Genomic DNA, 144,179 nt, shown 5'->3' on the forward strand with positions numbered 1-144,179 from the left:
TGTACAGGCAGATAAGTGAAGTGCAGCTACTAGATATGGCAAAGTTATTCCCCATGTTAGGGGAATCTAGGACAAGAGGGCACGACTTCAGGATCGAAGGTCGTCCTTTTAGAACAGAGATGCGGAGAAATTATTTTAGTCAAAGGGACTAAATTCTGTGGAATGTTGCCACGAGCGGCTGTGGAGGCCAAATCATTGGGCGTATTTAAGGCGGAGGTAGATGGGGTATTGATTAGCCAGGGTATGGGTGAAAGTAGGGAAGTGGGATGACTGGAAGAATTAGATCAGCCTATGATTGAATTGTGTATGGTTTGCCTGAGTTTGCAGACTCGATGGGCCGAACAGCTCCTATACTTTATGGTCGTCTACGAACGAGGTTCATTGGGACATCAAGAGTTCATCTCGTAATTATTTTCTCATCTGCTTCAATGCTATTTGTTAGGGTACTCAGAACGTGCAAATGAACGTAACTTCAGCGCTTTTCAAATGAATAAATTCTATTGGACTCAGGACTATATTTAACATCGCTGGATTACGGTGGATGGGAGTGGCAACCTAAATCACAGTTTAGAAGAAAGGGTAATTACCTATAACTAGGTGTTATCTCGCTTCAGGTCTTGCGAAAGAGCTAGCGAACTGAGAGATTTGAGTTCAAGGCTGAGCAGGGACTGCCTGTATTTCCCAGAGCGCCAGAACACGGCACGCATGCGCACCACTTGCCTGGTGTCGCCTGCGAGTTAAAATGTAAAGTTGGGGTGGAAAGTTGGGCTTTAACTTCGTCCGAGTTTGAACGGCGGAGCCCCTGAGTTAAGAGCGAAGCCCGAACGTAGAGAAGAGGGGTGACACATGTTACTGACCTGTTGGCAAACTTTCAACTACAGAATAATTTTATTTTAAAGGGAAAAACTTCTGCGGGCGTGGATTTAAGTGATTACCACCCGGCCGGTTTGGAGTAGACCTTCCTGTTGTCCGGCAACACTTTATGGAGACCGAGCCTGTTGTCCGGCAAGACTTCATGGAGACCAAACCGCTCCTCGGTGGCGGCAGCAGCTCGTCGTACGGCGTGGACGAGGAGAGTCGCCGGTCAGATTCCTTGGGTTCCCGGAGCTGTAGCATCAGTAACAACGGGCAGCTCGGTACGGTAGCGGGATCGGTCGGTGGGTGGGGAGAACCCAGGGAGTGTACGCTCCATGTGTGGAGGACCCCCGAATTAGAAATTTATCTCCCCTCTCTCCACTAAACATCCGACCCCAATATGTTTCTGCATCTTAAACTCCGTTTGCATGTCTAGGCATAAATAAGTAACTGAGCGGCGGCTCCGTTGACGTTTACTGTCGTAAACGCAGGGATTGTGCTTGCGAGCTGGAGGGAGCCATCGAAGCGTTAGTACAGGATTTCAGAGTCGAGTTTATTGTCACGGGCTCTAGTGTGGCGAGGTGCAGATGCAATGAGAATCTCTCAGCAGCGTCACAGGCACTGGGGTATAAGGAAACATACGGGATATAAATTGTATACGTCAGTGAGGGAAGAGAGGAAAAAGCTGGCAAAAACAAGAGCTTCTGTGCAAAGCCAAAGACAAGTCCATGATGGTGTTCTGGAGTGTGCCATTACTGAGGTGGCGTTCGGATCACGCACACAGAGGTGGGGGGGGGGGGAGGTGTTGGACTCCAGTAAGGCAGCATCTGTGGGGGAGGAATAACTGGTGGAGTTTGGGCGGAGACCCTTCATCAGGACTGGAACGAGTGCGGAATTACGGGTGGGGGAGAGGAAGGCGTACACTCTGGTGATAGGTGGAACCAGGCCGGTGGGGGTGAGGGGGGGGGGAGGAAGAGGGATGAAATGCGAAAGAACCTGCTGGTATGAATATTGATTCCCTCACTTCGGACACTTTCCATTCCCCAATCCCTGGCTCCCCTCTTATCCCTTCTCCTCACCTGCCCATCACCTCCTCTAGTACCACTCCTTCCCTTTCTCCCGTGGTCCACTGTCCTCTACCTTAATCAGATTCCTCATTCAGTCCTTTATCTCTTCAACCTATTCCCTCCAACACGTCTACTTTACCCCCCTCCCCCCTTCCCGCTCACCTGCTCTGAAGGGTTTCAGCCTGAAATGTCAACTGTTTTCTCTGTTCCAGAGATGCTACCTGGCCTTGGCCTATGGTTGTGCACGTTGATCGATAAACTGGTGTTTGTTGGAAAATAGCTGTTCCTGAACCTAGTGGTGTGGGTCTTCTGGATTCTGCATCTCCTGTCTAAAGATGGCAGGGCAGGACAGGGCACCATACTGGTGGGGATGATGGCTGCTGCCATCTCCAGCTAACACCTCCTGTTGATACTATCAGAAGTGAGGAGAGCTGTCCCCGTGATGGGCTGGTTTGTGTCCGTGACTCTCTGCAGCCTCTTGTGCTACTGTGTGTTGTATGTACTGTGATAAACCTTAATGTTACCAGTCAGCAACACACACACACACACACACACACAATGCTGGAGGAATTCAGCAGGCCAGGCAGCATCTATGGGAGGGAAAAATACAGTTAAAAGCTATTATTAATGCTTTTTGAGAGAGTGATTTAGATGCATATCATATTTTTACTGAGTTAAGTATTGTATGTAATTAGTTTTGCTACAATAAGTGTATGGGACATTGGAAAAAATGTTGAATTTCCCCATGGGGATGAATAAAGTATCTATCTATCTATCTATCTATCTATCTATCTATCTATCTATCTATCTATCTATCTATCTATCTATCTATCTATCTATCTATCTATCTATCTATCTATCTATCTATCTATCTATCTATCTATCTATCTATCTATCTATCTATCTATCTGTTAAGGCTTAGGGCTGAGACCTGAAATGCCGCCTGTACCCTTTTCCATAGATGCTGCCTGGCCTGCTGAGTACCTCCAGCATCTTGGGTGTGTTGTTTTGATTTCCAGCATCTGCAGATTTTCTTTTGTATGTTACCAGTCAGAACACTTAGAGCGGTGCACCTATCGAAGTCTTGGAGCACTTCTGGTCTTGAATGATGTACCTACTTGAATAAGACTCCCATCAGCAACTTCAGAACATGCTCCAACATTTGAGATAGGAAACACCTCACATTGACATGCAGGATAGGAACATGAGTAGACATATAACAGACTGAAGTAATAATTTATTTCCTTAATTTAATAATATCAGGATCTGATCTATAATATTGCTCTATTAGGTGAGAACCTATGAGCCCCATGAAATAGTTATTTCTGCAGTTTTAGTTGTGATGTAACTTGAGCAGTGTTTCATAATATTCTTTGCTTACATTTGAAGTTTATCCATAAGAGCAAATTAAGCCACTCAGCCCATTGAGTCTTCCCTGCCTTTCAGCCACGGCTGATTAATTTTCCCCCTCAACCCTGTTCTCCTCCCTTCTCCACGTAACCTTTTGGCACCCTCACTAATCAAAAATCTATCAACCTCTGCTTTAAATGTTCCCAATGACTTAGCTTCCACAGCCATCTGTGGCAACGAATTCTACAGATTCACCACCCTGTGGCTTAAGAAATTCCTCATTTCTCTTTTTAATGGACATCCTTGTACTCTGATGCTGTGTACTCTGGTCTAAGATTCTCCCAATATTAGAGACATCCTCTCCATATCCACTATAGGCCTTGTGAGAGGTCGCTGAAGAGTCTCTTTGTCCAAGGTGTTTGTCAAACTTATAACAATGTCAAATGGCCTTTTTCAATCTTGTGCACAAAATCATTGAGAGTTCAACATCTGTTGATAAGCCTAGCCAAAATCATCTTCCAGGTACCTATAAAGATCGGACATCTCTAAGGCTTGGGTAGAGTAAGGGTTTGGTAGTGTCTCCTGGTTGAGGGGTTACTAGGTAAGGCTCTGTGGTTGCAGAATTATCCACTGGTTGCCTCAACACTCATGAAATTGTAGAATTCTCCAACATTGAAGGAGGTGTTCAGAGTAAACTTTTTATTGATGGGATCATCCCATTTAGTTCCACATTCAACATTTTCTTCAAAATGCTGTAGTATAATCCTGTTGAAACTTATTTTAAAAAATATTATTTACTGATTTTGGGCAATCTATTGCAGGAAATGGCTTTTCTACAATATGCGACAACTTTAGCATTGAAGTTTTCTAATGGACCTGTTGGCTGGAGTTGGTATTAATGTGCACTGTACAGCAGATTGAATTTTTTTTTCTTTGCTTGGTCTTTTGTTTTTGGAACTATGTAAACTAAAATTAGTTCCTTCTCTGATGATTGAGTTGATCTGTTTTTCATGGCTGCATGACCTCAACTTTAATTTTTAAAATTAAATTGGCAGATGATCTCTACATTCAACAAGCTGTTGTATTTATTGAGGATGCAATACAGGTATGTTTCAAGTAATCTGTTCAGTGTTAAATGTTTTGAAGGCAGGGATTACTTTAAGGATTTATTTTCAGATGCAAGAAATAATGGCTAAGGTTTCACAGAACTTCTGCAGCACATTTCCCCAAGTCAGCACTGGTCTCTAGAGGAGGAGTTGTGTAAGTTCCACTCCCTGATCTTTCTTGTTTTCGAGTTGGCGGTTATGTCAAATAAGTTGCCATCATGTTAATGGGGGGAGCAGGCTCTTAGGGTTGATTTGACTATTCCTCATTTACATGTCCTATGAGAATAAAAATATGTTCTCCCAACCAATCTTGTACGCTGCAGAACTAAATTGAAACATCCTATCATTTAATTTGAATGAAAAATAAAATATGCCAGCAATTTTTTTTGGAGAGGAAGTGAATATCACTTATAGCAACAAATATTCGGCTTCTGTCAGTATTATTTTGACTTTAAATCACTGATCATAGAACAAAATTTTAGGTAAAGTAAGTGGTTAAGTTGTAGACTGGCTTTTGCGGGTTATTCAGTTTCAGTGAATTAATGTCTACCGACCCAGTGTTTGCAGGCATGTGGGGTATCTAATCAACTAGATTTTCAAAAAGAAAATGGGTATCAGTGGTATTGTAATGAAGAATTTTTCTGTGCATTCTGGAAGTATTTGATTTGTAGAACAGTTGCAAAAGTGCACATTCGGCAGCTGGGGAGCTATGCAAACAATTGATGGAGCACAAGAGAAGAGGAATGTACGTATTTGTGTTGTCAATATCCCTCTAACATCCTAAAGCCAATGAAATGTGGAGTTGTTTGTGTAGTGATGACACGAGAGCATGAATTTGTGGCAGACGCTTTGCGAATTATTCAGTGGGATTTATTGATTCTGATCCTGCGTTCTGTTGCGAATGAACTGAGTTGAACCTGGATCCCTGGCTGATGGATTGTTTCTGTAGTTTTAAAGTGAAATAACTCTCTTCTCTACATAAGTAAGACCTGATGGAGACAGGGGGACATCTTTGTTGAACGCCTTCATGCTATCCGCCATGAGCAACATTTCCCGGCGGCCAACCATTTTCATTGCACTGCCTGTTCTCCTTCTGACATGTCAGTCTACTGCCAAGATGAGGTCACTCCTGGCTGGGTGAGCCACACCTCATATTCCACCTGGGTAGCCTCCAGACAGGTGGCAGGAACATTGATTTCTCTAGCTACTGTTAATTTGTTCCCCTTCCCCCTTCTCTCTTCCATTCCTTATTCTTCTCATCTCGCCTGCCTATCACTGTTCTCTGGAGTTCTTTCCTCTTTCCCTTTCTCTCGTGGTACACTCTCCTCTCCTATAAGATTTCTCTTTCCTCCGCATATCACCTCCTAGATTCTCAATTCACCCCACCTACCTCCCCCCTTACCTGGCTTCACCTATCACTTTCTACCTTGTACTCCTTCCTCTTCTCCCACTTTCTTATTCTGGCTTCTTATTTGCAGTCCTGATGAAGGTTCTTGCCTGAAATGTCTGCTTGTTTCCTTTCTATGGATGCGGCCTGACCTGCTGAGTTCCTCCAATATTTTGTATGTGTAAATCTGCACTTTCCTCCTTGTGTTGTCATGGATTTTCCCAAGACCAACACTGCAAGCTGCTGTTCTGTCTATAAACGCCTCAGCTCTCAGTGCTTCTTGGGTGGAAAACTTCCATTTCTATTGGCTGTGCCAATCTAAGAACTGGTTAAACCCACTCCAGGATGAACCAACTTTCAAAGAAAAACTTAAAAGGACTTCAATGAATAAAAATGTTACAATTTTGGAAATGAACAAGAACAATGATTTTTTTTTTGATCGAAGGGTGAATTAGCTGCAAGTTGCCACTCCCCTTGTCTGCTGTTCCTCTTCACGAAATGAGTAAAATTGCTGAACATACACTCAGTGGCCACTTTATTAGGTACACCTGTACACCTGCTCGTTAATACAAATATCTAATCAGCCAGTCATGTAGCAGCAACTCAATGCATAAAAGCATGCAGACATGGTCAAGAGGTTCAGTTGTTGTTCAGACCAAACATCAGAATGGGGAAGAAATGCGATCTGAGTGACTTTAACTGTGGAATGATTGTTGGTACTTGAAGGGCTGGTCTGACTATCTCAGAAACTGCTGATCTCCTGGAATTGTCATGCATAACAGTTTAGAGTTGACAGAGAATGGTGTGAAAAACAAAAAAAAACATCCAATGACTGGCAACTCTTTAGGTGAAAACATCTTGTTCATGAGAGAAGTCTGAGAACGGTCAGACTGGTTCAAGCGGACAGGAAGGCAGCAGTAATTCAAATATACATGCGTTATAACAGTGGTGTGTGAATGCAGAACATGTCTAACCTTGATGTGGATGGGCTACAGCAGCAGAAGACATCACCAGGTTTTACCCCAGTACTAATAAAGTGACAGCTGAGTGTATTTCTGGCTCTCATTGATCAACCTGGCGTGCAAAGCCAGAATAACGGCAGTGACATTGAGACACAAGACTGCAGATGTATGCATTTATTTAGAGATTGAGTGCAGAATAGGCCCATCTGTCCCTTTGATCCACGCTGCCAGCAACCTACCGATTTATAATCACCAATTAACCTTCTAGCCAGTATGTCTTTGCATTGTGGAGGAAACTGGAACACTTGGAGGAAATTCATGGGGATGACGTTAAAAACTCCTTACAGATGACATAGGAATTGAACTCTGACGCCCTGAGCTGTAATAGCATCATGTGAACCGCTACACTACCTTGTTTACCCAAAACTTCGCTAATTCTGTCAGAAAATTCTTTTTACATTCCACTGCTCAGCAACCTTCAGGAAGGTGATTTTTAAAAATTAATTACTTCGTGATGCTGCAAAGGGATCCAAGATCTTTAGAAGTTACTTAGTCACAATACCAAAATAAATGGCTCCATTATAACATATGACATTGAGTGCACTATTTGGCAGTATCTTATTTTGTCCCTGAAAATGTAATTGGATTTGAGGGCTTCCCAAATACTGGAAGGAGTTGAGTCAGAAGCTGAAGCTTGCATTCTGTCAGTTGTAAGTTTGTAGAAGTTTTCAAAGCTGTCTACATTGATATTTCTTTGAAATTATACAGATTCTACTTCTTTTAAACTTGTTTTCTAAAGCCATTTTAATGCATTGAGGAATAGCTTGAACTTCCTGAAATATTTAAGTCTACCTCCAAGCAGAGAACAGTAGATTAACACTATTTCCCCAAAGCATTTTCCTCTTCTGCATTATTGAAATACATGCATAATTAATTTGATTAAATTACAGTACAATAGTTTTTGAACAACATGCATGTTGCTGAAGTTTATGCTAGCCCCTTTTGTGAACAAGAAATATTTCTTCTGGATCTATTAATTTGTACTATCCTTTGAGTGGTTTCATTTATAGTCAAATGCCCAAATGCTTTTTTTAAAAAAACAAACCAAAAGACAACTTTTTATAAACTAACCTGAAACTGGCAGCTATTTATTGAATTTGATCCTCGTCTCATTTGGTCTTTTCACCTTGTTTTCAGTATCGTACCATAAATCATCGTGTAGATTCCCGATCTCTGCAACTTTATCAATGGTACTACTCGAAGCTGTGCCAGGGGTGAGTCCTGTACTAGAAGAGTGTTTCATCAGTCTTTGCAATTTTTTTTTCAGAAGTTGGCTGTCATGCTGTTTGAGAATTTTCAAATATATTTGCATGTTTATTGATTTTGGTGGTTTTTAAGATTTTGTAGTTATTAGATTATGTTTAGAATTTAAGTGAGTGAATTGTTTTTTGACTGAAGTGAATGATGTGTTTTGAAATATTCAGAAAATGTTTGACTTGTCACATTAGATTGTTAGAAAATTCACATGCCTAGGTTTAAAGGGAAGTAGAGCAAAGGTTAGTGATTGTATTATTCTTTTGGTAGGGAAGTTCATTGAGTATTCAATGCTCAAACCACCACTCTGCAGGCAGGTTGAATAACATTTATCCAGAGATTTGCTGAAGCACAGGACTATGATTTGTATAGCTGGAACTGGCAATCTTGTTTTTGTAATAGTGTCTGCAATTCTGCAAGTCACATGCACAACTCGTCCTGTAAACGCCACTTGTTGTAATGCTGTTGGAGAGCGTTGTTCAAATTTCAATGCGTACTCGATCATGATTGACCAAATCTGTGATTATTTTTGGCAGGTTTACAATTCTGATTGGAGAGAAATATCTTCAATAGATATTTCTTCATCAGAGCCTGGCTCCCATTTGGGTTAGGTAAATATTCTGCCAGCCTGGCCCGGTACTTGGTGACTCGCTTAATATTGCAGACGTGATTGGTATGCCTCATGCTAGTTGTGGTGAGGTAATTTCTCTCGTCTGTTGGGTGTGTTTAGCCTGTGATCGGCTTGGGTTTGGAGCATATGGAAAATAGAACAGTACAGTACTGAATATGTCATTTGGCCCACGATGTTGTGCCAGTCTTGATGCCAATTTATACTAAATTTCCTCCTGTGCATCATCCATATTGCTCCAATCCCCATATAATTATATTTCAATCTAATAAGCCTCACATTCCACTAGAATGGCTGATTGCTGTATTGCTTCTGATACTACTCCTATTCCAGGCATCTACTGCTCTCTGTTTTTAAGGAAATACTTGCCCCTCACGATGCCTTTAAATTAACCCCCCTTCCCCCCCTCCCCCACCCCCAACACCCCAACCTTAAAAGTAAGTCCTCTGGTGATGGACATCTCTACCCTGGGGAAGGATGGACAGTTGGAACCTATCTATACCACTCATAATTTTTAAACAAAACTTCCTTTGGCCTTTGACGTACCATGGAAAACAACCCGAGTTTCACCAGCCTTTCACTGTAGCTTATACCCTGCATCTCGGTAAACCTCTTCTGTACACTCTCCACATCCTTCCTATAATGAGGTGGCCAGAACTGCACGCCATACTCCATGTGCGGTCTAACTTAAACCTGATATATGGCTGTAGCAAAACTTCCTTTCCGTTGTACTCAGCACCCCTGTCAAAGAAGGCAAGTGTTCCATGTGCTTCATTCCCACCTTGTGTTCCTTGCCAACTTATCTACTCGCACAGCTGCTTTTGGTGAATTATGTACTTGGATCACTGTACCTTGACGCTGTTGAGGGGTGTGCCATTAATAGTATAATTCGTCCTTTCATTTAACCTAAAGTGCAACACCTCGCATTTGTTAGAATTAAACTCCATCTGCCACTTCATTGTCCATGTCTGTAACTGATCTGCCTCCTGCTGTATTCTTTGATAGACCGTCCACAGCTCCACCAATCTTGGTGTCATCCGCAAACCTGCTGTGGCGGCAACTCGAACACCACTTGGAGACTAAGCGTGGTGGGGCGCTGGTGGGCTGATCCAGTATGGTGCGCTCTCCAATCTAATAATAAGGTTCCAAAGTCGAAGAATGCGCTCGATCTTTCATTAAGTGACTAGCAAAACAATAAAATGAATAAACCTAAAACTTGTGATAAAACAAACAGTCTTAGCGTATTAAATGTACTTAAACTAGGTGTTCTTAAATGTATGAAAGAGTATTCAAACTTACTTAATCATATTCAACTGATTTTAAGTGTGTTTAAACTTTCTTAAATGTAATTAAGTGGTCAGCAAAAAAGGTATAATTCTCGGCTGTCTCTAACTCTACCCGAACTAGACTGGCTCCCAAAGGCAAAGCATGAATACATAACTAAACTGTTTGCTTTTACCACACCCAACCCACGTAACTAGCTACCTAATAAACGCACAACACAAAATGCAAGATTCAAGATCATTTATTATCAAAGTATAAATTGCACAATCTTGAGATTTGCTTGCTCACAATACTGATAGAAATACTACATATAGATAGACTCTACACTTGCTAAACACCTTTCCACGTTTTCATCACAATCATCTCACAAATATTACAAACAACAGACTTCTCAGCCTGATCCTTGCAGAGCACCATTAGTTATGGATTTTCAGCCAGCAAAACAGTCTTCTGTGGCCAAGCTAAGCTAGCAATTCATCCTGAATCCCATTACCAGGGATGTTGCCTTGATTAGAGGGTATGAGCTACAAAGAAAGGTTGGACAACCTTGGGTTGCTGAACTTGCATCAGTGTTTTAATTTTAAAGCTGGGGCTTTGCTCCTGTTATCTCATGTGGGAACTGATTTTTGAAAGTTGCAACTGTGTAGAGACTATATTTTTCTTTTGCCTTGATCTTATATATGTGAAATAGAAGTGTTTGAACCTATATTCTTGGCATACATGTGATTGTTGTAGATGGTTACTATTGTATTTTGATTTCGTAAAGGAATATTTTGAGAGTCTTGAAGATAGCTATAGGCTGACTTTTTTTTAGCTTTACTGTTTTGTGCACAATACTAGCTGTTTTTCTTTTCCACAGGTTTCTTAATGCTACTATATTTGTGATTTTGATTTTGGCCTTCTTTGAGAAACCTTCATCTCTGAGTGTTACATCTGATCTCCGATTTCGTCGTGTACTTTGGGAGCCTCCTTGTGGACTGACTGAAGGGATTGAAGCACTTTGTCTTATTGTATTTATAGTAGATGTAATAACAAAGGTAAGGCACTGATCATTGGCCATTTTGATCTTTCAATGTCCATCCAAGTTGTTGAATTTTCAAGTATCCCAAACACATTTTGAGAGTCTCTAGGCCAAGGATAAAACCTTGCAGAATATTTATCTTTCTTGAAGCTTGTTTCATTTCAACATTCTTTAATCAATTTAACCTCATTAAACATCCTGAATATCCCATAAATTCCAGGTAGGAGAATGGGCTTGAAGAGGATAATAAATCAACCATGGTAGAATGGCGGAGTAGACTCAGTGTGTCAAATGGCTTAAATCTGCTCCTGTGTCTTTTGTCTTAAATATTGGTCATTGTAATTGGCATTTAAAATCCTACTCTAAAATAACTCAAATTAAGGCTGATAACTGAAAGATTATATTAAAAAAAAATCAACTTTATGTTTCAGTTATTTCAATTGGATTCAGCATTCTGAAAGTTTTTTACTGCTGCCATTTAGGGCAGCAATGAAAATTCTCCTGTATCTGAGTCCGTACCACAGGACGTAGATGTAGAAGGATTCTTCATTGCTGTTTCCATAACAACTTTTTTTTTTTTGGACCAGTCTGGTTTGTTAGCCTCGAGCTGAACACCCAAACCTGGAGAACTGGTGAACTGCACTTGGTCTGGCCTGGCCTCTACCTTTTGACCTGTTTGGCATGGGTGACCCTACTAAGAGCCAAAGCATAAAGCCGGCTAACAGAGATTTCTGGGTCATGGAGGCACACAAGTCACCATACTCTATGACAAGGTCGTGGTCTTCTTGGAGGACATTCCGAAAGTTGTTGGCTAAATTGTAACGTGTTTCTGGTCACCTAAGTGACACTGAGAATCTCTGCAAGCAATGCAACAACATATCCTCACCGCATCCTTTTGTGCAATGGAGGTGTAGGGGGGGATTGTACAGTAGGACCTTGATAAAGGTGAGTTGGGATCAGAAAGCTAGAAGTAGTCAAGGTGGCAAAAGGCATCAGGGGTGTCTGGATAAAGATGAGACATTTGGGACCTAAGAGCTAGAAATTGTCAAGGTGGCAAAGGGCATCAGGTGGGCCCAGCTGGAAGTGGGACAGGATTGGGCGAGAGAGCAAGGGTAATACTGAGGTAGGAATGAGTCTCTTCAGTGGGGTAAGGGCAGGATGAAAGCTGTGTGTCTGAACAGTCCTGCTTATTGACCTTGGGCAGGAGGTGCAGTATAAGTAAGAGATTATATCTATTTGTCACGTGTACATTGAAACATAGTGAAATGAAACCAAATCGGGGAGGATTGTGCTTGACAGCCCGCAAGTGTCATTGTACTTACGGCTTGAACATAGCGTGCCCATTTAAACAGCGTAGAGGCTAGAAAACCATGAGGCTGGAAGATGTGGAGGAAAGATCTCCCAAAGAAATCAAATAAGCTTCCGTTGACCGACTTTTCTGTGCCTACTTTGTGTTTAAGAATATTTGCATCTTGAGCTCTTATTTATTTGTTTTGATACAACGTGGAATAGGCCCTTTTAACCTTTTGACCCACGCTGCCTAGCAACCCCAATTTAATCCTGGCCTAATCATGGGACAATTTACAAAGACCAATTAACCTTGCAACCAGTACATCTTTGGGCTGTAGGATGAAACCAGAGCATTGGAGGAAACCCCCCATGGTCACGGGGAGAATGTACAAACTCCTTACAGACATTACGAGACTTGAACCTGGGTGGCCTGTCCTGTGAAGCATTGTGCTAACCATTATGCTACCGTGCTGCCCTGAAATAGCATTGGTGCCGTGAATTGTTCTCTGGGCGACTTGGGACTTTTCAACGTACCTTTCTTTGTTATTGTTTCTGTTAGTATGTGTCTACCTCTGGAAATTTTTTTTACCATTTAATTTTTTTTATAATGCAGAGTTATTTAATTGGATGGGAGGAATTTCAGAAATCAAAATGGCTGATTGCCTACATCCTTATACTGGCTGCTTCTGCTATAGATTGGACCGTCTCCCTGTGCTGCTTTTGTGAGGAGGTAAGATGTGTGTTTGCAAGTAGATTGGATGCGGAGAGCAGTTGTGTGGGATGATTCTGTTTAATCCCTCCTCCACAGAGAAGTGCTTCAAATCCTGCGGCATCAAATTAGCCTGATTTCTTTTTAAAAATCTCTTTTGTGTTAGTAGCTGGTGTTATGAGTGAGTTTTGTATTCAATAAAAGAAAACTGCTGGCTGAACCCTGTCAAGGAAGTGGCCACAATGTGGTGGTCACTGGCACTTAGTCAGACAAGCCATTGAAACCCAACTCTGTAGTGCTCTTCACTTCGAATTGGTTTGTTCAGACATGCTTTCCACCATCTCATAGGTTTTCCAGCTGGGGGAATAGTTTTTTTAAAAATCTCTGTTACACATCAATGGGTTTTGCTCTCTTTATTGCATTGCTGTCCATAGGAGCTTACTGTGTTCTGCCGAGGAGTCTCGGACTGAAATGTCGACAGTACTCTTCTCCACAGATGCTGCCTGGCCTGCTGGGTTCCTCCAGCATCTTGTGTGTGTTACTGTGTGTAACTCTGCTTTTGTACGGGTTCCCCCCGCTATTCAAAGGTAGAGTGTTCCTATGAAATGGTTCGTAAGCCAGAATGTCATAAAGTGAAGAAGCAATTGCCATTTATTTATACGGGAAAAATTTGTGAGCGTTCGCAGACCCCAAAAAAATAACCTACCAAATCATGCCAAATAACATACACAACCTAAAATAACAGTAACATATAGTAAAAGCAGGAATGATCTGATAAATACACAGCCTATATAAAGTAGGAACAGTTTTCTGCAATTATTGCAGCACTGTCCACTGTAGCGAAAATCTCACACAAGCACTCTTGGCAGAAACACACGGTGCATGTGCTCTTGGCAGAAGCACTCTGTCCAGTAACCTTTAAGCTATGAAGCTGCCAAATCACGCCAAATAACACATAAAAATACACAGCCTATATAAATTAGAAATAATGTATGTCCAGTGTAGTTTCACTTACCGGAATCGGGAAGACAGCGAGCACACTGATGATGGTGTGTTAGGCTGAGTCGTCGGAGGTTGGGATGGTGGGAGGTAGAGGATGTCCTCTCATCGTCGTCTGTTTCCATCAGGGCAGGCAGGTCACCTTTTATGTCTGCCTGCCTCGTTGTCGAAGGTCGAGTTCATCGTCTGATGTGGAAGGCTTGAAAAACGACAGTATGCTTGACTGCTTAGCCTCGCGCATTTTTCTGTCATACAGTTCTTTGTAAGCACTGAAACCATCCTGCAAATATGCCCTAAATCTACGTACCCTTTCAAAATTAAAGTCATACATTTCTGCAATCATTGCAGGGTTGTCAATCGCAGTGAAATTCTCACCCAATTGCTTCACGTTCATTTCCTGGGTGACTTCACTTTCAGGCCGTTCGCTACTGCGTTCGGCTTCAATTGTTATCCTTTCCTCTTCATCAGCTCTTCATCTGTCAGTTCTTGGTCATGGGATACCAAAACCGCTTCAACATCATCTTCGTCAACTTCCACAAACCCTTAAACTCACTATGTCCTTACTTCGTTCACCACGATCGAAACGCTTAATTATGTCTAGTTTTACGCTAAGTGTAACACCCTCACACGCTCTTTTAGGCTTTTCTGATACCTTAGAACTCATCTTGCTAACGGATGCACAAAATAAATTGCGATAAAGCACAGATGCTCACAGGCACGTGCTTAAGCAATGCCGGCTAGAATGCAGTTCCGGGGGAGGAGCTTGGCCGCTCGGGGCACGCTGCCTTTCTTCGTAACAGTGAAAACACCTTCTGTTAATGAAAATGGGTAACTAATGTAGGTCTTTCGTAACAGTGAGGTGTTGTAAAGCGAACGTACAAAAAACGGGGGACACCTGTACTTATAGAAGTGACTATATATAAGAATTACAAAATGGTCACACAATCTGTAACGTCCTGAGATTGTGAAAGAAGCTCTTATAAATTGTATGCTAAATGATGGTGGCTAACTCTTGACTGTCTTTTTGTATTTCAACTGGCTTTATAGGTGCTGTATTGTTTGAGTTTCATTTGTACCTTTGCATCGTTACTGATCTTTGACATTTCACTCTGCTGGCAGAAAACCATGTTCTCCAGTGTGTGCACATACTCCCATTTTCACCACATATTTGAGCTTGCCCAAGTTCATGAAGTAGCAGGTCGAGGAAACCCACACAGTGATGAGAAGAATGTACAAACTCCTTATAGAGAGTGGTGGGATTTGAGCCTGGGTTGCTGCAAAGTGTTACGTTAAGTGCCCCCAATCTGTGTTGTTCATGAATCTGTACGTTATTCTTTTCCCCATTTACAGAAGGTCAGGGTGAGGAGAATTTTGCGGCCCTTCTTCCTCCTCCAGAACTCATCGATGATGAAAAAGACTTTAAAATGCCTGAGACGAACATTGCCCCAGATCACCAGGTGAGTCCTTTAAACTACTTTAAACTTGCATTTCCTCCATTGTGCATTTAATATAAGAAACTGTAAATCCACATAACCATTTCTACTTGTATAAATTTTTATCTGGGTGTGGGCCTTTGTAGTAGCTGATAGATATTAAATAACACTGGACAAAAAGATTTTTTGAAAAGTTGCTTCATCAAATCTTTTTTGTTGATGATAGGTTGAAGCTGAACCACAGATATAATTTCAGACAACTTGTATCATGTAAGAATTTGGAGAAACAAGAAATTTACTTTAATCGCATAACAGTGCTGTTGCTTTGCAATGGTTCAACTAAGCTAAAAATGCTTTGTTGATGACTTTCATTTGTACTCGGTGTTTGAGGCTTCTCGCATTGTGTCCAACAATAATCAGCCAGCACTGATGGATTCCAGTTGCCCGATACTGTTTCTCCATGACTGCAATGCCCTGGTGAAACCTTTCACCGTGCTCGTCACTGACAGCACCAAGATTTTCAGGGAAGAAGTCTTAATAGGAATGCAGAAAATGAATCTTTAGTGACATGTTGCACTTCATGGTTATGTATGCTCGAAGCATGTTGCCAAACAGCTGTATGTAGTTTGTTGCTCTCTAGTCGCCAAGAAAATTTTCAATGTCCTTGAATGCCTTCTGTGCATGATTTTTTTTTACCCCTCTGGTCCCACTAGAAGTTCTGTCATTGACCGGTTTGATTTGTGGACCAACAAAAATACCTTCCTTAGTCTTGGTATCAGTTATTCTGAGAAACATCTGTCTCAAATATCGAAATCCTTCACAGAAAGTTATAGCCTTTCTAAAACCTGGCCTGATATGTAGCATCCACCCTGCCTAAGCATGCCTGGATAGGAGAAAATTCTCAGCTTCTATTGTGGACAACATTTTAATTGACTTGAATTATGATTTGAAGTAACAAATATAAATGATTTAAAAAATTTTTTAAAAAAAGTGTGTGATAGGGAAATTTCATGGTGATTTTCATGATCAACACCCCAAAATTCACAAGATGCATCCAAAAGTATTCAGGAAGCAAAATCTTTGTTGTCCAGTGTACTTGAGTCCAATTCGGGTGCATTTGGTTATTTGGTATTTAAAGCACTTGCTGCAAAGCTTAGCAACCATGTCCCATGCACACACGATTGCGGGTTTTAGTGGGTGATTTTGAGATTAGAAATTCAGGTTAACAAAGTGGAGGTTTCGCGAAGGATGCAGAAGAATTTTACCAGAATGTTGCCTGGATTAGAGTACATATCCTTTAAGGAAAGGTTTGACAAACTAGGGTGCTTTCTTTAGAGCAGCAGAGGTTAAGGGGCTACCTTAAAGTATTTGATAAAATTGAGGGATTGATTGACAGCTGGTACCATTTTCCTAGGGTTGAAATGTCTCATTCAAGAGGGGCATGCATTTAAAGTGAGAGGCATGAAGTTTAAAGGAGATGTTTGGCACAAGCTTGTTGTTTTTACATGGTGGTGGTTACCCAGAATGCACTGCTATTGGTGGTGGAGGAAGGAGATGTAATTGAAGCATTTAAGAAGCTTCTACATGTGCAGAAAATGGAGGGATATGGACCATGTGGATATGGACCAGGCAGAAGGGATTAGGGTTTCATTAGCCAAATTAAGTTGGCACAACATTGTGGGCAAAGGACCTGAAATGTCTGTACTTTTAAAATCTTGCAAGGCATTTTGAACCAAAATTATGTCTTTTTTTATGTTGTATTGATAGCTGAAGTTATTTTCCACGTGCAAGCTGGTTTAAAAGTCTACAGTCAAGCTTAGATATTGGGAGTGGAGTTAGGACATTTAGCCCTTGAGTCAGCTGATTTATCATCCCAACAACAACCCCATTCATCTGACTCCTCCTCCCTGTAACCTTTGACATCCTTACTAATCAAGAACCTATCAACCTCTGCTTTAAATATACCCAATGAGTTGATCTTCACAGCCATCAGAGCTTCCTGGGCATTTAATTTATTTATCTCGAACTATGGCGGTATGTAGGGAAGAGCATAAAGATTAAAACTGTAATGAAAAGTTAATTATGTTTGTGTTGTACTTCTCCAGTGTTATGCTGCTTTTGGCCTTGCACCTGCTGCTGTTCACAATGATTGCCATGTTGCTGTTTGCCCGAGGCCAGGTGAACTGAATTCCACCATTATAAGTTATTTTGATGAATTGTTCAACAATGGAAATCTTTAAATGTCAGTTGTGTCCATATAACTCGAGCGGTTTCACTTCTCATTTCTTCCATTGTGACTCAATATATTCTTACCATTTTGTGTCCGTTTTGTTGACTGAGTGGTAATGCTAATGCGTGACGAGTGTTCAGTCCCTCCTTACATTGGGATGGGAGGGGGAGGGAGGAAAGGGGGGGGGAAGGGAGTGAAAAGGGGAAGATTTTTCATAATCAAAGGAACTAAATTAGGAACTCGCATTGCTTCCTTTTTCTTTAATGTCATAGAATCATAGAGCAATACAGGGGGGAAACATGGTCTGCCTAGTCTGTGCTGTATTTTTTTTTCTTTCTGCGTAGTCCCACTGACCCGCACCTAGGCCACAGCCCTCCATACCTCTTCCATCAGTGTAATCATCCAAGCTTCCTTCAAATGTTGCAATCAAGCCTGCATCCACCAGTTCTGCTGGTACCTCGTCCCACACTGTCATCACCCTCTGAACGAAGATCTCTAAATATTTCAACTTTCACCCCTAACCTATGACCTTGGTTATTTTGTTATCATTTCTGCATTTTTAAGCTCTTCTATTTGTTTCCTTTGTCAGAGACAGGCAGCCAATTTGTTTTTAAGTTATCAATATTATCTGGAACATTTTAAGACATAGGAGCAGAATTAGGCTATTTGGCTCATCGAGTCTGCTCTGCCATTCCATCATGGCTGATTTATTATCCCTGTCAACCCCATCCTCCTGCCTTCTCCCCAGAGCTGTTGACACCCTGTCTAATCAGGAGCCTATAAATATACTCAATAACTTGGCCTCCTCAGTTGTCTGTAGCAATGAATTCCACAAATTTACCACCCTCAGGCTAAAGAAATTCCTACCCATCTCTATTCTAAATCTAGATTTCTATTCTGAGGCTGTTCACCTAGACTCACCCACTATAGGATACATCCTCTCCACATCCACTTTATCTAGGCCTTTCAATATTTGATAGATTTCAATGAGATCCACCCCCATCATTCTTCTAAACTCCAGTGAGTACAAGCCCAGAGCCATCAAATGTTCTTCATGTTAACCCTTTCATCCCCAGAATCATTCTTATGAATCTCTTCTAGACCCACTTGCCACCACATCTTCTCTAAGATGAAGAGCCCAAAACTGCTCACAATACTCCAGGTGTGGTATGAACAATGCCTTATAACACCTCAGCATGACATCCTTGCTCTTATATTCTAGTCCTTCCAAAATGAAACTGAACGTTGCATTTGCCTTCCTCACCACCAACTCAACCTGCATGTTGCTGCATTTTCTGCAACATTTTAATGTTTAAACAGAATCATGGTTAACAAACCAAATAAGAATATATGATACATTCTTGCATCCTAGCTTATTACAGTTTTAACAAATTGACTGTTATTCTTCAACAATTAAAATTTCTTCCAAGTGTATTGAATAAAAATGATTTGTTATAGGAGGCAACAAAATAAATGAAGAAATAATCACAACAGGTAAATAACATCTAAAATAATCCATGAACTATGTAATCATGATGCAGTGTCAATTGTCATTTTTTTTTGTGCCTTGATATATCCAGAGTAAGGGATAGTAATCTATACTTCTGAAGTATTTACAGTTGTTCTAATAATTGCAAAACATTATTATAGGAGACCAAAAGAGAGAGAACAATGATTATGGTTCTATTTGTGAACAAAGTCAAGATTATTGTCATTTATCTATACATATATATAACGTATATAGAATCGAGACACCATTTCTCCAAACCGGAGTGTAAAGCACAGTCGTACACTTAACACACATTACACATGATAACTTATGAAGGATAAAATCTACAGACGAATCACATAAATAACAAACTGAAGCGCATAAATTAAATAATGTAAGATACAGAACAGGTTAACCAGTGACACTTCAAGTACAATGTGACAGGGAGTTCAGGAGCCTAATGGCCTGCGGGAAGAAACGCTTTCCCATCCTGACCGTTCTCACCTTTATGTATCGGAGTCCCCTGTCTGTTAGTAGAATTCAGACTTTCCCTGAGCAGGCTTTCCATAGTACTGTCCTTGCCTCTTTGGGCTTGTTTGTCTTGTAACTGAAGCAGATTCATTGCCCTGCCCTGCTTTTTGCACTTAGAGCTTTATTTCCTGCCTTGAGGACAATCTGAGACCTGAGTTTTCAGTCACTCTTCCTTAATTCAATCCACATCCATTTCTTTCCCAAAGTGCTGAAGATTGGAATATTCCAGCAAATGGTAGACTCTCTTGCTTGTCAGAACCATTGTCCTCCCTTTCCTCCTTTAGGCCCATGATGAGATGATTTTCTGTGGTTGCTTTGTCCTGATGAGTTGATGGGGCTGGGTAGAGAATGTTGAGGCCAAATTGTTTGGACAGCAAGTAAAACAAAAAAAAATCTCATGGGTCTGGGAATAAGAGGAGAGATATAAATAGGGTGATAAGGAAAATGTTTAAAACAAAGTCAAAGACTACGTGGCAAGATTAAGATCAATGACTAGGGCATTAGTCATAGAAACTACAATAGCAGTAATAGTCCAGCTTCCCCTTCAACCTTACCATAAGATTCAAGACTGACCACTCTACATTCTGTCAATATCATATTTCTACTCTCTTCCTATATCCACCTTTGTCCTGAAGTCATTTGCCCCCCTTAGTCACAGTGAATTACCCAAGTCCACCACCTTGAGGGAAGAAGTTTTTCCTTATCTCAGCCCTAAATCTTTTGCTTTGTGACTCTTCATCCTCAGCAGCCTAGCTGGGAGAAACATTCTTCCCACAACCAGTCTGTCTGGCGCTGTCGAAGTTTTGTATGTCTTTGTCTGATGCCCTGTCATCCTTATCTTTAGTGAAATCTTTAAATCTAAGTGATTTAATTGCTCCTCCTGCAGTCCCAAAATTATTTGTTGCACACCCCTTGTTATCCTTTATTGTGTTAGAGACCAAAATTGTGCATTGTACTCTTCAGCAAGACTCTGTGTAAATGTAGTGACACTTTCTTGCTGTTGCACTTAAATTTGACTGATACAATGACCAATGAATCAACTACGGCTTTGCTGTTTTTTGCACCTGCATGATGGGTGGCACGGTAGCGTAGTGGTTAGCACAGTGCGTTACAGTACCAATGACCCAGGTTCAGTTCCCACTGCTGCCTATAAGGCGTTTGTACTCCGCGTCACCGCGTGGGTTTCCTCCAACTGCTCCCATTTCTTCCCACACTCCAAAGATGGAGTGGTTGATTGGTCGTCGTAAATTGCCCCGTAATTAGGCTAGGTTTAAATCGGGGGATTGATGGGGTGGTGTGGCTGAAAGGGGTGGAAGGGCCTATTCCACGCTGTATCTCAATAAACAAAAAAAGATAAAAATAACATTTATAAGGTTCTGGGAGATTATAAACTAATGCATGGAATATTTCCTCAGCTGTGTCCGGGGATGGAAATTATTAGGCCTTGTATATTTATCAGCTCTCAGAGCCATTTATCTCACTTTTTTTTAAAACCAATTAATTGTCCTTGTCCCTAGATGGTCCTTTGTGTGATCAAGCTGTTTTATATATGCATATTAAATATCATTGCAAGTTCAAAGGCATAATCACTGGATAAAAATATTTACAATTGCATTTTCTTTCCAAAACAACATCTAGAACGAGAAAGAGGATAAAGAATGGAGGACCTATTTTAAGAATTGGCCAGAGTCTGTGACCTCATTATTAGTGCTGCTAACAACAGCCAACAATCCTGATGGTAAGTTATGAGGTTTTATTTATTGCCAAATACAATTGCTGTATCATACTTGGAATTGCTTAATGGGAAATATTTTGCTTCATCTGGGATGGGGCAACACGGTAGTGGGGCAGTGCTAGAGGACCGGGTTCAATCCTACTTCTGCCTGTAAGGAGCTTGCTCATTTTCCTTGTGTCTGTGCGGGCGTCCAACCATATAGTTTTCCTGGGGTGCTCCCATTTCTTCCCAGCTTCCAAAGACGTGTGGGTTAGTAAGTTGTGGGCATGCTATGTCGGTTCTAGAAGTACGACGGTGTAGGAGCGATGAAAGACCACACCCATTAGGATGGGCAAACAACCAATATGCAAAAGTTAACTGTGCAGATACTAAAGAGAAAAAAACCCAATAAATATCGAGAACATGAGATGAAACATCCTTGAAAGTGAGTCCGTAGTTTGTGGAAACAGTTCAGTGATGGGGTGAGTAAAGTTATCACTTCTGGTTCAAGAGCCTGGTTAGCAAAAGCTAACGAGAGAAAGCAATATGGCTTACACCAGAAGTAAACGGCAAATTAATTAAAATGGAATTGGACACAGGCTTGGCTGTTTCGGTCAATCCACAGAACGAGTTTGAGTGGCACTTCAAAGATACTGAACTGAAGTCTGAGACCTTAAACTGTAGGAAAAATAACTCCTCTGTGAATGACATTTGTAGCAGTGAAATACAATACCCAACAAACTGCATTGGGCTTGTACGTGGTTACAAACCAGAGGGCCAGCGCTGATGGGCTGGAGATTCATCTACCGTGTGCATGCCACATCCCCTGCAACAGAGTCAACTGAAAGTGGTTTACAGATGATGCCACAGCAGTGTTCAAGGATGGCAAGCTCAAATGTATCAAGTTTCAAATAGTGTTAAATAAAAATGCCACACCCAAGTTTTACAAAGCCCCTCCAATTCCGTGTCCCATCCATGATCAGATAGCCAGTGAACTAGGCTGCATGGAGGCTGGAAGAATTCTTTCCAAGGTTGTGTGGAGCCCATGGGCAATGCCAATGGTCCCAGTAGCGAGGAAGAATGGGTCTGCGAGGATTTGTCATGATTGTAAGGTCACCATCAACCCAGGACTAAAAGTAGATCAATACCCTCTGGCCCGGATAGAGGATATCTTTGCACATCTTTCTGGAGGGAAACACTTCAGCAAAGTGGATTTCATTGAGGTCTATTTGCCGATGGAGATGGAAGTGGAGTCCATAGTGTTTCTCATCATAAACACTCTCAAAAGGTTTTATCGCTATAGTAGGTTTATTTTTGGAGTAGCGTCTGCACCTGCATTCTGGAAGAAAGCTATGGACCAGGTGCTGCAAGGCACAAGGATTACGCACGTGTGCTGAGAAAGTTCAAACAGTGGTGGATGCCCCAAGGCCACAGGGCATGTCATGGTTATGGTCCTTTTTAGGATCACCAATTACTGTGAACAGGTTTCTGCCAAACCTGGCTACTGTGCTGCACATTACTACAGAGTGGGAATAATGGCACTGGACAAAGTGGTGTGCAGCGTCTTTCCAAAAGACATAGGAAGTGGTGACATCAGGTATTGTATTTGCACGTTACAGTTCACGTTGTTCGATGAAGCTTGTCTGTGATGCTTCAATGTATGGTACAGGTTCAGTCATGTCATATGTTATGAGTGATGAAAGTGGAAGTTCCTTCCCCCCCACAGATTATGCCTAGTTTCACCCAGTATCTGTTTTGGAGAGTGTTTACTCTCATTGCTGATCATCAACCACTGGTACTCATTCCGAGTCAACAGAAGAGTGTTCAACTGACAGTAATGGCAGGAATGCAGAGATGGGCTATGTTTCTTGGAGGCCACAATTACAGGATCGAATTCAAGAGGATGACTGACCGTGGAAGTGCTAATGGATTGTCCCATTTACCCTTTGAAGAGGAAATACTGGGGGGGAAAAAAATTTTGAAAAGAGGACATTCCTCTTGGCTTATCTTCCTTGATGCAAATTGAAAGTCTCCCCAATATGACAGAGGTAATCTAAAGGGAGACCAGAAGGGACTGTCTCAGGTCTACATGGCAATGCAAAATAGCTGGAATGTGCAGCAGAAATCTCAGTTCCCCAGTGTTTACCAGTGTTTGTGTGATATGTAAGCTGAGGTGCATTCTATATTTAGTTGGAATTTATTTCCAAGCAGGGAGGGGTTTTGTGTATTTAATATTTGAGTATTTATTCCTTGTTTAAATTATTCATTATGTAGAAGAATGTAAAAGTATGTGAATGGCAAACACCATTACACTACCACGTCATAAAGGTACTGAAGTAAAAACAAAGTAGACACTCATCTCCCTCCTGCCGTGATTTTCTTTCGATTAGTTTTTGAAGTTACAAAATGCAAGTTTCCAAGCTCTAATACTCCATTCTATGATTCTATTCTAAAGCTGTAAAAGTAAATAAATAAATAAATTCATCAGGTGAGAGTTGTATGGAATGGGGCAGCATGGTAGCAAATCGACTACATGCCCACAACTTACAAATCTGTACACCTTTGGAATGTGTGGATCATTCAGTTCCTATGAAATTGTTCCATGTAGCATGAGAAAATGGTGGATCTGTGGTTTGATGTTCTTTACTGCCTTCATTTACTACATCTGGTGTACAAATCTGTGTCTGATATTCTTTTTTATAATTCAAAAAAATCACCTAACAATGGTGGCTGGACAAGTTCATAACGTTTCCGTAGTTACTGTCTGCTTCAACTCAATTCTTTCTTCCCCTCCCCCCACTTCTCCTTTTTAATAAAAAACAGTAAGCAAATTAGATTCTGGTTCGTGTGGTGGTAAAGTTCAGTGGTTATTTTTTCCAGTGGGAGGTTGGACATGGTTTGTGACATTTGTAAATGGGAGAGGTTATTCTAGCACTAGAATCTAGATGTATCCAATGGCAAACAGATCGATAGCACTAATATTGAAGTGATGCTTTCGTCCTCCCCGTCCAAGGACACTGAAGACACAGTTCCTAACCCCTTGTTCTTATTGGTTAACAGAATTAACCAAAGGTTATAGTTCACTGCTTCCTGAGGTTACCATGCTTCTGATTACAATATCTCAATATCTGTGTTTCCTATCAGTCAGCTTATCAAACAGTTGGCCAGAATAAGTGCTAGAATTTGACTTGATCTTTCCTGACTGTGAAGATTAACAATTTGCTTTTAAACAGTTTGCTAGTTACCTTGTACTGAATTATGTAATGCTTTTATTCCTCTTAGTGATGATACCCATCTATTCGAGAAACAGATGTTATGCACTTTTCTTTATCACTTTCAGCATTATTGGTAAGTTTTGTGCTTTGACCTGCAATTTTCACGCATACAAATACAACAAAGTGACTTTTGGAGTCATTAGATGACCTGAGATTGGTTGTACCTATATGGGTAGTGTGGAGGTGGCAGAAGAAACTCCTTTCAGCAGTTTCTGAACTCTCGACGTTAAGGGCATACCAAATGGATGGTTCTTTTTACTGGAGACCGGTCTGCCTTCAGGCCTTTTGATCTACCTCCTCGCACCCCTGACTCTTGTGTTATTGACTGACTTTGCTCTCGGGCACTTCTTTTTGCCACTCGCTATCTCCTTTCTTGGAAAAATCCCTGGTTGTGGAATTTTAATTTGGAAAGAAATTTGAACTGCTTTCATTTGGAAAGCTGTATAAATGAATATAAACACGAGAAAAACTGTAGATGCTGGAAATCTAAAGCAACGCTACAAAATACTGGAGGAACTCAACAGGCCAGGTAGCACCGATGGGGAAAAGAGTGAACGGTCAATAGTTCATCCTGAGACCCACAGTCCTCTTGAAAGGTCTCGGTCCAAAACTTTGACTATTTACTGTTTTCTATAGATGCTGCCTAGCCTGCTGAGCTCCTCCAGCACTATGTGTATGTTGCTTTATATGCATATAATTGGATTTTTTTTAAGGTAGTTTCGGATATGCATACCCACATTTCTATATGGGTTTACAGATTTAGCATTAGAATTTTATTTCAAGTCAGTTAACACTTCAGTCTGAATTTCTGCCCATTCCCAGATCAGACTTGACAATCAGTCATAATTAGATAACGGATCAGATTTGATGGGCTGAATGGTCGAATTCTGCTCCTAAATCTTATGGTCTTATTCGTTGTAGATTCTGGACGTTATGAAAGCATCTAGTTAAAGTAAATGTTTGTTTCATGTGTTTAAAATGTAGCCTGATGGCTTCTAGAAAATTAATCTGGTCTTTCACAAAACTGAGATGCTGCTTTTTCTGTGCTTCCTCAGGAACCTACTTGCTAATGAATTTACTGACAGCTATTATTTATAATCAATTTCGCGGATATTTACTTGTAAGTATTCCTGTGAATGCTTTTCATTAACAATTAAGACATTCAGAAGAATTCCCAAGGGCAAGAGGCTCTGTAATGAGGCAGCACTCCATAAATCTCCTGGCAGCCATTTGGTTTCGGTATTAATGAATCTAGGATTGGTACACAAAGTTAGGTATTCCTTAAAGCTTTTTCCCCTGGGATCTTTTGGTGGAATTAACAAGAGAGTTTTGATTTCCCTCTCTTTTGTTGGAAAAGATTTATCGCACTGATTATTTGATGACTTTTTTTTCCAGGGATTATGCAAATAAGTTGATTTGATGACATCAGTCTTATTTGAACAAGTATTTAAGTATGCATTCAATCTTCCTTCTGCCTTATAAACTGTGGCAGCGCAGTATGCAATTTCTTAGACATAAATTGTCCTGTTTTTAAGAAAAATTAGAATATGTCCCAAATGCTGCTGCTAAGAAGGACTTGCATACATCTCATCTCTGAAGTTTTAAGAGATGTATTGTTGGGATTTTCATGTTACTGATGAGTTATTCTGGTATCTGCCTTTATCACAGTACTTGACCTATTGGGGAAATGTTTTGATTATTAAGTGTGTACTGAAGACTATTGTTGTAGAGATGCTTTTTAAAAAACAAATGGTGTGGGATAAGTGTACGATATTGTCATAAATAGTTCTTGTAATTGCTTTCAGCTATTGATTTGCCTTGTAGCTGTACAACATTCATAATTTGAATGTCTTGTTGAACATATTAAAAATCTTATTTTAAAATGTGAAACAAGGTAAAACATGAATCATTCTAATGGACGTGCCATCTGTTGAGAATGGATCTGATAGGATTTAGCATGAAGTAGATGGGCTGAAGGGTTTGCTTCTCTGCTGTAGTACTCTGTCTGATTATTGGATTTGTGAATTTTGGATACTTGGCTCCTGGAGTTCACAAAGATGCAGGTTAAAATGAAAGTAAACAATTCAAAGGACTCTAGTAGAAGATGGCTTTCTCTTAACAGGAGAAAAATCTGTTTGGGATAATGAGCACTTTTTAAAAAAAGTAATGTCAATCATGATTACTGTACAAGTTAACCAGTTATCCTGAAAAACATCCAAGAAATTGAGACATTTAATAAACATTTGCCTCAATTTTGTAATTTCTGTTGAGATGAAGTTATCACTCTGAGATGTTTGTTGCTTAAACTGATTATTTCCAGCATTGTTATTTCATATTGATTGAACAATGCAAAGTTAAGCATGTTAGGGCTCTTCCCCAGTGTGAGCATGTCTATTCTTTCCTTTGGCATGACCCCATGCATTCTGATTAAATCTTTGCAGATTGGGGCGGCATGGTAGTGTAGCGGTAGCACGGTACTTCACAGTACCAGTGAAAGGGGTTCAGTTCCTGCCACCACTTGTAAGGAGCTTGTACGTTCTCTCTGAGACCGCATGGGTTTCCTCCCTCAGTCCAAAGACATACTGGTTAGTAGGTTAATTGGTCACTATAAATTGTCCAATGATTAGGCGAGCGTTAAATTGGGGGTTGCTGGGCAGCGTGGCTTGAAGGGCCGGAACGAGTGTGGAAAGTGTTCCACACTATATGTCAATAAATAAATTTCCCTATAAGGTTGTGTTCATCGTTTATTTTGTCTCTCTGTAGAGTTCAATTCAGACATCTATTGTCCGAAGATGTCTGGGCATTCGTGGTGCATTTGAGGTGCTTTGTTGTGGTCGCTCAGCCAAATCTGGACGAAGGAATTCTATGTAAGCTACTAAATTTGTAAGGCTTATGTGGAAATGCCATCTAAACATGGTGGAAATATTCCGTTGTCTAACGTGGATTTGCTTTCTGCATTTTATTCTCTTGTATATTAATTCATGATGTCAAAGATCACCTTTATTCGCCATATATATTTACATATATTAGGAATTTGCTGTGGTGTGTTGGTCAGGGCATGACATGTAACTGAAACAACATTCATCAGTTATAATGAACAGAATTGTATAAAAATAAAGAATTATTTATAAGTTATTAAAAATACTAAAGTTAGTTGTTAAAGTTCAGATATGGAATAAAATGTACATAAATGCATGAGACCCGGCATGTATTTACAATGTAATCAGTTTTATAAAAAGTAGTGTAAAGTATTTACAGTGCAGATACAGGAGGGGGTTAACCAGAATGGTTGATCACATTAACAGCCTGGGGAAAGAAACTTCTAACATGGCATGAGTTTTTGTTTCAATAGCTCTGTAGCACTCTTTAGGAGGAATCTCTTGGACAAGGCAGTTTGTGGGGTGGGTAGTGCCTACAATGATTTTTTTCCCTGTCTTTTTTAGCAATTAACTAGTAGATTTATAAACTTAATAATCGGCTATCTTGTTATATCAAATATCTGATGAACTAAACATTTGTAGAACTGTGTGATTGGAGGAAGTTGGTGATGAGCGAGTAAGCAGTAAGATTCGGTTTTAAAATCCTCAACCTCGAGGGCTGTTGTGGGAAGTCGGGAAGCAAATGCTAGCTGAGTGGGATTGTGTGGTTTTGGCAGATCTGGTGGGATTTAGTTTAGATAGTGGAGGATTGCATGGCACATCAGGCTATCACAGTGGCTGAGTTTGAAGAATTTCCATCAAGGCTGAGGTTGAACCCAAAGGCAAGGAAGGTCAACGTGAGAACGGATTCTCTTTGAGTGCATTATGGTGCCAGAGATTTGGGATTTTCCTGCTGCGGAAGGGTTGCAAATGAGCTTTGGCTGCAATGAGGTGATTTAAAATGTTCTCTTAACTTCCATTAGCAGAATGACGGTAAGCACCAGCACTGTGCTCCAAGTCCTGCAAAAAGTAACCATGTCTCCGATGCACAAGCAAGGAATAATTAAGGTGAATGAAGTTTCCTTGAGTATGTGAGACACTCCTTGGTAAGGAAAAGGGAGCATTACTCTGAGAATATACTCGGTGGCCACTTTATTAGGTACAGGAGTGGAACCGGGTTTGGATTTCTGCTGATGTAGCCCATCCACTTAAAGCTTCAACATGCTGTGCATTCAGAGATGCTGTTCCACCCACCACCGTTGAAACGTGTAGTTATTGAGTTACTGTCGCCTTTCTGTCGGCTTGAACAAGTCTGGCCATTTTCCTCTCTCCTCTCTCATTAGCAAGGTGTGATTGCCCACAGAACTGCAGTTCACTGGATTTAAAAAAAAAATTCTTAAAAACTGTTGTGCATGAAAATCCCAGGAGATCAGTAGTTTCTGAGATACTCAAACTACCCCGTCTGGCACCAATGGTCACCCAGTCACTTAAATCGCATTTCTGCCCCATTCTGATGCTTGGCATGAACAACAACTGAACCTCTTGACCACATCTGCATGCTTTTAAGTATTGAGTTGCTGCCAGATGATTGACTGATTAGATATTTGCATTAACGAGCAGGTGCACCTAATAAAGAGGCCACTGAATGGTATAACCGAAATGCTCTTTGAGTTCTCACCTGAATCGTAACTTTACCTCGCTTCATTACATCTGAGGAGGCAGATCAATCAAGAATAGATTTGGTTGGCAAATGTGACCGAATAGGTCCAACTAGAAGGTCTGGAACTCAACTGAAGTCACCTCACCTAGAGTGAAGTGCTTTCTCAGCTGCTCAAATTGATATCAGCTGTCGTCCAAGAATTCTGCCTGCTTAGCTTGCTGGCTGAAAACAGGCTTTGTGCGTTAGGGTATTTTATGCCAGGGTTAAGGGTTATTGGGGAAAATCTCAAGTAAATTTGGGCATGGGTTTTATTTATTTTGTTGCGATACAGCATGGAGTAGGCCCTTCCGGGCCTTCAAGCTGTGTCGCCCAGCAACCCCTGATTTAACCCTAGCAAATCACAGGACAATTCACAATGAGCAATTAACTTGCCAACAGGTACGTCATTGGACTGTGGGAGGAAAACGGAGCACTCGGAGGAAACCCATGCGGCCACGGGGAGGACGTACAAACTCCTTACACACAGTGGCGGGAATTGAACCCGGGTTGCTAGTACTGTAAAATGTTATGCTCAGTACTGTTACCGTGCCACTCCGGTTGAAAGGTGGTGGGTTCAGCTGCAATTCTGGCAGCTTGCCAATATTTGTGAACTTTTTTAATCTCTTGAAGTATGATAATGGCAGCAGTTGGAATGCGAATACAGTACATTTAATTATATTAGAGCTTATTGAATAGTAGTTCTGAGTTGAAGCCTCCTTTTCACGAGAATGTAATTGGTGACGTTGTCTGTTTGCCCATTTGTAATTGCTGCGATCATTTATACTTTTCTAGCAAGCCATGGCATTCACTCATGACTGTGTTACAGCAGAACAGTTCCGACTCCTCTTTGATGAATTGCAGAAGGAAACCATGAAAGAGGTTTGTGATCAAGTGGAATTAATTCTTTGAACACAACCACACAGCACAAAATGCTGGAGGATCTTGGCAAGTCCAGCAAATGATAGGTGAAGGGGAAGGTGGTGGTAGGGGGGGGGGGAAAGAAATGATATGAAAATCTGGGAGGTGTTAGGTGCAACAATTAGTGGACTAAAGGCACCCAACATTTTAATTCTGATTTCCATTCAGTTCCGACATGTTGGTGCATTGGCCGCCTCTTGTGCCACAATGAGACCACTCTCAGTGCGGAGGAGCAACACCTTGTATTCGGTTCGGCTAGCCTCCAAATGATGGAATGATAACAATTTTTTCTTCCAGTTTAAAAAAAAATCCCTCCCCTCTCCTCTTCTATACCCTACTCTGGCCTCTTACTACTTCTCACCTGCCTATCACCTTCCCCTGGGTCCCCTCCTTCCCTTTCTACTACGGTCCACTCTCTCCTATCAGATTCCTTCCTCTCCAACCCTTTACCTTTCCTACCTTGCCGGCTTCACTATCACATTCTAGCTATCCTCTCCCCACCATTTTATTCTGGCTTCTTCCCCCTTCCTTTCCAGTCCTGAAGAAGAACTATGGTTTGATACGTCGACTGTTTGTTTCCATAGATGCTGCCTGACCTGCTGAGTTCCTCTCACATTTTGTGTGTGTTGCTTTGGATTTCCAGCATCTGTAGAATTTCTTGTGAATCTAATTCCTTGTCTGTTTAGATTTGGGATTGACTGATCTTGGGTATGAGATTAAATGTTATTTCTATGTACTGAGTTTTTGAAAAAAGATCTCGTGTTTTCCTGGCATGTGTGATGCATAAACTCTTGGGTTTCCATTATGGTCCAGGTGTTGGTATTAACCGATGTTTTGATGACAGACTCTGCCATCTTCATCAGGGATGATGCAGACAGTCTAGTCTGGTGGTATATACTATATACTCAACTCCCATCATGGGTCCCCCGTGATTGGTTAGTCCTCAACCAATCAGGCTTCTGCTGTCCCACCTTGTTTAAAATTGTATTACAGTTGTTAGAGCGAGACCTTTGTTGTCTTTATTCTCCTACTTCAGTGGCTTCCTTCACCAGATGGTCCCAAAAGCCACTGGCAGGGCACAGTAGTTTTGTGCCATCAAAGTAAATATTTGGTCATTGCATATGCAAAATTCTGTTACTGCCAATTTCTCTGGGTAACCCAAATTGCTAAACCTCCTCTGCTCCTTCATGCGGGTTTCCATCATGCCTAGTCTGGCCAATAACCGCTGCTCTGCATACCCGGGGAATCCTATAAACTTGTTACATGGAGAAGTCGGTGGTAGCAGAATTTTGCATGCACAGTGACCACACTATAAGCTTTACCGGCCTGGTGAAGGAAGCTGTAGATTGCAATACAGAATAAAAACTGTACAATACAGCATTACTGTGTGTGTGTGTGTGTGTGTACATATATTTTGTTTTTAAATAAGTAGTGCAAAAGGAGAAAACAAAAGTAGTGAGGTAGTGTTCGTGGGTTTAATGACCATTCAGAATTCTGATGGCAGAGGGGAAGAAGCTGTTCCTGATTCACTGAGCGTGTGTCTTCAAGCTCCTGTGCCTCAGCCTTGATGGTAGCAATGAGAAGAGGGCATGTCCTGTGTGATGGAGGTCCTTAATGATGGATGCTGCCTTTTTGAGGCACCGCTCCTGGATTCTGGGGAAGCTAGTGCCTATTGAACTGTTTGAGTTTACAACTTTCTGCAGCTTATTTTGATCTTGTGCGGTGCCTCCCCCACTCCCATACCAGACAATGATGCAGCCAGTTTGGAAGCTCTCCACTGTGCATCTGTGGAAATTTGCGAGTGTCCTTGGTGACATTCCAAATCTCCTCAAACTTCATCATGAAATATAGCCACTGTTGTACCTTTGTACCAGCATTAATATGTTAGGCCCAGGACAGATCCCTCCCCTCCCAGCATATACATGTGCCCAACTAGGAGCTGCTGGAATGCTGCTTTTCTATCTGCCTCTACCGTCACCCTTGGCAGCTCATTGCAGGTTCCCTTTTAAAAAAAAAAGCCTCCTTTTCCCCTCTCACCTTAAGTGTGTGTCCTCTTGTACTATACATTTTAATCTGGGAAAGAGATATCTATGCCTCACATTATTTTATGAACTTTCCAATCTCTGCTGGTGTAGTGTCTGTCCAAACACGCTCCCTGATCTAGTCAGGATTGGAGTAAACCTCTTGTGCACCTTCTCCGTGATGGGATGGAGCAAGAGAGGAAGGAAACGAAACGTATTTTTTGACATTCTTGATTTTGTGTGTGTCTGTGTTTGTCACCGCTGGTGTTTAAAGCAGCCATGAATATCGTCCATCTCTGGTGGTGTTCAGAGATTTCATCTTCCTTGCGGCTTCACTCAGATGTAGAAGGAATCCTTTACGGCTGTTTCCGTAACAATTTTGTTTTCCCAGTCAGGGTTGTTAGCCCTGAGCTGAACTCCCAAACCTGGAGGACTGGTGGACCACTTTCAGTCTGGCCTCTACCCTTTGACCTGTTTGGCATTAGTAACCCAACCAAGAGCCAAAGCACAAGGCCCTGTCTCCAGCCAACACAGTTCCCCCGGTTACTGAGGCATACAAGCCTCCAAGCCATGACAAGGTTGTGATCTTCTTGTAGGACTCTCGATCATGACTTGAACTTAATTCCCAGCTTAGTGCTGGAAGTTTTTTTAATCCTATTTTGTGTTGGGTGGGGCATTTGTGGGGTTGATAGAGCTTGGGCAGCAGTAGCTTTGGGCTTCAGTGGGAATTAAGCTCTACAGGAATCCTTGTTTAATTTTCCTACACTGTAATGACTGCATAATCATGAGATTTAGTGGATGAAAAGATTATTCTTGCTCATAATTCAGAAATGTCTCTCAAACTGACCTGCGTCTGGTTACCGAGTAACACACAAAATGTCGTCCCGAAATGTCAACTGTACTTTTTTCCTAGATGCTGCCTGGCCTGCTAAGTTCCTGCAGCATTTTGTCTGTGTTGCTCTGGATTTCCAGCATCTGCAGATTTTTCTCTTGTTAATGTCTACTTACTTCTCACTTTGGATATTGTTTTACCTCTCGTTGTTTATCTGCCATTTAAGGATTTGGTCATCCATCCTAATACCCTCTTTTCCTCAAAGAGCACAATTTTTGGGAATGGCTGTGTAGATTTAATAATGTGGCCGTACTAACCCTGAATCTGTAATTAACTTGGAATTTTTGTGATTTCTTGTGTTCTAGACAATGAAATATTCATCAGTGTGAAATATTTTTTGAATTAGTATTTCAGTCGGGTTCAGTTGCACTGGCATACGTCGTGAAATTTGTTAATTTTACAGCAGCAGTGTAGGCTTCGATAACTTTTTCCTGATGGTAGCAATGAGACTGGACCGAATTCTGGGTGGTGGGGATCCTTAATGATGGACGTCGCTTTTCTGAGGCATCGCTCCTTAAAAATGTCCTGGATAGTATGGAGGGCAGTACCCATGATGGAGCTGCTTAATTTTACCTTCCTTTGATCCTGTGCAATTGCCCCTCTCCCAACCAGGCGGTGATGCAGCCAGTCTGAATGCTCTCCATGGCTTTTCTGTAGAAATTTGCAACTGTTTTGGGTGAAGTGCCAAATCTCCTCAAACTCCTAATGAAATATTGCTTGTTCAGAAAACTCCTCTAAAACTAATATTGTTTCTATCTTTTTACCTGCCTCGCTCGCACAAAATTATTTTCATGCAGATGCTATTGTTTCAGTTTCTATAGGTTTGCAATCACAACTCATTGATTTCTACTACATGAAAGTGTGCTCTTGGGAATACCCTCATCAATTGAGTTTTTTGTTTAATTATAAATCTTTTATCAGAAGTTGAGTAATCTCATGATCTGGATTTAACAAAACTAGTGCAAATCACTCTATGGCAATTTTTGCAATTTAATTTTGGGTGATCAAAAATCGATATTAATGCATTACTTCCTTTCAGCACCCATTAAAGCCAGTATATCGATCGCCGTTCCTGCAGAAGGTGCAAACTCTGCTAAGTCACTGCTACGCTGATTATTTCGGGAACCTAATGGTTGTGGTGCACTTGACTTGTATATTTGTAAGTAGCTCCGCTTCTATGGGATTCTAAGAAAAAGTGTTGGGCATTCCAGCAAATCAAACTTCAAAGTTTTTTCTATCGAAGAATGCTTATGTCACCGTACCTCCCCAAAGCTCTAAGCTGAAGAAAGTACATTTGATCCTTTAAGAAACCAGCCAAACTCACTGAACTGAAATGATAAAACTACTGAAACGAAAACTAGAGATCTCACGAAATAAGCAGTCAAAGCATTTTCAACTGTACTTACGCCAAGTGTTCTTAATCATATTTAAATGATAAAGGATGCAGTCAACAATACAAAATAATTCCTGGCTGCCTTCCTGCTCTAAACTGACAAAAAAAAAGACCTAAAGACAAAGCATGAATACGTAACTATACTCTTCACTTCTAGCACACTCCAACCCACTTGACAAATTACCCCTAATAAATGTGCAACACAAAATACAATATAGATAAACAAATAGATACTGTACATATGCTCCCACATTACTTTTAATCCTCTAGCTCCATATGTTTCCGTTTTGCTAACTAGTTTTTTGTGAGGAACTCAAAATAACTTTTGTCAGTCTATGTAGATGATCTATCGTATGCTGGTCATCAGCCACTATAACTGTTGCAAAAAAAGTAGTGCACTTGGGCTGCAGTTCCTTGTTCAGCTAAAGGACACGAGGAAAGTCCTTAAGTACAGGAGTGGAAATTTAGCAGTGCAAGATGAAATGCAAGCCATGAAAATTCTGGTAACTGACTTGCCGTGTTTTAATAGGTCTCGTTGGTACTTGATGCAGAGAAGCCAATTTCAAAGCGCGACGAGTTCTTTTCTGGGGTAAGTCTTAGACGCATTTACTTTGGAAAATGAGCAGTTTTTTTCATATCCTTTCAATTTTTTAAATGACTAAAAGAAAATAAAACGTGTTCTTGGGGCTTTTTCTCAGGTTGTGAATGGTTTCTTTGTCCTGTATTATCTATTGGAAATGGCATTGAAAATCTTTGCTCTTGGCATTAAGGGTTATTGTTCGTACAAGAGCAATTTATTTGATGGGTTGCTAACTCTCATTCTAATGGTAAGTGTACTTCTTTACTCTCAATGGACAGAATATATATGTCCTCTTGGCTGTTCATGAATTTAGTACATGAATGAGTACTTAAAGATTCTTAAGCTTACAAGATGGGCACCACGGTAGCGTAGCAGTCAGCGTGACACTATTCCAGCTTGGGGCTTCCTGGAGTTCAGCTCCGGTGCCATTCTGTAAGGGGTATTTGTACGTCCTCCCCCTGGAATGTGTGGGTTCTCACCGGATTCTCTGGTTTACTCTCACTGTTCAAAGACCTACCGGGTAGGGTAATTGGTCATTGTAAATTGTCCCGTGATTGGGGTGCGGTTTGTCGGGGGTTGCTGGAATGGCGTTACTCTAAGGGTCGGAGGAGCTGTTACTGCACTGTATTGCCAAATGAAATAAAAGCTATTAAATTCATGACGCGCCTCAGCACTTAATAGATTAGCTTGTAAGACTTTAATACCACGTCTGTATTATTCTGCAGAAAGAGATTTGCTCAAGTTGTTTTGCCAGTGTTACACTAGTTTTGCAAAAGCTCTTGAGAAAATTGCTACAGCAGTTTACTTGAACAGCTTGAAAGTCGGGTTCCATATACACATGGTGAGATGTGTGCTTGTTAATGATGTTATCATTAACACTGGGAGTCGTGCCAATGATTTAAGTATTTGCAGCGCTTGGTGTTGGAATAATTTTGAGACTTTTGGTGGCCGCTCCCTCGAGTCTCTTTACCTAAGCTTGCTCTGACGTATTCTATGGCTGAATGTCGACTGACAATTTAATTTGCCTGTTTGAAGTTCTGCTCGTTTGCTATCTGGGGTAAAGGTGAATGAGAAGAACAATTTCTAAATGCTGAACAGTGTGACCGTGAATGACTTTTGATCTTTTTTTCCTCTCATGTAGATTCTACAGCTGTCATCTCTTGTACAATATGGCTTCCCTCATCCTGGATGGTATGCTTTGAATTTATTGTCAATTAATAACTATTACATCATGTTTCGGGGTAGCAAGTAGTAGTTAGCATAACACTGTTAAAACCCCAGCGACCCGGGTTCAATTTGTCTACTGTATGTCAGGAATTTGTACATTCTCCCTGTGACCATGTGGGTTTCCTCCGGGTGCTCTGGTTTCTTCCCATATTCGAAAGACTTAAAGGTTAGTAGGTTAATTAGTGACATGGGTGTAACTACGTGGCGCAGGTTCATTGGATTGGAAGGGCCTGTTACTATGCTGCATCAATAAAAGATCAAAAATGTACAATACTCTGCTCCTGCTAGATTTACAAACTCGCTTTCTGCTCCACGTTGACAGTACTGTGTAAAAGTCTTGGGCATAAAGCAAGGGTACCAAAGGCTTTCACACAGTACTGTCAACGTGGAATGGAGAGCGTTTATAAATTTGGCAGGAGCGAAGAAGGGTGAGAATGGAGTGCCACCAGAGGGGTGTGGGACAGGTGGCAGAGAAAGAGCACCAGGGATGGGGGGTGTTACGGGAGCACACACACCCAGCCCTGAGACACCAGGCAAGGTAATTTGCTTCTAAATAGTAGGATTATTGACCATTACAGAATGTCTCTCTGCTGCTTCCCACTCCCTCCCCTCTCCCTTCCCCTTTGCCCAACCAAAATTTCCCTCTCCCTACCCCCTTCCAACTTTCAGTCCACAATAAAGACCTGTATCAGAATCAGGTATACGAGATCACTCACGTATATCAAGAATTTTTTTGCAGCTGTAGTACAGTGCAATACCTAAAATTACTGCAGTATTGTGCACAAGTCTTAAGTACATATACATAGACGATAGGTGCAAGAGTAGGCCATTCTGCCCTTCTAGCCAGCACCGCCATTCAACGTGATCATGGCTGATCATCCACAATCAGTACTCTGTTTTTGCCTTCTCCCCATATCCCTTGACCCTGCTATCTTTAAGAGCTCTATCTAACTCTCTCTCGAAAGCATCCAGAGAATTGGCCTCCACTGCCTTCTGAGGCAGATTATTCCACAGATAACCAGGCTGTCTGAGACTTCTGTGCACACACAATTTGTCTACACTTCAGATCATTCTCTGGGCAGTTAGTATTCTTGTAAGAGCAAATTTTTAATAAGTAATATCTTAATCATTAAAAGTAGAACTAAAGGACAGTAAATGGATGTTCTTTTTACCTCCTGATATGAGAGAGACTGAACTTAAATATCTATTTTTAAAAAAAGATGGCTTTCTCTACTGTTGGCACTCATGGCTTTAATAGTATGTATGTTTTCTCATCATTTCAAAACCCAAAAGACTATTCTACTTTGCTTTCAGCAGAATTGTGAAGTGTAAACTTGCATAAAAAGTTACATCCAATCAGATTCTTTGCATAAAGAATACTCAAAAGACATGAAGTACTGCTTAAAAAGTCAAGTGGGCGTATTGATCTGTAGGTGACAGAACAACAACGTTGGCCTTTTGAAATTACAACTTCCAACTTTTTCACATGCACATTTTCAATTGGGTATAGAACTGACAGAGGAGGTCTGGGATGAGTGTTTAAAGAGTATACATGATTGTTTGGTTAACGTCAGGCACAGACTTCTACAGTTTAAAACAATAGATAGACTCCATTATTCCAAAGAGAAGTGCACAGCTTCTATCCTGATGTTTCACCAGTGTGTAATAGATGTAAATCTGAGAACAGTAACTTGTCACATTCATTCTAGTCATGTTGTAAGCTTTATGCATACTGGAAAAGTATTTTTCACTGTTTCCCTGAGGCTTATGGGAAGCGGTGGGAACCAGTCCCGCTCATGGCCATCCTTGGAGCAACAAGCTCCCTATCTTCAGCCAATAAGTATGAAAAAATAGCTGTATTGTTTGGAATGGTGATTGCTAAGAAGTTAATCTTGCAAATGTGGAAAATGGACTCTGTGCCTACGTACGATCTGTGGCTGAGAGAACTGGCGAATGCATTTGGAGAGATTGAGACTATGTAATGAGGACAGAGGGACATCTTTGAAAGGATATCGGGCCCTGTATTGGACTCTCTTACGGGGTGAGGACTGAGGTTCTTTTGGTGCGGTGCACCTCTGCTGTGTACGTTTACTTTTGCCTTTATATTGTTCTCCCTTTTGCTGCTCAATACTTAATTTGATTTTGTTATGGTCGTGGTTTTTGTGGATGTGCTGTTTTTTTTGTTGTTGTTTGTAGAAAAAAATGTATTTTAAAAAAAAAACATTTTCTCTCCACACTGCACGGTTGCTTGCATATTAAGTTGTGGTTGAGGTCTAAAAGATTGGGGAATGCTTCGTGGCCCTTAAGATTCAGATTTATTTTTCACGTGTAGAGGTTACTTGAAAACAAACAAGAACCACTGAGAGACTAAGTCAGCTAATCGACACTGTATGACACACTTCCAAATAACAAATTTCCAAATTGAAAAAGGTACATTTGTTCTTTTATTACGAAACCAGCAAAGACGAATGATCTTGTAGTGATTATTTTTTAAAAAAAAATTAACAAAACTAAATTAGTGATATAATGGTCTAATTACCGGTCTAGTAACGATATTGGTGATAATAAGCAGTGTAATAGCATATTTAACAGTCAAATAGCATAACTGTGAAGTTAGCGCAACTAACCATTCAAATTAGTGATCTAGTTGCCTCTAACCAAACTAGACTAGGCTAAACAACTCGCTAAAACAAAGTGTGAATATGTAACTGTACTCATTTGCTTCTACCATACCCCAACCCACAAGACAAATAGCCATTACCTATGAGGACACTCAGTCCTCATTTATTGTCGTTTAGAAGTGCATGCATGCATTAAGAAATGATACAATGTTCCTCCAGAGTGATATCACAAAAACAGGACAAACCAAAGACCCACACTGACAAAACCACATAATTATAACACATAGTTACAGCAGTGCAAAGCAATACTATAATTTGAAAAAGAGCAGACCATGGGCACGGTTTGAAAAAAAAAGTCTCAAGTCCTGATCGACTCCGATAGTCCCTGTTAGCAGGCAGCAAAAAGGGAGAAACTCTCCCTGCCATAAACTTCCAGGCACCGACAACTGATGCCTTGGAAGCACCCGACCGCAGCAGACTCTGAGTCCGTCCGAAAACTTCGAGCCTCCGACCAGCCCCTCCGATACAGTCTCCCGAGCGCCATCCTCTGCCGAGCGCCTTCGATCTCGTCCCGGCCGCCGAAACAAGCAAAGCCGAGGTCTCGGAGGCCTTCTCCTCCGGAGATTCCAGACCGCACAGTAGCAGCGGCAGCGAAGCGGGCATTTCAGAAGTTTCTCCAGATGTTCCTCCACGCTCTCACGTCTGCCTCCATCAAATCAGGATTGTGCACGGTGCCCTACTTAACAAATAACAGATAGCATTCACCGGAGAGGCCCCGTGCGCTGTGTCGCGCCGCCATCTTCTCCTCCCGCACAACAAAATACAATAAAGACAGAAAATAGATACGTGGCTCCTACAACATCTACATGCAAACATACTTGTCTGTATTCTGCCTCACTTCCTACATTAATAACTAAGTTAGGACTGATTTTTAAAATGTGAGTTAAGAAAGTAGATCTTGTATGAAATGTGCTTTGAAGTATCAAATGAAACTTCAGATGCTCCATTGCAGATGGCTATAAAAGTTTTATTAGTTGGGTGTGCCTCGTATGAATGCCTTTTTGCCACAGCTGTCCATAGTTTGTAAGAAATAATTTTTAAAACATCTCATCCCTTCAGGAATCCAGATTTGCATGGATTGCTCACTCTTTGGGAGACCATTCAACTGGCAAACATGCTAATTGTTTTCCGATTCCTTCGGATAATACCCAACGTCAAGGTAATTTTTAGATTATGATATGCTGACTGCATTGTACTTTTTGAAAGGGGAGTAGGTGCTTGTAAGATTGAGATTTCAGTACATAATCAGTTCAATTGGTGTATTCCATTGAAATGTACATTTTCTCTAAATCTTGAGTGTTTTTAATTAATTAAATTTCATGAACTGCATGTCTGTTTCAATGTGAAACTGTGAAGTTATCCATGATAAGATGTATTATTACATTCTCTGTATGAAAGAGTTGGGTATTTCCCAGTTTGTCTCAAGTTTGATCAGCTGTGCAGTTTAATAGAAATGCCTGAAGTGATTGGATTTATTAGTAAAGTACATCAATATGTTTGATTATGCAGGAAATGTTTCCTGCAGCCTGAAGAGGCGTTTCCTTGAGTCTTTGCCATTGACTACCCTGGTGGGGGGAGGTTATGGATTCTTGCATCACTGATTATTTACTATGTTTCAGAAGGAATCCTGCACTTTGTTGTCCACTATTGTGGTCTTGTCATGTGGCTCGTGCAGATGTTGGGTTGAGATAACTTTTGGCAGGCCGTACTTTTCTATCCTTATTAGTTTATAATGTTAGAACTTTGTCTTCAGAATTCCAAAGTTTCCATGTCAGCAACTTGAAGTGAGTGTGTAGGTGGTAGAAAATCTCAACAGAGTAACTTAATGTCAAATATAAATTCTCAAATGGCATTTGTTTCTGAACGTGGAAAGTATGATTGCAAGTAAATTTTGACTCTTTGTACAAACCCCATTTCCAGAAAAGTTGGGATATTCTTCAAAATTCAATAAAAACAAAAATCTGTGATATGTTAATTCACGCGAACCCTTATTTAACTGACAAAAGTACAAAGAAAAGATTTTCAGTAGTTTTACTGACCAACTTAATTGTAGTTTGTAAATATACACAAATTTAGAATTTGATGGCCGCAACACACTCATCAAAAGTTGGGACAGAGGCATGTTTACCATTGTGTTACATCACCTTTCCTTTTAATAACACTTTTTAATCATTTTGAAACTGAGGATACTAATTGTAGTGGATTTGCAATTGGAAATTTTGTCCATTCTTGCTTGATAGAAGACTTCAGCAGCTCCACAGTCTGTGGTCTCTGTTGTCTGATTCTCCTCTTCATGATGTGCCATACATTTTCAATAGGAGATAGATCTGGACCGGCAGCAGGCCAGTCAAGCACACACACTCTGTGTCTACAAAGCCACGCTGTTGTAGCCCGTGCAGAATGTGGTCTGGCATTGTCCTGCTGAAATAAGCACGGACGTCCCGGGGAGAGACGTCGCCTTGATGGCAACATGTCTCTCTAAAATCCTAATATATGCCTCAGAGTCAATGGTACCTTCACATGCATGCAACTCACCCATGCCGTGGGCACTGATGCACCCCCATACCATCACAGATGCTAGATTTTGCACCTTTCGCTGATAACAATCAGGATGGTCGTTTTCATCTTTGGCACGGAGAACTTGATGCCTGTATTTTCCGAAAACTAGCTGAAATACAGACTCATCTGACCACAGCACACGGTTCCACAGTCTTTTGGTCCATCTGAGATGAGCTCGGGCCCAGAGAACTCGCCAGCGTTTCTGCATAGAGTTGATGTATGGCTTCCTCCTTGCGTAATACAGTTTCAAGTTGCATTTTTGGATGCAGCGACGGACTGTGTTAAGTGACAATGGTTTTCCGAAGTACTCCCGAGCCCAGGTGGCTATAATTGTCACAGTAGCATGACGGTTTCTTAGGCAGTGCTGCCTGAGGGCTCGAAGATCACATTCATTCAACAGTGGTTTCCGACCTTGCCCTTTACGCACTGAGATGTCTCTGAATTCTCTGAATCTTTTCACAATATTATGTACTGCAGATGTTGCAAGACCTAAATTCTCTGCAATCTTGCGTTGGGAAATGTTCCTTTTGAACTGACTAACAATTCTCTCACGAATTTTGGCACAAAGGGGTGAGCCATGACCCATCCTTGCTTGCAAAGACTGAGCCTTTGATGGACGCTACTTTTATACCCAGTCCTGATACCTCACCTGCTACCAATTAGCCTGCTTAATGTGGAGTCTTCCAAACCGGTGTTACTTGAATATTCTGTGCACTTTTCAATCTTATTTTAACTCTGTCCCAACTTTTGTCCCAAATTCTAAATCTGTGTATATTTACAAAATACAATTAAGTTGGTCAGTAAAACTATTGAAAATCTTTTCTTTGTACTTTTGTCAGTTAAATAAAGGTTCATGTGAATTAACATATCACAGATTTTTGTTTTTATTGCATTTTGGAAAATATCCCAACTTTTCTGGAAATGGGGTTTGTAGTTTAGAATGGTAGTGGGTTATTTTAGGGTGGTAAGGCGGCACAGTAGCGTAGATTGGGGTTTGAATCCTGTCGCGATTTGTAATGAGTTTATACATTTTTCCCATGCCCATGTGGATTTCCTTTGGCTGCTCTAGTTTCCTCCCACATTCCAAAGACGATGTGGGCAGCACTTGGCTGCCCTCAGCACGTTCTCGGACTATGTTAGTCACTGACACAAAAACAACACATTTTGCTGTATGTTTCAATGGAAGTACGACAACTAAAGCTATCTTTTTTTTTTGCTAGGTATTTTCATGGCCTTGTGTTTGATTAGAAAATCCGAGTGCAGGCCTACTCCCATTTTCACGAGGTGTAACATGTTTCTGTAGACTATCCCAATTGACAATAATTGAACGTGATTTGTTCCTGAAGACGTTTGAATCTAGGAATGTGTGCTTTACATTGTGGTGTCCATTCTGCATGCTGGCCTTTTCTCAGGTGTTTACTGTTTGTATTTTGTAGTTGACGGCATTAGTCGCTGGCAGTCTTCTTGATATGATGAAGAATCTGAGAGCTTTTGCTGGAATTCTTGTGGTAAGTAGTCAAACTTTAATTTAACAATGTTACCCATTGATAAGAAGACAATGCATTTTAAATCATTAAGAAATGGGATAACTTTAAAACCTCAAGCATGCTTGTGAAATAGTTTTAACGTGCACTCTCTGGTTCGAGGAGAGCGCAGCTTCATCTTCTGTCTGGGTAGCCTCTAACCTGATGGCATAAACATAGATTTCTCTAACTTCCGGTAGTTTCTCCTCTGCTCCCTTCTCTCTTTTTACATTACCCTTACTGGCTCTCCTCTTTTCATTTCTCCTCACCTCCCTCAGGTGGCCCCCCTCCTCCTTCCCGTTTTCCAATGATCCATTCTCCTCTCCTGTCAGATCCTTTCTCCTTCAACCCTTTACCATTTCCACCTATCACCCCACAGCTTCTTACTTCATCCCCCCCTCCCCCACCCATCTACCTTCTTACCTGGTCACACCGATCACCTGCCCCATACTTCTTCCCCCTTTCCATTCCAGTCCCAATGGAGGGTCTCGGCCCAAGATATCAACTGTTTATTCATTTCTATAGACGTTGACTGACCTGTTGAGTTTCTCCACCATTTTGTATGTGTTGCTGTGGATTTCCAGCATCTGCAGAATCTCTTCTGTTTAAGTTTGAATGGTGATGTGGGGTGTTGACTCTAGCTTCTGTTTTCAGGCTAATGCTAAAACATTTCTTATTCTGCTTCCCTTGCTCTAGACTAGGAAGGGGTTCCCAACTACTTTTATGTCACGGACCCTTACCGTTAACCGAGGGCTCTGTAGACCGCAGGTTGGGAAATTTCCGCTTGACGAATTCTTTATTGAAGTGCTTGTTTTATTCTGGGTAATTTTGCTTGTGTTATTTTTGACAACTTCTCTTATTTTATGAGTTTTCTCATTTCTCCTTTTTTCTGCAATAACATTTCAGCTGTGAAGAGGCACTTTTAAACATCCACCTTTCTGAGGTATTTCCCCTAGCCTTGTAGTACAATCAGTTGGTGAGATCTTTTTGAATCAATAAATTGTGTAGGCTTGCTTCAAGCTCCAGAGCAGGGGTCCATGGACCCCTTGCTTAATGGTCCAGGGCACATAAAAGGTTAGGAACCCCTGTTTTGGAGCCCAGATGCCTATTGGGCTGGAGCATGCAAATTTCCAATAATTATACTTCCCAACACATTATGAATCCTATTTGGGATTCTCTATTTTCACAACCAACTTGTGGGGAGGGTTGGGCATGGGGTTGGAGATGAAGACATTCTCAAGAGCTGGTGCAATGCATCTTTATGGAGCTGGGCATTTGTGCTTCTTCATGGGAAGTGGCTATCAGTACAGATACTTGTGGTGTGCTCCTCCCCTTTCCCTTTCTTCCATGGTCTTCTACCCTCTCCTATCAGATTCCCCATTCTCAAGCCCTTTATCTCTTTCACTAATCAACTTCCCAGCTCGTTAGCTCACCCCATCCGTCTCCTGGTTTCACCCATCACCTACCACCTTGTACTTCTTCCTCCTCTCCCCCCCACCTTCTTGCTCTGACTTCTCATCTTTTTTTCCCGGTCCTGATGAAGGGTCTCAGCCCAAAACGTCAGCCGTTTACTCTTTTTTCATAGATGCTGCCTGGCCTGTTGAGTTCCTCCAGCATTCTGTGTATGTTGTCAAATACTGCTGTCACTTCACGGAACACAGAATTTCCCTTTTTTTGTGTTTTTTAAATTTCTACAAGGCTTAATACTCATTTTATTGATCCAAGTGCTGTTGTCTTTCTGTTACAGGTTGCATATTATGTGTTTGCAATTGTTGGTGTCGTAATTTTTAAAGATAAAATACCAGTTCCCCATAACTCTACAAATTCAAGGTAAGTTTGATTCTGAATACAAATCTTTATTTTTAATGGGTCTTAAACTGTTGGTAAAAGTATATATTCAAATGCTTCAATTTAATATCAGAGAGTGTATATAAAATATAACCTGAAATTCTTACTCTTCACAGAGACATCCACAAAACTAGAAGCCTTAAAGAATGAATGATAGAAATATCAGAACTCCAAAGCCCCAAATAAATAATAAATTGCTTTTGTCATGTGTCCGCTATTTTGGAAGTGGACAATACACTTTGGGTCTGATTTGTCCTCTTCATAGCATAAACAGGTTTACTGTGAAAGACTTGGGGACAGGAATGTGAGAGAACTAGAGGACAGATAGGGTATTAAGCCTCCACTCTGCGTTCAAAGGATGGTTACGTGGACTTGGGTTGTCTGCAGATGGGTGGGATGTTCGCCCAGAAGTCGGCTGACAAGCCAGTGTGGGCGAAGGTTGGTGGCTGCCCCAGGGTCAGTGAGAAGCCTGCGGGTTCTGGAGTGGGAGTTCCATCTGGGCGGGAGGAACGAGGTTCAGTGGTTCTCCAACCCCCCCCCGGCTTCACGAACCGGTGAGATCAGAGTTTGATGCCTGGTGTCCAGGGCCCTGTCATTGACAAATCCAGAGATCAAGGCCTGGTGATCGATGGGTCCTGCGCTCAGTGTAGGGCATCAAATTGTTTGGCTGAAGCCTGGGTCTGTAAATCTCTGTCAGTCCACTGGGGTACTCAAAACCCAATGTCTGCATGTTTGAATCTGATGGAGGCTGAGGAAGACCGCCTGTCTTGGGGTTAGAGAATTCTGAGTTGGAGGGAAGTATGGAGCTTGTTTTGCTGTGTTCTGTGTTGTTCTTCTGGGCATTGTGAACATATTATGTTGGGACCAGAATGTGAGGGACACTTACAGGCTACTCCCAGCATACCCTTGGGGTGTTGGTTGTGAGCACAAGTGATGCACCTCTGTTTTGACATCTGCATGACCAATAAAGAACCCTGAGTGAGCTTGTAGTGCATTTGGGATATGAATTGTGAAAACCTGGCCAAAGGAGTTCAGCTTGGGAAAGTATGAAGTCATGTACCTTGGTAACCAAAAGGCAAATTATCTGCAAATAAATCTAGTTTAGAGGGATCTACGCGTTATAGCGCATAAAAAGTTAGCAAGTAGGTCGAAAAGCTGTTACAGAAGTGAGTGCAGTGTTGGGAAGTGCGTGGTCGTGTACTTTGATAGAAGGAATAAATGTGTAGACAGTTTTCTAAACGGTGAGAACCTTCAAAAATCCGAGGTGTAAAGGGGCTTGGGAGTCCTCGTGCAGGTTTCCCTAAAGGTTGGTTTGCAGGTTGAGTCGGTGTTGAGGAAAGGCAAATGCAATGTGAGCATTCATTTTGAGAGGACTAGAATATAAAAACAAGGATGTAATGTCGAGGCACTGGTGAGGCCTCACGTGAGTATCGTGAGCAGTTTTGAGCCCCTTGTCTAAGGAAGGATGTGCTGACATTGGAGGGGGTTCAACGAAGGTTTACGAAAATGATTCCAGCAATGAAAGACTCATTTGGGGAGCGTTTGATGGCTCTGGGACTGTACTCAGTGGAATTTCAAAGAATGGGGGAGGGCATCTCATTGAAACCTACTGAATGTTGAAAGGCCCAGATAGTGTATGAGGAGAGGATGTTTCTTGTAGTGGGGGAGTCTAGGACCAGAGGGCACAACCTCAGAATAGAGGAAGATCCAGTTAAAACAGAATTTCGCTAGAAATTCCTAGCAAATTTCTTTAGCTAGGAGCTGGTGGATCTGTTGAATTTATTGTCACGGGCAACTTTGGAGGCCAAGTCATTGGGTATATTTAAAGTGGAGGTTGATAGAATCTTGGTGTCAGAGTATGAAAGGTCATGGGGAGAAGGCAGGAGAATGAGGTTGAGGGGGAAATGGATCAGCCATGATCAAATGGCAGAGTAGACTCGTTGGGCCAAAAGGAGCAGAATTAGGGCAATGCCTTGTGGTCTTGTATATCCAGTCACAGTTTGTAATGTTGAATGGAGGATCTGGCTTGAGGATCCCAGGGGCCAACTCCTGCTGTTTTCTTGTGTTACTATGTTCAGGTAATGACCATGCACAGCTGCTTCCAGTTGAGGACAGTAACTAGTGATCAGGATGGGAACATATCCTTCAGTCATAAATCTGAGGCCTGTTACGGATACCTCGCGGTTACCTCTGTCTAATCCTCCTAGTTTGTATCGTTCAGTTACCCTTAACAGCATGATTTGGAAAGGGGAATGCAGCCAAGATTGGTACAAGTGAATGATGAGGTTACAGGGCCCTCAAATATACAAATGAAAATGATTTTATATCAGATTAAGAAAGCATTGTTCTTTTCTGCTATGTATTTTGCTTGGACTCTCATTCAATAACTTGGTATATCACAAACAGCTCTTTTAATTGGATGTGAATGTATTGCTTTTTAATGTCAGAAATTGAGGCTGGTGCTATTTGTGCTCTTTGCTTTTAGTTTTAATGAGGACACCCCAGAAAACTTAACACTTCAGTGTGGAACTTATGAACAACTGGAGTATTGGCCCAACAATTTCAATGACTTTGCTGTAAGTTGTCACATTCTGTGTCAGAGATGGCTGAAGTTGTTTCTGCAATGAAGCTTGGCTCCTGGTAATAACTGTATGTATCAGATGCTCTCAGGAATGAATGGCTGTAATTGGTTTCTGTTTACGACAGGCTGCTTTGGTTACCCTATGGGATCTAATGGTGGTGAACAACTGGCAGGTTTTCCTTGATGTCTTTTCAAGATATGCAAACCCGTGAGTACATTCCCTGACCCGCTGGGTTGCGCTAGGGTTTTGTTTGTTGCTGTTGTTTATATTAAAATATTGATTTTGGCCTGTTCTTATTGCCAACACAGAGAGTGGAATTTAACCCTTGTGTGGGGGGTATGGTACAGAAGTTGTTGCTGCATTATCATGTGTGGAACTTTGTTGTATGGTCTTAAGAAAAAAAGTGACTTGGATTTCCAAAATGTTTCCTGTTTATTCTGCATAGATGCAACCTGACCTGCTGAGTTCCTCCAGCATTGAGTGAGTGTGTGTATGGGTGTTCCTTTGTGTTGTTTTTCAAGATTCTGATGAAATTGATCACGCATGGTTACTCTATCTTTTCTTTCTCACAACATACATCAAAGCAACTTGCTACCTATTGTTAATAGGCCCATACACATGATTAGATGTTTCCTCCTTGGGGCCCTTAGGCCATTAATGACCTTCATTCAAAGTCGGTGATATGGGAGAAGTTCATCAGTGTTTCTGTAATTCCTTGTATGTACTGTACAGGGGATTGGCCTATACAGCTTCACCATAGCTCTGTAGGCTAGTCTTGCCCGTTTCCATCTCTCACGATGGGGATGTTGGGTTGGACTTTGAGAGGCAAAAGCTTCCTAATGTGTCAAAATCTAAGGATTATGAATACAGTCGGCCCTCCTCATCCATGAGTTCTGCATGCGTGAATTCAACCAACTGTGAATCGCGAAAACCCGGAAGTGCTCTTCCAGCACTTGTTGTTCGAGCATGTACAGACTTTTTTTCTTGTCATTATTCCCTAAACAATGCAGTACAACAACTATTTTACTTAGCATTTACATTATATTTGGTATTATAAGTAATCTAGTGATGATTTAAAGTATACGGGAGGATGTGTGTGGGTTATCGTGGATTGGGATTAAAAAAAAATCCAAAGTTCTCTTACTAAGTAAGTGGAACAAGTACATCCGGTATTATTTAGCATCAGTTAGTCAAACATTTGTCTTAGTAGATAGTGTATATATTTTACCTTTCTACGCATATAAAACACTTAAGAAGGTATTTTTCAGCGCCAGGCTTGGAAGTTCCCGAGTTCGATCCAATGACAGACCACTTCCGAGCACTCTCTCCATCGGTACCTGGTTGACGTAGAGGATCAAAAACACAAAACCCAATAATTAAACCACTGCATTGCTTAGTAATAATTGTAGCTTTCATCAGGGCAGGGCCTTTCTCACTTTATGCTTTAAAATTGTTCAGATCGTTGTAGCCTAATGTTTTTCCAATGACCGATGGCATTTCACCTCTTTCCAATTGCTTTATTATTTCCACTTTATTTTCAATCAGGATCGTGATTATTTTTGTGAACAGAAACTCTGCGGATTCAGAGCTCTGCCGCCCTGAGACAGGTTAAATAAGGCCTGGGGTTCTGCTGGGTCCTAAAGTCCACTGTATTGAGACAGGTTGAATAAGGGACTAGAGCATCTGCATTTTTTGGTATCCGCGAGGGGTCCCGGAACCAGTCCCTTGCGGATAAGGAGGGCCGACTGTACCTCCAATAAGCTTGAGTATCAGTCTTCAATTTTCTTTTACACAAACCAACTTCATATGATCTGTCCTAAACTTATAATGTCTCCTAGTGTCTCATAGTGTGAGATCATAAGACACTGGTGCAGAATTAGGGCATTTGGCCTGTTGAGGTAAAAATAGCATGCTTTCAACTGATGGTTGCTTCTTTTGTCTCCAGGCTTTCAAGGAAGTGTTTAACCAAACTTTGTGTATTTTATTTTCTGCATATAGGGGAAACTCACTGGACTTGATTGTCCCTTGAATTATGTATTTTTCTAGAGTTGTCAGCATTAAAACATGACTAATATCTGGGTTGTTTGGCTAACGACTTCCAATTAGTTTTTTGTCTCTGTTTGCTTGTATTCTTTGTATTATAAACGTAAACACCAATGGTGTCAAAGGCTTACACGAGGAAATCTGCAGATGCTGGAAATTCAAACAACACACACAAAATGCTGGTGGAACGCAGCAGACCAGGTAGCATCTATAAGGAGAAGCACTGTCAACGTTTCGGGCCGAGACCCTTCGTCAGGACTAACTGAAAGGAAAGATGGTAAGAGATTTGAAAGATTTGAAAGTAAAGTACTTTCAAATCTCTTACTATCTTTCCTTTCAGTTAGTCCTGACGAAGGGTCTCGGCCCGAAACGTCGACAGTGCTTCCTATAGATGCTGCCTGGCCTGCTGTGCTCCACCAGCATTTTGTGTGTGGTGTCAAAGGCTTGCTGTAGTTCTTGCTGAACTATATTTGCATGTTGCCATGAAGCGCCACCATGTGGCCAAATTAAGCAATGAAAGGAAATACAGAGGACGAATGGCTTTGAGTAGCAAACGATCACAATGACTTATGAACTTGTGTCAGTCAGGGTAGACTTTGTAGCTTTTAAATTTTATTCTTTCTTGGGATATAGATTTCCATGCTGTGACACTGCCTCTGTTTCTTTAGGATGGTGTACGTTAGATACGTGGGTTATGACTGAGTGGAATTGCTTAGCACTATAGTGGAAGGGTGTTTATTAAGTGTGTCAAAAATCAAACTTACAAAAATTTGTGAAAATAGCAAAAAGAAAACTGCCAATATTTACTAAAGAATAATACCGGAGAACATAATAATAGCTGTATACTATTTTTGTCCAGTGTGAACTCCTAGCAGCTCCAATCTCTCTGCTACTGAGAGTGATGATCCGTGTTTATTAGACACCAGGACATACCACCTTCAATTACCCGCAAAGTGAATTTAAGACTACACATGAATTAGAATGTGATGAACCCCACAATGTAGTTACAGTCATATTACAAGTATCCACCTTAAATACTGCATGCAAACAACATTTACACATCCCATCACCAAAGAAGTGGACTATTCTGCTGTGGACGGGGAAAGGCACCGTCCGTTAGGACCCATTATGAGAATATACTGGGGGAAGACATTGAAGTGAGCAGAGTCAGCTCAACGACAGCAGAATGACAAGGCTGTGTGTGTGTGTACGTGTGCAAGGACTGCATTTGCCAAGTGCTCTCTGTCACTGTGTATGACGTGGGGAATTTATAGTTGGTAGCTGAGCACTTGTGTGTTATTTCAGCCCTTCGTAGTGAGACAAGTCCTCTGCCAGGAAAGTTTGGGAGTCCAATTGAAGATATTTCTGTGCAGGTGGTTGACAGCTTAATGCTCGACTTGACTGTAAAAGTGGTTGTTATTCAGGCATAGGACCTCTAAATTTGCCTTGGTGTGAGCGACTGGGTTTGGCATATTTTGTCCTGGTTGAAAATTTACCAAGTTTCTTTTGCAGTTGCAAGAGACAAGCCACAGAGATGAATAATAGGTACTTTTAATGCCCCCTGTACTGATACCAGCTCTTTATTCCTGATTAATTTACTGACTATTGAGGTGATTTGAACTGGTCCCGTAATGTGATGTAAAATTGCCTGTGTCGTACTTGTATCTGTATACTAAATTTGTGTTTTATATACAATGGATCTTTATTCTTTCCTCTCACCCTGCAATTCTGCATACATTACTCTGACAATTATTCTTTTGCCCTTTCGCTGAACCTAGTTATATCCCTTGCAAATTGCCCTCCTCCTTGCTTTCTCACGGCTTTATACAGTCTGTCATGTGCTACATGCTCGCGACTTAAGTGCATCGAATCCAGCTAGCTCCTTACAAGCTTTCCACCCGTGCTGGGTTAAATGTTGAGCTAGTAACTTGCCATCGTTTTTTAAAAAACCAGACAAATGCTAAAGAGATGGCAAGATTGCCACCCCATGTGCCACCAGGTGTGGAGATGAACTATAATTGGAGATACTGCCTTTTGTTTTCTAAACCTTTCCCTGTCTGCTGAAAGCTAACTTGTATTTCCCTTTCTAATTCTAACTAAGTCCTGGACCTGGAAGATTAACTGATTTTCCTCCCACAGATGCTGCCCAGCCTGCTGAGAGTTTCCAGGATTATGCTTTGTTGCTTTCACTCCTGTCAGGTTTGGCCACAATTCCCTCTCTTCAGTCCTGTCACTGAATGCACATTGTAAACAGTTGACATTCCAGCTCTGATCCCTGTGGCTCCTATTAGCTTGAAGTTGGCAGCCTGCAAAATGACCCATTAATCCTGACTGTTTTAGTAATTAGACAATCTTTGCTAGTTATTTTAATTTACTTCTTTGAGATACAGCGTAGAATAGGCCCTTCTGGCCCTTTTAGCCCCCGGCGCGCAGCAAACCCCTGGTTTAACGCTAGCCTAATCTAGGGACAATTTACAATGACCAATTAACCTATCAACCGGTACACCTTTGGATATGGGTGGAAACCCATAAGGTCACGGGGAGAGCGTGCATAACCCTTACAGGCAGTGGTGGGAATTGAACCTGGGTCACCTGTACTATAAAACGTTGTGCTAGCCACTATGCTATCATGCCATCCCAGTGTCATAACCCTGAATGTCTTAAGCTCTTGATTTGTGGATTAAACATAATATTTTCCACCTTTTTATCAAGTGCCCTTAGGCATCCCATTGCTACAGTTTCCACTGTAATCCATTTAGCTGATTGCATCCACAAAAAACCCCATTTTTATTCTGGCACTTTCCTTTCCATAAAATTATGTCAATTTGTATTTTTGAATAACCTTCAGGTAAACTTAGGATAACTCATTTGCAATGCACACAAAATGCTGAGGAACTCAGCAGGCCAGGCAGCATCTATGGAAAGAGTATAGTTGACGTTTTGAGCTGTGATCCTTCATCAGGAACTGGAGAAAAAAATGAGTCAGAGTTAGAAGGTGGTGAGAGGGGAGGAAGAAACACAAGTGATAGGTGAAACTGGGGGGGGTGGGGGTGGTGGTGGTGTGGTTGGAGGGGTGAAGTAAAGAAGCTAGGAAGTTGATTAGTGAAAGAGATACAGGGCTGGAGAAGGAGTGTCTGATAGGAGAAGGAGTGTCTGATAGGAGAAGGCCTTGGAAGAAAGAAAAGGGGGAGGAGCACCAGAGGGAGGTGATGGGCAGGTAGGGAGAATGAGGTAAGAGAGGGAATGGTGAAGGGGGAGGGGGCATTACCAGAAGTTAACGAAATCGATGTTCACGCCATCAGGTTGAGGGCTACCCAGATGGAATATAAGCTGTTACTCCTCCATCCTGAGTGTGCCCTCATTGAGGCCACGGACTGACATGGGAATGGGAAGTGGAATTAAAATGGGGCGCCAGGAGGGGGTCCTGCTTTTTCTGGTGGATGTAGCATAGGTTCTCGGTGAAGCGGGCTCCCAATCTACGTTGGGTCTCACTGATTTACAAGGGGCCACACTGGCAGCACTGGATACAGTAGATGCCCAAAATGTCGACTGTTTATTCCCCTCCATAGAAGCTGCCTGACCTGCTGAGTTCCTCCAGTGTTTTGAGTGTTGCTCTGGATTTTATTTTTATTAACAACCGTGGGCTCCCCTGTCCCATTTGCCATGGAGTTATTCTGGATAATCAGTTGCAATTCTGGAAGTTTTGTAGTTAGTCTACCATCCAGTTACTGTTGTGAAGAATGAGTTTAAGTTGGCATTGTTTAGGGTGGTGCTGAGTTCATGCAGTGGGACTTCGGAGCTGTATGTTCCTTTTGCCACAAGAACTGTAGCCAAGTTCCTTGTGAAACCATGGATTCTGGTTAATTGGGACACATCTCGGTACATTGGGTACATTTTGGCCCAATGATGTAGCTGCTCCAATTAGCTGAAGTTTCATGGAAATAGCTGAAAAGGTATAAAATAGACAAACTAGCATTTAACTGAGTAACAATTATGCATTTAAATGAAATACAGGACAAATTAGAACACTACCAATACTACTACAGTACTATAAAACCGCATATTCATTCTGAATGGTTATCTATGGGGAAATACATCCAGTGTGCACTACTGTGTTCATTTACAGTTAAATGAGCAAAATCAGCACAGACACCTGGTGACTGTCTTCATACAATGATTTAGACGACTGCATCCTTCAGATCTTCACTTTCATTGTTGACATTTGAGATGATTAACTTGTAGTAGTGAAGTCATTTCATATTCACTCCTGGCTGTTTCTGGCATCTCCACGTCTGAATGCTTGAAACTGCAGTGAACAAAACAGTTCTGAATTCATTTATTTTTTTAACTGCTTATTTCTGGCCAATATCATCAACGAAAATCACTGATTTTTGAATGCGAACACAAGCAACTGATGCTATTTAAAATTGTTCACTGTGAGCACAGTGTAGCCTCTAACAGTCACACAAATGCCAGTGACTGACGCCAGATAGAAACTATTTGGTAACATTCTCCTGTCCCAATTAAGAGGCATCGTGTCCCGGATAAAGGAAGGGTATCCTGGCTAGTTTCTGAATTAGTTTTAGTTCTCTAAGAGTTATCCCAAATAATGGCTACCCCAATTTACCGATGGCCCGGTTGACAGGACTCCACTGTATTTAAAACTGAATCTGAAATGAAGTGGAGATTCTCTCTTGATTGTATTCGACGGTGTAATTTTGTGGCTTGGTGTCATTGACAAAAACCAAGCAATGTAAAGCAGCAGCAATTTGTTTAAATTTTGTGTACATTTTTCTTTGTGTTTTTGGGTTAGCGATTTATTCCTTTCAGCAAGAACACTTTAATAATGGATGGCGTCTTGTTTAATTTCTAAGGCCTTTGGCTTTTCATCCTGCAGGTGGTCCAAGCTCTATTTTGTAGCTTGGTGGCTGGTTTCCTCCGTTATTTGGGTTAACCTCTTTGTGGCTTTGATTCTTGAGGTAAGTATAATTAAAAAAAAAACACAACTACTTACTGCAATAATTTCTGTTGACAAAGTTCCACTTGAAGGGGATCGTTTTTTTTAAATTAAGGCTTTCGATTAAAAGCTGATTCCTGACCCCAAAGTAGGAATTGAAAATGCAAGCACGTCTGGGAATGAAGAACTGTCTTTGCGATTGTATACAATTAAACCTTCATAGTTAAATCTGTGTTTATTTGCCCTTTTACTCGATGCGCATCTTCTTCAGTGGCCCTGCGTGCCCCTCCAAGAACACACTCCATTACTGGACGACCATCAGAATGCAAAGCACTTGGTTAGCCTTGATGTGAACTATCTGTAAGCAGGAATTGAACACAGTTGGTGGTGACTCTGCTGCTGCCAGTTTGCACAGACAAGGAGGTCCAATTTTAACTGAACGTGGCATTAACTCTATATTAGAATGTTTGAACTACGGTACGTTCTATCTCTTTATGGAGATTTTTAACATGGTATCACATGACCTACCCTTCTGTTCAACACAGAACTTCATTCATAAATGGGATCGGAGCTATCATCCGTCTTTCTCAGATCAGGAGTCGGAGTATCAGATGAGTGTGCAGGATATGTTCAGGTGAGTACCTTCCCGTTTCCTGTGGATCTATTAGAACTTTTGTCCTCCTCCTTCAGTAAGATTGAGGCCGACCCAATCTTTGGGCTCACAACCAATTCCCTGCCGAATCCCTTTTGACTCTCCTGTAGCTAAAATGACTGTTGGTCTCGGCTCCTGCAGCTCTCTGGGACAGGGAGCTCCAGATGTTTACCATCAGAGTTATTTTGGTCCAGAATGGCTGACCCCTTTTCATGAATCTATGGCCTCCAGTAAATCCAACAAGCAAACCATTCTCCTGTACATTTCTTGATTTTATGTGGACCGAAATGAATTTGGTGAAGACTGGCTTCTGTTAAGTTTCAGATCTCAGGAGAAATCTGGAGCATTTCTGCTTGAAGGTAATTGTGAATGCTCCCACCTTGAATTTCGTGTTCACTTGAAGGACAGGGATGGCCTTGGAGATGTCTCCTCCCAGTTTCTGTTCACCATTTTCAGCAAAATGTGGTCAGACTGCACACTTTGATCTGATCTATTGCCTATGAGATGGCTTTGGTTGTTGATTGCATGCACCTAACTCAGCCTGACTGCCAGCTTCACTCACCTGGGCTTTATTTTACCAGTACTGAAGCCCAAAATCTTTTACTATTTAAATCAATGACTTGGGTGAAGGCCGGAAGTGTGTTTGCTATTTTTTTCCACAGCACATTAATAGGTAGGGAAGTAAATTATAAGGAATACATGAGTAGGCCACAGGCAGACGTAGAAAGACGAAGCAAGTTGGCAAATGCAAACATCATGTCAATTTGTCCATTTTAGGACAACTCAAAACAAATAATTTATAAGTGATTTGCAAAATAGAGGTGCAAGACAATCTGGATGTCGTAATTCTTGGATAGCATCCTCAGATTTTCTAAAGGCCTGAAATTTGGGTGTTGCGAGTAAATACAGAGGGATAACAGTATTGTTATGTCTGGCAGGCAGAATTGGAAATGAAGATGTGGAGGATACGCTTCAGAGGCAAACATTCCAATGTTCTTCCCCATCTCTTAATTGAGGACATTTGTTTAGGTTCTCCTCTGGATAATTGATTGAGATCTCGATTTTTCTTATAGCGTTGGAGGATGGTATTTGTAACAAGAAAAAGAGGTGGATCGATTTTGGAAAGCACTAGTATTCACCTTGCTTTTATTTAGAACATAATACAACACAGTACAGGTTGTATGGTCCATAATGTTGTGCTGACCTTATAGCCTGCTCTAGGATCAATCTAACCATTCCTACCTACATTGCCCTCCATTTTTCTCTCATCCATTTGCCTGAGAGTTTAACTGTGTCTATGCTTTTGTACCACAAATGTCACCAATGTTTTTGTGACTTCTGGTAATCTCGTCTAATTCCAATTTTTTTTGAAATAATAGGGACGATTTGGAGGAGCCAACTGAGGAAGAGTTGTTGGAGAGACTGCAACAGCATCCACACCTCCATTTACCCAAGGGACCCATTTAGTCTTCTCTCGACAGCACAAGAACACTTTTTGGAATGTGACTTTGTTTCTGGGGTTTGTGCAAGTGCCTCGCTCCCACCTGGTTTGGGTGTTGTACTGATTGCTGACCTTTAACAATTATCTCTAGAACTAAATGAGCAAACAAAGTTGTCTCGACTATTAGTGCGCCATATGGTTTGTAAATGCACATAATTCTTTTTATCAAATATTTGAGATTTTTAAACACTTTTTTCCCAGTCCATTTTAAATGCTGTTAATACTTTGTTCAGTGTTTTAAGAAAAGCGTGGGGGGAAATGTGTTGGGGGAACTAAATGTAGCTGATAAATCTTCAGTGCATAAATCTACCTTATCCATACCAGTCACTTGTTTCATAGGTCTTGATATTTTTCACCATATCTGAACTGAAGCACTGCAGTGGGTGAAGTTGGTTATAATGGATATACTCTGTCATTTTGGAAATGTAATGACACTTATGCACAATACTTGAAATGACTGCTAGTTGAATTTGGTCAGAGGACAAATAACCTATTTTGTATGATATGAATTAAAGGCAACTATTTTTCTTATTTGATCTTGAGTTTGTGTGTTAGTGCCAATTGCTACTTTACAATGTCACAACCCCCCCCCCCCCCCCGAAAACCGCTCAGAGACTAAGCATAAGCATGACACTATGAAACAATAATAAAGTTTGAAAGAGTACATTTAATCATTTGTTAGGAAATCAGCGTAGATGAACAATCTTGTAGCAATAAAAAAACAAATGGAACTAAAACTAGCGATATAATGAAATAAGCGGTATAATAATGATATAATAGCGATCTAGCAGGAAATAATCTTGGCATTCCAAGAGCGATCAACAAAAAAAATATAATTCCGGCTGCCTCTCTGAATCTAATTCAGAATAAATTGAGTTAAGGACAAAGTATAAAATCGTAACTATACTCTCTTGCTTCTACTACGTCCCAACCCATGAGACTAATTATCCATAATAAATGTATAAACTGAAGAACAACACAGAGAGAAAGTAGATACATAGCACCTACAGGCAGGATATCCTGTAGGAAGTAACTCCCCAAAAATCTCCACATGTTCAGGGCACATTGGGAGTGTGATGTAGCACTTTTGAGGTCAGAGGACCTATTGAATTAGTTTTACAATGACCAATTAATTTACTAACTGGTATGTTTTTGGACTGTGGGAGGAAACTGGAGCACCCAGAGGAAACCCACATGCGCATGAGAAGGAATATACAAATCTGCTTGCAGAGGATGCTGGAATTGAACTCTGAACTCTGCCCTGAGCTGTGATAGCACTGTGCTGTCAGTTATGCTACCGTGGTGCCTGATGAGGTGTCAGTTCCTAAACACCATTGTGCTTTGCTTCAGTAAAAGCTGTAGTTAAATATCTGAGATCTGAACTGGATAAGTACTTGGGCAGGTACTAGATCACTGCAAAATCTGAACCTTCAAAGACTCCGCATGCATGCAGAGCAAATGGCTACTTTGGGTGTTACATCGTTCCTATTGAGACTTCAATGAGCAGTTTCAAGTTGTCCAAATTTCCTCAGGCAACATGAGTTTGTGAAAAATTAGTCTGGTGTTTAGCTGAAGACAATTCTTTGCAGATTATTTCCACGTTAATGTTCTGTTCTAAAACTCCCTTTAATTCATAGCTGATCTCTTGAATCTACTTTATCCACATCAGTCAATAAAGAGCTGTTCTGTGTAGTTTCTTCCTCCCAACACCAGATCTACAGTCCTTCAGGTCCTAGCTTTTCAATGTGATTAGGGCTTCTCTCCTTACCCCCATTTCAGACCGTGTTCCAGGCCTGCACCATTCTTTATCTTTTCCTTCAGCTCTTCTGCCAATCATTTTAAATCACAACCACTTGCCTTTTGAAATTGCTGGAAAGAAAGTGGGTATTAGCCTGCATGAATTTTATCATTGGTGGTGTATGACGTGACTGATCATAGTTGACGACAATGATTGATCTTGGCCAATTTTTCTACAGATGCGCTTTACCATTGCCACTTTCTGGGCAGTGTCTTTACAAGACTGGTCACACCAGCCATTATCGATACCCCAGAGATTGTCTGCCTGGAGTTGGTGGATGCAGAACTAGGACTTGTGATAAAGGACTGAGACATAAGAAGTAGGAGCAGATTTAGGCCATTTGGCTCATGGAGTCTGTTCTACCATTTCATCATGGCTGATCCAATTTTCCCTCAGCCCCATTCTCCTATCACCTTCCTGTATTGTTTCATGCCTTGACCAATTAAGAATCTATCCACCTCTGCCTTTATATATACATAAAGACTTCTCCACAGCTGCCTTTGGCAATGAATTCCACAGAGTCACCACTCTCTAACTAAAGAAATTCCTCCTCATTGTTGTTCTAACAGGATACCCCTCTATTCTCAGGCTGTGTCCTCTGGTCTTAGACTCTCCCACCATAGAAAACATCATCTCCACATCCACTCTATCAAAACCTTTCAACATTTGATAGGTTTCAATTAGGACACTCCTCATTCTTCTGAATTCTAGTGAATACTGGCCCAGAGCCATCAAATGCTCTTCATATGACAAGCCATTCAATCTTGGAATTATTTTTGTGAACTTCCTTTGAACACTCTCCAGTGTCAGCACATCCTTTATAAGACACGGGGCTCAAACCTGCTCACAATACTCCAAGTGAGGCCTCACCAGTTCTTTATAAAGTCTCAAAATTGCATCTTTGCTTTTATGTTCCAGTCCTCTTGAAATGAATGTTAATGTTGCATTTGCCTTCCTCACCACAGACTCAACCTGCAAATTAACCTTTAGGGAATTCTGTACAAGGACTTACAAGTTTCTTTTCACCTCAGATTTTTGAATTTTCTCCCATTTAGAAAATGGTCTACCCCATTATTATGTCTAATTGTATGACCATACTCTTCCCAAGACTATATTCCATCTGCCACTTCTTTGACCGTAACCTAATTGAAGTCCTTCTGTAGCCTCTCTACTTCCTCAAAACTATGTGCCCCTCCACCCATCTTCGTGTCATCCACAAACAGCAACAAAGCCATCAATTCCCTCATTAAACGTAAAAAAAAAAAATTGGTCCCAATCCAAACACTAGTTACCAGAGGCCAACCAAAAGAGGCTCTCTTTATTCCCTCTCTTTGCCTCCTGCCAATCAGCCACTTTATCCATAATAGCTGCTCATTTGGCCATCCACCACCTGCTCCCATGACTTCATGTGACCCTGTTCAGAGTAGCGTAGGGAAGGAGTGCCTTTCGCCTCCTTTGGTGGAGACGCATCTCCACCCTGCCACCCACATTATTTTGTATATGTAACATTAACTTCCATGAGCTGCCTGTTCATGTGAACACAAGTCCAGTTCTGATTGCTATCGTTGACAAGTCAAGGCATCATCCTTGTAAATATCCTTCACTCCCTTGGATGTCTTCCCATCCAAGGCTTCATGCAATTCCAGCATTGACCTCCTCCGTGTTCCTTGGCTGTATACCTGAATCACTTTATCTGCCTGTTCTGCCACTTCTCAGGATCCATGGTCCCTCTGTTCCTTCACAATCAAAGTATATTAAAGTCACAACTATAATGCATAGCCCATCACTTTGATGCCAACCATTATGCTTTTCTGTACCAATTCTATATGCCTTAATTATGTACCTTATCTGACTGCTTGTCTTGGTGCTCCTTAGATGTTGCTGTTCCTGTCTTCACTACCTCTGCTAACAGTTCATTCCAGATACCGACAAATCTTTGGGTTAAAAGATTACCTTTTAAACCTTCTCCCTTTCATCTTAACCCTATCCCCTCTTGTTTTAGACACTGCTATTGAGGGGAAGTAGGCAGTACCTCATTCATATCACCTCCCTGCCTCCTTCACTCAGACTCAGGCTATCCAATGTCTCTATAACTTGAGACCTTCAGTCTCGGCAACAGGCTTGTGAATCTTTTCCTGCACTCTCGAATGTTCACAAACTTCTTACGGTATCTGGACTAGAACAAAGTTCAAAGTAAATTTATTATCCAAGTACGTATATAATCATATTCTGCCCTGTGATTCACCTTTCTGTGGGCATTCACAGTAGAACAAAGAAATGGAGTCGTAGAAAAGTACAGCACAGAAACAGGCCCTTCAGCCCATCTAATCTGTGCTGGACCATTTAAACTGCCTACTCTCATTGATCTGCACTGGGACCATAGCCCTCCTACTTACTACTAACTGCCCATTACACTGCTGGCATTTAGGGCAGTAATGAAGGTCATCCACCTTCATGGTTCAGGGCTTCCTTCATCGTGTCAGTAGCTTCCTCTGGGGTCTCTCTGCTGTCAGTCACGCAAGTCCCAGATTGAGACTCAGGAATAGTCTTACTCAGATGTAGAAGGATTCTTTCTTGCTGTTTTCGTAACAATTTTGTTTTACCATGCAGGGATGCTGGCCTTGAGCTGAACCAGGAGGACTGGTGGACCACTCTTAGTCTAGCCTCTGCCCTTTTACCTGCTTAACATGGGTGACTTGACCAAGAGCCAAAGTATAAAGCCCTCACTCCAGCCAACACAGCTTTTCCAGATCATTGAGGCACACAAGACTCCAAACCCAACGACAAGGTTGTGGTCCTCCTGGAGGACTATAGCCCTCCATACCCTTACTCTCCACGTGCCCGTCCAAACTTCTCTTAAATGTTGAAATTGAGCTCGCTCACCCCACTTGCACTGGCAGCTCGTTCCACACTCACGACCTTCTGAGTGAATACAACAGAATCAATAGAAAAACTACACAAACAATACTCCAAGCGCAGCTTAACCGATATTTTGTACACGGTGTCCCAACTCAAATCCTCAGTGCCTCAGCATGCGAAGGCAAGTGCCATTCGTCACTTCCACTCTCCTCTCAGTGGTAGGGAGGAAGGCATTTGGTGTGCTGGCCTTTATCAGCAGAGGTACTGATTGTAAGAGTTGGAGCTTGAGTTCAGCAGTCGTGAGGGAAATGATGCTGAGCTGAATGATCAGACATGAATTTTTTTGAATGGCCGAGCAGTAGGAAGTAGTTGTCGTGACTGTTAAGTTCTTATTCCAGTATTCTAGATTTGTTTCTGCATATACACCAGGTTAGCACTAGATGGCATCATTCCTGTACATTTCATTAAAAGACTGGGGCAGAGGGAGGTGAGCTTTTAGCAATGCACCTACTTCAAAATGTCACGTTTGTAAATATTGTCGGGGGAAAAACAAGCAACGACATTTGCTCCTGATTCTCACTGGGGCTTTCTTATTTCAATATGCATCAAGCACAAAAGTCTGAATGATTGCAATTATTTCAAAATATGCACTGTGGGAACCAACTGGGTTAGATTTACAGTGGTTTTTGTGGATTTAAGTTCATATTTGTGCTCGTTTGTGGGTTGTTTTGATTAATGAATGTCCTTCGGGTTTATGGAAACTTTACTTGAAATGGTTTAATTTTCAGTTGGTTCGTTTTCTGTCTACGCTTAAGCTTGTGCTTGATGGCTCTGTGCCTGTACTCGGAGTTCAGAAGAATGAGGGGGGTGGTGGGGAATCACATTGAAACCTATCGAATATTGAAAGTCCTAGACTGAGACGAAGTTTCCTATAGTGGGGGAGTCTAGGACCAGAGGGCGTAACTTCAGAATACAAGGATATCCCTTTAGAACAGAGATCAGGAGGAATTTCTTCAGCCAGCGGGTGGTAATCTGTGAAATTCATTGCCACAGATGTGTGTGGAGGCCAGTTTACTGGGTACATTTAAAGTGGAAAGTGGATAGGTTCTTGATTAGGAAGGCATCAAATGTTACGGGGAGAAAGCAGGAGAATGGGATTGAGAAGGACAATAAATCAGCCATGATGGAATGATGGAGCAGACTCGATGGGCTGAATGGCTTAATTCTGCTCTTTTGTCTTATAGTTTTGCAACCTCTGTAATCCATATGGAATATGAAGAGATAAAGTTAGTGCACTATAGGAAGGGTGGAAAGGCCTGTGAGAGAGTGCAAAGGTTTACAAAGATGTTGCTAAGACTAAAACATGTTAGCTATGAAGATCGTTACTGGGGCTTGAGGACCTTAGTTATAGGAAAGGGTGAATAGGTGAGGGCTTTACTCCATGGAATTCAGTAGAAAGAAAGGAGGTCTTATAGAGATATACAACATTATGAAGGGTATGGATAGGTAAATATATGCATGCTTTTCCCCTTGAGGTTGGAGTTAGAGGTCATGGGTTTAGGACGAAAGGTGAGATGTTTAGAAGGAACCTGAGGGAGATCTTCTTCATTCAGAGGTGTGAGTGTGGAATGAGCTGCCTATGGAAGTGCTGGATGTGGGTTTAATTGCAGCATTTAAGAGAAGTTTTCATAGGCACATGGATGAGAGGGGTATGGTCAGGGAGCAGGTAGATGGGACTAGTCAGGGAAACAGGTCAGAATGGACTAGATGGGCTGAAGAGGCTGTTTCTGTGCTGTAGTTCTCTCTTACATGGTGACTCTGTGAATTAGAGTAGCACATTGGGAATTTGGAAGTGAAGGGAGTTAAGACTGAAGTGTATACAATTATCAGGGGTCATCTCCCTGGGCAATAGGATCAAAGAGCTGGTGGTGGAGGGATCTGATCCAGCGACAGAAGGAAGAGGAGGAAAACTTCCTTCATCCTAGGGTGGTTGGGATCTGGGACTCTCTGCCTGAAAGGCTGGTAAATGTATGAGTGCTTGCTATATTTAAATCTTAGTCCAGAGCATGGGAAAAGGCTGAGTAAATCTTTTACTGACCAGTGTGGACCCGATGAGGCAAATGTGCCATCTTCGACTCTATAATTCACAAGCACACCCGAGACACTCTTCTGAATGAAGATTTCCAACACTAATTATCAATGGATAACCCCGGGGTTATTGCTTGCACTTACTCCGTCAATTAATGAGATTTTCACATGGGGGAGGCCATCTGTAAACCTCAGTTAAGATCCATGTGAACTAGTCATTCTGCAGTGTTCCAGATGGGTCACTTTTACTTTGTAGTTAACATGTTGCTGACCCATAAAATCAATATTTTTTGCAATATTAACTATTTACAGTACAAGATAAAATGATTAACCTTTTACTACCATCTTTAGGCAGCCTGTTTAGATTTTACCCAGCCATTTTTTTTATTATCCAAGATGGCTTCCAATCTGAATTAGCCAGCCAGCTACTCAAGAGAATGCAATGTTTGCTTAATACAGCTCGTTATTCAAAGACTGGTTAATTTGTAACCTGGTGAATGGTTAAGGTGAAACTAATGTGTTTTTGGAACAAACTTTTTTCTTAAAAAATGAGCATAAACTGACCCATTTTTTAAAAAAAAATGGTGCATTCAGCATTGGGAGTTAATAGTGCATTAAAGAATTTACAAGCATACTGAAGGCAGCCTTTTGATGACTTTGTGCCAGTCTAAGCAAAAACATTTAGTGGATTCATTGCCTGCGGCGGTTATCAGCTCCCTGCCCATCTCCTCACCTGTTGCTCACTGATGGGGCTGTCCACGAGTGCACACACCTCGCTGTCTGCGCCGGGTCTCGGCCACGTGGCCCAAACCAGCTCAGAGGAGCGGTATCAGACCCTGGCAAACAGCGCCGGTCCCCCCCCCCCCCCCACCTTGGTGCCGGCTTTGTCCCCCCGCTCGCTCCTCACACAAAGGGCGCATTTTCGAATGCAGAGCCGGACAAAGAACGCAGCCGGCGATTCCTGGGGCCGCTGTGCACTTTCGAGCCGGGTGGAGGAAAACGTGCCATTAGTGGTAAAGGGAATAAACTCTGACTGAGGGAAAGTGACCCGAATACAAAGAGTAACCTGAGGTTCTTAACTAGCAATTTCTATACCATATGGGCCCTGCTCATCTGATCATCAAGACAAAGACCGTGTATGAATTTGATAAGTGAATGAGGTATTCACTGCACAACATGAACCCCACGCTGCTTTTTCATGTGAGAATTAAAATGAGCATTTGAACACACTTTGTAATGTGCCCTGGCTAATTGGCACCCTTGGTCTGCGGAGCTCGTATCAAAAATCCTTCTAAATCTTTCTGCTTGGCGGAGCGAGGTTCTCAGCTCCTTTGAGCAAAGGTGCCGATGGCAAACAATGGGAGTTAGATCAAAGTGACTAACAGAAGGGCATAATAAACCAGATGAGACGCGCTTTGGACAGTGCCACCTTGCACAGGAAGCGATCTTGCCCTGCTCTAATCAGGTTTCACTTAATGAAAACTCTTTTTGTCATCGGAACTTCATTCAGCGCTCCTGGCTTCTTCTGGAGAGGGGAGCACCTGCCCCAGTGTTTTTTTTTGGAAGCAGGTTATCACTGACTCGAGACCCGGCTGTTAATCCATAACTCAGTCAGGTGACTTTTGTACACCTGTTCTGCAGGTGTGTTTGCAGCTTAATAAAGAGCTGGGCTTTTCGCTGATCTGAGCGTTGGCAGGACTAAAGTTGTTAAACTGTAAAGGGGGGGGGGGGGGGAGGTCATTCTCCGGCAGTATTTTTTTTTGCCTCTGAGGTGGCAAGATTCGGGTTCAAGTTGCACTCCTCCCCAGCGCACAGAACAAAATTCCAGCGTGGCGTTGCAGTTCAGCGGAGAGGGAGCACAGGAATGCTGGAGGGTCTGTAGTTTGGATGAGGTGTTGACCCTTGGCTCTCTGCCGATTTACACTTAGAAGCGTAGACCGAGTGGACAGCTAGAGATTTTGTTACCCAGGGCAGAAAGCTTCAAAGTGAATTCATTATCAAAATACGTACATATCACCATGCTCTTTACCACAAATGATACGTTTTTCCACCCACCTTGAGATTCATTTTCCTGCAACTATTCACAGCAGGACAGAGAAATACAATGGAGCAATATAAAAAAAAACTACACACAAAGAGCAATAAACAACCAATAGGTAAAAGAAGACAAACTGTGAAAAATAGATAACTAACTAAATAAATACAGAGAACATGAGTTATAGGGCCCTTGGAAGTGAAGAAGGGGCATGGTGAGGAAGTAACTAATTAGAAGGGGCATAATCTTAAGGTAATTGGAGGAAACTGTAAGGTGGATGTTAGAGGTAAATGTTCTTTTTCACAAAGAGAGTGGTGAGTGTGTGGATCGCATCGCCGGGGGAGGCAGATACATAAGGGACGTTTAAGAGACTCTTAGATAGGCACATAGATGATAGAAAATTGGAGGGCTTTGTGGAAGGAAAAGGTTAGATTGATCTTAGAGGAGGATAGAAGGTCAGCACGGCATTGTGGGCTGAAGGGCCTGTATTGTGCTGCTTTGTTCAATGTTCTATGTTCTTGTAAAAGACTTCATGCACAATTTTGACAAGAAATGGGGTTAGATCCATTGTCCAAATATTTGTTCCTCAAGTATTATCACTAAAAAAATGGATTACGTGATTGTTATCGTAATGGCTGGTGCTTCTCATAGAGTCTCTAATCCTTTCCTCTCCACTTACCTGTCCAAATATCTTTGAAATACTGTTATTATTTGTGTAAGTTAGTTATTGGGTCACCAGCTTTCAAACCGTGACTGCATGGTGAAACTACTTCATTGGCTGTCAGTCCATTTGGGACATCCTGAAAGGCACTATCAAAATGCAAGTCTTTTCTGCAGGCACGTGGGCTTGAAATTCTACAGCCAGGGCGAGATGCTCTTCAGCCCTGCATTGGAATATCAATTTCACAAACTCTGGTCTTATTAAGGTAGTGTTTGTCCAGCAGCCCTGTTGCAAAGGGGGAAGATAGGTTACTGGTATTGGTTGTGATAGGGCAGCGTATGTTCAGTGTGAGGGCTTGATGCTGCAAAGTTCCAAGGTGACATGGTCTGAAGATCAGGCCTTATTTAGAGAAGCAGCATGGTTGCAAGGCCAGCGAACCCACATTGAACATCGAGAGGAAGCCCGTGCAGTCAAAGGGAGAACATATAAACTCTCTAAAGATGGTGGCAGGAATTGAACCTGGGTCATTAGTGCTATAAAAGCGTTATGCTAGCTGCTACACCACCATTTCATCTCTAAAGCATTGTGTGCTTCCTGATTCTTACTGGTGGTAAGTCATGGTTTGTGTTAGAAAACCATAGGCCATTGAGACTTCAAGTACTGAGGTTTAAGGGGAATGTATTCTTTCACACTTTCTTATAAATAGAAGGAGGCTGTTCAGCCCACCAGGATAATGTGCTGTCCCTCACCCTTTTGGATTTTCATCAAATCCAGCCTGATTCTTCTACACTAAGGCATGTTTACAGTGTCCAGGTCACCTACCAACCAGCATGTGGAAACAGGAGCATATGGAGGAAGTCCATGTGTTCATAAGGAGAGCATACAAACTTCACACAGGCAACATCAGAAGCTCAGGGCTGAATTAACCTTGGTCTCAACACAACTTTTCCACTTCTCTCCCCAAACTTCAAATAGCAGATCATTTGAAGTATTGATCTTATTTCAAGTGTAAGACCATGGACTTGATTTTTATTTAGACACCGGAGTAGATGGCCATTCGACCCATCCAGTCTGCTCAGCCATTCCATCTTGGTTGATTCATTATCCTCTCAACCCCTTTGTCTTTCCTTCTCCTCTTTAACCTTTGCCCTTACTAATCAAGAACTTATTGACCCCCCACTTTAAATACACCCATCGACTTGGCCTCCACAGCCATCTGTGGCAATGAATTCCACAGATTCACCACCCACTGGCTAAAGAAATTCCTCCTCAGCTCTGTTCTTATGGGACATCCTTGTATTCTGTGGCTGTGCCCTCTGGTCTTTGACTCCCCCACTATAAAAAAACATCCTCTCCACATCCACTGTATCTAGGATGGCCCACTGAGTCTGTTAGCTCACAGAAGAACAATCCCGTTTGTGTTGCCTGCCCATTCTTTCCTGTGGTACTGTATATTATTCTCTCTCAAGTGTCTGTCCACTTCCCTTTGACAGCTCTGGTTGATTCTATTTTTGCCATCTCACTTGCAGTGAACATTAGAACATAAAGTTCAAAGTAAACTTATTATCGAAGTACATATATGTCATTGTATACAACCCTGATATTTATTTTCTTGATGGCGTTCACAGTAAATACAAAGAAACACAATAGAATCAATGAAAAACTGCACAAAGACAGTCAGACAATGTTCAAAAGACAACTGTGCAAAGAGAAAAATAGCAATAATTAATAAATAAACAATAAGCATCGAGAACACGAGGTTATTGAGTCCTTGAAAGTGAGTCCATAGGTTGTGGAATCAGTTCAGTGTTGGGGGTGAGTGAAGTTATCCCTCTGCTTCAGGAGCCTGATGGTTGAGAGGTAATAACTGTTCCTGAACCTGTTTAACCATATAACCATATAACCATATAACAATCACAGCACGGAAACAGGCCATTCCGGCCCTCCTAGTCCGTGCCGAACTCTTAATCTCACCTAGTCCCACCTACCCGCACTCAGCCCATAACCCTCCACTCCTTTCCTATCCATATACCTATCCAATTTTACCTTAAATGACACAACTGATCTGGCCTCTACTACTTCTACAGGAAGCTCATTCCACACAGCTATCACTCTCTGAGTAAAGAAATACCCCCTCGTGTTTCCCTTAAACTTTTGCCCCCTAACTCTCAAATCATGTCCTCTCGTTTGAATCTCCCCTACTCTCAATGGAAACAGCCTATTCACGTCAACTCTATCTATCCCTCTCAACATTTTAAATACCTCGATCAAATCCCCCCTCAACCTTCTACGCTCCAATGAATAGAGACCTAACTTGTTCAACCTTTCTCTGTAACTTAAGTGCTGAAACCCTGGTAACATCCTAGTAAATCGTCTCTGCACTCTCTCTAATTTATTGATATCTTTCCTATAATTCGGTGACCAGAACTGTACACAATATTCCAAATTTGGCCTTACCAATGCCTTGTACAATTTTAACATTACATCCCAACTTCTGTACTCAATGCTCTGATTTATAAAGGCCAGCGTTCCAAAAGCCTTCTTCACCACCCTATCTACATGAGACTCCACCTTCAGGGAACTATGCACTGTTATTCCTAGATCTCTCTGTTCCACTGCATTCCTCAATGCCCTACCATTTACCCTGTATGTTCTATTTGGATTATTCCTGCCAAAATGTAGAACCTCACACTTCTCAGCATTAAACTCCATCTGCCAACGTTCAGCCCATTCTTCTAACCGGCATAAATCTCCCTGCAAGCTTTGAAAACCCACCTCATTATCCACAACACCTCCTACCTTAGTATCATCAGCATACTTACTAATCCAATTTACCACCCCATCATCCAGATCATTTATGTATATTACAAACAACATTGGGCCCAAAACAGATCCCTGAGGCACCCCGCTAGTCACCGGCCTCCATCCCGATAAACAATTATCCACCACTACTCTCTGGCATCTCCCATCTAGCCACTGTTGAATCCATTTTATTACTCCAGCACTAATACCTAACGACTGAACCTTCTTAACTAACCTTCCATGTGGAACTTTGTCAAAGGCCTTGCTGAAGTCCATATAGACTACATCCACTACAACCTTCTGAACTTGTACCTCTTTCCTGCTGGCAGCAGCAAGAAGGGAGCTTGGCATGGATGGTGGCCGTCTTCGATGGATGCTGCTTTCCTGCGGCAATGCTCCTTGTAAATGTGTTTAACGGTGGGGAGGGCTGTACCCATGAGGAACTGGGTTACCTCTTGGTGTAACTTTTTTTGCACAGTTCTCTTGTATCTTTTGCCTAATGTTTTACTTCTGTTTTCCTCTGTACCTTGAACCATTTTTTGGTAGCAATCTCTTTCCTTTTGTACACAATGGCCTTTGAGGAAGACACCCACGTGACTGAATTAATGTTATGGAGGCATACAGCCCTTTGGCCCAAATGGTCCGTGTCAGCTAGGACACCCATCTAAGCTAGGTCAGTTTGACTGTGTTCAGATCATAACCTTTCCTATCCATTTAACTGTCCAGGTTCTTTTTAAATGTTGTTGATGCACCTGCCTCAACCACTTCCTCTGTCAGCTCATTCCATATACTGACCACCCTCTGGGTGAAAAAGTTGCCCTCTTGGGTTCCTATCAAATTTTTCCTCTAAAACTATGCCCTCTAGTTCTTGATTCCAGAACCTTTGGGAAAAAACTGTGTGCGTTGATCCCCTGTGTGCCCCTTATGATGTTATACAACACCCCTCATTCTCCAAAGCTCCAGTGAATAAAGATTCAACCTGCTCAGTCTCTCTCCATGCTCAGTCCTTTGAGACATGGCAACATTCTCATAAATCTCCTCTGCATTCGTTGCAGATTAAAGACACCTTCCATAAAGCAAGTTGACCAAATCTGAACACAATATTCAAATGTCTTGTCCAGCTGCAAAAATACCAACCCTACTTCTATACTCAATACCTTGCCTGAGGAAAGCTAGTGTGCTTAAAGCCGCATTCAGCATCCAGTCTAGCTGTGGCACAACCTTCAGAGAACCATGTACTTGTGCTCCTGCGTCCCTCTGATCTACAGCATTGCCCAGGCCTCTACCATTCACTATGAATGTCCAACACTTAATTGTCCCCCCGACGTGCAGCAACTCTTAACCAGATTAAATTCCAATTGCCATTCCTCAGCCCTCATATCCAGCTGATCAAGATCCCTCTGTAATTGCTGAGAACCAAATTTATTGTTATCTGTAACCTTACTAACCATACATTGTACACTCTCATCCAAATCATTGATACAGATGACAAGTAGAGCCTAGCATTGACCCCTGGGGCATACCACCAGTCATGGGCTTCCAGTCTGAGAAACAAGCTTCTACAATCACGCTCTGCTTCTTGTTATTAAAACAAATTACACAGAATATTACAGCACAATACAGGCCCTTCGGCTGTCCTTTTAACTGTAAAATCAATCGAATCCTTCTGTCCTACATAGACACCCATTTTTCTATCATCCATTTGCCTATCTAAGAGTTTCTTCAATGCCCCCAATGATTTTGCCTCTATCACCACCCCAATATGATGTTTCTCTGTGTAAAGAACTCATCTTTTACACCCCTCCAAACTTTCCTCCAATCATCTTAAAATTATGCCCCCGATTCACTCTGTCTGTCCCTCTGACCATCTTGTACATCTCTGTCAAGTCACCTCTCATCCTGCTTTGCTCCAAAGAGAAAAGCCCTAGATTTCTCAACCCACAGTATCTTTCTAGGACATGTCCTCTAGTCTAGGCTGCTAAATCCTGTGAAATCTCCTCTGCACATTCTCTAAAGCTTCCAAATCCTTCTTATAATGAGGCAACCAGAACTGAACACAATATTCCAAGTGTGGTCTAAGTCTAATCAGGGTTTTATAGAGCTTTTTAGAGCATTACCTCATAGCTCTTGAACTCAATTCCCCAACTAATGAAGGCCAACATACCATATGCCTTCTTAACAATCCTACCAACTTGTGTGGCAACAACGGACACGTGGACCCCACTGTGGAACCAATGTGGAATCTCTGCTCTTCTATACTGCTAAGAACATGAACCCTGTATTCTGCCCTCAAATTCATCTTTCCAAAATTATTAGTCAGTTCTCCTGGGATTCATGCAGTCTCCTGCGATTGGTGGATTTGATGTGCAAAGCTAGCTGGTGTGGCCATTTCGATACAAATCCTACAGATGAAAATTTCTCTTCACAGCCAGGAGTGGGAAAAAATCTGAATATTACATTGATTGATTGATTGGCAGAAGTTCAAACTACAGGGAAGACAAGTTTATACAGAGGAAGTTCATTCATCAGAAAACTGAAATCGGAAAAGAGATCAAACTCGGAACATTCCCGTTTGAGTAAACTGTTAAGATTCAGTCTTCAACACAGGATTTGACTAACAGTAAATGAATGCTCATTGAAAACAGTTGTGTTTAAACTGAATGCTTAAATTAGTTGAAAACACAAAGACCCAACTCTTGTTATGGATACGCATCTTTTCGGAAGGCAGCTTGGTGTATTTAACTTTTTAACACCCGATTACAAATTGGAGATCTTTCACCAAAGCTCTACTTGAATATTTATGTTTTAAAGCAATATATTTAGTGTCATTTGTCAGTAGTCTTTTGTATTCCAAGCCGGTTACCTAAAAGATAAAAAGTTTTGGATTTGCCTCAAAACACTGTTTCTCGGTGAATTATTGAAATAGTGAAAATTCCTGTAACTTTGAATTTCACTTTGTCCTTGTGGGCCACTGCTGTGATCCTCAGCTGCTTGGGAACTGGCTGTTCTTTATATCTCACAAATATGTGTTTCATTGAAATGTTATAATTCCATTATGCATAATATTTCAAATGGAAAATTGTAAGCTTTATTAATGAACAAAGGTTAGTGCTTTGGCCTTATCACCCAGATTGGCAGAATTTTTGGATATTAGTCAGCTATTCAGTGTGGTCCAGTCATACCTCTGAGTCAGAAAGTTGTGGGTTCAGGCCTATTCGTGGTGTCATGGTAGCACAGCGTCTAGTGTGATTACCTTACGGTGCCAGCTCCAGTGATCATTGATCGGGGTTTAATTCCCAACGCTGTTTACAAGGAGTTCGTATGTTCCTCCTGTGACTGCATGGGTTTCCTCCGGGTCCTCCATTTTCTGCCATGTTCCAGAGACATACAGATAGGCTTAGTGAGTTGTAGGCATGCTATGCTTGTGCTGGAACTACGTTGACACTTATGGGCTTCCTGGCACAAACCTCGCGGATTTGATCTGGTGTAAACATAGAACATAGAACAATACAGCACAGTACAGGCCCTTGGGCCCACAATGTTGTGCTGACCCTTAAACCCTGCCTCCCATAAAACCCTCCACCTTAAATTCCTCCATATACCTGTCTAGTAGTCTCTTAAATTTCACCAGTCTATCTGCCTCCACCACTGACTCAGGCAGTGCATTCCATGCACCAACCACTCTCTGAGTGAAAATCCTTCCTCTGACATCCCCCTTGAACTTCCCACCCCTTACCTTAAAGCCATGTCCTCTTGTATTGAGCGGTGGTGCCCTGAGGAAGAGGTGCTGGCTGTCCATTCTACCTATTCCTCTTAATATCTTGTATACCTTTATCATGTCTCCTCTCATCCTCCTTCTCTCCAGAGAGTAAAGCCCCAGCTCCCTTAATCTCTGATCATAATGCACACTCTGTAAACCAGGCAGCATCCTGGTAAATCTCCTCTGTACCCTTTCCAATGCTTCCACATCCTTCCTATAGTGAGGCGACCAGAAATGGACACAGAACTCCAAGTGTGGCCTAACTAGAGTTTTATAGAGCTGCATCATTACATCGCGACTCTTAAACTCTATCCCTCGACTTATGAAAGCTAACACTCCATAAGCTTTCTTAACTACCCTATCTACCTGTGAGGCAACTTTCAGGGATCTGTGGACATGTATCCCCAGATCCCTCTGTTCCTCCACACTTCCAAGTGTCCTGCCAGTTTGTGAAGCTTGTTTATACCACTGGAGCCGCACAGAGTGGAAATGCCCCAGTGCAACGGTTTTCCCACTTTAAAAACTCAACCACACAGGTCTCTTGTCAACGACAGACAATCACCAAAAAAAAAAGATGCATTTTACCTTATGCTTTGATGTACATGTGACAAATAAAGCTAATTTAAAAAATATTCCTAAGAAAGACAAGGGATGTTATCTCTGATGACCTAGGAAGTTTAATCAGCCCGGGGAGATATCACTAAAGCTATTGACTTTCTGGTCATTATTGAACTGCTGTTTGTGTAATCAGGCTGAATTACACGAGACTGCTTCTGAAAGCTCTAATAGGGATGCGACGTAGAACAGTGCAGCACAATACAGGCTCCTCACCCCACGATGTTGTGCCGACTTCTTAACCTACTTCAGGATCAATCTAACCCGGCCCTTTACTTTCCATTCATCCACGTACTTCTCTAAGAGTCTCTTAAATGCCCCAAACGTATCTGCTTGTGCCACCACCCAAGTAACTCAATCCAAATGCCTACAGCTCATTGCATTAAAAAAAACTATCTCTGACAATCCCTCCCTCCGCCCCTGTACTTTAAAATTATGTCCTCTATTAGCCTGGGATAAAGGTGCTGGCTCTCCACTCTATCTATGCCTCATTATCTTATACACAAGTCTATCAAGTCTCTTCTCATCCTCCTTTGCTCCAAAGAGAAAAACCTTAGCTCACTCAGCCTATCCCAATGAGACATGCTCTCTAATCCAGGCAGCATCCTGGTAAGTCTCCTCTGCACCCTCTCTAAAGCTCTCCACATCCTTTTTATAATGTGGCAAGCAGAACTGAACATAGTACTCCAAGTGTGGTCTAACTAGCCATTAAGACATTAGGATAGGTTCAGTGTAAACTTTGATGATCCTCTAGTCTAAACAAATTCATTCAGATTTATTTATCATGTGTACATTGATGCATGCTGTGAAACATGTCATTTTATTAACAAACAACACATGTTGGGGCAACCTGTAAATGTCAGCAGACACTCTGGTGTCAACATAGCATGCCCACAATGTGAATATGGTGGTTAAAGTGATAAGAAAATACAGATAGGATCAAGGAAAGGCTGTTCAATATCCCTTTGCCTATGGGGTCTGTGCCAGCCGTACATTAGTACACCTACACACTCCAAGATAACACACACAAAATGCTGGAGGAACTCAGAAGATCAGGCAGCATCTGTGGACATGAATAAACAGTTGTCGTTTCAGGCCCAGACTCTTCATTCATTTCCATAGATGCTGTCTGTCCTGCTGAGTTCCTTCAGCATTTTGTGTGTGTTGCTCTGCGATTCCAGTGTCTGCAGAATTTCTCATGTCCACTATTCACTCCAAGATCTTAATTAAGTCACACGCTGTTCCCTCTTGGATGAACGTGGCAGGAACTGCGGGCTCAGCATCCAGGATCATGCAGAATGGGAGCACTTTCACCAGAAGCATGGTAGAAATTCAAGAGTGCGGGTCACCATCATTTTGTCAAGGCTTCCATTTAGAACAGAGATGAGGAGGGAATTCTTTAGCCAGAGGGTGGTGAGTCTGTGGAATTCATTGTCAAGGGTGGCTCTGGAGGCCAGGCCATTGGGTGCGTTTATGGAGGATATTGATAGGTTCTTGATTAGTTCAGGCATGAAAGGTCATGGGGAGAAGGCGTGGAGAATGGGTTGAGAGGGGAATGGATCAGCTATAATGAAATAGCATTCGATGGGCCGAATGGATAACCCTGCTCATATGTCTTATGGTCTACTGATTCAGAAGAGTGACATATTTGGAGTAAGAAACACAGCTTAGGAGAGCAGACACAACTTTTTATTTATCTCCTTGCACGACTCCCTGACCCCTTGATTCCCATAAATGTCTGAAAGACTATCTATCAATCTCTGAGTGACCATTACTTCTAGTGTAAAGAATTGCAAAGATTTGTCACCCTCTTGGTAATTACATTTCTACTTTGTTTTTAAAGAGAGCGAGATTAGCTTTATTTGTCACATGTACATTGATACATACTGGGAAATGCATCATTTTGTGTCAAATCAAATCAATGAGGACTGAGCTGGGCAGCCTGCAGGTGTTGCTACGCTTAAGTGCCAACATCACATGCTCTAACTCTACGTCTTCGGAGCGTGAGAGCGCCCATAGGAAGCCCAGACGGGCAGGGGGAGAACGTACCAGCTCCTTACATGCGGTGGCGAGAGCTGAACGCCGAATGGTGATGGCTGGCACTGTAATAGTGTTATGTTGACCGTTACACTACCACGCCACATAGAAGAGTATCGTTGCGATAAATTACAAAGAGTTCTCTCCCCCTCGGTAAATAAATTCCTTCTTAACTTTGACTGAATGATCAAGTTCTCATTGTGACACAGTGATCCCTGGTTCTGGACAGTCAGCAGGGGGAAATAGAAACTTTTCTTCACTTTTGTACTACCTTGGCATACTTGTGTATACAATAAAGTGTTCTGGATGGCACGCAAACAGCTTTTCACCACATCTTGGTGATAATAAGCCATTTGCCAATTACCAATCCTTTGGTTTGTTGAGGGCTATCATTGGTAGACATTTTATGAGTCATCATTTGAGGGTGAAGACTTTAGGCAATGAGGTAAAGTATATTGCAGATTGTAAAGTATACACTCTGCATAGTATTGAGCCACACACACACACACACACACACACACACACACACACACACACACACACACACACACACACACACACACACACACACACACACACACACACACACACACACACACACACACACACACACAACGCTGAAGGAACTCAGCAGGCCGAGCAGCATTAATTCCTCCAGCGTTCTGCGTGTACCGCTCAGAATTTCCAGCTTCAGAGGAAACCTCTTCAGCACAGTATTGACTTCAGGTTGCGTCTTCTCTGCAGAGCAGTGCCACCCAACACCTTGTCTGCAAGTGTCTAGGAGAAGAAGGTACAGCCTTAGAATAGAAAGGTGTTGCTTAAGAACTGGGATGAGGAGGTATTTCTTTAGCCGGGGGGTGGTAAATCTGTGGAATTCATCACCACAGATGGCTGTGGAGGCCAGGTCTTTGGGACCATTTAAACTGGAGGATGACAGATTCTTGATTGGTAAGGGGGTCAAAGATAGCGAGAAGAAGGTGAGAGACTGGGGTAGAGAGGGATAATAAATCAGGACCCGATCTCTGTTGGGCAGAAGTTCATTGCATGTACAGGTGGCAGTAAATAGCATTGAGAAACTGGGTGATGAGAATGATTTACAGGACGCATGGAACAGTTGGAGTGGACTGATCCTGAATAAAATTATGAGCAGTTCTTCAAATCCCATGGCCCTTTGAACTCTCTGTGACTATACAGAAAAAGCAGTGACCCAATATGGAAAGTGATGGCTGATACAACACATAGTGATAACTTGCATGTCCTTCTTCTTAGTTGAAGTGCATTTCTGTTATTTCAACCCCAGTACTTTTCAATCTTCATAAGAATTCCTCTCCTGACTAACTCTCTTTTTCTCTACCTGTAGGAGAATAAATCTATTGCTCACAATTAGTTAGTGCTAGGACTGGGAATCTTTTAGATCCAAAATTTGTGTTTAGTTTGAGGGTGCTCCATCAGTTTTATCTGAGCATTTAGCAGAACTATAAAATTTTGGAGGATTAAAAAATTTAAGGATGCAAGGATTTTCTGTGTCTGTGAAGCTCCACTGAATTGAAATTGGCAATAATAATTACAGACATATTTAAGGTTTATCATAATTATTTATTTGATTAAAATCTTCATTCTTCTGCATATAATCACAAAAACCCCATTAAACCCCATATAATCACCCCATTCTTGTTACCCGTTTATCCTAAAAATCAAAAGAAAAACTTCAAGCAGATGCTGCAAAGCTGAAGTGAAAATAGAAAACACTGGAAATGGGCATTTAGAATATTCTGTTCCATTTTGGTCACCTTACTACAGGAAAGAAGTCATTCAGCTGGAAAGAGTGCAGAGGAAGTTTACAAGGATGTTGCTGGGATCGGAGAGATTGAGTTATAGAGGGCATTTGTGCAGGTTGGGACTATTTCATTGGAGAATGAGAGGTGATACTATAGAAGTTTATAAATTTGGGAGGGACATAGGTAGGGTCAATGTGCACAGTCTTTTTCCCAGGCCTGGGGAATCAAGAACTGAAGGGCATATATTTAAGGTACAAAGGGAGAGATTTAATAGGAACTCAAGAGGCAACTTCTTCACCCAGTAGATGGTCAGCATGAGCCACTAGAGCAAGTTGTTGGGGCAGGTACAGCACATTAACAGCATTTATGAGGCATTTGGATAGGAAAGTTTTATAGCAACGGTTCCAACCTGGGGTCTAAGCCCCCTCATTTAATGGTAGGGGTCCATGGCATAAAAAAGGTCAGGCGCCCCTGGTTTAGAGGGAGACGAGTTAAACACAGGCAAACAGCACTACTTCAGACTGAAAGCTTGGTTGGTATGCAAAAGCTGGCCTGAAGGGTCTGTTTCTGTGCTGTAGGGATCTGTGACTCAGCAGGTAAGAGAGCATCTGAGAAAAGGAACAGGGTTAACTCTTCAGTCTAAAGGAACTTCACCAGAATGCTCAGAATCAAGTTTATCACTGACATTTGTCATGGAAATTTGTTGCTTTGTGGCAGCAGTACAGTACAATACATAAAAAATGACATTAAGTTACAAGAAGAAATATAAAAAAAGGTAAATGGTGCAAAGAGAGAGCAAAGGTGAAGGAGTGTTCATGCTAGTAATGAGAAAACGGCATGTCCTGTGTGGTAGGGGTTCTCAATGATGGATGCTGCCATTCTGAGGCACAGCCTTTTGAGAATGTTCTCAATCTGGAGAGGCGAAAGGCCAGGAAGGAGGTGGCTGAGTCTAAAACCCTCTGCAGTTTGTATGATCCTGTGGAATGGCCTAGGCTTTTACCCTGTAGACTTGTGCCCCATTGTCACACCTCTGATCGACGCGCCTAGCACACAATGGAATTGGTCCATGCTCTTTGGGAGTGGTTTGAAACCATGTATTGCATTCTGAAAGCAGAACGAATGAAGCTCCTGTTGTCGTGAAGCGAATATTTATTGCTGGCATGAAGTTTATTGAAGTAAAAGAAAATGAACTTTCTGGACGAAGCAATTTCAGCACATCACTGGGGCTGAACTATGGGAGCTCAAGACAATCTACAGCTCTTGGTGCCCACAATGGGCTCGTAACATCAGTGAAGACCCATCCCCCCCTGGACACTGTCTTTTCAATCTCCTGCCTCCTGGTAGGAGATACAAAAACACTGTAACCAAGACAGTAAGATTGAAAAACACCTTCTTCCCCGGAACTCTTGTGCGAGTGAATAATGCCTCAGCCTTTCAGTGTTATGGGCTATCAAAGTCAATTGTTGCATGTAAATATGAGAATTAAAAAAAAAATTAAGCTGTACCCCATGCATTGCTAATACGTGTTTTTGCATGGACTGGAGTAGCATCACAATCTCGTTGTTGTCTTAACAATAAACTTCTATTCTAAATTTGTACTGTATTATGCCATTTTGGGCCTCTGATTTGAATCATGATTTGAAACTGGATCTTCACGTTGATTAGGGAGGCATTGCCCCAGTTGATTGACAGCTCATGGATGCTCATCCTGATGGAACGTTTGACGGTAAAGGTGTGTCTTTTTCCTTCTCTTCCTGGCAGGCACACGCTGGCAGTTATCTTTCTTTTCTTCAAAGCACTGATCATGCCAAAGCCCAGGGAAAAATGATTCCTTTCACAGAGCTTAGCTAGAAGATTTCCACTAAAAATTAACCCAGAGCAAGCACAATCAGTGTTTTGTTACCCGAATAATGATAAGGTGCCGCAAATTTTACTCAGACTTGGCAGGCAGATAAAAGCAATCAAGGTTGTATTTGCATACAGGTGAACGAGGCGCGGCATGCAGTTGAGTTCAGGTCACTGCAGGCATGCCAAACACTTTCAGCTGCTTTTAGTAGAGCAGCTGAAAGTATCCTGTAATCTACCTGATGAAGGTGGGTCTTTGTGGACCAGCTGAGCGCAGGACAAAAGAGAGACCTGCAGTACTGAAAGCCCCCACTAGGTGACAGCAGGAACACACCAGAGGAATCAGAGAACAGACCTTAATGTCAGATTACCAGAGGGTATAGCAAGTGCTCGGGTTACATTATTATTCATTACATAATGCCACAATTCAGCATTCTTGCAAATAAAAGTAACTGCCAGTCTCACTAATGGTAATGAGGCGCTCTATTCCTTATCCTTGGCTTCTTGTAAACCTCAATTAAAATGTATAACAAGTATATTGGCCCTTTTGAAGTTTTACTGCACCATTCTAGCTGTAGAGCTCATGTTTCTCAATGAGAGCAAATACACTGAGACCATTTTTTTGAGGGGCTTTTAAATAAAGCAGCGGTCATTGGAGTTGGTTAGTTATCAACTTTACCTCCTCTATTACCTCTCCTTTTGCAACCCCCCCCCCCCCCTTCCCAACTCCTGCATTCTTTCAGATTTGTTTCCTATCGGTTATTACAGATTTGCAGATTAGATGCCTTTTTTCTTATTGAAGCAGTTCTGTAACTGAATCCCGAGTCCTGAGAAAGCATTCAGCTTCGCCACTTTTATCTTTACAGTTGCAGCCCAAACTGTGGAATCCGAGCGTTTTCTGTTTTAGATTTCTGGCCATTTGAGTTCTGTCTCGAATTTTTAACTGCATTGCTGATTGACAGGGTGTGGGTAAGCATGGCTTTGCTTTCTGTGCTTAGTCTTTTGTGCCCCTGGCCACGTGGAATACAGAGCCGGCCACACTAGGAATCATGTTGGCGTGCTCCCCCCGCTCCTGTGTGGGATGGATCACCGGTCTTTGCACTTCCTGGGACTTTCTCGTTCACGGGAGGACGAGATAGGTATAGCGTCTCAGTCCGAAACATCAACTGTTTATTCCCTTCCATAGATGCTGCCTGACCTGCTGAGATCTCCCAGTATTTTGTGTGCTGCTCGAGATTCAGATCGGATTAATTTATTTGTCACATGTACATTGAAACATAAAGTGAAGTGCATCATTTGCATTAATGATAAATGTCCTGGGGGCAGCCTGCAGGTGTTGCCACAACATAGGATACCTACAATGTTCAGCAGGACCTTAGACATAGAAGCAGAATTAGGCCATTCAGTCCATCAAGTCTGCTTTGCCATTTCATCATGGCTGAGTTATTATCCCTCTCGACCCCATTCTCCTGCCTGCTCCCCCTACACCTTTGATGCCCTTACTAATCAAGAAGAAATCAACCTCTGCATTAAAACATACTCAATGTCTCGGCCTCCACAACCATCCATGGCAATGAACTCCAGAGGTTCACCACTTGGCTGAAGAAATTCCTCCTCATCTCTGTTCCAAGTAGACGTACCTCTATTCTGAAGCTGTGCCCTCAGGTCCTAAACTTACCTACAATTGGAATCAACCTCTCCACATCAACTCTACCTAGGCCCTCAATATTCAATAATTTTTTTAACGAAATCTACCCTCATTCTTCTAAACCATCAAGTGCGCTTCATATATTAACCCTTTAATTCCAGGAATGATCCTCGTGAATCTCCTCTGGACCCTCTCCAATACCAGCACATCTTTTCTTAGATAAGGGGCCCAAAACTGTTCTCAATGCTCCATGTGTGATCTGACCAATCCCTTATACTGTAAATCCTCAGCATTACATCCTTATTCTTATATTCTAGTCTTTTCAAAATGAATGCTAACATTGCATTTGTCTTCCTCACCACTGACTCAACCTACAAGTTAACCATTAGGAAATCCTGCACAAGGGCTCCAAAGTCCCTTTGCACCTCTGACTTTTGGATATTCTCCCTATTTAGAACATAGACTATGCTTTATTCCTTCTATTAAAGTGCATGGCCAACACTTCCCTGCAATACATTCCATCTGCCACTTCTTTGCCCATTCTCCCAATCAGTCTAAGTCCTCTGCAGACTCTCTGCTTCCTCAGCACTACCTGATTGGTGCTCCTCAACCTATCACTGTATCATCTGTAAACCATCAATTCCACCTATACAACATGAAAAGGATTGGTCCCAACACCGACCCCTTTGAACATAACTCGTCACCAGCAGCCTAACAGAACCGGTCCCCTTTATTCTCAGTCAATTTGCTAATCTTCTATCCATGCTAGTATCTTTCCTGTATTACCATGGGCTCTTATCTTGTTAAGCAGCCTCATTTGTGTCACCTTGTCAAAGACCTTCTGAAAATCCAAATAAACAACATCCACTGACTCTCCTTTATCTATCCTGCCTGATATTTCCTCAAAGAATTCCAACAGAATTGTCAGGCAAGATTTCCCTTAAGGAAACCATGCTGACTTTGGCCTACTTTATTATGTGCCTCCAAGTACCCCAAAACCCCATTCTTAATAATAGACTCCAACATCTTCCCAACTACTGAGGTCAAGCTAACTGGCCTACAATTTCAAACAAGGGAAAATCTGCAGATGCTGGAAATCCAAGCAGCGCACCCAAAATGATGGTGGAACTCAGCAGGCCAGGCAGCATCTATGGAAAAGAGTACAGTCGACGTTTCAAGCCGGAACACTTCGGCAGGAATTTCCTTTCTTCTGCCTCCCTTCCTTCTTAAAGAGTGGGATGTCATTTGCAATTTTCCAGTCTTCCAGAATCTGGTGATTCTTGAAAGATTATTGCTAATGCCACCGCAATCCCTTCAGCTACACCTTTCAGAAATCTGGTCCGGGTGATTTATTTGCCTTCAGACCTTTCAGCTTCCCAAGCACTTTCTCCTTAGTAACAGCAATGACACTCACTTCTGGGCAGATGACCTCCAACTCCAGGACAGGATGACTCTGGAGTCTCCAGTGGACTCACAAATTCGCACACATGGACCTCAAACTTAGGGACACACTGACTCAGAAGCTTCAACTGCAGAGCCTTGACTTCCGCTGTTGACCCCAGGATAACAGACTTTTAACCCAAGCCTCAACGTGGTATGCCGCTTAAAGTTATTTGTCTGTTCGGCTCTGTCTGCCACAAAAGTTACGTTTTCCCAATGGCTGCCCATTGTAATTCTATTTTCCATTCAAATTCTGACGTGGCCTCCTTTGCTGCCACAATGACGTCACTCTTAGGTTGGAGAAGCAAACCTTATATTTCATCTGATGGGTAGCCTCCAACCTGATTGATTTCCTCCCCTTTCTCTCTTTTTCCATTTCCCATTCTGGCTCCCCTCTTACGCCTTCTTTTCTCCTCATCTGACCATCACCTCCCTTTGATTTCTTTCTCTCATGGTCCACCATCCTCTCCAAGCAGATTTCATCTTTAGCCCTTTACTTCTTCCACATATCCCCTCTCAGCTTCTCAAATCATCCACCCACATTCCCCTCACCTGGTTTCTCCTATCACCTCTCCCTGCCTTCTTTGTCTGGCTTCCTTCCCCTTCCTTTCCAGCAGTGATATAGGGTCTTGGTCTGAAATACTGACTGTCTATTCTTCTGCATAAGTGCTGCCTAACCTATTGACTTTCTCCAGCATTTTGTGTGTGTTGTGTACATAGTTGTTTCATCTGACTGATTTTCCTCATCATTGTCCATTGAAAGCAGAGAGGAGACAATTTTTCTGCCGGTGAGTTATGAGACTGGAATTTTCTTCTTCAAAGTCCTGTGGAAGAAAAGATTTTCAATATATTTAAGGTGGAGATAGACAGATTCATGAGAACCAAGGAGGAGAAAGATTAGCAGGGACAGGTGTTATGTATTTAACATTACAATAATATTTGAGTAATACTATAAATATATTGTTTGGTTAAGCATTCTTTTCTGCTTACATAATTCATTATGTTATATGTAAAAGTATGTGAATGGCACACGTTATCATGTCACCACATCACTATGTGTGTGTCTCACTAAAGTAAAAATGAAACTAGACACAAGTTATCCTTGGCTTTCCCATGTTTTTCTTTTGATTATTTTCTGTAGTTATGAACATAACAATGGCAATGAGTATGTTTTGAAATGAAGCTAAGATGACTAACTATCTGTCAAAGCGCATCGAGATGGTAGAGTTAAAAAAAGGCAGAAAATGGATGAAATTCACGGGTTCATAAACAGCGAACACCGGGTGATAGTAATCATGAATTAAAAAAAAAACAGAAATGACTGGCTACATTGGAAAGATAGAAACGCTCGATTGCTCAAGAGATAACTGGATATTCCAGACTGAGTGAATTGAGCAGTATTTTGAAACAAATGAAATAGCCAATGAAAAGTGATTGCCAGTTTTGCTGGGTGCATTGGGTGGAAAGGAATGTAGGTTGCTTAGGAGAAGTTTGGCTGCTCCAACCAAGCCAGCTGAAATGAGCTTTGCTGATATCATGAAAGTAATGCAGGAACATTTAGTATTGAAACTGTTGTTGATTACAGAACACTTTAGGTCTTATAAGTAGAATCAAAAAGAAGGGGAGTCCATTTCAGTATATATGCCCAATTGAAGAAATTATCTGAACATTGTGAGTTCAGTGATGGGCCTAATGATACAGTGAGAGATCATTTATTTTGTGGAATCTTACAAGAAGTATTCAAAAACACCTCCACACTGAAGCACAACTCACATTTAAAAGAACAGTTAAAATCACTGTATCAGTGGAAACAGAAGACAGGAACACAAATGAGTTGCAGTCAGGGATGGAAGTAAGCATGAACAAAATTGCAACATCAAGTTCTAAACGAAAACCTGCCTAGCAAAACAAATTGTGTTACCGTTGTGGCAGGAGCTCACATACACCAGACCAATGCAGGTTTAAAGGCAAAACTTGCAAAAATGCACCAAAGTAGGACATATACAAAGAACATGTCAGGCAGATAGAAATAAATGGACCGTACAGGGAAGAGAAAATGATAGAAGTTGCAGTTTCTAAAAGAGCACTAATCTGCATGCTGTTGATGAAAAATCTGATAATGATGGGTGACACAGGACTGAGTAGCTTTGAGATTTACAATGTGAAAACTAACAGGCAAGCAATATGGCTTACACCAGAAGTGAATGGCAAATTAATGAAAATGGAATTGGACGCTGACTTGGCTGTTTCAGTCATTCCCCAAAACGAGTGTGAACAACATCTAAAAGAACTGAACTGAAGCCTGCAGATATCCAACTGTGGGAATGACATTTGTAACAGTGAAATACAGCAACCAATAAGCTGCATTGAGCTTGTTTGTGGTAAAAACAGGAAGGCCAGCATTGTGGGGGTGTGAGTGGCTGAGACAGCTACAATTTAATTGTAGATCTATCTGCTATTTGCATGCCACATCCCCTGAAATAGAGTCAACTGAAACTGAATTAAGAAAGGCACTGGATAATGCCACAGCAGTGTTCAGGCATGGCATTGGAAAACTCAAACATAGCAAGTGTAAAATATCGTTCAATGGAAAAGTCACACCTAAGTTTTACAAAGTTTGTCTGCTTATTTATACCAGCTGTGTTAAATTAGCCGGTGAGCTAGATTGCATGGAGGCTGAAGGAATTCTTTCCAAGGTTGAGGGGAGTCCATGAACAATGCTGGTGGTCCCAGTAGCCAAGACGGATGGGTCCGTCAGAAACTGTGATGATTTTAAGGTTGCAATCAACCAAGAACTGAAAGTAGATCAATACCCTCTGCCCAGGATTGAGGATATCTTTACAAACCTTTCTCGAGAGAAACACTTCAGCAAAGTGGACTTAGCTGAAGCTTACCTACAGATGAAGATGGAAGAAGAGTCCAAAGCGTTTCTCATCATCGACACCTGCAAAGGGCTTTATCACTATAATAGACTTATTTTTGCAATAGCATCTGCACCTGCACTCTAAGTATAAGACAAGTGTGCTGAGAAAATTCAAGCAGTGGTGGATGCCACAGGGTCAAAGGAAAGTCACAGTTGTGGTCCTTTTTAGGATTTGTCAATTACAATGACAAGCTTCTGCCAAACCTGGCTTCTGTCACTGATGCACCATCAATAACTCTGAGACGTGGGTTAAGGTAGGCTTTTATTGGCCGGAAGAAAGCACAAGCAGCAAGTGACCATCACACAACATCCTGGAGGCTGAGGAAGGGTCTGTGGCTCCAATCGCCTTTAGACCGGGGTCTGTGGGAGGAGCCACAGGAGCAGTCAGCAGGGGGGGCGTGTCCAGACAGGTATATGTAGTTTACCACAGTCACATGTTTTGAGTGATGGAAGTGAATGTCCCATTGCCTTTGCATCACGTTCCCTAACCGTCGCAGAGAAAAATTATGCACAGATTGATAGAGGCCTTGAGTATGGTGTGGCGTGTAAAATGTTTTAACCAGTATTTATATGGGAGAGAGTTTACCCTCGTTACTAATCCTCAGCCACTGGTGTCCGTTATCAATCCACAGAAGGATGTTCCACTAACAGCAGCAGCGCGTATGCAGAGATGGGCTCTTGAAGGACACAGTTACAGGATCGAATTTAAGAGGACAACTAATCATGGAAATGCTAGTAGATTGTCATGTTTATCCTAGGAAAAGCAAACACCTGAAATATTTGCAAAAGAGGACACTCTTCTTGAAGCGTTCTCCCTAAAGCAAAGCAAAAGTCTCCCTATTACGGCAAAGATGATCAAAGGGAAAGCAGAAATGAGACAACTCTGCCTCAGGTCTGCATGCCCACCCAGAATGGCTGGAATGTGCAGCAGAAATTCCAGTTTCCTCTTTTTTTTTACCAGTGCCGGAATGAACTTTCCCTTGACAGGGGTTGCCTTATGTAGGGATTGAGAACTGTTGTACCATCCAAGCTGAGAGCTAAAATGTTAGAGGAGCTACATGCCAGTCACCTAGGTGTGGTCAAAATGAAAGCGTTGGCTAGAAGCTTTGTCTGGTGGCCAGGGAGAGATCAGCAGATTGAACAGCTTGCCGCGCACTGTTCGGGATGCCAGTACATCCAGAACTGTCAGAACATCTTCCTGCAAGTCCCAGATTCCCGCAGCTACCACTGAGGAGGTCCCAGAGCCTGAGATTGTTCACAGCTACAAATCTCACCTGCCAAACAGAATGACCATGCCCTCTACCCACTCTAGTCAGGGAAGATGTTATCCCACAACAGTAGGAAATCCTCCATAGTGATTAAATCTCATGGCCTGAATGGGACAATTTAAAATTTACTATGCTGAGGATGTCACTATTGTATTATATAGTATACTCTATATGCGTATGTGTATCTATAGAAGTTGAGATGCATTTTATATTGAGTTGGAGTTTATAGCTAAGTAGGGTGGACTGTTATCAATTTAATATTTGAGGAATATTGTAAATACATTATTTGATCAAGCATTCTTTGTCATTTACTGAATCCATTATGGGTTATATGTAAAAGTACATCAATGGCATATTATTATCACACCACCACATCATAATGTGTGCACCTCACTAAAGTGAGAAATGAAATACACACACATCTCCTCACTCTGTGCTTTTCTTTTGATTAGGTTTGTGTTTTGTCACCAATGCGTCGTTTGCATTGACAACCAACACACCCAGGGATGTGCTGGAGGCAGTCCACAAGTGTCGCTATACATTCTGACGCCAATGTAGCGTACCCACAATGCTTGGCAGAGCAACATGGAACACAGCCAGCAACGAAACAACAACAGTGAAATAAGACCGCTTTTTCCCTCCCACCCACCCGCGCATACGGACAGGCCTCTGACTCCAGGACAGGCTCCTGTCGCCAGGCTTTGGCCACGTGGGAACGTAGAGCTGCCCTTGCAGTCAGAGCGGCCGCAAATGATGGAGGAGGAATTATAGGCTGAAAAGGCAGCACGATATTGTAGGAGTTAGCGTTATCACTTTGCAGTGCCCGCGATCACCGATTGTGCTTCGAATCCCACAACTTCTCTGTAAGGAATTTCTGCCTTATCCTGGTTTCCACCCGCATTCCAAAGATGTACGGCTAGGGTTAGTGAACTGTGGGCATGCTGTGTTGGCACTGAAAACATGGTGATATTTGTGGGCTAACCCCAGCACATCCTTGCTAATTTGATTTGACGCAATCAGTGCATTTCCCTGTATGTTTCAATGTACATGTGACAAATCAAGTTAATCTTTAATTCTGAATTGCTAATTCTTGCTCCCAATTCATGTGTTCCTATATTCATATGCAGACATACAAATGGTTCTTCCTCAGGATTTATGTCTTTCCTTCTGAAATATACCATTGGATCATCTTCCACTGCCCTTTCCAATAATCCATTCCGGATCCTAAAGACTTGCAGAGACATTTTTTACTTGTCTTCAATCTCAATAATCAGAATCAGAATCAGGTTCATTATCCTCAGATATGTTGTGAAATTTGTTGTTTTGTGGCAGCAGTACAGTGCCATATATTAAGAATTACTGTAAGTTACAGTAATAAATAAAAATTATAAAAAGAGAGCCAAATGGTGAGGTAGTGTTCATGGGTTCATGGATCATTCAGAAATCTGATCGTGGAGGGGAAGAAGCTATTCGTAAATCATTGAGTGTGTATCTTCAGGCTCCTGAACCTCCTCCCTGAAGATAATCGTTAGATGAGGGTCTTTAATAATGGATGCAATCTTCTTGAGGCACCACCTTGTGAAGATGTCCTTGTTTGTGGAGCGGCTTGTGCCTGAGATGGAGCTGGCTGAGTCTACAAAGCACTGTAGCTCTTCCAATCATGCCAGGTGGGGATGCAACCAGTCAGAACGCTGTCCGCAGTGTATCTGTAGAAATTCGCTGAAGTCTTTGGTGAGGTGCCAAAAATCTCCTCAAACTCCTAATGAGGTACAGATGCTGGTGTGCCTTCTTCATGAATACATTAATACTTTTCCCCTTCTTTTCCAGTACTGATGAAGGGTCTCGGGCCAAACCATTGACCGTTTAATTCTCTCCGTAGAGGACACCTGAACTGCTGTGTTCCTCCATTTTGTGTGTGAGTGTGGCTCTGGATTTCCAGCATCTGCAGAATCTCTTGTGTTTATCGGTATGTTAGGCCCAGGACAGAACAAACTCACTGTACTTGTGTTCATAAAAGTCCTGCTTCCATCCTCCCCTCCAATCCCCACTACAAAGGCTGCCTCTTTCGACCCAATTACCTTAAATCCGCGTCCTCTGGTCACTCGCCCTTCAGCCAGTGAACACACCACTGCCTCCTCCAAAAAATAAATCCCAGAATAAGGCTATTTTATTAAACAAAATTAATTCGTTGCTTGCGACAATCGAAATGTGGGCCAATACAGAGTGTGTTTTGTTTTAGTGTCATGCTACTAGTCATTGTAAAATGCAGCAATAATTAGAAAACTAGGATGCAAGAGGTTTCGAGCAGTACTCTACAGAATGATAAGACATTCCCATTGTTTCTCAAGAGGTGAGTTGCTGTCTGCTTCCATTCTAATTGGCAGCCAAGGCCTATTTTGGACAGTGCGAATTATTTCATGCTATATGGTGTTGTGTCTGACAAACTTGGCCCTGTTCCATTGCTGCGTAGTACAGACGGTTTATTGTTTAAGAGGAGTGGGACACTTTGCTAATTAAACGATAATCATTTGGATCATACAACTCTCTACTGCCCTGACCTAGTATACTCACTGCATTAGTTTCACTTTCTATATTACGCTCCTGTAAGGTGAGAAACGTTTGATTATTTACTTGGGTACTGTTTGATAATTTCTCTTATTTACCCCACTGCAAAACAAGGTTGAACGTGCTTTAAACCTCGGAGAGATTAGCGAGGTCTCACTCTGAAAACTCGGCCAAATACCAACAATGAGCCATCTTTACTAATTTCTCAGCTTTTTATGCAGTTTCCAATCGAAAGATTCACCCCCCCCCCATGGACTTATTTTGGAAGTGGGTTGATAATGTGGATTCTTTCTGGGTTGTGCATAGAATGAAAGGTTTAATAGGGACTTTTTACACAGGGAAGGAATTTTCACGCCGCAGTAATGTTTCATAAGACGTTGTGTGCTGTACCCTGCCTTTGTTATGGCCCTTGCATCAAGCTGAATTTCCCACTATGCACCTTCCATACACTGAAGCCATCTGCTTGCTTCCTGAGCTGCAAAACTGGGATTTTTCTGGCCTGACAGTTTCTCAGTACAACATGTTACTGCTAATGTACAGAAATATAAACAAATCTGAAATTTCAGAGAATCTAGACCATGGAATATTGCAGTACAGTACAGGTCCTTTGACCCACAATGTTGCGCTGCTCTTTTAACCTACTCCAAGATGAATCTAACACTTCTCTGCTCAATACCTCTCCACTTTTCTTTCATCCACGTGCCTATCTCAGTCTCTTAGATAGATAGATAGATAGATAGATAGATAGATAAATAGATAGATAGATAGATAGATACTTTATTCATCCCCATGGGGAAATTCAACTTTTTTTCCAATGTCCCATACACTTGTTGTAGCAAAACTAATTACATACAATACTTAACTCTGTAAAAAATATGATATGCATCTAAATCACTATCTCAAAAAGCATTAATAATAGCTTTTAAAAAGTTCTTAAGTCCTGGCGGTTGAATTGTAAAGCCTAATGGCATTGGGGAGTATTGACCTCTTCATCCTGTCTGAGGAGCATTGCATCGATAGTAACCTGTCGCTGAAACTGCTTCTCTGTCTCTGGATGGTGCTATGTAGAGGATGTTCAGAGTTTTCCATAATTGACCGTAGCCTACTCAGCGCCCTTCGCTCAGCTACCGATGTTAAACTCTCCAGTACTTTGCCCACGACAGAGCCCGCCTTCCTTACCAACTTATTAAGACGTGAGGCGTCCCTCTTCTTAATGCTTCCTCCCCAACACGCCACCACGAAGAAGAGGGCGCTCTCCACAACTGACCTATAGAACATCTTCAGCATCTCACTACAGACATTGAATGACGCCAACCTTCTAAGGAAGTACAGTCGACTCTGTGCCTATGTCTCTAATGTATCTGCCTCTACCATGTTTCATGCACCTGGCACTCTGTGTATAAAACTTATCTCCGACATCCCACCTATACTTTCCTTCAATCACCTGAAAGTTATACACCCTCTTATTAGCCATCTTCATCCTGGGAAAAAAATCTCTGGCTATATATTCCTCTTGTCTTGTACACTTCTATCAAGTCACCTCTCATCTTCCTTCACTACAAAGCCAAAAACCCTAGCTCGTTCAACCTAACCTCGTAAAATATGCTTTTTATTCATGCAGCATCCTGGCAAATCTCCTCTGCACCCTCTCTAAAGCTTCCACATCCTTCCTATAATGAGGTGAGCAGAACTGTAAACAATATTCCAAGTGAGGTCTAACCAGGGTTCTGTAGACAGTAACTCACGACACTTGAACTCAATTCTCCACTCACATCTGGAGAAAGGAAATGGAGCAATTGCATGTGTAGGCGACCAGAATTGCTTATGTACCAAATCTTCACCTGTGTTGTCAAACTGATGTTGATGTGCAGTGTTATTTCATAAAAGTCCTGTATATAGTTCCTTTTTAAGAGCATGGCATAAACCCTCAGTATGGTCAGTGTCTTGGGGGTGGTAATAAAGGAAGAAGCCATGTTCCCATTATAACCAGCAGAAAAGAAGTCCCCACATTATGTAAACACTCCGTTCCCGAGAGCTCTCTTGGAACCAATTTCTCCATAAGTCAGAAACAAGTTGCCCAAACCAAAGTAAAGACCCATTGCCCAAAATATTTTGAGCCTCCCTTCCTGATCTACTACTCTGTTTTCACTCAGGGCTGCATCACACTGTCATCCATTTTCTGTAGCTGCCCATTTATAGGAGGATTTGTGTCAAGTTAGATTTCCATTTATCAGCTCTTCCATAACTTGAGGAGCTCCTAGATGCCTCAATATTCAGAACATGAAATAGGAGCAGGAGCTGGTTATTAATTTATGATTTGATGAGATTATAGCTGTTTCTTGTTTACCTTAGTGTTCCTTTCAAAGTTAAATTTATCATTGAAGTATGTATATGTCACCATATATTACCCTGAGATTCATTTTCTTGCGGGCATTCACTGTAGAACAAAGAAATACAACAGATTCAATGAAAAACTGCACATAAAGAAAGACACACAAACAACCAATGAGCAAAACAAGACAAACTGCAAATGCAAAATAACAATAATGTAATAATTAATTAATTAAAATTTTGAGAACAAAAGTTGTAGAGTCCTTGAAAGTGAGTCTGTAGGTTGTGTTGAGATGAGTGAAGTTGAACATGCTGGTTCAGGGGCCTGATGGCTAAAGGATAATAATTGTTCCCGAACCTGGTGGTGTGGAACGTAATGCTCCTGTAACACTTGATTCTAAAAGCTATTGACCTGTGTCTTAAATATTCCCCATGACAACCTTCGAAGTCCCCTTGGTCAAGGATTCTAAAGATTCACTGCCTTTGGTTGAATTAACCTCTTTTCATTTCTGTCTTCAAATAATCTTATGTGAAATCACTTATATGACCCATGCACTCTGTTCAAACAATATCTTGAAACTTTCATTTATAATTAGAACTTTGATAGAAAAAATAAAGGCATAGACTATTTTATAAATGGGGAACAAATTCAGAAATGTGATGTGCAAATCCTTGAGCAGGGTTCCCCAAAGGTTAACTTGCAGGTTGAGTCGGTGGTAAGGAGGGCAAATGCAATGTTAGCATTCATTTCAAAAGGTCTAGAATATAAAAGTAAGGATGTAATGCTGTGGCTTTATAAGGCATTGGTCGGACTGCACTTGGAGCATTGTGAGCAGTTTTGGGCCTCTTATCTAAGAAAGGATCGAAGATTGGAAAGGGTCCAGAGAAGCTTCACGAGATTGATTCTGGGATTGAAAGGTTTAATGTATGAGGGCTCTGGGTCTGTACTTGCTAGAGTTTAGAAGAGCAAAGGAGGATCTCATAGAAATGTGCGGAATATTGAAAGGCCTAGATAGAGTGGACGTGGAATGTCTAGGACCAGAGAATAAAAAGATGGTCCTTTATAACGGAGATGAGGAGGAAATTTTTTATCCGGAGAATGGAATCTGTGGAATTCATTGCCACAGATGGCTGTGGAGGCCAAGTCATTGGGTATATTTAAATCTGATGTTGATAGGTTTTTGATTTGTAAAGGTGTCAAAGGCTGTGGGAGAAGGTAGGAAAGAGGGTTTGAGAGGGTTAATAAATCAACTGTGATGTAATAGCGAATCAGACTTGATGGGCCAAATGACTTAATTCTGCTCCTATGTCTTAAGGTTTTAAGAACAAGGTTTTGAATTATTCATCACAGATTGCCGTAGTCAGTGACAACACCATTATTGCCCATTGTTTGTTTCCCATGAACTTGCAAGATCTTAAGGGTCACACACTTGGTGGTCTGGAGTCACAGAGAGGCCAGAGTGGGTAAGGGTGGCAGACTTTTTTTTGCTGAAATACTTCAGTGAGGTTTACACCAGACGAATTGTCAGCCCAGATGGAAGTTCTCAACTCGAAGGATTGTCGATCCATTTCCTGCCACAGATGCTGCTTGATCCACTGAGTTCCTCCAGCATTTTGTTTTTTTCTGTTCTGGATTCCAGCATGCCCATCTACATAAGTGAACAAATGAGTTATAATGATCCTTCAGGAGGGCCACAACCCTGTTGTGGTTTGAAGGCTTGCGTGCCTCAGTGACCCAGCGAGCTAAGTTGCCTGGTCTTTATGCTTTGGCTCTTGGTAGGGTCACCCATGCCAAACAGGTCAAAGGGTAGAAGCCAGACTAAGAGTGGTCCACCGGTCCTCCAGGTTCAAGGGTTCTGCTCACAGCTAACAACCCTGACTGGTAAAATGAAACTGTTATGGAAACAGCAATGAGGAATCCTTCTACGTCTGAATGCAATGGTATTCCTGAGTCTCCACCCAGGACCTACGGGTCTGACAGCAGAGAGACTGCAGAGGAAGCTACTGACATGGTGAAGGAAGGCTTGAACACCACCAGTGATGGAGAACCTTCATTGCTGCCTTAAATGTCAGCCGCATAAGGGGCAGTAAGTAAGTAAGTAAGTAAGGGCCATAATGATAATCCAATATTTTCATGGTTTCTGTGACAAATAGTAGAGATGTTTAAAAAAAGTCTCCATTTAAATATCCGAACTGAAATTCCCTCCTTCTGTGGTAGGATTTGAACTCTTGATCACTGATTACTTCAACCCTTATACAGCTTCATCCCAATGTGGACCTGATATAGTGCATTTGATGTTGTAATAAATGATAAGGTGACTCACAGGAATGTTATCAACGGGAATCTGGAAACAAACCAGTTAAAAAAAGGCGTTGATAGGTAGGGCTTACAAAAGGAACAAGAGATAGGGAAGAGAGGATTCCAGAGAATTCCGGGAACGCACGGCCACCAACAGTGGAACAGCTAAGATCAGGTTCATACAAGAGATCAGAAGCAAAAGTGTTCAGGTAGCTCATAACCACCGACACAGCACACAGCATTGCCATTTGTTCAGTACCTTTGATTTAAAAAAAACAGGCATTTAAATTGTAGATACAAGAGACTGCAGATACTGGTCTAGAGTACAAACTATTTCCTGGAGGAATTCAGTGAGTCAGGCAGCATCTGTGGGAGGGGGGCGGGTTTGGGAAAGGGCATACCCATAATTCATATCAGTTCCTTAGGCAGATCTATCGTAGCCGATAATTTCAGTCTTCCATTGATCAAAAGTTTTTTTAGTCTAGCGGTCGAGAGGACAAATCACCCCCCACTACCAGGAACCTTGTTGTATTATTCTGTCCAGGACACATTGAGGGGATAAGCTGATATTTAATGAAGAGCAAGAATTGAATTATGTAAGTCACTGCCTTTAAAGGATAAAGAGTCTGACAAAGGTTCTCAGTCTGAAATGTTGAATCTTTATTCCTCTTCATCAATGTTGCCTGACCTGGTTAGCTCCTTCAGCATTTTGTGTCTGTTACTCTAGATTTCAGCGTCTGTCCTTAAAAGGTATTTGGCCATTTCCCAAGTTGCTTCTTATAGCAGTCATCATCATCATCGTTATGTGCCGTGACATATGATGTGGGCGATCATGGTCTTTTTTTCTGGGCAAATTTTTCTACAGAAGTGCTTTGCCATTGCCTTCTTCTGGGCAGTGTCTTTACAAGACGGGTGATCATTATTGGGGGAGGGGTGGCTAAATAGGTGCTACACCTTGCCCAAGGGTGACCTGCAGGTTAGCAACAGGAAGGAGTGCCTTAAATCTCTCAGGTAGAGACTTATCTGCACCCTGCCACTCAGGAGTATGTAGTATAAAAAGTGACTTCTGTTCTACCAAAGTGACTGCCCTTCTTTGGATAAGAAAACATTAGATTGTCCTGTAAAGTATTGTAGAAGCAGGGGGTTTCAATTATTTCAAAGATCAAAAAGAGTCAATAAGTGAGTGAAGACAGACGAACATTGTGCTAAGCAGTTTTGGCAGAGAAGAGGGAAATGGGAAGAGTGAATTTTGGCAAATGTTCATCTTTGCCTGTGAGCTGTTCAGCTAATGATGGACTGAAGAGAAAGAGCTGAGCATGTGCATGCTGTATGAAGAGGCCCAGATTCATAGGACGTGAACAATTGATTTAATGTTACCTACGACTTTTCACATTGGAGTTCAGTTGGTCCATGGTAGCCCCCATTCACTACATATTTCCTTTGCACTACAACTTTTGGTTTTGTTTTTGATATTGGAATGGGTTTATTATTATCACATGTAGCAAGATACAGTGAAATGCCTGTCTTGCGAACTGTTCCTACAGATCAAATGATTTACACAGTGCATCGAGCTAGAAAGGGTAAGACTAGAATAATGCAGAATTAAGTGTAAAAGCTAGTGAAAAGATTCAGTGCAGGTAAATGATAAAGTGCACGATTATAGCAAGGTAGTCTGTGAGGCCACGAGTCCATTTTACCATACAAGAGGTCTGTTCAGCAGAGTGATAACAGTGCCTAGAAGGTACTTTCAGGCTTTTGTATCTTCTGCCCGATGGGAGGGTGGAGGATGTCTGGAGTGGGTGGGGTCTTTGATTACGCTGGCTGCTTGACTGAGGCAGTGAGAAATATAAAGGTCTGAGACTCTCTGTCAGAACAGTTCTGATAAAATGCCTTGGACCTCAGATGTTGATTGTTTTTTCTCTTTCTGCAGATGTTGCCCAGTGTGCTGAGAACTCCTGGTATTTTCTGTTTCTAAATTTTTATTTATTTAGAGATGCAGAACAGTAGCGGGCCCTTCTGGCCCATTGAGCCCACGACACCCGATATACCCATGTGTCCAATTAACCCAACTAACCCCGATGTCTTTGGGATGTGAGACCCGGAGGAAACTCACATGGTCATGGGGAGGATATACAAGCTCCTCACAGACAGCAGCAGGAAGATGAGTAAATTCATCTGAGGGTCAGATACCAGATCGATCAGAGTATATACTGTACATCCCATCCCACATTCTATCCACAGCGGGAGATTTCCCATCTACTATGCCATCAGCTTAACCTTAACTAACTGATGCCCGGGTCTGAAGCAGACTATAGCAATAGCTTCGACTTCCCTCTCTCGTTTACGTGTAGATTTGGTGCAACATTTTTAATTAAACATTTTGTAACAAATCTTCCATTATAGCTTAGGATGGTCTGTTGAATCGTCTTGTTCATGTACCAAGTTACCGACCAACAGGAGGAAGAATCTGATGCTCCTGCATCCCTGTCCAGCTAGACACTCAGTGGCCATTTTATTAGGTACACGAGTAGAACCCTGTGTGGCTTTCTGCTGCTGTAACCCACCCATTTCAAAGCTTTGTGTGTTGTGCATAGAGAGAATCTCTGCGCACCACTGTAACAATGTGAGGTTTTATTAGAGTTACTGTCACCTTCTTGTCAGCTTGAACCAGCCTGGCCGTTCTCCTCTGATCTCCCTCATTAACAGAATGTTTTTGCACACGGAACTGCTGCTCGTTGGATGTTTTTTTTTACCCCTTTTCCCGCAGCGTTCTCTGTAAAACTCTAGAGGCCATTGTGCGTGAAATTCCCAGGATTCGATAGTTCCTGAGATATTCAAACCACCCTATCTGACACCGACAATCATTCCAAAGTCGCGGTTCAGGCAGCTCAGGGTGTCCTGGAGCTTGGCGTTCAGTTCTGGTGCCGTTCTTTAAGGAGCCTCCATCCATCCTCCGCATGCCTGTGCTCCGGTTCCTCCCACCGTCCAAGGACGTACCGCGTAGGTTAATTGGTCGTTGTAAATTGTTCTGTGATTAGGTTAGGGTTAATTGGGTTTGTCAGTACAAGATGGTGTATCTTGTACTGACAAACCCAATTAACCCTAACCTAATCACAGGACAATTTACAACGACCAATTAATCTACGCGGTACGTCCTTGCACTGTGGGAAGAAACTGCGCTGTAACACCAAATAAATAAATAAATAAAGTCATTTAGATCACATTTCTTCCCCATTCTGATGTTTGATCTGAACAACTGAACCTCTAGACCATGTCTGCATGCTTTTATGCATTGAGTTGCTGCCACATGATTGGCTGTTTAGATATTTACTTTAAGAAGAAGGGGTATCTAATTAAGTGCACACGGAGTATACTTACAGCATTTACCATCTGGACACAGCACACTGCAAAGGGTGTGTTTCTATTGATCTGAAATAGTTACCTGAGCATGGGCAAGTTCAAAGCAAAAAGGATCAGAGTGAGTTGAATTCACATTGACTTTGGTGACCTCAGTCAATGCTTTTATCCCAAACTGGCAGTCCTTGCATCTGACTCTTGTTTCCAACCAGCTCTATCTGGATCAGAATCTGAATCAGGTTTATTATCACTGACATGCTGTAAGTCATTAAATTTGTTGTTTTGTGGCAGCTCTGTGGTGCAAGGCAGAAAAAGTTTCTCAAGTTACAACAAATAAATAAATAGGTAGTGCAAAAGTGAGATAGTGTTCATGGGTTCATGAACCGTTCAGGAAGCTAATGGCAGAGGGGAAGAAGCTGCTGAGTGTGGGGGTCTTCAGGCTGCTGTGCCTCCTCCCTGATGGTAGTAATGAGAAGAGGGCATGTTCCGGGTGCTGATGGTCTTAGTGGTGGATGCTGCCTCCTAGATGCACCATCTTTTGAAGATGTCCTCAATGGAGGGGAGGCTCGAGCCCGTGATGCAGCTGGCTGAGTCTTCAGCTTTCTGCAGCCTCTCTTGAACCTGTCCATCGGAGACTGCATAGCAGGCGGTGATGCAACCAATCCATGGCACATCTGTAGAAATTTGCTTGAGGAAGGACAGGCAGACGATAAAGCAAAATTGCAGTCAGTGGGATAAATTGAAGTGTAACGGGAGGCAAAATCAAAGAGGGGTGATGAACACAGCACTGAAGGTGTTATATTTGAATGCACGCAGTATACAGAATAATGTAGGTGATCTTATAGTGCAAGGTAGAGATGGGCAGGCATGACATTGTGGGCAGCAGTCAGTCATGGCTGAAAGGAGGTCATACTTAGGAGTTTAGCATCCAAGGGTACACATTGTATCGGAAGGATAGACAAGTAAGCAGAGGGGCTGGTGTGGCTCTGTTGGTAATACATGAAATAAAATCGTTAGAAAGAGGTGATGTAGGATTCTTGTGGGTAGAGTTAAGAAACTGCAAGGGTAAAAAGACCCTGATGGGAGTTATATACAGGCCTCCAAACAGTAGCCAGGATGTGGGATATAAGTTACAATGGGAGATAGAAAAGGCATGTAAAAAGGGCAATATTGCAATAGTAATGGGGGATTTCAACATGCAGGCAGATTGGGGAAAATCAGTTTGGAGCTGGATCCCAAGTGAGAGAATTTGTAGAATGCCTATGAGATGGATTTTTGGAGCAGTTTGTGGTTGAGCCCACTAGAGGAAAGGTAATTCTGGATTGGGTGTTGTGTAATGAATCAGGTCTGATTTAGGAGCTTAAAGTAAAGGAACCTGAGGAGTTTGTGATCACAGTATGCTAGAATTCACCCTGCAGCTTGAGATAAAATCAGATGTATCTGTGGAGTAAAGGGAATTACAGAGGCATGGGAGAGGAGCTGGTCAAAGTTAATTGGAAGAGGATTGATAGACGGCAGAACATCAATGGATGGAGTTTGTGGGTGCAGTTCAGAATGTGCTAGGTAGATACTTCCTAAAGATTCGAAAGGGAAGATGAGGTAATGGTGGCTGACAAGGGAAGTCAAAAACTGGATAAAAGGAAAGAGAGGGCATATAATATAGATAGATAGATAGATAGATAGATACTTTATTCATCCCCATGGGGAAATTCAACTTTTTTTCCAATGTCCCATACACTTGTTGTAGCAAAACTAATTACATACAATACTTAACTCAGTAAAAAAATATGATATGCATCTAAATCACCATCTCAAAAAGCATTAATAATAGCTTTTAAAAAGTTCTTAAGTCCTGGCGGTAGAATTGTAAAGCCTAATGGCATTGGGGAGTATTGACCTCTTCATCCTGTCTGAGGAGCATTGCATCGATAGTAACCTGTCACTGAAACTGCTTCTCTGTCTCTGGATGGTGCTATGTAGAGGATGTTCAGAGTTATCCATAATTGACCGTAGCCTACTCAGCGCCCTTCGCTCAGCTACCGATGTTAAACTCTCCAGTACTTTGCCCACGACAGAGCCCGCCTTCCTTACCAGCTTATTAAGACGTGAGGCGTCCCTCTTCTTAATGCTTCCTCCCCAACACGCCACCACAAAGAAGAGGGCGCTCTCCACAACTGACCTATAGAACATCTTCAGCATCTCACTACAGACATTGAATGACGCCAACCTTCTTAGGAAGTACATTCGACTCTGTGCCTTCCTGCACAAGGCATCTGTGTTGGCAGTCCAGTCAAGCTTCTCGTCTAACTGTACTCCCAGATACTTGTAGGTCTTAACCTGCTCCACACATTCTCCATTAATGATCACTGGCTCCATATGAGGCCTAGATCTCCTAAAGTCCACCACCATCTCCTTGGTCTTGGTGATATTGAGACGCAGGTAGTTTGAGTTGCACCATATCACAAAGTCCTGTATCAGTTTCCTATACTCCTCCTCCTGTCCATTCCTGACACACCCCACTATGGCCGTGTCATCAGCGAACTTCTGCACATGGCAGGACTCTGAGTTATATTGGAAGTCTGATGTGTACAGGGTGAACAGGACTGGAGAGAGTACGGTTCCCTGCGGCGCCCCTGTGCTGCTGACCACCATGTCAGACCTACAGTATCCCAACCGCACATACTGAGGTCTATCTGTCAAGTAGCAATAATTAGTGGGAGGTAGAGGATTGGACAATCACAAACTTCTTTCTATTCCTCAATCTCCACTGTATTTGCTCTCAGGATGAGGCTTTTCATTCCAGAATTAAGGAGATGTCCTCGTTTTTCAAAGAAAGGGGCTTCCCTTCTTCCACCATCAACATTGCCCTCAACCTCCCTTTGGTGCTCCTCCTTCTTTTCTTTCTTCCACAGCCTTCTGTCCTTTCCTATCAGAGTCTCCCTTCTCCAGCCCTTTATCTCTTCACCAATCAACTTCCCATCTCTTTACTTCACCCCTCCACCCTCCTGGTTTCACCTGCCACCTACTACCTTGTATTTCTTTCACCCCACACCCCTTCCCCCACCTTCTTGCTCTGATTTTTTATCTTTTTCTCTCCGGTCCTGATGAAGGGTCTCGGCCCGAAATGTCAACTGTTTACTCTTTTCCATAGATGCTACCTGACCTGCTGAGTTCCTCCAGCATTTTGTGTGTGCTGCTTAGATAGAGGATTGGGAAGCCATCAGGAGAGAAAATGATGAAATATGAAGGTAATCTAGCCAATAATACAGAAGAGGATATCGAAAGTTTTATCAGCTATATAAAGAGTAAAAGAGAGGCAAGTGTAGATCTCAGACGGCTGGGAATGACAATGGCAAGGTAATAATGGGGGCAAAGAAAAGGAAGACACGCTTAGTAAGTATTTTGTGTTAGTTTTCACTGGGGAAGATGCAAGCAGTATGTCATAAATTCAAGAGTGTGAGGGGGCAGAAGTTCCTATTACTAAGGAGAAGGTGCTGGGGAAACTGAAATCTCTGATGGAAGTTTAGTCACTTTGGACCACATGGACTTCAACTCATGGTTCTGAAAGAAACAGCTGAAGAGATTGTGAAAGGCATCAGCAGTGAGCTTTCATTAATAACTAGATTCTGGAATGATTCCAGAGAGCTGGAAAATTACAAATGTCACTCCACTCTTTAAGAAGGAAGGGAAGTCTAATTCTGGCTTCTATGTCTTGTGGTCTTTGATGAGATACCAAATCTCCTTAAACTCATAACAAAATGTAGCCACTGCCAGTCCTTCTTTTTGACTGTATTGATAAGTCGGGCCCAGGATAGATTCTCTGAGATATTGATGCCCAGAAACTTGAAACTGCTCACCCCTTCCACCACTGACTCCTCAATGAGGACTTTTCTCCCTACTTCCCCTTCCTGAAGCCTACAATCAACTCCTTGGTCTTGCTGATGCTGAGCACTAGATTGTCATTGCAACAGATGCGGTGGCCTTCATTTAATGTCTACTTTTGTATATTGTTGTATAAAGTAGTACGTAGATCCTGAATAGACAGATGTATCAGAATGTGTTCAAATTCTTTTTGCCCCTAACAGTGCAAAGGATAGTTTGGTCATGTTACCACAGAACATTCATTTCAGTTGGACTGTGGTATTTCACCTATTCCTTGCAGATCTTTTTATTACAAATTACGTGAAATGTACTTAAAGCTGAGGCAGTGGGACCAGGCCTGAGAGAGTATTGAAGGGACAGGGCCTGGGTCCGAAAGCGAAGAATGACCCGAGGTTTGGTTAAGTTAAACAACAGGCCAGATCGAAAAGGTCAGGGTGTTGGGGCTGAAGGCAAGGGACGGGCCAGTTCAGCTTGCTGCTCTGTGAGGTTTACTCACCTCCGCGCTGAACTGAGGCTGTGGCCTGCAACTAACAGGCTCCTGGACCCGCTCCAGTGATGACTGGCTTCGGGGCCATGGACTCACTTTGGCAGACTTCAGTTCTGCATGTTACTTGCTTACTTAATTTGTCTTTTCTGCACATCGGGTGTTTGAAGGTCTTTTTTTTTAAACGGGTTCTGTTGGGTTTCTTTGCTTTCATGGCTGCCTGTAAGAAGATGAATTTCAAGGCTTCATACTTTGATAATAAATGTACTTCGACTTTGACTATGAATTTTCTGTCATAACGGCATCAAATGAATTAAGAAAAATTAGCATTTATGCATTGCTTTTAGGATCGTGGAGTCACATGGAAACAGGCCATTTGGTCCATCTGGTCTGTACTATAAACAAGTGGCTTATCCTTTTATTCTCCCCTCATTCCCACCAACTTCTACAGATTGGGATGGCACATAGTTCAGTGGTTAGCACAACGCTTTACAGTGACAGTGACCAGGGTTCAATTCCCGCCGCTGACTGTAAGGAATTTCTATGCTCCCCCCGTGGCTGAGTGGATTTCCTCCGGGTGCTCCGGTTTCCCCCCATGGTCTAAAGACATGCCTGTTGGTAGGTTAACTGGTCATTGTAAGTTGTCCTGTGATTAAGCTAGGGTTAAATCAAGGCTTGAAAGGCTGGAAGGGTCTATTTCACGCTGTATCTCAATAAATAAATAAATAGTTCTACCACTCAGACACATATGAGGGGCAATTAATGGCCACACATTTACCTACCAGGCTGCACATTTCTGGGAGGTTCATGTCCTTGCAAAGTACTTCACAGCCTTGTGGAATGGCATGACTATTGTAAAGCAGGAAATGTAGAAGAAGCTATCATAAATATTATTCTGACAGAAGAAATGCTGGAATCATTTTGCTTATGAGAAAAATATTATCCGTGTCTCTCTTACCACACTCACTCTCTCGTGTTCAGCTTGCGACTTGAGAGAGGGCTTATCCCAAACAAAGCCTTGTGGTCATGAAAGGGCTGCCAGCTGAGGATGACAAGAAAGCAGATGGTGAAGAGTTGGGAAGTGAAGTGCAGGCTTGCAGAGGGATTAGTGAGCTTTGATATACGTTGCCAGACTGTGCTGAAGATGCTGTCTCTCTGCATTGCCCTCATGGTGGACATGATAACTTTCTTGGCCATGTATTTTGTTATATAGAGGATAGTGCCTTAATATCGTCTCCTGACCGACTCTGGCTACCCTTGATTGCTAGAAGAAGAGGGAAAGAGGAACATTGCATTATACTTACCCTGGTTGGTTTTTAGCTTGCTTCCTTATCTTGTGATAAGTTTACACATACATACACACACACACACACACACACACACACACACACACACACACACAGACACAGACAGAGACACAGACACAGACACACACACGCACACACACACACACAGACACACACACAGACACAGACACATACATGCACTCACACACACACAGACAGACAGAGACACACACAGACACAGACACACACACGCGCACATGCACACACGCACACAGACACAGACACACACACGCGCACACACACACACAGACACAGACACACACATACATACACACACACACACAGACACAGACACACACATGCACACACACACAGACAGACACACACACAGACACACACGCGCACACGCACACACACAGACACAGACACACACACGCACGCACACACGCACACGCACACACACAGACACACACATGCACACACACAGGCACACACATGCGCACACGCACACACACGCACACACATATATACTGTATACATATGCATGTGTGTGTCTCTGTGTGTGTGTGTGTGTGGGTGGGTGGGTGGTTGGAGACTAGAGGGGAGGCAACAATTGTACTACTCATTAATCTCTGCTTATTACGGTGTGGGGTGAACTTGAAGGACCTGCTCATAATAATTTTGTATGTTTAACCAATAGTTGTATCTGCCTTCCCAGAACCTTTGATCCTTTTCTTTCAGTCATTACTTCCACAAACCATTATTCCTAAATGTGATTTAAGTCATTAAACAATTCTTTAAACAGACCAGCAACAAACAAATACAACTCCTTGGAGACTGAGGACGGGAATAAAACTATTCTGGAAAATAAACATTCTGCTGTGGGATCTGTCATTTGGCTGATGTCCGGCCATTCTGTGCAATTATCAAGGCAGCAGGAGTTGGGTGATGGACAGGGCTGATGTAGATGGAGAGACCACACATCACTTTGTAAACCAGTCAGAACCTTTTGTGGTTTGACCAAAACTCTAGACAGACTACGAACAACCTATTTAAGTGTGAGTATTTTGCATTTCTGGCCATTTATCCATGGATTTTTTTTCCTTTAATATTTCCAGGCATGGAAATTAATCCTTGCTACAAGTAGGCTATAAGAGGCCAGGCCGTTCACAGCAAATCATGCAGATGATTTGTTTTATAGAGTCACAGAGTCACAGAGCACTACAGCACAGAAACAGGACCTTTGGCCCATCTAGTCAGTGCTGAACTGTTGCTCTGCCTAGTCCCATCAATTTCCATGTGGAACATACAATGATTGTAACTTCAACACATTAAATTAATTCAAAGGAATACACGGGAGCCTGAGTTGTGAGTTTGACTTTGTCTTTACTTTAAGTGAGGCAAGCACGTTTCAGAAGGAGGCATGATGACATATGCAATCCATGTATTCATACATATAACCATAAGGAATTATTTTAAGCAAGCAAGAATGTTTAATCAACAGCATATTTACAAGTTTACTCAAATATTAAGGAAATATTAAATACACAAGAGAATATAGCTCCCCATAATTCCCCCCCACCTGAACTTCTCTTAAATGTTGCAGTCAAACCCACATCCACCTGTTTTGTCAGTTGTTCTTTTATATTTGCCTTTTATTTTGTGGAGGGGTTGTTTCCTTTTTCAGCCCCTGTGTTACAAAGAATGAGGAATCTACTGCACAATGAGTAGGAATACAGGGTTCACAATGGCATTGCTGGTCGGGCAGTTTCCTCACTGCTCTATCCAGCAGACTATGTTCATTTCTCCCCTTGAGTGCTGACTGGGTGGAGTTTCCAGGATTCTGGAAGCTCTGTGCAGAATTCCCTCAGATTCTCTGGTTTCCTCCCACATCCGAAGGATTACTGGTAATTCAGTTGGCTATTGCCGATTGCCCTTGGCTGTGTAAGTAGGTGGAAATAAAATCAAGTGGGGTGTTATAGAGCACCACAGCTCATAAACAGGCCATTCAGCCCATCCAGTCTGTACTGAACTATCATTCAGTCCCATCAACCTACGCCTGGACCATAGCCCTCCACGTCCCTCCCATCCATGTGCATATCCAAACTTCCCTTAAAGGTTGAAATTGAGCACGCATCGCCGTTTCTGCTGGCAACTTGTTCCACGTTCTTACTACCCTCTGAGAGAAGAAATTCCCCCTCACGTTCCTTAAACATTTCACCTTTCATCCTTAACCTATGACCTCCAGTTCCAGTCTCACCCGACCTCAGTGAAAAACTCCTGCTTGCATTAACCCTATCAATACCCCTCCTAATTTTCTATACATTTGTCAAATCTCCCCTCATTCTCCTGCACTCCAGGGAATAAAGACTTAACCTATTGAACCTTTCCCTATAATTGTGTTAATGGGCTGGTGAGAGAGAATGAGGATGGCGTTTAATGGGATTGTTATGAGAGCAGTCATACAGTTGATGGGCCAAGTGGCCTCCTTCCTTATATCGTAAGGAAATATTGAGAGAAAAGCAGCAACACTCTTGTCAACTTGATGTTCTATAGGTGATGCATGAAAGTGTTGGGAAGCCTGTATTATTGGTATGTATTAAGAAGGCAGTTTAGGATATTTGCACTGCTTTGCCAGTGGAAATAATGAACTCTGCGATATTACACTTTATTCATGTTCTTGCACCAAGTATTTTCCCACAGCTTATGGTGTCAGCAGACAATAGAGCCACTATCTGCAAGGCTTCAGTACCCGTGCTTGACGTGAGAATATCTCTGTTCCTTTCATCTGTCTGATGCAGGTTTGGACGGGGTCCAGCACACCTTGGCTGGTGGTTGCTACGGATTCTTATCAATGACAATCAATCAAAGTGACACTTCCTGTATTTCAGGTGAGGCTGAGATGCAGTCCTCCTCTGTGGGAAAGTATCTTTTTTCCCTCAAAATCTGAAGAACAATTTCAATGACGTTGTTCCTATTTTTTTTAAATGTGCTCCAGCTCTGGCTTGTAAACCCCCAAAAGAAAGCTGAATCGTTAACTATTCCACTCACAGAGAACCCACAAGCTGCCAGCTTTGATGCGTGCCCCCTTTTCAGGTGGCATGGTCCATAGTCCAAAAGAGCTTGCGTGATTGGCAGTTTTTATGCGGGATTCAGGTTAGAATCTGGGACCTGTTGCCTGAAATGTGGGATCTGCCAAGTGTCCTGGAGTTATGGCTTTAGGCAGAGACACTCGCACCGCCACGCTAATCATCTTAAGGAGCTCTCCTGCAGTGGCCTTTAGTTTTAGTTCTGTTCCAGTGATGGAAAGCCCCTTTCAATTGTCCTCTTCTCATCGGGTGCAATTTCACTCAGAAGCTGTCACCGAGGCTAACATGGTGCCAAGATCGGAAGTGCTGCGTGCTCTTGCAGAGGGATCATCTGTGGTCTGCTAAGTAGGGCCATGAATTTGAGACTGATTATAGAAACTTAGGCGAAATTCTAGGGACCAGTGAGAGAGGAGAGGTCATCTACTTGAAATGCTCACACTCTTACTGTCTCCCCGGACGCTGATAGATTTGCCGGGTCTTTCAAGCAGGTTTCACTTTAAAATTAGTCCCGAGGGAGTGTAGCAGTGTCAGACAATCCCATCTGTAAAATGAAATGGGTTCTGTCGGTTTTCATAGATCTTTGATAAAAAGCTCTTCCCTTGTGTTAAGCAAGTATTCATCCTTTAGCCAACATATCTGAGAATAAGTTTCTGTTTTGTTCTTGGATTGCCTTTAATATGAACTTACTCTGCACACTCTGGTATTTGTTCCTTATATTACTGAACACAATTGCTGAGAAACTGATCTCTGGTGCTAACTTTTGTTTCCTTGCCAGGAGATTGAAACTTGATGAATCTGGAGTAAGCTAGTATTCTAAGCATTCCCTGGTTAAATCACACCAGTTGTGAACTTCCTGTTGAGCGGCAGTCTTCCTTCCCCCTCTCCTCCCTCAAGGTAAAAGGAATGCATGTGATATCATTGTTCTTTTCAGACGATTGTTAGGGGATGTGATCAGGTCGCTCTGCGGTTGTCTGCCAAAGAACGGACCACGATCTGTCAATTTCATGAAAGCAGCCCCTGGATGGGAAGTAGAATGGTTACCCACATCTTTTTCCCACTCCTCTGCACTAAAACAATCCCTTAAAATTCCCGAGGCACCAGCCCACCAGATCTGTGCCCCCCTGACCCTACAACGGTCCTCAACCTTACACCCATTCCTGAATTCCATCTTCCCTGCTTCTTCATCCCAATCTCTAGCCTTCAGTCCACGCGTCCAACCCACCTCATTAGTGTAATGGTTAGCATAGCGCTTTACAGTGGAGGCGACCTGGGTTCAATTCCCGCTGCTGCCTGTAAGGAGTTTTTACGTTCTCCCCGTGACTGCCTGGTTTCCTCTGGGTGCTCTGGATTCCTCCCACCAGCCAAAGACGTACCAGTTGGTAGGTTAGTTGGTTATTGTAAATTGTCCTGTGATTGGACTAGGATTAAATAGGGGTACTGCTGGGTGGCACGATCCAAAGGACCTGTGCTACATCTCAATAAATAGAAAGAAAATGTCTCCCACCATACAATATGTGGCCTCAGGGGGAGGGTCTGATCAGCATAATCCAGAATGAAATGTCAGAAGCACTATATGTGTAGTATACCAGAAATACTGTGTTGCACTTTACCTCCAAGATATAGTTCCACTGGTCAATTTGTGAATCGTTCATTTGGAGTACATTGCACCTCAACTGTAACTTATTCAGTGCTGCTTGCTGGGATGAATTCTTGTGAAAAATAAATCTGTACTCTGAGCTGACAACAATAGAAGTCCTCTCATGAATCTGTTAAACCTTGGCCTCGTGAGCTGACCACAAAGAAGTGGATATTTAGAGTAATTTCTGATAAAGTTTTGCTTCAGATGGGATACCAGAAGCTGTAAAAATCTCTTCCTCTTTCTCACTTGCCCCATCTAAGCAGAGTCATGGTTGTATACTGTATCTCCAAAGGGCCTGGCCATATGAACCTCTGTTACCAAGACGTTACCAATGGGGAGCCTTCTAGCTTGGTTGCTTATGTCGGTCTGAGTCATAATGATCAGCAGAGGTCTTTTACAGGTGTGGTGAACTACATATACCTGTCTGGACATGCCCCACTGCTGACTGCTCCTGTTGTGTGATGGTCTCTTGCTGCAGCCAGTGCTTTCTTCCAGCTAATAAAAGCCTATCTCTCGCCTCACGTCTCCGAGAGTTATTGATGGTGCATCAACAGTTGAATGCCCTCTCTGATTCCAAATCCATGACAAGTTTGAAGAGAGAAACATAATAGCTGATGTAACTCCATTTCTCTCTTTTCCTGCTGTGTATTTCCGCCATTAACTGCTCGTAGTTCCATGTAAAAGCATCAACATTTTCTGGTTTCTTGGTCCACGGCACTTTATTTGTGCTTGAGACTGTCATTTGTGCTGAGACTGACAAGACAAATTGTGAAATATATAAAAAATATAGCTGGATCCACAAATCGGATCTTGCAATATCTCCCTTTACAGGATTGGAATCAAGGCACTGGACAATAATGTTGGATTCATGGTTTAAAGCAACAAACAATCTGCTGGGGAAACTCAGTGGGTTGACCAGTATCTATGAGGGAAAAGGAACTGTTGACATTTCAGGTTGAAACCCTGCATGAGGGCAATTGTTTAGTGTACTTTGACAGATTTGGTTTGAGGAGATTTGGTATGCCACTGAAGACTCTAGCAAATTTCTACAGATGTATCTTGGAAAGCATTCTGATTGGCTGCTTCCCTGTCTGGTAAAGTGCCACCCAATGCGCAGGATTGGAAAAAAGCTGTAGGTGGTTGTAAAACTCAGACAGGTCCATCATGGGCACTAGTCTCTCCACCATTAAGGATACCTTCAAACAGCGATGCCTCAAGGAGGCATCAGAAAGGTAGCATCCATCATTAAGGGCCTTCAGCATCCAGGACATGCCCTCTTATTATTGCCATCAGGGAGGAGGTACAGGAGACTAAAGACACATTTTAGGAACAGCTTCTTTCCTCTGCCATCAGATTTCTGAATGGTCCATGAATCCAGAAACACTTCCTCACAATTTTCCTCTCTTTATTATTTACTTTTTATATTTCCTATTGTATATTATAGTGATTTCTTATGTCTTACAACTGTACTACTGCCACAATACAACAAAGTTTATGACAAAGATCAGGGATGATAAACCTGACTCAGATTTTAATTCAGAATTTCATGAGAATGGGGATGGGGTAAATGACTGATGCTTCAAAAGGAGCGAAACTAAAATGTTTCTGGCATTTTCTTTTTTATTTAAATTTCAGATTACAACATCTGCAGTTCTTTGACTTTCAGTTTTAAAACCACTTGAGCATATTGTATATCTGCTCTATACCTTCCCTGTTGCTCTGCATTGCTATTGTTTTACCTTGCTCTACCTCAATGCTCTGTTAAAATAGTTTGATTTGTATGAAACAGTATGTGAAGCAGAGTTTTCACTACATCTGACAACAATAAACCAATAATAATTAAGAAAATGTTACGAATTAATAAAAAGTGTGGGTTATGACGACCTCAGATTTGAAACCTGGTATGTGTCTGCAGCTTCCTTGTGTGTTGTATGCATAAACAAATAAATAGAACATCTTTTATTGAAGACAGTAACTCTCTACTAAATTGCAGCGTCAGGGCACACAGGTCATACGTACTGTGTGATACAAATGGTATCATGCTCTCTTCTCACTCCCATTGGGGAGGAGGTACAGGGGCCTTAGGTCCCACACCACCAGCTTCAGTAGGTGTAATTACCCCATCAGCCAGAGTGGATAACTCACTCTGCCCATCACTGAATTGATTTCACAACCTATGGACTCATTTTCAAGGATTCTACAACTCATGTTCTCAATACTGTTTAGGTATTATTATTTGTTCATTTTTTTTTGCATTTGCTCAATTTGTTGTCTTTTGTACATTGGTTGTTTGACTTTGTAGTGTGCAGATTTTCACTGACTCTATTGTGTTTCTTAGTATTTATTACAAATGCCCGCAAGAAAATGAATCTCAGGATAGTATATGATGACGTATGTGTATTTTGATAATAAATGCACTTTGAACTTTGATAAAGTTATCCTACACATTTGCAAGTATGAGCAGGAGAGATATAATCACATTCATGCCTGAAAGATATGTTGCGAGGAGACTTTTGAAAGTGCAAAGTAGCAGGATGTTGGTGCTTAAAGGAGCTTGGGATTTTCTGGCTGCAGTGACTTTCTTGTTGAAGGTTGAGTGAGGAGGAGATGGAGGGAAAATGCTTGAGGCAGGAATCATAGACAAAACTAAGATTAGCTGGGTGCCTGATATGAATGGAATTTGCTAACATGTTTAAAGTGCTCCACATCAAACTTCAGAGAAACCCACACAAGCAGTCTCTGATACCTCTTAGTGCAACTGTACAAATGCATTCCAGGCCTTGCTCTGTTCCCTATAAACCTCAGGTTATTCAAAGTTCTCCTGCTCGTGTCCTAAGTCTTTCTGAGTCCCATTCACTCATCAGCCTTGTCATCACCCAACGAAAGGTTTTAAAGTCCTCTTTCAGTCCACCTCTCCCTATCTCTGCAGACTCCTCCAGCCACATATCCCTCCAAGATAAAGAACATAGAACAGCACATACAGTACAAACCTTTTGGTCCACAATGACCTATATAAACCTACACCATGATTAATCTAAGCCCTTCCTCCTACATAACCAATAACCTTCCACTTTTCTTTCACCCGTGTAATTATCTAATGTATTGGCCTCTAGCACCACCCTCACCAGTGCATTCTAGGCACTTAACTCTCTCTGTGTAAAAAAAATCTTACCTCTGACATATCCTCTAAACTTCACCTTAAAAAGATGTCATCTGGTATTAGCCATTGCAGCCCTAGATAAAAGGAGCTGGCTGCCTACTCTATCTATGCCTCTGATAATCTTATACATCACTGTCAAGTTGCCTCTCATTTTCCTTAGCTCACTCATCCTTTCTTCATAAGACATGCTCCCTAATCTGGGTTGCATCCCGGTAAATCTCCTCTGCACCCTCTCTGACACTTTTCTATCTGCACTCTTTTGGTCAAGCACTGTAATCAGCCTGAGATGGAATTGCTCCACCACGTGTAGTTCTGCTCTCAGCTGCCACAGCCCTAAATATTCACTCCTTAAACTCACTCATCTGTTGGTGTCTCTTGTCTCTATTGAGATGCTGCTACAAACCTACCACTCTGACAATGCTTTAGTTCATTTGCCCATTTGACTCCTGTGAAATTTTGTTTAATAATGGACCTGTGAAGTGCCCAATGGCCATGTTTAGATATGCCCCTTCGAATCAACATTTAAAAGACATTTGGACAAGTACATAGATAGGAAAGGTTTAGAGCAGGGGTGGCCAAACTTTTACATTCCATGTGTCAGTTTTTTCACGCACGAGTTTGATATTAGCATATTTTTACAAGAATTGAATGGGGGTACAAGAGTTGTATGGTGCATCTGAACTCGTATGTGAAAAAATTGACACATGGAATGTAAATGGTTGGTTTAGAGGAATAAGGACCAAACTTGAGCAATGGGACCTGGTTTAGATGGGCATCTTGGCCAGGTTGAATCAGTTGGACTGAAGGTCCTGGAGGAACCAGGAGATCTGCAATCTGCTGAGAGCCTGTTTTGTGGCACTCAGGTATGGTGACCAAGTCACAAGAGGTGCAGGTACAATCTCCAGAAAGCCATCTCCTGTGCGATGTGGCAATTCTGGACCAAACCTGAATCTCTGAAGGATGCTCGACAGCTGTGGCTATCACCTCTTACAAAGAGCAACAAAACGACACAGGTGACTCCCACAGGCTTTGCTCCCAGATGAGCTCAATGCCTTTTGTGCTTACTTTGACCATCAAAACATGGAGGTACTCTCACAAACTACCCCAGCCCCCGATGACCCTCTGATTTCACTTTCTGAAGCCAACATGACGGCATCCTTCAGGAGGGCAAACCCGTAGAAAGTGTCTGGCCCAGACAGATACTGGGTTGAGTACTAAAGACCTGTGCTGATCAACTGGCTTAAGTGTTCACTGAGTGATGCACCATCGATAACTCTCTGAGACGTGAGGCGAGATATCGGCTTTTATTGACTGGAAGAAAGAACAAGCAGCAATTGACCACCATGCTACATCCTGGAGACTGAGAGGCAGGGCTCTGGCCTCAATCGCCTTTATACAGGGGTCCGTGGGAGGAGCCACAGGAGCAGTCGGGGGGGGGGGGGGGGGAGCGTGTCCAGACAGGTATATGTAGTTCACCACACTGAGATCTTTAACCTCTCTCTCCAGCAGTCTGAGGTAACCATCTGCTTCAAGCAGGCTTCAGTTATATCTGTGCTTAGGAAAAACATGATAACCTGCCTCAATGAATAACATGTGGTTGCACTTTCATCCACTGCAATGAAGTGCGTTGAGCAGTTGGTGATGAAGTATATCAACTCCTGCCTGAGGAATGGCAACAGGTTGATGTATGTCAATGATATGGACTACAGTATTAATGGATTTGTGGCTAAATTTGCCAATGATACAAAGATAGGTGGAGGAGCGGGTAATGCTGATGAAACAGAGTCTGTAAAGAGACTTAGATAGTTTAGGGGAAGGGGCAAAGAAGTGGCAAATGAAATACAGTGTTGGAAAGTATATGGCCATGCACTTTGGTGAAAGAAATGAATGGGCAGACTAATATTTAGATGGTGAGAGAATTCAAAATGCAGAGATGCAAAGGGACTTGGGTCCTTGTGCAAGATACCCTAAAAGTTAACCTCTAGATTGAGTCAGTTGTGAAGAAGGCGAATGCAATGTTGGCATTCATTTCTGCAGGTATAGAATACAAGGGCAGGGATGTGATGTTGAGGCTCTATAAGGCACTCGTGAGACCACCCTTGGAGTATTGTGTGCAGTTTTGGGCTCCTTCTTTTAGAAAGGATATACTGACATTGGAGAGGGTTCAGAGAAGATTCACAAGAATGATTCCAAGAATGAAAGGGTTACTGTATGAGGAACATCTGGCAGCTCTTGTGCTGTATTCCCTGGAGTTCAGGAGAATGAGGGGGGATCTCATAGAAACATTCTGAATGTTAAAAGGCCTGACCAGATTAGATATGGCAAAGTTATTTCCCATGGTAGGGGATTCTAGGACAAGAATCTTCACTTGCAGATCCAACAGTCAGTTTGGATTGGAGGCCCAACAGTTAGTTTGGATTGGAGGCAAGATCTCCTCCACAATCTTCCTCAACACAAGCACACCACAAGGCTGTGTTCTTTGCCCTCTGCTCTACTCACTTTATACTTACAGCTATGAGGCTAATCATAGCTTCAATGCCATATTTAAGTTTATCAATGACATCATTGTCATTGGATGAATCAAAGGAGATGATGCATCAGCATATACAGCAGGAGGGAGTTGAAAACCTGGCTGAGTGGTACCACAACAACAACCTCTCATTCAATGTCAGCAAGACAGAGGTGGAAACGAGAAGTCCATGGGGCCAGTCCTCATTGTGGTATCAGAGGTGGAGAGGGTCAGCAACTTTAAATCTTGATATTATCAGAGGATCTGTCCTGGGTCCATCATGAAGAAAGCACAGCAGTGTCTCTACTTTCTTAGAAGTTTGTGAAGATTTGTCATGTTATCTAAAACTTTGCAAACTTCCATCGATGTGTGGTGGAGAGTATATTGGCTGGTTGTTTCATGGTCTGTTATGGAAACACCAATGCCCTTGTACAGAAAGCCAACAAAAAGTAGTGGATGTGGCTTAGTAGGTAGGGTAACATCCTCCCTACCATTCAGCACATCTACTCTGTTGCAGGAGAGCAGTATCCATCATCAAGGACCCTCAGCACCCAGGCCATGCTCTCTTCTCACTGCTGCCATCAAGAAGATGGTACAGGAGCTTCAAGACCAGCATCAGCAGGTTCAAGAACAATTATTACCTCTCAACTAGAGAAGATAACTTCACTCGCCCCATTACTGAACTGTTCCCACAACCTACGGATTCACTTTCAAGAACTCCTCATCTCATGTTCTCAATATCTATCTATTATTATTATTATTATTATTATTATTATTATTATTATTAATTTTTTTCTCTTTCTTTTTGTACTTTCAGAGTTTGTTGTTTTTTCACACATTGTCCATTCTGTTGGGCATGGTCTTTCATTAATTCTATTGTGTTTCTTGTATTTACTATGAATGCCCACAAGAAATGCATCTCAGGGTTGTACGTGGTGACATTTATGTACTTTGACAATAAACTTACTTTGAACTTTGTTTCCATGCTGTACTATTCTATGAGTCTATGACAATGAAGTTTGACCTTATTGAAATCATGGTCAATGAGCGCCGTCTTTTCCCCAGGGTTGGGGAATCAAGAAATAGTTTAAGGTGAAAGGGAAAAGGTTTAATAGGGATCTGAGGGACAATTTTCTCATAAGGTGATAAGCATATGGAATGATCTGCCAGAGGAAGCGGTTGAGACAGGTACATTAGGAACACTTAAAAGTTACTTGGACAGGTACATGGATAGGAATTGTTTACAGCAGGTGCTCTCAACCTGTGGTCCGTGGACTCCTCGATTATGGCTCATTGGCATGAAAAAAGCTGTGAACCTCTGGTTCAGAGGGACATACAGCCCAAAGGGACTAGCTTAGATTGGAATTTTGGTTGGCATGGACCAATTGGACCATCTGTGCTCTGTGACTCCATAAATGCAGCTCATCATGCCACAGGAAACACAGTGGACATATTTTGGAGAAAATATGGCAAAATTCATTGCCTTTCATCAGTGAGTTGGTGGTTTTCTCTTTTCAGTAATAGCTCAGACAGACACTAAACTCAGGTCTGCTCACAAAAAATACACATATTGTTTTGATATGCAAGAGACACAGAATGTAATTGCTTTGTCTGGACTGGTATCAGGAGGAGGATAAACCATTCATATCAAATACTAACATCATATGGGTTCCGTTTGTATGTGTGTCGAATTCCTTTTGTGTTGAGGTGCATGTTGGATATATTTTTCTTTATCTAAGTCATTCTTCCTTTTAAAAATAATATTCTACAGCCAAATTTTAATGGAATGTTTTTCTCTTCTTCTATTTGAAGTTTGAGATTGTGAAAATAGTGATATAACCAGTGGGGGGAAATGCTGCATTTTGTACCCTATTGATCTACAGTGGTGGGCTGACCTGAAACTAAATCTGTAGTATTTTCCACTACATTACCTAAATTCAGAGAGCTTAGATGCACCTCCTTGCCAGTGATATAACACGGAGATGGGGTTGGGTACTGGAATAACAGTCTCGGAAACGCTCAGAAGTCAAGCAGCATCCACAGAACGAGAATCTGCCAGCGGATTAGGTCAGATATCAGGATGAGTCCACAGACAGAAATGTTAGCTGCTTCTGTCTGTGGAGATGCTGCCTGTCCTGCTGAGCTTCTAGCATGTTCTCTGTTTTTATAGGTTTCAGATTTACGGCAGCTATAACCTTCTTGATTTTCAGAAGATCACTGGACCTGAAAGTGCAGAAAATTTTAAACACAAGAGATGCTGCTGGTGCTAAAATCCTGAGTCTCACATGAAAAATGCTGGCGGAACTCAGCAGTTCAGGTAACATTTCTGGAGAGGAATGAATGGTGGACATTTTGGGCCGAGGCCCTTCATCAGGACTGGAAAGGAAGGGGGAGGAGACCAGAATAAGATGGTGGGGGAAGGGGGAGGAGAGGTGAAAGGGCAGATCTTTCACACAATTTTGTAGTGGTCTTAACCACACCATTTGGTAGAAGTCATAGTATCCAGTGCTTCTGTGGGGTATATAAGCAACATCTTCTTCAACTGCTCTTACCTCTGAGCAGCCCACTTTGAAACGTCAAAAACGTAAGTGTACATGTTAGTGTGTTTTTTACACTGAAGTGATTTTTAGGGCTTTTAACTTTTAAGCATTTTTTATAACATTTAAAATATTTTTTAACTGGTGCCCCATGATTTTGAGTGTTTGAACCAATGTTTAATAAGTTCCATAGCTTAGGCAGTGGCAAGGGTGGTGGGGGGGGGGGGGGGGGGAGGTCTTCAGTGACCGTCAAAAGCATTCTCAGAGAACGGCTGAGAAGACCTTGTTCTCCACTTGGCTCTGACAATGCATAGGGAACTGGGGTCCCACTGGGAAACTGGACCAGGAACCACTCTGCAGTAAACAAGGTGACAGTGTCAGGTGGCTAGTGGTTTCATTACCAAATCATCTTCCGTGGTTCACGAAGGCAACCACTGGCATCTTCTCATTCAGGGATGGATGATAGGCCCTTGGCCAGTACAATCCTTAGGCTATGAGTGTTTTAAAAGGGCAAGAGATAAAGGCTTGGTTGTCTTCAAGATGTGAGAGTTGTTAGTTGTAAACCAACATTATTGACTCAGGTCCTGCTATTTGTTCAATGTTTGGGTCAATAAATTATAGGGTTTATCTGGTACTAAGTGAGATGAATTTCTTCTCCCAGTAATGTGCCAAATCAGCAAGAGCATCAGTATCACCACTGTACTGCACACAAAATGGTGGAGGACCAAGTCAGGCAAGTATGAAGAGTTAATGTTTCAGGCCGAAACCCTTCATGAGGACCCAGTGGCCTGGAATACAATGAGTATATCTGGCCAGGCAGTTAGACTATTGAACATGCTGTAATACACAACTTGGTTATAGGCTGCATTTACCTAGAGCATCATCTGGAGCCACTTGAATTGTAATGAGAACAATTTCCAATGGAGCCTGCTATAATCAGGAACTCTTCCCACCCTGGTCATTCTTTCTTCTTGTCCCTCTTGCTTTGACAGAAGATACAAGTGCTTGTGAGCATCTACCATGAAGCTCAAGGATGGCTTCTACACCATTGTTATCAGACCTTCAAAAGATGAACTCTTGACCTCCTAATCTAACGTGTCCTGGCTCTTGCATTTTATATGTCCAACTGCACAGTGTTTTCACTGTATCTCTAACTCTAGATCTGCATTTCAGGACACAGGTCATGGAACAGTATCATATAGTACAGGTCCCATGGTCCACGATGTTATGCCAACCTTTTAGACTACTCCAGGGTCAATTTAACCCTTTCTCCATTGGAGCTCTCAATTTTTCTATCATTCACACGCCTATTGAGTTACTTAAATGTCCACAATGTATCTGCCTCTACTGCCACTCCTGGTAACACATTCCACGTACCCACCACACTCTGTGTGTGTGTGTTAAACAAACCTGATCTCTGACATCCCCCTATACTTTCCTCCAATTATTTAAAATGATACCCCCTCATAAAATTAAATTGACTTTATTACTTACATCCTTCATATACATGAGGAGTAAAAATCACTACGTTATGTCTCTGTCTAAATGTGTAGAGTGCAATTGATAGTAATTTATAATAAATACTATGTACAACAGGATAGTCAATATAACACAGAAGTACAGATGCATCAGTATGAATTAAGCAGTCTGATGGCCTGGTGGAAGAAGCTGTCCTGGAGCTTTTGGTCTGTGCTTTTATGCTGTGGTACCATTTCCCAGATGGTAGCAGCTGGAACAGTTAGTGGTTGGGGTGACTCGGGTCCTTTTTATACACCTGTCTTTGTAAATGTCCTGAATAGTGGGAAGTTCACATCTACAGATGCACTGGGCTGTCTGCACCACTCTCTGCAGAGTCCTGCGATTGAGAGAAGTACAGTTCCCATACCAGGCAGTGACGCAGCCAGTCAGGATGTACAAAGTTCTTAGCATTTGGGGGCCCATACCAAACGTCTGAGGTGAAAGAGGCGCTGTTGTGCTTTTCTCACCACACAGCCGGTATGTACAGACCACGTAAGATCCTCGGTGATGTGGATGCCGAGGAACTTAAAGCTGTTCACCCTGACAACCCCAGATCCATTGATGTCTATAGGGGCTAGCCTGTCTCCATTCCTCTTGTATTCCACAACCAACCACTTCCACTCCAGGAAAAAGTCTCTGGCTATCTCCCCTGTCTATGTCTCTTTGCACACCTCTTTACATTGCTTCTCTTCCTCCTCTGCTCTTAAGGAGGATGAGAGGCGACTTGATGCCTTGTGGCACTTATTTACAGCATGTTCTGTCTGGATGATAAGCAAAAAAACTTTTCCATTTATCTTGGTACAAGTGACAATAATAAATCAATTCCTGTTATGAGTTGCATTAGAAGCACTGGCTGCATCGTTGCTGACCAAGTAAGGAACAAGATGGTAGGAGTGCGTACTGTGGGTTGGTATCCTTGTAGCTTATCTTTCAATAAGTCACGCTGAAGCTCAGTCCACCCCATGTTTCCACCTTTACAGAACCAGTTTTTCTGTAAGCATGAGAACCTTACTCGAAACATGGATTTTTACTGTATTTGTTCATTTATGATAGTCATAACAAAACCTGTGGATGGCATTATGGAGATATGTCTCTTCCAAAGGAGGTGTAATGTGCTCCTTCCCTCTGCTAGCCTGCAGGTCAGCCTTGGGCAAGGTGAAGCACCTGCTTAACCCCTGTTCAGGGTCACATGAAGCCATGGGAGTAGGGGGTGGATGGTCGTATGAGCAGCTGGTGCATATCACAGGTCCTGGTTATGTGACCATTGACACCAGGCAGATAATTTCTGAATGACTGGGGTCACCCATTTTGTAAAGACACTGCCAAGAAGAAAACAATGGCAAACCACTTTTGTAAAAAAAATTGTCAGAAACAATCATGGCCATGGGTACAGATGGAAGACCATGATCACCCATGTGATACGACATGACACACAAAGATGATGATCATGAACAAAACCTGACCATGAGAGTGTCTAATAAAGAAATAGACTTGAGCTTCTAAAGATTCATCCAATGTTCCCTCTAAAGTGTGCGTTGATTGTGTGCACACACATCTTTTGCTACTAGTGTACAAAGAAATTTAAACTGCACACAAAAGTTTGTCATTCTCTACCTCATTGGCATGTGAAGTATATTTTACGATCATATGCAATCACGTTTCCTTTTCCGGTTTCCGATGTGGATAGTGTTGACAATGTGGAGTTTTGCGATGATTTGTCTGCAGATTTAGAACTGGCTTATTTATACTGTTTTTATTGAAGAAATTATTCAGTGCACATAATTATGCAGAGCACAGGAATTTTGCGCATACTGGTCATTACAAATTAGAGGGAAGATTGGATTCATCATAATTACAGGATCATAGCATAATTCTGTGCATCTGCTATAAGCCTCTGAATGCCCCAAGATCATATATAAATATCTTTTTTCATAAAGGAATATAAAAAGAAACAGCACAGGGGAAAACAAGAAATGTTTTGCACCATAAAGCTCCAAGACTTATAGCTCTGATCCTCAACCATTAAGTTTGAGGTAAGTATATATAAATGGATTGCAACATCAGAAGGATTAAGCAATACACTGTCAAGATAAAACTAAACTACTGATGATAAAATAGAAACAAAATATCCTGAAATTCTCAGCAGGTCAGCCACATCTATGGGAAGAGAAACAGACTTAATATTTCAGGTTGTAGATCTTTTGTCAGAATTGAGAAGGAGAGAAGAATTCTAATAAAGATTTGTTAAACTGCAGGAAGGGTGGGAGAAGGCTGATGATGTCTCTGCTAGGGTACAACTAGGATGACAAGGTCAGTAGGCTTGTTATGAATATCAGTGCCTAGCCTATCTCCTAGAGATGGTATCTGATCCAGAAAAGGAGAGGATAAATTTGAGAGTGGCCATGTCAAGGTGATGACGGAATGGACGCTTTGGCTTCAGAAATAACAAAATGATCAAGTTCTGCATGAATACGGGACGCAGCACAATGCGGTTATCGATGTACTGGAATAAGAGTTAAGGGAGTGAGTCTGGCGAACAACAACTGCTCCACACACCCTGCAAAAAGGCAGGCAAATCTTGGACCTGTATGTGTACCCATGCCCATAGCTACAGCTTTGATCTGGAGAGAATGAGTGGAGTTTAAGGTTGGTGGTGTAGATAGTACAGAAGGTTGTCAAGTGTTACAACAGGACATTGATAGAAAGTAGGCCTGAGAAGTGGCAGATGGAGTTCAACCTGTAAAAGTGTGAAGTGTTTCATTTTGGAAAGTCAAATTTGAAGGCAGAATACAGGGTCAGTGGCAGGAGTTTTAACAGTGTGGAGGAACAGAGGAATCTCAGGGTCCACGTCCATAGATCCCTCAAAGTTGCTGCACAAGTTGATAGGGTTGTTAAGAAAGTATACTGTATGGTGCATTGGCCGCCATTATCCAGGGATTAAATTCAAGAGCTGTCAGGTAATGTTGCAGCTCTACAAAACCCTAGTTAGGCCACATTTTGAATATTGTGTTCAGTTCTGGTTGCTTCAAAATAAGAAGGATGTTGTAAGTGTAGAGAGGGTGCAAAGGACCAACCAGGTTGCTTCCTGGATTAGAGAGCATGCCTTATGAGGATAGGCTGAGCAAACTAGGACTTTTCTCTTTGGAATGAAGAAGGATGAGATGCGACTTGATAGAGGCATACAAGATGTTAAGAGGCATAGATCGAGTGGACAGCCAGAGACTTTTTCCCAGGGCAGAAATGGCTAATATGAGGGGGCATAATTTTAAAGTCATTGGGGAAAGTGTGTGTGTGTGTGTGTGTGGGGGGGGGGGGGGGGTGGGAGGGGGTGGTGGATGTCAGAGGTAATTTTTTTTGCATAGAGTGGTGAGTGCATAAAACGCACTGCCGTGCGCGGTGGTAGAGGCAAGTATATTAGGAGACTCTGAGATAGAAACAGATTGTTGAAAGATGCTGCACTATGTGGGAGGGAAGGATTTGATTGATCTTGGAGTAGGTTAAAGGATTGGCACAATACTGTGGGCCAAAGAGCCTGTATCATGTTGTTATGTTCTATGCAAGTATGTGTGGTCTTAGTGTTTACAACTTAAGCTAATGTTAAAACTTAGCATAAAGCCAAGCTGTTAAGGGGGATATCTGAAAGTAATTTTCACACATAAACCACTGGAGGTCTCAGTTCTAGTTCAATAGAAAACTTCAAAACCAATTTGATAACTTCTTATCAGTCTAGGGCAGTAAGGGTCACAGAAACATGTTTAATAAATGGAGTTACGATACCAATCAGCCGTGATCTAATTGAACAGCAGAGTAACTGAATGACTGACTGACCTGTTTTTGCACTTAAATCCTGATAAACTGCAGTGTATTTTTTGTTGTCAATGCCAAGTTAACAAAAGTACTGAATTTCTCTGTTTTAAGTACAGTTTTCGTGTTTACAAGAAGGCTGATATTCTAAAGAGTGAAATGTAGATGGGAATGCACTTTAGTATGACTCATTGAAAGCTAACATGCAAGTGTGCTAATACATAGCGTACAGACTTACTTGGGAATTAAAATCCTGGAAATTTCGAATGGCAAATAATCCAAATAGTATAATTTTGGATTTTGGATAAGTTTGGATTTCTCTGCTCAATGTATCATTTATATTATAATGGTGACTAGTTTTAGGTATATTCCAGACTAGTAGCAGAATGTAAATTTGTGGCATATTTCACAAATGTGTAACATTAAAGTTTGTATTTTACTTCACATGGAAAAAGAATAATATGATTTGAAATACAATTATGTACACAGTATTGTAGGATCAGGATAAAACAGGCTGAGTTTTTAGAACACAAGATACATGAGCAGAATTAGGCCATTGAGTCTGTTCCATCATTCAATTGTGGCTGATTTTTTTCCAACCCCTTTCTCCAGACATCTCCTTGTAACCCTTATCATCATCATTATGTGCTGTGTCATATGATGAAGGTGATCATGGTCCCATGACCATGATTGTTCTTGGCAAATTTTTCGACAGAAGTGCTTTGGCATTGCCTTCTTCTGGGCAGTGTCTTTACAAGATGGGTGACCCCAGCAATTATCAGTACTCTTCAGAGGCTGTCTGCCTGGCATCAGTGATTGCATAACCAGGACTTGTGATATGGACCAGTTACTCATATGACCATCCTCCACCAGCTCCCATTAGTTTTATGTGAGTCTGATTGGGGGAGCTAAGTAGATGCTACACCTTGCCCAGGGCTGACCTGCAGGTTGGAGGAAGGAAGGAGTGCCTTACCTCTCCTTTGGTAGAGATGTATTTCTACCCCGCTGCCTTCCTCTTACCCCCTTATCAATCACGGACCTTACGTACACCCAATACACCCATTGATGTGGCCTCCACAGTCCTCTGTGGCAATGAATTCCACAAATATTCCATCCTTTGGCTGAGAAATTCCTAGACTCTCCTACAAATGTAAATACCTTCCCCATTACCCCTCTATCCAGGCCTTTCCATATTCAGGACATTTCAATGAGATTTCCAAATCCTCCCCCCCCCCCCATCTTTCTGATATTTGTTATTGATCCCATTAGTTCATCAGGCCTCTGAACTATCACAGTGTGGGTAGTTCAAAGTTCAAAGTAAATTTATTATCAAAGTACAGATATGTCACCATATATGACGCTGAGAACCATTTTCTTCCGTGCTTATTCAATAATCTCTAGTATACGGAAAGTGGGAAAATTACCCTTCAAGTGACACTGACATGTGAATTCCTTCACTGAAGCAAAGGGTCTTTGATTGCTTGTCTGAAGGTTCAAGATCTTGTAACTTCTGTTCTTAATGACCGAACCAATGTCACTCTGTACAGTAGCAAAGGAAATAGTTTGCTGCATAACGTTATGGCTCTCTAAAGCACGTTGGTGATTATCATAAGTGCGCGGTCTTTGGACATGCTGCTTACCGGGCAAATAACAGCGGTCTAGCTATGATCCGAGTTTCCTGTCATGAAAGTAATCAAATCCCATCTAGGACCAGTCCTCCAAGAGGACCATGACAGTGTTGTAGGGTTTGGAGGCTTGTGTGCCTCAACGACCCGGAGAGCTATGTTGGCTGGAGTCAGGGCTTTACGCTTTGGCTCTTGATGGAGTGCCAAACAGGTCAAAGGGCGCAAGCCGGATGAGAAGTAATCTGCTGCTCCTTCAGGTTTAGGGGTTCAGCTCGGGGCTAACAATCCTGACTGCTAAAACCAAACTGTTACAGAAACAGCCATGGAGAACCCTTGTTTACATTTATGATTATATGTAATTATTTGCATATGTATATGATTATTTACAGAGTTCGCAAACCAAGCATTCAAATACTGTTTCTTACCTACTCTTCACTCATGAGCTGTACTTAGACTAACTCTCAATGATTCAGAAACCAAATTTTTCCCCTCTGCCATCAGATTTCTGAATAATCCACAAACCTTTTATCACTACCTCGTTATTCCTTTACTTTTCACTGTCTATTTATTTTCTAATTAATAGTAAGTTTATGTTTTTGTACTGTACTGCTGCCACAAAACAATAAATCTCACATCATATAAGCCAATGATAATGAAACTGACTGTGATTTTGGAACATTTTCACATGCTTCATTTAGAGAGCAAATTGCTGAGGTTGATCAGATTGAGAGTCATAAAGTAATACAGGAAACAGGCCCTTTGACCCAATTTGTCCCTGCCAGCCAATATGTTCATTAAAGTTAGACTGTGTTTGCCTCATATCCCATCAAACATTTCCTATCCATGTACCTGTCCAAGCATCTTTGAAATGTTGTTCTTACATTGCCTCAACCACTTCCTCTGGCAGATCACCATCTGTTTGTAGAAGTTGTCCCTCAGATCCCTTTTCATCTTTCTCCTCCAACCTTAAACTGATGGCTACTAGTTTTTGAGTTCCTTTTCTTGTGTGCTTTCACTTTATCTATGCCTTTCATGACTTTATACTCCTCTAGAAAAAGACCCTCATTTTCCTATGCTCCAAGGAGTTAAGTCCTAGCTTGCCCAACCTCAACAGTTCGAAGTTCAAAGTATATTTATTATTAAAGTATGTATGTTTTATACAACCTTGAGATTCATCTAGTAGGCAGCCACAAAACAAAGAAACCCAAAAACCCCCCATAAAAATGAGGTCCGTCAAACACCCAATGTACAGCGAGGAAAAACAAACAAATGATGCAAAGAATAAATGCAATAAATAAACTGAAATCCAGAGGGAGTCCACCCACAGACCCTTAGTTCAGGGCAGAGCAGACCATGAGCTGAACCGGCCTGACCTTCGCTTCCAGTCCCGACACCCTGACATTTTTAAACTGGTTTGGTGCCTAAATCATCATCCAAACATTGGGTTTAGTTGCTTCGATATGCTCTGGGGCCTCAACCAGGCTGCCTCGATTTGGCTGTACCCCATCCCTCTGATTTGGCCCTCTCCTTACAATCGAGGCCTTCGAGCCCTGGCAGTGTTCTTGTAAATCTTCTTTGCATTCTTTCCAGCTTAGTGATGTTTTTGCCATAGCAGGGTAAAGAAAACGTCTTTGCCATAACAGGGTTCACAATACCCCAGGTATGGTTTCGCCAATGTCTTGTACAACTGCGACTCAATGTCCCATCTCCTATACTCAATGCCCTCAGGCTTCCTGACATGTCCATCATGCCCCCTGCCTACCAGCGTAGGAAATTATCCCTTGATTACTCTAATGTCCAGAAATCAACCAATCTTTATTACTGCTGCCCTCTGCGTAATGACATTTCTCCTCATTTCAGTCCTAAATGGTTTAATTGGAGACTGTAAGCCCTAGTGCAAGGCCCTTCACCCAGGCAAACATCCTCCTAGTATCTTCCCTATTGAGTCCTCTAGGTATTTTGTACTTTTTGATGAGGTCACCTCTTTTTACTGTTTAATGAATAGAGGCTTAGTCTACTCAATCTCTACTCATGTGACACACCTGTCATCTCATGAGCCAGTCCGGTAAAACATTGCAGTACTCCTTCTACAACAAGTATTTACTTCTAGAGGTGAGGAGGCAAAAATTATACCCAGTATTCTAGTTGTGGTCTCATCAAGATTCGATAAATTGTAATTAGATATTGATGTACCATCAATAACTTTCGGAGATGTGAGGCGAGATATAGGCTTTTACTGGCTGGAAGAAAGAACAAGCAGCAATTGACCACCACACTACATCCTGGAGACTGAGGCCAGGGCAGTGTCTCCAATCGCCTTTATACCGGGGTCCGTGGGAGGAGCCACGGTCTGTGGGAGGAGCCACAGGAGCAGTCAGCAGGGGGGTGTGTCCAGACAGGTATATGTAGTTCACCACAGATCTCTTCATACTCGTGCTATTATCCTCTTGACATAAAGGCGCATACACCATTTGTATTTGTCACTGTGTAATATTGGGGTAGCATGGTATTGTATTGGTTAGTGTAACACTATTACAGCGCCAGCGATTTGGGATGAATTCTGTTGACGTCTGTAGGTTTTCTGAACTTTCTCTCCATGACTGCGTGGGTTTCCTCTGGTTGCTCTGGTTTCCTCCCACAGTCGAAAGTTGGGTTAGTAGGTTAATTGGTCACATGGGTATAATTGAGCAGCGCAGGCACGTTGGGTGGGAGGTGCCTGTTACCATGCTGTACATCTAAATAAAATTAACCAAATATACATTTTAGTAACTAATATACAAGGGCACCCAGGCCCCTTTGAACACCATTTCCCAATCTCTCATCATTTGAGACATTTCTTCCCTGCCCAAATAGATAACCTCACATCACTGATGTGCCCAGAGAACATGATTTTCTTCTAACTTCACATTTGATTACTGCCTTGTTCAGCCATTACGCTCTAAACCAAGGATTCTTAGACTGGGGTCCACACACCTCTTGCTTAATGGTATTCATCCATGGCATAAAAAAGGTTGGGAACCTCTGCTCTAGGCATCATCACTGTGCTGTTCAGAGACATCTTAGTGCTCTGCTTCTACAGGCAAAGAACAAAAGCCAAGCTACCAACAAAGCATTGTTTATTGAGGGCAAATAACTCCCGATTAACAGCAGTAGATGGTGCAACAATGCCTGTACACCAAGCCCCATATAGAATATAGTGATTTATATTAAGCTCTCTTTTATATCACTATGAAAAATCTGGTACAATTATTCTTGTTTGGCTTAGCTAGACCACAGATAAGCCAGGCATTGCTAGTACTGTGGCAATATTTACCCTGAGCTGTGAGCTTGATGGATATGGTCAAATTTGAGGTAAAAATGTTGTTGCCCTTTGTGTTGTTTCCTATAACTTGATTTTCAATCAATAGCCATGTTTAATGACATTCCTGTGCACACAATTATTAAGTTACTTTTCCCTTTTAATGTTTGATTGGCTGGCCGACGCAAAAGGATTTCTTGTGGTTTCCTGTGTACCAAGGGAGCGACATGAGCTGAGACTGTTTTAGCAAGCAACAAGGCATAAGTGTATGAGATTAAAAAGTTTCTTCATTTAATTTTGCTTTTCACTTGACTCATTTAATTGTTAAATAACATTTTTTAAAAGACCGTGATATGTACATCAAGGGCAAAAGGGAAAGAAGATTTATAGCTTGTTATTTTTATAATGTTTGAGGTCAGCTGAAGGCTCACATTGGAACGGAATGAACAGGTTTTATGTGATTTTGCAATTTCACACAATTTAAGTATCCCATAGGTGCTGCTAACATTTAACTGATAGATCCTGTTTACCAATACACTAACTCTCTAAGAAAATTCTTCAATTTTGCTTTATTAAGGGAGAATTGTCCATTTCAAATTAACATGTAAATTGATATTTGGGGGTGGCATGGTATTTTAGTGGCTAGCACAACGCTTTACAGAGCAAGCGACCTGGGTTCAATTCCTCATTCCCTTCTTACCCCATCCCTGATATATTTAGTTTTTTTCCCCCCTCCTTTTTTCTCTCTCTCTTTCTGCCCATCACTCTGCCTGTTCTCCATCTCCCTCTGGTTCTCCCTTTCTCCCAAGGCCTCCCGTCCCACGATCCTTTCCCATCTCCAGCTCTGTATCCCTTTTGCCAATCATCTTTCCGGCTCTCAGCTTCACCCCTCCCCCTCCGGTTTTCTCCTATCATTTCGCATTTTCTCCTCCCCCTCCTACTTTCAAATCTCTTACTATCTTTCCTTTCAGTTAGTCCTGACAAAGGGTCTCCGCCTGAAACCTTGACAGTGCTTCTCCTTATAGATGCTGCCTGGCCTGCTGCGTTCCACCAGCATTTTGTGTGTGTTGCTTGAATTTCCAGCATCTGCAGATCTCCTCGTGTTTGGGTTCAATTCCTGCCACTGTCTGTAAGAAGTTTGTGCATCCTGCGTGGGTTTCTCCCAGGATCCTTCAGTTCCCTCCCACATTCCAAAAGATGTAAGGGTTAGTAGATTAATTGGTCACATGGGTTTAACTGGGCAGCACCAACTCTTTGGGCCAAAAGGGCCTATTTGATTAAAGATGCCCACTGCATAATACAAACTGGGATTAAACAGAATTAATAAAGGGATGTGAGGTAGTTTTATTATAAATATACGCTATGACACACACAAGAGATTAGTGAAGTTACAGTAGAGCTCAGTTTCTTATTCCTTGACCTGTATAGGCAACTACTGAAACTCGACCTAATCTGAACTGTCCAGGCTGTTGACCAGATGACATCTGTTCAGCTGGGTCGTATCTTGTAACTAAATGTTGGTAAAGATTAAGTTAAGGCAAAGTACCAGGATGCCACCATGAAGCAAGGAAGGCAAAGTTGTATTCCCTAGCATAATGATTTCTCTGAGTAGAATTTAGGGTTAGAAGTAGCAGAACCTCTTTCAATTGAATTCATTCCTGGGATGTAGGTATGATTGCTATTTATTCTCTGTTTACTCTAGTTTTTTAATTTATTCATTTTTTTGAACCTGAGTATTGCTAATTTCCCTCAATTTCCCTCGGGATCAATAAAGTATGTCTGTCTATCTGTCTAACAATGCTAATTTATTTCCCAGACCTACCTCAGTAAGTAAAAGACAACAAATGGTGAAAATGCAAAAATAAGGAAAAAAGGAATAATAATAATAGTAAATAAGCCATAAATATTGAGAATATGAGATTAAGAGTCCTTCAAAGTGAACTCAAAGATTGTGGGAGCATTTCAATGATGGGGCAAGTGAAGATATTCCCTCTGGTTCAAGAGCCTGATAGTTGAGGGGGAATAACTGTTCCTGAACTTGGTGGTGCAGGTCCTGAGGCTCCTTTCCCTTCTTCCTGATGGCAGCAGTGAAAAGAGAGGATAGCCTGGGTGGTGGGTGCCCCTGATGATGGATTCTGCTTTCCTGCAACAACGCTCTGTGTAGATGTGCTCAATGGTGGGGAGGGCTTTACCCGTGATGGACAATCACTTTCTTGTGGGCCTGGACTCAGACTTGACCAAATGGGCTAAAAGTGGCAGATTTCCTGTACTCAAGGGTATGAACAAACTTGATGGATATTTACAGTAAAATAAATGTGTTGTGACTTTTATTACCAAGACTAACATACTTTTTTTCAAATTCCAGGCTATTGACTGAATATAAATTCCACAGCTGTCATTGTGGGGTTTGATCTCAGGTTTCTAGATATTAGTCTCCCAGCTTAGCCACTGCATTACCAACCTGCCCACATTAAAAAAACATGGGATTAGCTCTCCTTTTTGAACCGCGGTGTTTTTTTTTTGTTGCAGGGAAATAGCTTACTGGACTATTCAAAGGATAATTAAAGGTTAATGATCCAAATTATTCATAGATCTTTTTGGGTATTCTCCCACAATGAACAAGAGTTGGGCAGGGTAAACTACAACCCAAGTGCTTCCAAGTGAATTTCACCATTTGCAGAGTTGATGTCAAACTGAATTCAAATTTCTCTAGATGTACAGTGGAGAGTATCCTAACTAGTCGCATAATGGACACCAGTGCTCAGAAATGGAAAAGTCTACAGAAAATGGTGGATACAGCTTAGTCCCTCACGGGCAAAACTCTTCCTACTATTTTGTGCATTTACAAGGAGCACTGCCACAAGAAAGCAGAATCCGCTGTCAAAGTCTCCACCATCCATCATGCTGTTTTCTTGCTACTACCATCCGGTAGGAGGAACAGAAGCCTGAGGTCCCCCACAACCAGGTTCAGGACCAATAGTTATCCTCTAAAAATCAGGCTCCAGAACCAGCGTGGATAACTCCATTCTCTGCTACTCAGAACTGATTCTACAACCTACAGCCTCACTTTCAAGGACTCTTTACAACTCATGTTCTCTGTATTATTTTTATTTGTTCTGTTTGCCTTCTTCTGTAAATTGGTCTTTACCAAAGTCTGTACATGTATAGTTTATGTATGTGTATATTTCCATTTCTATAGTTCGTATAGTTTTTAATGTATATTTTTATATATAATTTTGGTATAGTTTATGTATGTATTTATGGATAGTTTTCAGAAAAATCTGTATTTCTTTGTTCCTGTAAATGCCTGCAAGAAAATGAATCTCATGGTAATATGATACACATATAGTAACAAATACGTACTTTGTAATTAAATTTACATTGGGCTTTGAACTATGAAATCCTTGAGCTGTTGAGATACAATGTGAATGGTTAATCTTTGGATTATTTATTGAGGTTTCAGAACTCGCAGCCCCTTAATCCAACTGTGTCAAACAATAACTCTTGCTACATTCTACCCAGCTCAGTTTGAGGAAGAACTCAATAAAGTTAAAAACTTTAGTTTGACATCTCCCTGAGGGTCTCTTTCAGCCTGACTATAAATAACTTTTTGTTTTTGTTTTTGTCTCATTTTTTTCCCCTCACCAATAATGAACCTACAGTGATTGAGAAGTAGATTGTGTTCAGAAACCCTGGCATGAAATAGAAGTGTTGAACTAATGTCTCCAAATAATAGATAGCCTTGTACTTACTTCTAACAAGAGACATGAAATAAGTATGAAAATGGGACAGAGGGGAAACATTTTTAGATTGCAGAGAATTCGTTGTGAACATTCTAAATGCATACATAAACCTGTCAGCAGCAATCGTTCAGTCTGCTGTGTGCAACAACACCTACAGTAAGCTATTTGAATACAAAGTGGAGTTGTTTCCAAGTTAATAATTTGGAACAGTATTCCACCAGTAAAGTAATGGAAATTATTATTAAAGCCCTTCTCCAGAGAAGGCAAGTTTAAATCGTGCTATTTGTGTTTAATAAAGGAAGCTTGATGTTCATAAAAAAACATTTTGATCACACTTTAGAAGTACTTCAATGACTCTGAAACACCTTGGGATGTCCTAGAAGTAGTCTGAAAGGCAATGTTTAACTGTAAGGCCTTTTCATCACTGAATAAGCAGTGAAGCCTTCCATGCTATGACAGAGTTTCTCTGTTATTCTTTCTTAAACTTCTCACATTCCTTCTTCTGTGCTTGCTTTAAAGCATGCAATGCGTTTAATTTTTCTCCATTTTGGATGGAAGGGTCACAGTGGAAGATCCAAAATGGAAGACTTCAACTTGAAATGTTGACTCAGTTTTTCTCTCCACATACAGCATATTACCTGACACAGTAAGTATGACAGCATTTTCTCTTTTTATTTCAGATTTTCAGTGTTTGAGTTTAAATGGTGGCCTTGTAGAGAACAGACATGTTTCTAAATGGGGCTGACAGGGGTGGATAGAGTCAAATAGCATGGAAGCAATCCCTTCTGTCCGACTAGCACATGCCAACTACGTTGCCCAAATGAGCTAGTAGCATCTGCCCGCATTTGGCCCATCGCCATCTCACCCTCTCCTACTCGTGAACTTACCTAGATGGCTTTTTAATGTTGCTAATGTACCCACCTTAACCCCTATATCTGGCAGATATGCGCCACCCTTTGCACAAAGAAGCTGCCCATGATATTTCTTTTTTTATGCTCTCGGATAATGGGACTATCATTCTTTTGCCTGGAAACTAAATGTCACAGCATCAGGATCGTAGGGCCAGCCATTCAGAAGTTAAGTTAAGGTGTTAACAACTTTAAATTCCTCAGTGTTATCATTTCAGAGGATGTGTCCTGGGTCTGGCACGTTGTTGTGTGCAAAGAAGGCACAGCAACACATTTACTTTCTTAGAAGTTTGCGTAAGTTTGAGATGCCAACTAAAGCTTTCACAAATTTACATGGATGCGTGGTGGAGAGTACACGGACTTGTTGCATCATGGCCTGGTATGGAAGCACCGATGCCCTTGAATGGAAAAGCTCGCCGAAAGTAGTGAGTATAGTCCAGTCCATCACCGGGAAAGCTCTCTCCATCACTGAGTTCTACAAGAAGGGCTGTCACAGGAAAGCAGCCACTATCATGAAGGACACCCACCATCCAGGCTACGGTCTCTTCATGGTGATGCCATTGGGGGGGAGATACAGGATCCTCAGTTCCACACCGCTTCCCCAACACTGAACTGATTCCACACACTACTGACTCACTGTCAAGGATTCTACAATTCATGTTCTCGATATTTATTACTTATACATTTATTATTTTATTTTTCTTTGTATTTGCATAATTTATTGTCTTTGCTTGCCTGTTTTTGCTGTGTGCAGTTTTTATTGGTTTTATTGTGATTCTTTGTAATTACTGTGAATGACTGCAAGAAAATAAATTTCAGGCTGGTCTATAGTGACGTAAATGTAAGTGCTTTGAAAATAAATTTACTTTGAATTTTGAAGGTGGAATTGCTTCTCTTGTGATTAGGAAACTTTGGAATTTTCTAGTACAGAAAGCCTTGGATGCTCAGTTGTTGTGTATCTTCAAAATTGACACTTGATAGGTTTTGGATGCCAAGAGAACAAGGAGAAGAAACAGAACGAAAATTGGAAAAAAAAACCTGCAGATGCTGGAAATCTGAAATAAAAACCAACAGCAGGAAACACTGGCAGAATCTCTGGAGAGCGAAACGTTTAACATTTCAAGTACTAGATCCTTTGTTGGGACAGGAAAAAAAAAACAAGGTAGTTTTAAGTAGCAGAAAAGGCAGGAAGGGATGGGACAACGATGTACAGTGGGCTTCTAAATACTATGTTAAATCATTTGGTCTCATCCTATCAGTGGCATTCCCTTATCCTACCCATCTCTTCTCTATCTTCTGTTCTACTGAAAATGAGCTTACTTTCTTTTCTAGTTTGACAATACCTAAAGATTCTTTCTCTCTCCTCAGACACTGCCTGATTTGTTGAGTGTTTTCTGCATTCTCTTTTGAAACAGGGATAGAACTAGGGGGTGTCAAGGTCGAAGTTCAGTCACAATTTAATGAGGGAACAGAACTGTGGTGCTGATCAGCCATCTCCTTCCACTTCTTGTGTCCAAGTCCTGATGAGTAATAAAATCCATTGTTGAGAAGAGTTCTGACAGCCATTAATAATACTTGTTTCTCCCAGGAATTTAATCTGATCAACAATCTAAATTAGCCCCTCCCCACACCCCTTCAGTCACTGCACTGGACTGTAAACACTTTTAGTCCATTGCTTATAATGCTGTTAATATTGTAAATACATGCTCATATTTATGTATTTATGCACATTTTATTCCATATCTGTACTTCTAACTTTATTTTTTTATCATTCTTTATTCAGTGATTGTTGAATGCTGTTTTTTTTCTTTTTGCACGTCACACCAACGCACCACAGTAAATCCCTGATAAGTGTAAATGTATATGGCGAATCAAGATGATCCTTGATCCAGTTTGTTGGAGATTCTGATATGGGAGAGGAAGAGATTTTGAGCATGAGAAAACTGTCCATCCAAGATCCTAAGAGCTTCTCCATGTTTATGTCTACCAGAGTTTATGTTCCACAAGCCCCTCAGCAATAAGTAAACCACTTTAGATACCTCTGGGGGTTGGGGGTGGGTTTGTGACACATCAGGCGTGGCAGCAGCGAGGCCAGTGGCACTGTTGCTGGCTCTGAGGATCAACAGGGATGAGTAACGTCAGGCAGTGTTAGAGGAGTCTTGGTAGTCAGGTGGACAAAAAGGAGATTCTGTGGCCGGAAAAGAGACACCAGGAGGTGTGTTGCCTCCCGGGTATGAGGGTTCAGGATGTATTGGAGTGACTGCTTGATATTCTCGAGGGGGAGGGGGAACAGCCTGAGGTTGTGGTGCATATTGGCACCAGTGACACAGGGAGAAAAGGGGATATGCAGACTGTCAGTGCCATTCACTTCCTTAAATGCTAGTGTAGTCACATCTGCTCACAATCTTTCAGCACTGCCAAGATAAAACAGAGAGTCAAGTGACCCTCATAAGCCACTTTGCCTCCCAGCTCGTCTTAACCAGGCAATCCTTTAGCAAGAATTTCAACCTACCCTCTTGTGAAATTTCAAGAATTTTATCTGTGCCAAAAGGAATGCAATAGGAAAATGCTGTGTGGTTCTTTGACTTTCTGGGTTGCAATCTTTGGCACATCCAAGGTAGGTTTATAGTAGAAATATCAGTAGCTATACTGAGTAGCTACTGGTTGTTAGAGGAATATCCCAGTTTGATAGGTACTGACTATTATCTAACTTTGACTTGGGAGTTCTATAATACACATGGGAAGTGTTGAGAGGCAAAAAGAGTTTTTCAATTCACTACTGGAGCTGCTATACTGCATATCTCCCTCTTCACCATGGACCTTGACTAGAATCCCAGAAGATTTTGTTTGTAGGATAACATTGCTTTTCATGCTGGATATTAGCCAGCTGTCACCAGTTCCATCATGCTCAATTGTGTGAGGCGGGCTAAAGTAGAGGCACCTCTGTGTTTGGCTGCAAAGGGATCTTGAACCCATAAGACAGCGACTGATGAACACCAACCTTTCTTTCACTGACATCCTCCTTGAGCTGAGGAGGAAGGAACAATGTAGAGGCAGTGAAGGTCAATGTGGAGGTAACCTGAAGAAGGGCAACAACTTTGGCGCCTCTCAAATTCCTGCCCTACATATCTGTCTTTAGAGGTGGAAACGGGTAAGGCTGGCTAAAGGGCTCTGGTGGAGTCCAATCCCCTGTACAGTGGATACTACGGATTACAGAAACATTGATAAACCTCAACTATACCATCAACTTTGTGGACAATGTAGATGGGAGGTCATCAATGGCCTATGCTCCATTGGGAGCTAAGGGCCAAAGAAGAACAACAACTTTGAAATCTTGGTCCAAAATCTTTAGTTATAGAGTTATCTGTTGTGGAAAGAAAATCCCCAAGAGCGGAAAATTGACAAAAGTAATGGATACAGCTTATTCTGTCACAGGAAAAGACTTCTCCACCATTGAGCACATCTACAAGGAGCGCTGCTACAAGAAAGCAGTATCCATCATCACGGATCTTCACTGTCCAAGCCATGCTCTCTTCTTGCTGCAATCATTGGGTAGAAAGGACAGGAACCTCGGGTCCACACCACCAGGTTCAGGAAGAGCTATAATCCTTTGGCCATCAGGCTCCTGAACCAGCGTGGCTAACATCACCAACATTAAACTGATTTCACAACCAATGAACTCACTTTCAGGGTCTCTACAGTTTGTTGACTGGAAAGGGACATTTGCAGGAAGGACAACAGAGCAGCAATGGCTGGACTTCCTGTGACAAATGAGGGAAGTGCAAGACAGATATATTACAAGTAAGAAGAAATTTCCATAGGGAAGAAGGACACTACCGTGGCTGACAAGTGAAGTCAGAGCCAAAGTAAAAGCAAAAGAGAGGGCATACAAGGAAGCCAAAGCCAGTGGGAAGATAGAGGATTGGGAAACTTTTAAAAACTTGCAGAAGGAAACTGAGAAGGTCATTAGGAGGAAAAGATGAATTATGAAAGACAGCTGGTGACTAATATCAAAGAAGATACTGAAAGTTTTTTTAAGTATAAAAAGGGTAAAAGAGAGTTGAGGGTAGATATAGAACCAATACAAAATGACGCTGGGGATATTGTAATGAGAGATGGCAGAGGAACTGAATGCCTATTTTGCATCAGTCTTCACGGTGGAAGACGTCTGCAGTATAGCAGACATTCAAGAGTGTCAGAGAAGTGAAGTTTGTGTAGTGAGAATTATGACTGAGAAAGTGCTCAGATAGCTTAATGGTCTGGGGTTGGAGAAATCTCCTGGACCTGATGGAATGCACCCTCGAGTTCTGAAGGAAGTAGCTGGAAAGATTGCGGAGACATTAACGATGATCTTTCAAGAATTGATAGATTCCTGGGGTACCTGGAGGCACATGACAAGAAAGGTCAGAGCCAGCATGGTTTCCTGAAAGGAAAATCCTGCCTGACAAACCTACTGCAATTCTTTGAGGAAACTACAAGCAGGGTAGACAAAGGAGATGCAGTAGACATGGTATACGTGGATACTGAAAAGAAGGCCTTTGACGAGGTGCTGCACATGAGGCTTCTTAGCAAGATAAGAGTCCATGGGATTACAGAGAAGTTGTTAGCATGGGTGGAGCATTGGCTGGTTGGCAGAAAACAGAGAGTAGGAATAAAGAGATCCTATTTTGGCTGGCTGCCGGTTACCAGTGCAGTTTCATAGGGGTTGGTGTTGGGACTGCTGCTTTTTACAATGTATGTCAATAATTTGGATTACAGTGTTAATGGATTTGTGGCTAAATTTTCCAATCTACAAAGATAGGTGGAGGAGCAGGTAGTGTTGAGTAAACAGAGAACTTGCAGGGAGACGTAGATAGCTTAGGGGAATTGGCAAAGAAGTGGCAAATGAAATACAATATTGGAAAGTGTATGGTCATGCACTTCGGTGGAAGAAATAAACAGGCGGACTATTATTTAGATGGGGAGAGAATTCAAAATGCAGAGATGCAAAGGGACTTGTGCAAGATACCCGAAAGGTTAACTTCCAGGTTGAGTCGGTGGTGAAGAAGGCAAATGCAATGTTGGCATTCATTTCCAGAGGTAGAGAATATAAGAGCAGGGATGTGATGTTGATGCTCTATAAGGCACTCGTGAGACCACACTTGGAGAACTGTGTGCAGTTTTGGGCTCCTTATTTTAGAAAGGATATACTGACATTGGAGAGGATTCAGAGAAGATTCATGAGAATGATTCCAGGAATAAAAGGGTTACCATACGAGGAACATTTGGCAGCTTTTGTGCTGTATTCCCTGGAGTTCAGGAGAATGAAGGGGGATCTTATAGAAAAATTCTGAATGTTAAAAGGCCTGAACAGATTAGATATGGCAAAGTCATTTCCCATGGTAGAGGATTCTAGGACAAGAGGGCATGACTTCAGGATTGAAGAATTTTCTTTTAGAACTGAGATGTAGAGAAATTACTTCAGTAAGAAAGTGGTAAATCTGTGGGATTTGTTGCCATGAGTGGCTGTGGAGGCTAAGTCATTGGGTGTATTTAAGGCAGAGATAGATAGGTTCTTGATTAGCCAGGGCATCAAGGGGTAGGGGGAGAAGGCAGGGGAGTGGGGATGACTGGAAGAATTGGATCAGCCCATGATTGAATGGTGGAGCAGACTCAATGGGCTGAATGGCCTACTTCTGCTCCTATATCTTATGGTCTTATGTTTTCAGTATTATTGTTTGTTTTTATTTTTTTAAATTTGTACTATTTGTCTTCTTTTACACATTGATTATCAATCTTTGTGTGCAATTTTTCATCAAATCTATTGCACTTCCTTGTTGTACTGTGAGTGCCTGCAAGAAAATAAATCTCAGGTCGTACATGGTGACGTACACTGTACGTACTTTGAGAATAAATTTACTTTGACTTGACTTTGATTTCCTAAAAGTGACATTTGGATTTTGGTATGTTGGCTAATGTGATAATGTTACCTAAAAGGAATTTTTGACTAACTGGTTACAGGTTATTAACTTCACAATCCATTATACTGGCACCTAGATTTAATTGATCATGAGCAAGGGGAGAACATTTTCAACCCTATGTTATAAAGTTGAGGCCCTCACTTTTCCATAAATTTGCTTTGAAATTGGGTGTTAATTCTAGGTTTAACATCAGATATAATGGCCTAGAAACTGGGGCTCACTGTTTACTGGTTGTGTTGTGCTATTGGTCAGCTGACTGAACCACGATATATCAGGAGTAGACTCAATGGGCCAAATGGCCTAATTCTGTTCCTATGTCTTACACTTATGGAAGTGGAAAAAAAATCCAGTTTTAAAAAAACACTTGGAACTTATCACTTGATTCACCTGTAAAAACATTACCTTCAGTGGATTTTACCTGGGATTCTTGGATCCCTTGCTAAATGGCATTGGTCCATGGCATAAAAAGTTTGGGAACCAAATGAGAGATGGTGGCTGTTACACATTGCTTTTAAAAGTTATCAAAGCCTTAAAAGAACAGGCTGTTACAGAAAAGAATAACATTGAGAAGAAAACAAAGCATTTCGACCAAATACTTGATGTTTTAAATCAGCAGAAATAGAACTTAGAATAAGACAGCACAGTAGCAGGCCCTTTGGCCCATAATGTTGTGCCCAACTAATTAAAAGCCTAACTAACTAATTCCTTCTCTCTACAAATGTCCGTACCCTACTATTCTCTGCAGATTCATCTGCCTATTTAAGAGCCTTTTAAATGCTTTTGTTGTATTTGCCTCCACCACAATCCAATGGCACCAACCACTCTGTTTAAAAATGCTCCCCCTGCATATCTCCTATGAACATTTCCCCTCCCAACTTAAATTAATACCCTGCTTCTCAATACTTTATATATTTATATCAGGTCTGCCTTCAGCCTCCGCCACTTTGGTGGCAAAAAAACCCAAGTCTTTCCAACCCCTCCTTATGGCATATATCCTCTAATCCAAGAAGCATCCTGGTAAAGCTCTTATGCACCCACTCCAAAGCCTTCATATCCTTCCTATAATGGGGGGGGGGGGGAAGAAGTGACCATATTTGGATGCAGTACTCCATATGTGGCTTAACCAGAGTTTTATAAAGCTGCAACGTAACTTTCTGACAGTTGAACTTAATGTTTCGACTAATAGACAATAGACAGTAGGTGCAGGAGTAGGCCATTCAGCCCTTCCAGCCAGCACCGCCATTCACTGTGATCATGGCTGATCATACACAATCAGTACCCCGTTCCTGCCCTCTCCCCATATCCCTTGACCCCGCTATCTATAAGAGCTCTATCTAACTCTCTCTTGAATGCATCCAGAGACTTGGCCTCCACTGCCTTCTGGGGCAGAGCATTCCACATATCCACCACTCTCTGGGTGAAAAAGTTTTTCCGCCAGTTTTTCTGTTCTAAATGGCCTACCTCTTATTCTTAAACTGTGGCCTCTGGTTCTGGACTCACCCATCAGCGGGAACATGCTTCCTGCCTCCAGTGGTCCAACCCCTTAATAATCTTATATGTTTCAATCAGATCCCCTCTCATCCTTCTAAATTCCAGTGTATACAAGCCCAGTCGCGCCAATCTTTCAACATATGACAGTCCCGCCATTCCGGGAATTAACCTTGTGAACCTACGCTGCACTCCCTCAATAGTAAGAAGGTCCTTCCTCAATTTTGAAGACCAAAACTGCACACAGTACTCCACGTGTGGTCTCACCAGGGCCCTGTACAGCTGCAGAAGGACCTCTTTACTCCTATACTCAATTCCTCTTGTTATAAAGGCCAGCATGCCATTAGCTTTCTTCACTGCCTGCTGTACCTGCATGCTTGCTTTCATTGACTGATGTACAAGAACACCTAGATCTCGTTGTACTTCCCCTTTTCCTAACTTGACTCCATTTAGATAGTAATCTGCCTTCCTGTTCTTGCCACCAAAGTGGATAACCTCACATTTATCCACATTAAACTGCATCTGCCATACATTTGCCCACTCACCCAACCTGTCCAAGTCACCCTGCATTCTCATAACATCCTCCTGTCATTTCACACCGCCACCCAGCTTTGTGTCATCAGCAAATTTGCCAATGTTACTTTTAATCCCTTCATCTAAATCATTAATGTATATTGTAAACAGCTGCGGTCCCAGCACTGAACCTTGCGGTACCCCACTGGTCACAGCCTGCCATTCCGAAAGGGACTATGGTGGAGGCGGAAACGATAGGGTCTTTTAAGAGACTCCTGGATGGCTACATGGAGCTTAGAAAAATAGAGGGCTATGGGTAAAGCCTAGGTAATTTTAAGATAGGGACGTGTTTGGCACTGCTTTGTGGGCCGATGGGCCTGTATTGTGCTGTAGGTTTTCTATGTTTCTATGTTTCCAAGGTAATATCCATCATTAAGGACCCTCACCAAAAGGAAAATACCCTTTTCTCATTATTATCATTAGGGAGGAGGCACAGAAGCCTGAAGATGCCCACTCAACATTTTAGGAACAGCTTCTTCCCCTCTGCCATCAGATTTCTGAACAGTCCATGAACACTACCTCACCATTCCCTTTTTGCTCTATTTATTATATTTCTATTTGTAACTTATAGAAGTTGTTTATGCCATGCAGTGTACTGCTGCCACAAAACAACAGGTTTCATGACGTACAGTATGTCAATGACAATAAACCTGATTTGATTCTGATTGTATTCCAGTGGGTAATTGCAGAAATGAGTGTGCTGACATCATTATTTGCATGCTTGACGCTGGGAAAATATCACATTTCCAAATGGGATCCTCTAGGACAATTTCCCAAAGTTTGTGAGGTTTGCTAGTGATATCAAATGTATACAGAATGGCATTTAAATCTGACTTGGGCATAATCTGTGTCCAATTTATGTGCACATATGGTATACTCCGACAGTGGGAAATCTGATTAAACACATCATTGTGTGTTGTGCCATATGACGTGGGTGATTATGGTCTTGACCATGATTGTTCTTGGCAAATTTTTCTACAGAAGTGGTTTGCCATTGTCTACTCCTGGGCAGTGTCTTTACAAGATGGGTGACCCCAGCTGTTATCAATACGCTTCAGAGATTGTCTGCCAGGCTTCAATGGTCACATAACCAGGACTTGTGATATGCACCAGCTACTCATACAACCATTCACATCCTGCTCCCATGTGACCCTGAATGGGTGGCTAAGCAGGTGCTATACCCTGCCCAAGGGTAACTTGCAGGCTATTGGTAGGAAAAGCATCTCACACCTCCTTTGGTAGAGATATATCTCTACCCTGTCAGCTCTTGTAGCCTTTTTCTTCTCTTATTGTCAGTTCAGCAGCAGGCCTGCTCTTGGCCTTCGTGAAGGATGGGGGAGCCATTATGTTTGATACCAGGGCGGTGGAGAAATGGAGGAGGGGAAATGTAGGATTGGGGATGGGTATTTATTTGGTTACCTTTGTAGGTATAACCACCTTTCTTTTCCACTCAAAGTTCAAAGTAAATTTATTATCAAAGTATGTGTATGTCACTACTCTGAGATTCAATTTTCTTGCAGGCATTCACAATAAAACAAAGAAACACAGTAGAATCAATGATAAAACCACACACAAAGACTGACTAACAACCCATGTGCAAAAGAAGACAAATTTTGCAAATACAAAGCAAGAAACAAATAATAATAAATAAATAAATAAATAGATAGATAGATAGATAGATAGATAGATAAATAAATAAATAAATAAATAAATAAACTGAGTACATAAGTAGAAGAGTCCTTTAAAGTCCATAGGTTGTGTTAAGTGATTAGTTCAGAATTGCGATGAGTTAACTTATCCACACTGGTTCAGGATCCTGATGCTTGAGGGGTAATAACTGTTCCTGATCCTGAGACTTAAGGCTTCTGTACCTCTTTTCTGATGGCAGCAGTGAGAAGGGAGCATGGCCTGACATTGGGGTTTAAGATAATGGCTGCTGCTTTCTTGTGGCAATGTTCTTTGTAGATGTGCTCAATGGTGGGGAGGATTTTTCCTGTGATGGACCGGGCTGTGTCCACTACTCTTTGTAGGCCTGTCCATTCTTGGGCTTTGGTGTTTCCATCCCAGGTCATGATGCAACCAGTCAGGATACTTTTCACTGTGCATCGAGAGAAATTTGTCAAAATTTTAGTTGACGTGCCGAATCTGTGCAAACTTGTAAGAAAGCGGAGGCGTTGCCGTGCCTGCTTTGTAATGGCACTCTGGTCCCACTTTTGGCACGATCTTAACCGGCCCAGCAGGAGGTTAGCTTCTGAATGCACAGGAATTGATAGACAAGTTCTTTTGGCACTGGACTGGGTTTGAGCCATTGTTCGCTGCACACAGCCCCTGAAGGCAGGCAAGCACACTGAAGGCTTGCAGCTGGACTGCCCTGCTGGGTATCTGTGCCTTCTGCATATCCAAGCCTCTTGCTTATCCTTGTCTTCTGCTTATCCCACCCTAGGCACAGATTTCCCCCAAAGCTTTCCCTATTCTATCGCGCTTTTAAAGTGAGTAAGTAATGATATAATTGAACCCAACAAGTCAAGTACTTGTGTGTCATTTTTTTTTTGAATAAACCCTTTTGTGCTTTCCCAATGTTCCGCCAGCGATGATATGCCCTGACCAGCATTAGTTTGTAATATTTTACATGCCCTGCTGTCGTATTGCATTAAAGATGTACTCCTGACAGCTACCCTATATGCTAAGAGAATAGCATGGATTGCAAAAAAATAAAGGAACAGTTTCTCAGGGTGAATTGAGACCTTTGACCACCTCAAGCAGCTATTAACTACCATAACCCTGTCTCTGTCTGTTTGGGGACTGCATTTGATACTCTTGCATTTTCTTAGAAACAAAAATTCCATAACGGAGTGTTACTTAAATAATTGAGAGTGTACCTAATAATACTCCATATTACAGTGTCTATGAATTTCTTGAAACATAATCACAACCATTTAATCTCTATTTCTGGGGGTGTGCAAATATTTAGCATGAAGGAATATTGAATGACTTCCTACCTGATACAAGATACTGCCAGCAGTGTCTTACCCAGATACATCCCTTTTGAAAGATTATGCTCCTTCACAACCTTAAAGGATCACTGAGAAATAGTTCTTTTAAACCCTGTGCATAATAAGCTGGGATGGTAAGCATTCTAGTTCTATAACTTTAGAAGAAGGATCTACGCAATCTTAATACAACAGCTCCTATACTGATTATTAATTATCAACGTGTCAATGTTGCTTACTTTCCGTTGAGAAACATCTTTAAAATGAACTTTGCAGAGCATGGGTTAGGCTACTTTATGAACAATCACTTCAAAGAGGGCCATTGAAGGATATTGTGGCTCAGGGAAAAAAAAACAGTGGCGTCTCTCCACACCGATATTTCTTTTTGTATAGTTATCCTATTTTCAGTTGTTCCTGTGTGAAAAAGTTCATTCATAACCCATCTCATGCTAAACGGCCCCATTCCACCCTCCCCCCTCCTCCCCAGCACCCTCCCCACCACCAACATTCAAAACCTCACACAGTTGCCATTGCTAACAGCAACCTGTCAACTATTTTTTCTGTGCTGTGTTATGTGCGTTTTGTTTTCCCACCCAGCAAGCCTTGCAGCTGTTGTCAGGCTGAAGAATAACCACTGCACGAACAGCCTGTGATCACTCATCTGGAACATTCACACTGAGGAACTTTGTATTCACAGCTATAATCAGGCCAGCAGAGTGTTTCCTCTTCTCTTGCAGTAAATCTTTATCAGTTGTGTTCTGCTCATCAACTAGTGGCGCCAACTCGTTGGGTCACATTGAGCCCTTGTTTCATTTCCCATACTCATACACATTCTACATTATAAAAGCTGGTTTTGTTAAGGGTTTAGTGCAGAAAGGGATTCATTAACTCTTTTTTTTGAGGGGGTGTGTGGGGTGGGGTTGGATGCTGGTGCTAATTTATAAAACTGCAGCCAGAACGCAATTAGTCATCTACCACAACAATTAAACACAACATACAGCTGGCCGTTAATATTATGTCAGATAAGGCACAAGCCCGGTCGGAGGAGCTGCCAACCGACACATGCCTGGCACGGATCAAGCCGCGTCCTACCTGCCAATATTTGAAACGCAGAGGAAATGGGAGCAATGAGACTGAGGGGGATTGACAGGGGAAGTGGTCTGGAAGACTCTTTGCATCTCTCTCTTCGTGTGGGCAGCCTGCTTCTCCGAGTTCCTCTCATCTTGCCTCCCACACAATTCAAACCTCTTGCTTTTCGCAACTGCTGCTCAATATGCTACTTTTAATTCTGCCGTGAGGGAGATTGACTAGGCCAGGGCTGTTTTCTTTGGAACAGTGGAGAGATTTAATCGAGGCATGTAGAGTTATGAGGGGGAACAGGAAGGGCCTATTTCCCTTTGCTGAGAGGTCAATAGTCAGGCACACAGATTTAGGTAATAGGTTGAATAATTAGACAGGAATTGAGGAGACGTGTTTTCACTCGGAAGCTGGAGGGGTCTGCGAGGCAAGAGCGGACCGAAACCCTTGTCACATTTGAAACGTACATGAAGGTGCACTGAAGTCTTCTCACTGAAGACAATGGTCGAGTGTTGGGAGATGGGATATGGTTGAATAGGTCTGCTTTGGTTAGCAAGGACACAATGGACTGAATGGCCTCTTTATGTGAGATCTCTATACTGCACTGTGCAAAAGTTTTAGGCACATTTATATAGGTATGGTGCCTAAGACCTTTGCACAGTACAGTCAATGTGGAATGAAGAGCGAGTTTGTAAATCTGGCGAGAGAAAAGGACGTTAGGAATGGTGAGGGTGGAGTGCTGCAGGATGGGTGTGGTACTGGTGGTAGAGAAGGAATGCCAGGGTTGGGGTTGGGGGTGGGTGTGGGGCGGCACAAATGTGAACATTTCATCCTCCCAGCCCTGAGACACCAAGCAAGGTCATTTCATTCCAAACAATTGGTTTATTGATCATTACAGAATGTCTCTGTGGTTCTTCCCATTCCCTCCCCTCTCCCTCCCCCTTTTCCAACCTTGGTTCCCCTCTCCCTGCCCCCTTCCCGCTCTCAGTCCACAATAGAGACACATATCAGAATCAGGTCTATTATCACTTAAATATATCATGAAATTTGTTTTTATTGTGGCAGCAGTACAGTGCAATACACAAAATTACTACAGTACTGTGTAAGTCTTACACAGTACTGTATAAGCCCAGCTATATATAGGTGCCTAAGACTTTTGCACAGTCCTTTATACTGATATAATTCTACCACAATCCAATATTTCCGTCAATGCAGATGGATCAATTATTTTATTTGATGATGGCAACTGAACGTTTTGAAAGTAGATTCACTCCAAGATGTTCTCATTCTCTCAGACAGAGGGTCCGGTTTCTGTAAACATTCCCTCCTCCCAATGAGGATTTTGACTAAGTCAGCTGAATGGCATTTTGGTCAAATGTAAGATGTTCGATATTTTGTATAGTTCCTATATACACTCAGTGGCCACTTTATTAGGTACACCTGCTTGTTACTGCAAATATCCAATCGGCCAGTCACGTGGCAGCAACTCAATGCATTAAAATGTGCAGATATGTTCTAGAGGTTCAGTTGTTGTTCAGACCAAACATCTGAATGGGGAAGAAACGTGATCTAAATTACTTTGATTGGGGAATGATTGTTGGTGCCAGATGGGGTGCTTTGAGTTTCTGAACAACTACTGATCTCCCGGGATTTTCAGAGATTAGAGAGAATGGTGCAAAAAACAAGAGTGGAAGTTCTGTGGGTAAAAATGTCTTGTTAATAAGAGAGGCCTGAGGAGGATAGCCAAAAAGGTTCAAGTTGACAGGAAGGTAACAGTAACTCAAATAACCACCTGTTACAAAAATGATGTCCAGAGGAGTATGTCTGGATGCACAACGCATTGAACCTTGAAATGAATGGGC

The 144,179-nt window shown here is 41.9% G+C and overlaps 1 protein-coding gene across 4 annotated transcripts; it reads left to right on the plus strand.

Moving 5' to 3' along the window:
- The first annotated feature begins 733 nt into the window (after window positions 1-733).
- Window positions 734-57,180, plus strand: tpcn2 (two pore segment channel 2). Of its 4 annotated transcripts, none has more exons than XM_073049777.1 (25): window positions 734-1,136; window positions 4,328-4,377; window positions 7,925-8,001; window positions 10,813-10,990; window positions 12,878-12,994; window positions 15,323-15,429; window positions 17,511-17,583; window positions 21,294-21,393; window positions 24,652-24,717; window positions 25,700-25,764; window positions 27,408-27,511; window positions 28,546-28,630; window positions 30,054-30,140; window positions 34,132-34,251; window positions 35,015-35,074; window positions 35,184-35,312; window positions 36,207-36,256; window positions 40,033-40,132; window positions 42,969-43,040; window positions 44,803-44,885; window positions 47,389-47,479; window positions 47,610-47,692; window positions 54,426-54,507; window positions 55,031-55,119; window positions 56,517-57,180. In XM_073049777.1, the coding sequence occupies exons 1-25, from the start codon at window positions 983-985 to the stop codon at window positions 56,602-56,604; spliced, it is 2,310 nt and encodes a 769-aa protein (XP_072905878.1). In that variant the 5' UTR covers window positions 734-982; the 3' UTR covers window positions 56,605-57,180. The 4 variants fall into 4 exon arrangements, with proteins under 4 accessions (XP_072905878.1, XP_072905879.1, XP_072905881.1 ...); XM_073049778.1 differs by having other exon boundaries at window positions 28,549-28,630; XM_073049780.1 differs by lacking the exon at window positions 54,426-54,507.
- Window positions 57,181-144,179: the final 86,999 nt, after the last annotated feature.

This window comes from Hemitrygon akajei, chromosome 6, assembly GCF_048418815.1.
Source record: "Hemitrygon akajei chromosome 6, sHemAka1.3, whole genome shotgun sequence".
NCBI lineage: Eukaryota > Metazoa > Chordata > Chondrichthyes > Myliobatiformes > Dasyatidae > Hemitrygon > Hemitrygon akajei.

Excerpts from the sequence above, each read along its gene's own strand:
- tpcn2 (XM_073049777.1), top strand. The coding sequence starts at position 983 with ATGGAGACCGAGCCTGTTGTCCGGCAAGACTTCATGGAGACCAAACCG. Across the intron at positions 21,394-24,651 it reads AACAGCCAACAATCCTGATG|TGATGATACCCATCTATTCG; the intron begins GTAAGTTATGAG and ends TATTCCTCTTAG. Across the intron at positions 54,508-55,030 it reads TTGTGGCTTTGATTCTTGAG|AACTTCATTCATAAATGGGA; the intron begins GTAAGTATAATT and ends TGTTCAACACAG.